Source organism: Pygocentrus nattereri, chromosome 21 (assembly GCF_015220715.1).
Source record: "Pygocentrus nattereri isolate fPygNat1 chromosome 21, fPygNat1.pri, whole genome shotgun sequence".
In the NCBI taxonomy this organism is placed as follows: domain Eukaryota; kingdom Metazoa; phylum Chordata; class Actinopteri; order Characiformes; family Serrasalmidae; genus Pygocentrus; species Pygocentrus nattereri.
In genome coordinates, this window is record NC_051231.1 from 13,393,963 (window position 1) to 13,497,500 (window position 103,538).

The 103,538-nt window shown below is 39.5% G+C and overlaps 7 protein-coding genes across 19 annotated transcripts; 2 read left to right on the forward strand and 5 right to left on the reverse strand.

Moving 5' to 3' along the window:
- Nucleotides 1–589: 589 nt before the first annotated feature.
- On the reverse strand, nucleotides 590–2,483 carry LOC108424608 (P2Y purinoceptor 1-like). Its single transcript, XM_017692740.2, has one exon. It carries the CDS (start codon nucleotides 1,977–1,979, stop codon nucleotides 873–875), a length of 1,107 nt encoding a protein of 368 aa, XP_017548229.1. The 5' UTR covers nucleotides 1,980–2,483; the 3' UTR covers nucleotides 590–872.
- Nucleotides 2,484–8,239: 5,756 nt separating this feature from the next.
- On the reverse strand, nucleotides 8,240–14,776 carry LOC108424570 (CCN family member 5-like). Of its 2 annotated transcripts, none has more exons than XM_017692698.2 (5): nucleotides 14,644–14,776; nucleotides 13,615–13,831; nucleotides 12,007–12,255; nucleotides 10,223–10,455; nucleotides 8,240–8,805 (listed from the first exon to the last, which is right to left on the reverse strand). In XM_017692698.2, exons 1-5 carry the CDS (start codon nucleotides 14,704–14,706, stop codon nucleotides 8,524–8,526), a joined length of 1,044 nt encoding a protein of 347 aa, XP_017548187.1. In that variant the 5' UTR covers nucleotides 14,707–14,776; the 3' UTR covers nucleotides 8,240–8,523. The 2 variants fall into 2 exon arrangements, with proteins under 2 accessions (XP_017548187.1, XP_017548188.1); XM_017692699.2 differs by having other exon boundaries at nucleotides 8,240–8,831.
- Nucleotides 14,777–23,959: 9,183 nt separating this feature from the next.
- On the forward strand, nucleotides 23,960–38,571 carry si:ch73-267c23.10 (serine incorporator 1). Of its 2 annotated transcripts, none has more exons than XM_037532253.1 (10): nucleotides 23,960–24,023; nucleotides 27,527–27,688; nucleotides 28,201–28,394; nucleotides 29,174–29,253; nucleotides 30,965–31,102; nucleotides 32,849–33,018; nucleotides 33,405–33,495; nucleotides 33,614–33,809; nucleotides 34,215–34,445; nucleotides 36,728–38,571. In XM_037532253.1, exons 2-10 carry the CDS (start codon nucleotides 27,653–27,655, stop codon nucleotides 36,864–36,866), a joined length of 1,275 nt encoding a protein of 424 aa, XP_037388150.1. In that variant the 5' UTR covers nucleotides 23,960–24,023; nucleotides 27,527–27,652; the 3' UTR covers nucleotides 36,867–38,571. The 2 variants fall into 2 exon arrangements, with proteins under 2 accessions (XP_037388150.1, XP_017548230.1); XM_017692741.2 differs by having other exon boundaries at nucleotides 23,971–24,189.
- A 372-nt stretch (nucleotides 38,572–38,943) lies between these two features.
- Nucleotides 38,944–54,847, reverse strand: tp53rk (TP53 regulating kinase). Of its 9 annotated transcripts, none has more exons than XM_037532246.1 (10): nucleotides 53,900–53,932; nucleotides 52,923–53,027; nucleotides 52,513–52,668; nucleotides 51,266–51,763; nucleotides 47,444–47,779; nucleotides 45,658–45,972; nucleotides 44,096–44,212; nucleotides 40,767–41,105; nucleotides 40,363–40,680; nucleotides 38,944–39,601 (listed from the first exon to the last, which is right to left on the reverse strand). In XM_037532246.1, exons 4-10 carry the CDS (start codon nucleotides 51,348–51,350, stop codon nucleotides 39,276–39,278), a joined length of 1,836 nt encoding a protein of 611 aa, XP_037388143.1. In that variant the 5' UTR covers nucleotides 51,351–51,763; nucleotides 52,513–52,668; nucleotides 52,923–53,027; nucleotides 53,900–53,932; the 3' UTR covers nucleotides 38,944–39,275. The 9 variants fall into 9 exon arrangements, with proteins under 9 accessions (XP_037388143.1, XP_017548231.1, XP_037388144.1 ...); XM_017692742.2 differs by lacking the exon at nucleotides 53,900–53,932 and having other exon boundaries at nucleotides 51,266–51,480; nucleotides 51,591–51,763; nucleotides 52,923–53,187; XM_037532247.1 differs by lacking the exons at nucleotides 52,923–53,027; nucleotides 53,900–53,932 and adding an exon at nucleotides 54,387–54,568.
- A 1,305-nt stretch (nucleotides 54,848–56,152) lies between these two features.
- Nucleotides 56,153–64,660, forward strand: slc2a10 (solute carrier family 2 member 10). 3 transcript variants are annotated; one of them, XM_017692743.2, is made up of 6 exons: nucleotides 56,153–56,733; nucleotides 56,832–56,904; nucleotides 57,644–58,825; nucleotides 61,094–61,216; nucleotides 61,330–61,465; nucleotides 63,237–64,660. In XM_017692743.2, the coding sequence occupies exons 2-6, from the start codon at nucleotides 56,901–56,903 to the stop codon at nucleotides 63,325–63,327; spliced, it is 1,536 nt and encodes a 511-aa protein (XP_017548232.1). In that variant the 5' UTR covers nucleotides 56,153–56,733; nucleotides 56,832–56,900; the 3' UTR covers nucleotides 63,328–64,660. The 3 variants fall into 3 exon arrangements, with proteins under 3 accessions (XP_017548232.1, XP_037388042.1, XP_037388043.1); XM_037532145.1 differs by having other exon boundaries at nucleotides 56,153–56,904; XM_037532146.1 differs by lacking the exons at nucleotides 61,094–61,216; nucleotides 61,330–61,465; nucleotides 63,237–64,660 and having other exon boundaries at nucleotides 57,644–59,824.
- Nucleotides 64,661–67,749: 3,089 nt separating this feature from the next.
- Nucleotides 67,750–86,563, reverse strand: csnk2a4 (casein kinase 2, alpha 4 polypeptide). Its single transcript, XM_017692746.2, has 13 exons — nucleotides 86,381–86,563; nucleotides 81,127–81,344; nucleotides 77,278–77,389; nucleotides 77,099–77,200; nucleotides 76,861–76,911; nucleotides 75,562–75,621; nucleotides 75,367–75,450; nucleotides 74,674–74,784; nucleotides 74,470–74,571; nucleotides 73,798–73,898; nucleotides 73,504–73,652; nucleotides 71,402–71,491; nucleotides 67,750–70,816 (listed from the first exon to the last, which is right to left on the reverse strand). Exons 2-13 carry the CDS (start codon nucleotides 81,225–81,227, stop codon nucleotides 70,701–70,703), a joined length of 1,179 nt encoding a protein of 392 aa, XP_017548235.1. The 5' UTR covers nucleotides 81,228–81,344; nucleotides 86,381–86,563; the 3' UTR covers nucleotides 67,750–70,700.
- A 1,656-nt stretch (nucleotides 86,564–88,219) lies between these two features.
- On the reverse strand, nucleotides 88,220–99,773 carry ube2v1 (ubiquitin-conjugating enzyme E2 variant 1). Its single transcript, XM_017692747.2, has 4 exons — nucleotides 99,625–99,773; nucleotides 96,937–97,085; nucleotides 93,733–93,858; nucleotides 88,220–90,998 (listed from the first exon to the last, which is right to left on the reverse strand). The coding sequence occupies exons 1-4, from the start codon at nucleotides 99,644–99,646 to the stop codon at nucleotides 90,852–90,854; spliced, it is 444 nt and encodes a 147-aa protein (XP_017548236.1). The 5' UTR covers nucleotides 99,647–99,773; the 3' UTR covers nucleotides 88,220–90,851.
- Nucleotides 99,774–103,538: the final 3,765 nt, after the last annotated feature.

Consider the following 103,538-nt stretch of genomic DNA (forward strand, 5'->3'; position numbering starts at 1 on the left):
CATCATTTTATGATTATACTGAAACTAAATCCTGTAAGTACTGTTAAAATCAGAACAACAACTACGTCTGGTTAGCTATGTAGCTAACAGGCTGCTATGAACACTTCAGTCAGTGGAAAACTGATAATGAACGATAAACTGTGTTAAAGTGTCTTGCTAGTCCAAAGCTCTTATTGTTGGTTCGCTTTTTGTTCACTTGTTTTTCACCAGATGCAGGTGCAGGTGTGGTGCTATTTCCAGTCAGATAGCATAGCGAACAGTCGATGCTCACTGATTTTTACGGTGCATTGTGGGAACTTTCAGGGAATGATGAGACTCCCTTGAAAACGGCTGATCCCCTGAGGTGAACTCTGACTTCTGAACTAGGGCCTAAAACACAAATCTGTTCTAGGTTTTGGACTAAAATGCCTTTTTTAAATCCAGGAGTGATACATGCTGAGCAGTGAGAAGCAAAATAGGCCCTAAAGAAACTTTTTTTTTTTTCAGATTTACCGCCAATTTACCATCAACATTCATATAAATTCAGAAGACACTTGTAGGTTCACTGATGGTTTTGGATAGTACATAAAATGCCTATATTTGTGTTGTAGACTTAGTGACCCCTGGCTCCCATCACCACCACCTTAAAGAAATCTGAACCTTTTCACACCAAACCATCTGAATGACTGAATTATGAAGCCAAATTTGTGGAATTCCCCTTTAACTTACATTGAACGTTTTCCCTCCATTCTTCAGTCAATTACCAGCTATCAGTGCGTGGAAATCACCAAACTGAACCGGCCCCACAGCTGGCCGTCCCTGGCTTTGTGGTTTTGCTATAACCTTTTAGCACATGCAAACGTGCCAGAGCTGCTCGCACACATACAATGTCGTCAGTTACTCTTAGGGCCTTCAGTTTCTTGCCGTGTGTCGGCCAGAGAGTCCACCTCCTGCGGCCTGCGGTATATGACCACCCCGCTCAACTGCATGAGGGACAGCCGGGCTTGCTTGCTCATATTGTGAAGGCGCATGAGGAACTCATCGTTCGCCACGAGGTATATGAGCGGATTGATGGCGCTGTTCAGGCACACAAGGCCCCTGCACACCTGGTGGGCGACGTAGATCCTGTCGAAACTCTTGTAGCACGTGCCCTCCATCTTCAGGATCCTGGTCTTCAGGTTCAGGTTTCTGAAAATGTGGTAGGGAATGAAGCAGATGGAAAAGAGCACCGTGAGCATGATGACCAGCTTCAGACAGCGCTGCTTCAGGAGGGAGTCCACGTTGGCCCTGTTGGCCAGAACTACAATAATGTGGCCGTAGCAGAGCAAGATGATAATCAAGGGGATGACGAAGCCGGTGACTGTCCAGCCCAGACTGTAGGAGAGGTAGTCTGTGATCCACTGGTCAGTGGTGGTGTCGAAGCAGGATTCTGAGGAATTTGGCTTGGACTTGTCGAAGTACATGTCGGGCAGAATCTGTACGAACACTAGCGTCCACACGAGGGCGCTAATGGCCACAGACATCGTGGTGTTGATTTTGCCCATCACCCTCATCGTGTGGACGATCCCGAGGTACCTGTACAGGCTGATGCACGTGAGGAAGCCTATGCTGCCGTACAGGTTCAGGTTGAAGCAGAAGCGCATGATTTTACAGAAGGTCTGTCCGAAAACCCACCTACTGTTCGCTGCGTAATAGCTCACGAGGAACGGCAGAGTGGACACGTAGAGCAGGTCGGCCACGCCGAGGTTCAGGACGAACACGTTGATGTTGCCCATTTTCTTCCAGCTCCTGTAGACCGACCTCAGCCCGCACACGTTGGCAGACGCTCCTATAATGAAGACCAGGACGTAGACGGTGGGCAGGAACTTCCGAGTAAAGGACAGGTCGATGTGCGGGCACTCGGTGTAGTTCCTCGCTCTCTCTGCCTCCATTCTGCTGCTGAAGCTCTCCGGAGCTGCTTTGTCGAGCAGACTGGAGCCCGCTGTGCTGAACTGCCTCATAAACACAGTTGGAAAGACGCCCACTTCCTCCACAGCGCGCTCATACAGAGAGCTCTTCAAGGGGTTTTCAGTAAAGACGAGGGTTGTTCTCCTGAGATGCAATAAGGTTTGCAATAATACCCTCTTGGGTGCTATACAGAACCCTTTTCCAAACGGTTCTACCCATATGGAAAAAACATATGGACATATATTTTTTTATGTATTTGAAATTGTATTTCAGAACATATTGACTATTAATTACATATGTTTTAAAATGCATTTCATTTCAAATGTATGGAGGATTATTAAAATGTTCAAATATTAAAATATACAAAAAGGCACCAAAAGATGGTTCTTCAAGTGAAGACAAGGGTTCTATAGAACCTCTTTGAAAAAAAGTTCTGTATAGCACACAAAATGGTTCTTCTATTGTGATGATGTCATGCTTGTAACAATATAGCTTTACAGCACCTGTTCTGCAGCACCTGTTCCGTGCTGTATGGGAACCCTTCTCATAAAGGTTCTGCCCATATGGAAAAAAATCTATGGTTCTGTATAGCACCAAAAAGGTATATATATGTTAAACTTGATACAGTTGAAGAACCCTTTTTGGTGCTATATGGAGCCCATGTGTTTTTCTGCTAGTCTGTCTGTCTGTCTGTCTGTCTGTCTGTCTGTCTATGTGTGGAGTTTCACTGCACACTGCGTTATACCTCTTACATTATAGTCCATTTCCTGCATGTACAGGAAACCAGTATGACATTTTTTCTTCAAGTATTTGTGCACAATTTCTAGCAATCTGCTGAGTTTAACCTACTGGAAAAAACAATAAAACATGAAATATGGCATGAGCCCAGGCAGCATATGCCGTGTTATCCCACCCCAGTGTGTTAAATTCAGTTAATAAGCAGTAATTATGTATTAAAATGTGCAGAAATGTGTTCTTTGTAAAGGATGTGTTTACTTATCTTCATGTAGACAATCACACATACACACACACACACCCTACATTTGAATATACTTCTCCATTTCTCATGAGCTTGAAGAAAGCAAACGTGAGTAAATTGAAGATGTGGTTTAGATCACAGTTTGACTTACTGTGAGCTGAAAAATGAGCATAACCTCAGCTGTTTCAGACTCAATGAAGCAGGACTGATAATAGATCAGCTTTAGTTCATTTTTATGGCTCGCCGTAAGCCATACTGTGATCTCAACCACATCGGCAACACCTTAATGACATCCTAGATGCGGTTCCAGCAGGTTTTGATACTGTGTTTTCACAGAAACAAATTGGGGTTTTTGGATGATTATTGAATTACAGTGTTTGTTAGCTACATTAGCCTTGTACAGTTATACAGTCAACAAAAAAAAATTATTTCTTTAACAAATGTCCAGGCCAGTGGTTCTATGCAGCTATGTTAAGTAGCTTCTAAGATGCTTGATTGAGTAATATGTACTTAATAAATTTGAGTAACACACTGAATTGATTTGAGTACATAAAATACAGTCGTAGGCTGGAGGTTAGGGAACCAGCCCTGTGACTGGAAGGTTGCCGGTTCGATCCCCTCAGCTGACAGTCCATGAAGTGCCCTTGAGCAAGACTTGTCCCTTGAGCTCTGGACAAGTGTGCTCACTGCCCCCTAGTGTGTGTGTTCACTAGTGTGCACGTATGTGGGTTAAATGCAGAGGTCTAATTTCACAGTGTGTGAACGCAGTGACAAATGGTTCTCAATTCAGATCTAGAGAATTTCAGAGTTGATACTGAACTACTGATCCGTTGAAGAGTTAAACTGTTATCTGTGGAGTAGAAGACGGATACTCACCAGGGCGATAGATACAGCAGAAGATGAAATACAAAGGAAGAGTGAAGCAAGCAAAAGAATGTGTGAATAATTGATGCCAAAGGTAAGGTGTGGAGTTTTACCCAACTATTAAATAGGAGTACATAAAAACATGCCTGTAAGGCCGGGTCTCTCTGCTTTAGTGTTCACTCCCATCCGTGGTGAAATGAGCTTCCCCTGAACTCCTTCCGCCACAACCTGAAGACTCACAGATTCTGACAATGTGGTTAGCAGTGTTCTACACACTGTTCTGTTTTTGTGTCTAATTCTCATCCTGTTATTACAGTTCATTGCTCCTCTGCACTCAGCCTGTATTTTACTGCTCACTTCTTTAAAAAGATAATAAAGCAAGTTGTTCATCCCCCTCAGTACATTAGATCATGTCTTTTAGGTTAGAGGTTCTTACAGGATATCCAGGTATATTTATATAGATCTATTTTGCTTCTAATGTCGCTCTGAATAAGAACATCTGCTAAATGAACTAAATGTGAATGCACTACATTTCTAATAAATAAAAACCCTCAAACTCTTAGATTTGACACACTGAGGGGAATCAGGTATTCAGACACTATTTTGTTACTGTTATTTGGACACTATTAAAATCCACAAAATTATCCACAAACTGTCCACTTACTCTACAACCCACACAAGTGGCTCAGGTAGTGCAGCTCATCCAGGATAGCACATCAATGAGAGCTGTGGCAAGAAGGTTTGCTGTGTCTGTCAGCGTAGTGTCCAGAGGCTGGAGGTGCTACCAGGAGACAGGCCAGTACACCAGGAGACATGGAGGAGGCTGTAGGAGGGCAACAACCCAGCAGCAGGACCGCTACCCCCACCTTTGTGCAAGGAGGAACAGGAGGAGCACTGCCAGAGCCCTGCAAAATGTGCATGTGTCTGCACAAACGGTTAGAAACCGACTCCATGAGGATGGTATGAGGACATCCTCAGATGAAAGCAGGTTCAGACTGAGCACATGTGACAGACGTGACAGAATCTGGAGACACCGTGGAGAGCGATCTGCTGCCTGCAACATCCTTCAGCATGACCAGTTTGGCAGTGGGTCAGTAATGGTGTGGGGTGGCATTTCTTTATGTATTTCTTTATGTTCTTTATATTTCTTTTATAATTTTTTTGAGCAGTATATATATATATATATATATATATATATATATATATATATTTCTTTTATAATTTTTTTGAGCAGTATATATATATATATATATATATATATATATATATATATATATATATATATATATATATATTTAATCTTTATTAGAGAAATAAAAATGTGTTTTCCATCAAAGCCAGTTTTTTTTTCAAAAACCCTAAATATCCAATTATTATCAAATTAAACAGAATTGTTATATATTAATGTGTACTATATTGGAATTAAACTCTTCTGCTGTTGAAACAAACTGCCAGCCTTAAACTGCCAGCCTTTGACAATATTCAAATGATAAACTACAAAATTTTCAGTAACTGCTATGAAACGAACTTATGTCTTTTTGAAAGTTTGGGATTGAAATGTGGGCCCGTTTATAGATCCCTCAGAGTTTAAGGCATGGAAGTGTTTAGGTGTGACCTGAAAGGAAAACACTTTTCTCTCATTATTGGTCTTCCTGGTGGCACCTCAATGCTTTTTAGCCTGTGTTACAGAGTAATGCAGCTCCATCCAATACCTTTGGGATGATCTGGAGTGTCCAGAACCGACCATTCAACATCAGTACCTGACCTTTCTAATGCTCAGTCAAATCCTCACAGCAATGTTCCAACATCTAATGTAAAAACCTTTCCAGAAGAGTAGAGGTTGTTACTTTTAACACCCTTCATTTTAGAAGAAACACTGGATCAGTAAATGTCTATAAACATATGAACATATTGTGTTGAACAATACAGTCCTCGTTCCATAGTGTTCCACCTAGTGTTACTTCAGCTGCCTTTAGCCTGGTGTGTTTATACTTCTCTCATCACCACAACCTATTATGCCACAGCTGCTTGCTTTCTGAGCAGCTGGCAATAGTGCAGCATTACACCATTTGCAGTAAATCAATCTGTGCTTCTTGGAATCCTGTTCGGGAATGAAAATAGATTTAAACTGGCCTAATCAACCTCATGCTTTTAAAGACTATAATCACCCAATATGGGCTGAAGTTGCTTGTGTAATTTCCAAAGCAAAGTGGTGACGCATCTCATAATTCATTGCAGAGAAACATACTCACTCAAATTTCTTTACAGTGGTGGTGATAGGAACCAGGCGTCCTGATGTCAACAATGCAAATATAGCCATTTTATTTACTATCCACAACCACCAGTGAACCTACACATGTCTCCTGAGTTTTATATGGAATGTTGATGGTAAAAAAATAGGTTTTCTTTGGGGACTATTTATTATTGTTATTTACTGTTTTTAAAAAGAGTTCAATATAGCACCCAAAAGGGTTCTTCTATTGGTACAATTTCAAAGCTTGGTACAGTACAAGGATCCTTTTTGGTGCTTTACAGAGCCCTTTTACAAAAGGTTCTATATAGAACCATCTTCAGCACAATCTGAAGAACCATTTCACGATACAAAGAAACCTTGAATCATACAAAGCATTCTTTGAGTGGTCATGTGTTCTATATAGAACCCATTTTTATTACTGTGTAGCAAAATAGTGCAGAAGGCAGAACGTGTCCCACGTCTTGCACATGATAGTTAGGAGTGAGTATAGGAGAGAATGCAAATGGGTCGTTTTATATGTTTTTTTCTTTTTTATCTTTTTATTTATTTTTTGCACGATACTGTACAGTTATATTTTATAGCAGGAAAAGATTTGATTATAATTGTCATGTGTGTTTTTTTTCAGCAATTTGAATCACAAAAACAGTTCACATTTACCTGGAAGTTCACTGGTAGGACTCAGAGAAACATACATATAAACACAAACCCACAAATCTTCATTTTTTTATTGATAGTTTTATTTCCTTTATAAAAATGTAACTGTGATGCCTGCAAATAAATCTTATGGTTCAGTCATTTCTATCCTAGTCTCGCTCTGTTCCTTATCTTACCATCTAATGGACCTACATTTGGTCCCAAAGATATCAGATGTTATATTACACTAAGTGATCACATGACTGTAATTTTATCCCTGCACAATTCTTGTAAAATGAAAACCATTACAGAACAAAGTGGTTACTGCAGATATACTTTGCATCATGAGGGTCACTTTATTTTGGACTGTACAAGTTATTTAGGAGTTGCAACCCAAGTGTTGAGAAGAGCGATTTTGTCCTTTCAATAAAAATTAAACCACTTTGGGAGCCACAATGTTGTATGTCCATTTTACCATCTTGGCTGTAAAAGTGTCTCAGTTTGTGTTAATGTATTAGAATAGGCTAAAAAATGTAATATAAATGAAAATGCAGACTTTGCTCTGCTTTAAGCTTTAGCTCAGCTATAGCCACTTTTCTCACATCTCTGGCAAGAAACCTTTCCACAAAAGTAGAACAGTTTCTTGTAAAATGTCTTTTTACAAGGCTGAAGTCAGCTTCTCATTCACCAGCTTCTTGTTTGAATTTTCCCATTCCACCTTAAAAGGTGCCTGGGGCTCCAGAATATAACTGCTGCACGATTCAAGGTGGAACGGGAAATTTCCAATGAGAGGCTGACTTCAGCTTAATAACTTTACAGGGTTTGACAGTTTCTCACTGCAGATTAAACGTATCAGGAAACCAGCTGAGTGTTTATAAATTCAAGTCCATTCGTCTCCAAATCATCGATGTTCATTCTTAAATCTTTCTCTTTGCCTTTTTGTCAGTTACTAGCTGGGTGAGACTTTTGTCTGTGATGCTATGGTGATCAGCAGTCTTAGTGCTGATCTTTAGGGTTAAAGGGAGAATTAGCAAATATTGGTTACATTAACTCCAGCGTTTAAGACCATTTATTGTTAAAACTGTGTTAGAATGATAGGAGCAGTAAAAGTCACATGTTGCCAATCCCTGGTTCTTGCATTACCAGTCACTTTGTAAAGTGAGTAAATTTATAAGCCCACACATTTTAACCCTTAGAAGTCTCAGCTTTTGCCAGCAATAACAAAAACACATTTGTGTCTGCAGGTAGAAGATGAGATATTTTATGAATTTAATGAAAAGTAAGGAAACTAAAGGGTTAAAAACTTGAAATGGCCAAAGGAAAATAATAAGTAATATATAATAATAAATAATAATCCAGTAAGTGTTGTTTTCTCAGTATCTATAGATGCAGCCAAGCAAGCTCTCCCATTGGTTAGGACTGAGAGCTGCACTGAAGGCCTTACATGTCAGATTAACTACCAACATAATTAGAAAAGCAACCAAAGAAATGACCAATCATGTTTTGATTTATGAATGCAACCTTGTTATGTGAGTCTAAGCAGGTTTGGGTTAGTTGTTAGGAATGAGAACAGTGGCAGCAGCTCTATGGAAGGACGCTTTACTGTATAACTGATATATACAAGCTCAAATACATGTTAATATATATCACAAGCTTAAATAAAACATATGGAAGGTCTTTTATGAGCTTCCATGTTTAATCTAAAATGGCCAAAACATGTTCATGTCAAACATATGAGGCTAATATGTAAGTTATGTTGAGGCCCACTAACAGGGTCTTTAAGGGGTTAAATAATGTATAACAAATGGATATTTTGCACCACTATCTCAGGAATGATGACGTTACTGTTATCTGAACCAACTGTTGTCTAGAGCCAAGATCTGGTTCTTCTGGAGCTGGTCAGTGGCAGATCAGGACAGTGGGAATGACAGGCACATGACTCGATGACCATGACCCTGTGCTGAGTGATGCCTCCCTGAGGGCAGTGGAAGGCCATCCGGATGGTTCTGGTCCGGTGAGGGGTACAGCAGCGGTTGTCAGTGCATGTGCCGCAGAACAGGGGCCTGTAGGAGCGCACGCTGTGGCAGCCTTGGTGCTCAAGCCGAACAAGAAGGGGAGACCGGTAGCTGCTCTCGCACACACCCGTTCCCTGGAATGCAGGGCCTCAAATAAACACTGTCGGGGCAAACACTGTGCAGCCTCAGAGCTGATCAATCATACCAGAGCTGCAGCTTTTACACTAGGCTTGTTTTACTTCCACATTAAAGAGACAGGCTACCTGAAAACGCTTGCTAATGAATGGACAATAGCTGCAGGAGCCAGGTAGTGGCTTTGTTTTCATCATGCTAATTATGGAAGTTGTTCAGGCTAAAACACTTAAAGAAGTCCACCAACTTTTTAAAAATGTTTTTAAAGAGTCAGAGTTGCTCACAGTGGTGGTGATAGGAACCAGATGTCCTCCTCTGAAAGCTCCCTCACATGATTTTATGCAGGTTTTGAGCAGGTTTTAGCTTTAAAAGTATATTTTCAGTCCCATTCGTAGTGGAGCAGTACATGTAGAATGTGCTATGGCAAAAACTATATTTTTTCAGATTTTATGTTGTTTTACCATCAACAACATTCCATATAAAACTCAGAAGACACATGTAGGTTCAGGTGGTGTTGGATAGTAAATAAAATGACTATGCGAACATGTACACATGGCAACCCCTGGTTCCTATCACCACCACTGTAAAGAAACCTGAGTTTCTACAATCTGAATGACTCTGTTTACATCTCAACCAAATCAGTTTAGAGAAATCTTAAAAAATTGGCAGAATTCCCCTTTTAGTTGTCACTCATGAAGTGATGGAGATAACATGTCATCGTTCTCAATAATGTAAACATTATATCAATGTAATGTAAAGGTTTGTGTGCCCCTGGCCAGATTGCATAGGTTGTTGATTTTCTAAGTGTGAATAACTAACACACCCTCTACAGAGAACACACTACTGCACATTTCAATGCACAATTGCTGTTTATTTAAGATACTATATTGTTGCTTTCGGGTCAAAACCTTGTATTGTGGTTTTTGAAGATTTAAATTTTTTGAAAAAGACAAGTGCCCTTTCTGTTTTGTCAAATTTCATCACGAACAGACCAACAGAAATGGCTAAAAATGACTTGGAAATAAATATTTCTCCATTTGCTTCCATTAAAAGTTAAGAATGTTTTTTCATGTTCTGTAAAGTTACTTTTTTTGCATATATATATATATATATATATATATATATATATATATATATATATATATAGAATAAGTTATAGCACATTTCATAGTTATTTCTTTCCCCTATATTTTGAACCCGGCAAAATAATAATAAAAATCGGTGAAAAATTTGCTGAAAATGCCATATATATGTAAGTTTGTAGTGGAGGTGTTAACTGATTTTTACTTACAAAATCAACAAAACATGTCATTTTAATGGAGCTGTAGAAATTTTGGCGAAATGTAGCTTTTTACAAAAGTGTCTTAATTATTTTGAATTCTGCTAACTTATGGAGGTTTGCCATGTGAAGTCACTCACCAGCTGGACTCTGCTGGTCGGCGCTGAAGGGGCCGGGTAGCAGGGCCTGACCTGGCACAGACGTGTCTGTGTTTGTGGGCGGCAGGCCCAGTTCCTGTTTGACATGCGGGTGGAGACACCTGGTCCGCAGCTGCGTGAGCATGCGCTCCACTCTGTTGTCTGCTCGATGCAGTTAGACCATGGGATCCCGCTGGACGCAGACATGTCCTGCCACGACCTCGCCACTCGGACAGCTGCGATGATTCACAGACAAAAAGCATAAACATCCTCAGTTTTTGATTGGGAGCTTTTACCCCCCAAGACTATTGTGTATGCTGAGCTTGTCGTTAGAACAGAGGACGTTGGATTGTGTGTGGCTCCTTTGCTTGACTGTCCACATAGGATTAATGACTCAAGTGAAGCCGACCAAGCATTTCATAACAAACTTAGGCTCTTATATTTCGTTTGGAGCTGTTTCGACCACCCTAGAGCAGAGCAGATCATATTCACAACAGTATGTGTTTGACCACTGGAGTTATTTAAAGCACAACGTGTTTCTTTCCCACCCAGGTTTGACTAACGTATCACAGTTTTAAACACACATCCTACATATATGCAGCGTGTGTCCATGAGTTTGTAGACACCAGTTTCTTCTGAAATGAAGGATGTTAATAATGAGGTTGTGCTGCACTAGTAGCCTCTACTCTTCTGGGAAATCTTTACATTAGATGTTGGAACATTGCTGTGAGGATTTGATTGAGCATTAGAGAGATCAGGTACTGATGTTGGATGGTCAGTTCTGGACACTCCAACTCATCCCAAAGGTATTGGATGGAGCTCCATCACTCCTGTGAGCACAGTTCCACTGCTCCACAGCCCAGTGGGGGGGTTCACTAGGTTAAATCAGATTTGAACAAACCTGTGTGATGGATGGAGACATAAAGTCCAGAACCAAACCTCTGTTCTTCTAACCAGCTCACAACATCTCAACTACTTTTTGAAACCAAGAAATTCTTGTTACATTTTACTGTGATAATGTAATATTTAGGGGAGCACAAGAACAACCCAACACAGGGCACATTTTAACATACTTTTTAAGCTGTCATAAGTCGAACAGTGTGAGCTTCAGGCCACATCACCACATTTCCTAGCCATGGCCTCCCACCAAAATTCAGAGCAATTTGAGATCTGGACCAAAGAGTTTTACATCATTACAGCTCAGAAATTGACATTAACAGTTGGTAAAGTTGTGGTTATTCAGAAACATTGCTCAATATTTTACTGATGTGTTGCTGTCCTTCAGTGGACAAACAATAAATCTGTCTTATATGTAATTTGTTGTGTGTATATATCAGTTGATCTGTCTGTCTTATAGATGCTAATATATAATGCAGTACAGTTGGAAAATGTGTTTGTTTATATTAATTATATTGAATTAACTTTGTTTGCACTCATTCATCACACTTTTCTAGCAGGTGTTAAACTGACCCTCTGTCTGTTCCATTGAACCCGCTCATGGGTTAAACTGTAACACTCTTCCCCTAATTTTCAGTGAAATTGTACATGAATGGTAGGAGCTAGAAACAAAGATCAAGTGTTTATTTTAAGCAGAGATGTTGCTTTTATAAAAAACATTACATATAAAAAAAACTCAAAATGTGTTAGGTTGTGCCCTGCTCTCCGCTATTTGTGTTTATTCTAATGTTGTACAGTGATTTGACTAGTAAACACATCTTTACTGCTGAGATATTTGAGTTTTAAAACTTGCTTTGATGTTCAGTGGTTCATGCCTGACAGTGAGTTACCGGCAGTGTTTTCCAGGAGGGCGCTGTTCTCCTGGCTATCACAGACCCACTCCCTGCAGCACTGGCCTGGCAGCTGGACGAGCCTGGGGTTTGGGCAGTTGGCAATGGGCAAGTTCAGATCTTCGTTGCAGAGCGGGACACATGTGATGCCACCACCCACACAGTGGCACAGCTGCATGCAGGTGGGCTGGAAGGACTGGCCCTCCTCGTACCGCACACCGTCAAGCTCACAGCCAAGCAGGTTTTGTCCTGGGGAGGTTGTTCATTCAGGAAAGAGAAATAGGAGAACGTTTTTTTTGAGGTTCACTGAGTTCATACGAGGTCTCACTACGATTAAATAAAGAAGCACTTTTAGTTCCCTGACAAAAACATTCAACAAGTGGTTCTTTGGAGACGTTTTTCTGAATGTCTGATGGTAAAGAACCTTTCTAAAAGAGAAGAGCCTATACACAAAGTAGAGGTTCCAGTAAAGACCCTTAACCTGGTATAAAATCTTTAGTTTCTGTCTATATTCTTTATAGTATTTGAGATTTTGAAAGGTTCTTCACATTCATAAATCTCTTTTTTAGATATGTTTCTTTAGGGAACCTACAGTGGTGCTTCTATGGCATCACTCAAAGAACACTTCGTGGCACCTGTTTCTAAGTGTAGAGTGCAGAGAAGAACCTTTTCATTTTTAAGGAACAGCTTTGCATGTGCACAGTTACCATTGTCTTTGCTCAAGAGTTTATGAAAAGAACACTTATAAGTGTATACACTCAAGCCTAGAACTATTTCAGAACCTTTTTTTGCTTTGATTTGGTTGGTTGGTGTAGTGGTTAACACCGCTGCCTTCTATGTGGTAGACTGTGATTCAACAGCACCCTACACTATACCGATAAGAGCAGGGGTTGCCATGACCACAACACAAATATAGCCATTTTATTTACTATCCAAAACCACCAGTGAACCTAGTCTTCCACCAGTCTTCTGAGTTTTATATGAAATGTTGATGATGAGAAAATAGTGGAAAATCTGAAATAATACATTTCTTTGGGGACGATTTTGCCACACAACATCCTGCATGTATCTCTCTACTATGATTGGATTTCAAACAGATGCTTTAAACCATCATGAAAAATCTTTATGAAAACTATCATAAAACAATGTCTCAGATATCATGCAGTTTATTCGTTACCATTCCATATCATAACTTTTTGTGAAGAAGCTTTTAGAAGTGGACGTCTGGTTCCTATCACCAACAATTCTGGCTCAATAAGTTTTTCTAGAACAGAACGTTTCACACCAAACCACTCTGAAGCAACTTTATTTGCAACTTAAAGATTTATCGATGCAGAATTTTGGAAAAAATGGTGGAAGTCCCCTTTGAAGTACCTAAATCTGCTAATTAAAGGGCCTTTCTGAATACTTTTTTGCACATAATTAATATTAAGTGAGCAAAAAATACATAATCAATAGAGAGTTCTGTCTAAGCAGCCAATTCACAGCTTGTGCAATATCAAAACATGAGCCTACCCTATTCTGTTCTCCCAGGTTATCTAAAAGAGCTATGAAATTGATTATCAGCTCTTGCAAGAGCAGGTTTGACCCCAGCACAGCAGCACTTACTGACACACTCTCCCGGCCCCCCCGGAAAGCTGGCGCTGTAGTCACACTGCAGACCATGTTGACTGTCACAGACGTATTTTTCGGAGCAGGGCTTGCCCTCTTGTCTCGCGCACATCTGACAGCACCCACACCCATCCAGGACCAGGGAGACACCAACTGGGCAGGTGGGGGAGGACCAAGGGCACTGGCAGGGTCCCTCACAGAGCTGGCAAACCACCTGAGAGGGGCAGTTTAAAGCCACAGTGATTACTGTTTCTGTATAGACTCTGAAAGATAGTGGAGCCAAACAGGAGCAATGCTAGAAGATTCCTTTTGGACCCTTCAGTACTGTGCAAAAGTCAGAGACCACACATTTATTTTTGGTCATGAAAATGGTCATGGAGTTATCAAGTTATTGATTAATTTTCAATAAAAAAAAAACTCAGCAACTAAAACTAACATTAGTTCTTTTTTTAGCTTTTCAAAGAAATTTGCAGCCATCTATAAACACTTAATAAAGATGGTTCCTCAAGTGTTCTTTAGCAAAGCAAATAGTTCTATATAGAATCATGAACATTCAAATAACCCTTTCCATGATTAAAGGGTTCTTTGCATCATGAAATGGTTCTTCAGATGGATGGAGAATGTGCTCTAGATGGTTCTACTTAGCATCTTTTTGAAAAGGGTTCTATATAGCAATAAAATGGCTTCTTCTATTGCTACGACGTCAAACTTCTATACTAAAGTAGAACCGTTTTGGTGCTATATAGACCCTGCTTCATAATGGATCTATAGAGAACCATTTCCTTTACTAAAGAACCCTGAAGAACCATCTTTTTAAGTGTATAGTATAGCCCTAAATCTGTTTGATGGACCATTTGCATTCTTAAGAAACCTTTCAAAATGGTTTTCTCATGCACTGTACATTGAAAGGTCTTTTAGGGAACCAAAAGTGTTTCTTCACAAAGAACCCCTTTATGTAACATTGTGACAAAAACAATAACACAGTTTCCACACATTGAACACAAAGAGCAAGCAGAGAGTTCTGACCTGCGAGAAGGCGCAGAGGAGGAGGGAGACGGGAAAAACAGCGTCTTTACTTTCTCTCTTCATCCCGGGAGCCCAAACTTGCCTCCTATGTGAGACGTCCGTGATTCCATTAAGTGCCAGTGTTAGCAGCCCGCCTGCCTCAGGGACATTCACTTATACAGTGGGGGCTCTGATGTCAGAGGCGGACAGTGCAAATAGAATCTGGATGGAAATCAAAAATACTTCCAATTCCAGCGCAGTACAATGTCCACTTTTACACGGTCTGAGGTTCTAGTTCAACAACACACTAAAAAAGACTGGTTTGGCAAACAAAACGCAAATAGCTTTGTTCCAGTAAAGCTGGATAATGGTATAATATGGAAGTAAACAATGTTTTATAATCCAATGATTTCTTATGTCCAGTGCTTTGTTACAAAACCCTTTTTTAGCTTCTCATGGGTTCATAAGGGGGCCAGACCACTAGACCACATCTTTACACATCACAGACATCAATCAACAGCTTTCCACCTAAATGACCCAAAGACCTCACAGGTAAAGGCCGGCAAATGTTTTCCGACGGATCTGACTCAGAGACTGGTTCATTTAAACTAAAAGGTGTGGAGCTGAGTCCAGCACAGTTTGGTGATTTCTTTGCTCCAGCGAGGGCTGAACAAATTGGGAAGATATCTAAATGTGAGTTTTCTGACCAATATTGAGACTGCCATGTAAATACAATTATTATCTTGTGGTCACTTGCATAAAACACCCTGGTCCAGCAAAAAGTCAGATTCACCTGATTTTTTTATTACCCCAGATGGAGTTGATCAGGCAAGATAAAGTTAATGCTGCTTACAAACACTAGACCTCAATAGTCACCGAAATAGCTTAAACTGTTTCTGTATGGCTCAAACTGCATTCATTAAAGTTACACCTGTCATCATGGTTTAGAGCACAATGTTGTAGCATGTAACTGAATGTGGGATGTGACTAAAATTACAGCTGTTGTCATTTTAAAATTTTACTTTTTTGAATTTAATGGATAAATTAAATGAACTAAGCAACTAAATCTGGTGATGAGCTGATCAGTTAAATCAGGTGTGCATGAGCAGGAAAATCACCAAACTGTTAAGGCCCTCATAGACTGGAATTCCCTTCTCCCACTTTAACCAGTGACTGAAGCCAGAAAAGAACACAAACTTGCTGTGTAGGTGAAGACCAGTTCTATTCAAGTTTATTGCCATACACCATTCATGAGAGCGCAATATAATAAAATGTTTTCGACTGTTCTCTGCTACAATAACATATATCTTCACTGCCACCTTGGATCTGCACTTTCATTGTTTTTACTTTTATGCATGATTTGAAAATACATTGTGAAACTCATGATGAATGGACCAACAAAGACGGTTGGAAAAAATTTGTTACATCAACTTTGATCAAATGTGAAGACTTTTCTTTTTCTTCTCTTGTAAAGTTGCTATTTTTGAGAGGATATGCAGAATTATAAATGTGATTATCACAACAAAAGTATCAGTAACAGAATAAAAAGTGTACAACAGTATAATATTTCCTGTTGCGACAAAACCTCTTTGAAATGGTAACTTTACTGGAGAAGGCATAAACATTCTTCATTTTGAATAGAAGTCTAGGGAAAAAGAATTTTGTTCGATTCATTTTTGGAGTCTTTCTATTGCTCTAATGATACATGCACTATGATTAGTGCACTCTTGAGACTAAAATTCAGGCATAATTGTTATTTCTCTTCAAATTCTGACTTCATTTGCAGTTTACTGTAGTCACACCCATACTTTAGAAACCTAGTTTATACACTTCCTGTCTCCAATTATAGACCAACCTCAAACCTCCCCCTCTAAACTGAAGTAGTAGAAGGAGCTGCGATCTCACAGCGTCACATTTTTCTCACTGAGAATAACGTCTTTCAGTTCTGTCGCTCTGGCGTTCGCACCTTGCATAATTCTGAATATGAGCCTTTAATGAACTCCTGCTCTCTGCTGATGCTGGTTTTCCTTAAAATCGTCACCTTCTCTTGATCTCAGTTCAGTTTTTGATATCATAACCCATGACACTCTTCTTTCCCAACTTTTATCCATCCCTAATAGTTTACCTCTTAATTGGATTTAGTCTTATCTTAGTTTAGCTCTACAGGTAAAGAAAAGTCATCCCTGTTACTCAAGGTAGTGCCTCAAGAATCTGTACTGGGTCCTCTTCTATTTGTAATATATCGCTGTTGTTGGAACAAAACCTTACTTTTTCAGTTTTTGACATAATTTGAAAGTACCTATGGTTATACATATTCTGTCTAAATTTCACGATGAATGGACCAACAGAAATTACCCAAAGGTATTTGGAAAAAAATCTGTTTCCATTGATTTCCATTTCCATGTTCCTTCTCCTGTAAAGTTACCATTTTGGAGATACAAGGTTTTGATCTGACAACAGCGATATATTCTATTCCTAGTCAGTTTGTATATTATCATGGTCTTAATTTCCATTGCTGATGACATACAGGGCTCTATTGTCATGGTGAGACTGTAAGCACACAAATAACTCTGGAAAATATAGTTTTCCACAGTATGAAAATAGAGTCCACAGTTTTTAATTAGCCCAACTATATTAGATTATTTATCTGCACCTTTCTAAGCAAGATATTTAATGTTCATTAAGATTTTCAGGTTCTTTCTACTTACACTGAGGATGTGCCTGTTCGGTCAGCTCAACATTTTAGGAGCCTCTGTGTCACCATTGAGACATATCAAGAAACTCATATCCCCAAGATCGCATTTTAACACCTGCACAATACTGCACATTTCTGCCCTCTGCTGACCAAAGCTTATGCAGTAATGCTTATCATCTGTCTTTAATAATCCCCCTGTAGGGTTGGGTGATAGGAGAGTAATAAGGTATAACAGTAATTAAAAATGACGCCAGTATTTCAAAATGATGCTGTTATTTCATAATTATAATTTCTATTCCATGTCTGAACAGCTAAATAAACACATTCTACAGATTTATATTTTAAGGTGCTCACTGAACGGTGGAGTCAATTTCAGCTTTCACTCCATCACCAGTCACTCAACTCTGTGCTCTCAGATATCCTTTTAACAGGTGTCATTTTAGCTTCAGTTAGCTGGAACTGAGTGTGTGCCGTGCTGTGTGGCACATTTGGCTTGATAACTAAGCTATTGTTAGCTTAGCCATAACACTACATAATGCAAACACCACAGAACTGGCTTGATTTCAGCCTTCTGTCACTCCAGCACCAGTCATTTCACTTTTGCTGTCAGACATCCGTTTTATATTAGCGTTAGTACGATAGCGTTATTAGTGTAGAGTTAACATTTGTCAAGCCAATTAAGCAACATTGAATTAAATTGATTGCACTTTTTGGGTCTTTAGTCTACGGAGCCTCGTTAGTGGCACCCTGTATATATAAAAATATATATGTGTTAGAACATAGAAAGGCATGGGAATGAGATGATTAAGTCATGGCCACGACTTAATTTTCTCATGGCCACGCATAAGGATCTCATTCCCACACGTTAATAAGTCATGGCCACGCATTATTTTTCTTTATACAGGATGTCACCGCAGGGCTCCATAGTAGTCTACCCGCCAAGCTAATATTGAGTTAGCTAATCAGGCTACAGAACTAAACACCACAGAGCAGGTTTAATTTCACCTTCCTGTCCTTTCAGTGCAAAATGCTCCACTTACTCCCTCAGACTTGAGTCATCTTCTAAATTAGCTGTTATCACTCTAGCTAAGCTAATGCTAAACTAGCTCCTCTCTTATAGTTAGCATTTGCCTATTTTTTGATCGGTGCTTTGACATTTGTTGAATAGGAGATCGAAAGTGATCTGTTCACTTAGTTGGTGACCATAAAAGAGATGCATGCTTTAATGATTATTTTTGAAATAATGCAGTACAAGCCAACAAAAAGAGACATGGATCTGGACTTCTTGCAGTCCTACACACTCTGCTCTGTCTATAGTTGTGGTTGTGTTCCCGTTGTGAAGATCATTTCAATGATGCATATTTCCACACAGCAGTAGCCTCACAATATCACCTCACCTAAGCAGCCCGACCTGGCACAACTTAACGCAGATCCCTAAACACACCAATCATCTGTTCTCTGCTGGTTAGTAATAAAAAGGTAGAAGGATAAATGTTTAAAAGCTTTAGCAAAACATTAAACATGTAAAAAAAATGAAAGAATAAAATGATTATAAAATGAGAAAGGCTTATGTAAAAAGGTATTTAAGACAGTGGTGTGGGGAGAAGTGTAGCTACAGAGTGTAATTAAAAAAAGAGGTGATGAAACACAGTGGTAAACATGCCCCCTTCCCAACTTTCTTCAAACATGTTGTTGGCATCAAATTCAAAATGGGCATATATTTTTTGGGCATAGCTTTTTAAAATGAGTTTTAGCTTTGGAAATGGGTAGAAAATGAGACAACCAGCTTTACTGGGGACCCAGTTACATCTTTGAACCACAGCCAGAGCTTCAAACACTGGTGCACAGAAAACTAGCTGAAGGCTTGAAGCAATGGCGGATAGCAATAGGGGCTAAGCAGTGATTGGAGAGGAAATAAGGCAGAGCTTAGAATCATCATTCAGGAATGATGCAGAGTGCGCTCACAGAAAAAATATCATTACTTTACAAAATGCGACCTATGAAAATACTGTCCCCATTTGATCGGCTAGACCTGTGATCAACCTGAACAGACCGATGGACTGATTGATTGATTACTTTATTGATCCCCAAAGAGAAATTGCAGTGTTGCTGCAGCAGTTTACATAAATCACCCAACACACATAACAGATATTGCAAAATAGATATGAGCTGAAAAAAATATATAATTACAAATATATACATATTAACTGCTATATAACTCAGTAATAAATAAAATAAAAATAAGATATAACTCTTTAAATAAATAGCCAAAGCCCCTTCGGCAGGCCCAAAGTTTTATTACACACTTCTGTTACCTAAGAAAAGTCCATGTAGTTACTGAATAATAAGCCTTAGTATGTAAAATGCTTGAGATTTTAAGGAGTTAACTGTGCAAATTAAATGTACAATGTGTATTGTGCATTCTGTCTGTATTGTGTATTGCACATTAAGTGTGTTAAACGTCAAAAGGAGCCTCAGCCTACAATTTAGGATGAAATACAGGCACTTAATGTTGTCCTAATATTTTCACACAGTACTGTCTGACAGAAGCAGTGATTCATGCTTGCTGTATGAACACAACTAATGTGACAACAGCAACAACAGTAATTCAACATAACCTAAATTTGGATGACATATGATTGCATTATATGCACTGTTGTTTATCTAGTATTACTGTCACATTATTTCCCCTGATGTTATCATAACTGGTATCAGAGCACTATGTAGAGCTTTTCCAGTTTAAATGTAATGGGGAAAAGGTCTAATGTTTGTGTGTGCATGTATGAAACCTTTAAATGGTCAGGGTTTCCCACACCTGCAACCTATAAATAACCCAGTTCTCATTGTAGTTCATGTAGTTACTGAAAAATAAGCTTGAGGATATAGTAAGGCTGGGATTTTAAAGGGGTTAACCAAGAATAAAACTCTAATCAGTCGCAGTTGCTTCCTTATATTCACTGTGATCTTTGAGCTGTCACAATACACTTAATTTACTTCACATAAGAGATAATATTCTATAATGGCTTCACAGCTAAACTGAGATTGTTGCACAAACCTGCTGAAAAACAAAGCCATCGCAGACCAGCAAGCACTTCATGTTGGCCTGTGCTGGTCTAGTGCTGGTCTGGTGCTGTTTTAGCAGGTCACCCCAGTGTGGCCATGCTGGTTGACCAACATACCAGCATTAAAACACAATATTTCCTGCTTTTGGCTGTGATCATATCAACTTTCATTGCTGCTGACCAGAGTACCAACATCCAAAACACAACATATCTTGGTTTCTGGTGACCAGCCATGCTGGTCTATGCTAGATTTTCTAGCAAGGAGTCTGGCCTCCAAGACTGGATCTCTGTAGAGACTGTGGTAATACTATTTGAGTGGTGATCTTGTGCCTTCACAAAGAAAAGAGTCAAAATTCAGTACTATTTTTAGTACTATTTTAGTACTATTTTTAATCATTACCACAAAAACATCGTTTTCTTCTTTTCACTTGTACCACCACACATTTTGCTGTTTGGTTCTCATCCTTAGAGTTAATAAAAAACATTAAAATAGAGATTCAGCAGTTATGAATGCAGGTATCTGTGCCACACCAATTCTAACTCTGAACATCTGCAGCTCCAGTTCAGTGAAATGCAACAACTTCTGCAATATCTAAACTGAGGCAGCTGTTGTGTCAGATAAACAAAAATAAACAAACAATTTGACATATTCGGCTTCCTTTGCTTCAACCTGTACACACTGTACTTTTCATAAAATGCCAGAACAGAAAGGCACACACATAGCACTCACCCTATGGGGGAGATCACCACTAACTGTATACTTCACCCTCACGGTGGCCACTAACCCACAGCAACTAAGCCCACTGCCCAACATGGAACAACGCCATAGACACGTATCACATACACTGAACTGATGAACAATGGCATTAACAACATTTAAGACCTTTTTCCAGAAGACATGCACCTTCCATGATCCTCTTGGCCATCAGCATGGACATGCCTCACCAGTGTCTAGAGGCCGGGGCGTTACAGTACTATTGGTGTTACTGCTTAATATTATTTTGTTCTGCCCGCTGGTGCACTGTGATGTCATTAAAAATCATTACATTTAGATGGAAGAAAACCAAGAGATGTATGAGCAGGTCACCCATGCTATGTGCACTAATGCACCCGCTTTACCATCATGAATACTGGCTTTTGAGTAGCGTACTGATAACAAGCTGAGTGGTCTTTAGCCTGAGTGGAGTGTCCAACAGTGTCCAAGATTTCCAAAATGAATTTCAAATGTTGCTTCTTCAGACCAGAGGACACTTTTCCACTTCCCCTCAGTCCATTTTAAATAAGCTCAGGCCCAGAGAAGGTGGCAGCATTAATGGATCCTGTTTATATATAGACTCTTCTTTACTTTTTAGAGTTTTAACTTGCATTTGTGGATCCAGCGATGAGCTATGTTCACAGACACTGTTTTTCAGAAGTGTTTCTGAGCCCATGCAGTGATATCCACTGCAGAATCGTGTCTGTTTTTAATGCAGTGCTGCCTGAGGACCCAAATATCATGGCAAGCAAACACTGGCTTTTGGAACTGTCCATTGCACACAGTGATTTTTTTAATGTTATTATGCACCATAGATGATGAAAGGCAAATGTTCTTAGCTGTTTTACGTTGAGAAACATTATTCTTGAATTGTTGCACTATTTGATCACACAGTCTTTCATACAGTAGTGAATCCCTCCCCATCTTTACTTCTGAAAGACTCTCTGAGATTTTTTTTATATCAAACCATGTTATTGATCTGTTGCCAATTAACCTCCAGATGTTTTCTCCACCATTACACAACTTTACCAGCGTTTTGTTGCCCCAGTCCCAACTTTTTTGGAATGTATTGGTGGTAAATTGAAAATGGACATACATTTTTCCGAAAAAAATGTTTTTTCTCAGTTTCTACATTCAATATATTGTCTTTGTACTATTTTCACTAAAATATAGACTTGATTTGATTTGAAATGATTTACACGTCATTGCATTTTTTTACATTTTGCCCAGCATCCCAACTTTTTTGGAGATGGGGTTGCAAATTAATATATGTATATATACATGTTTGCTTTCTGCTAATCACTGAACTTCAACCTCATGAGAAAAGGAGAAGTATATTCATATATGCAGCACCCCCTGCAACCCAGAAGGAGAAGTGGCTTAGAAGATCAGTTTTTTAATAGAAGGAGTCCAGACCAGTCTTTTAATAGAACGTCATTAATTAGTGATGCTGACGTCTATTAAAATGATCATAAGCACAAAACACTGAAGGCAAACAGTTTCCATCAGGGAGAACCAAGTGGCTCTGAAATCACTTTTACAAACAAGCAAAGTTTCAGTTTAAGATTACTTTGTAACTTAGTTACAAGTTGAATAAAAACTGGCTTTAAACGTAAGTTCACAAATAAGTTTATCTTTACTGTATTTATCTGTAGGTCTCTGTTCATAAACATAATCTAACCTAAACTAATTTACTATAAAATGAAAGTGTTCGTATGAATTCAGAACAAAAGGAACATGCCAGTCACGACTGCATATGTGGACATATTTCTATATTGTGGTCTATTTACACAAAGTTAGGTTAGTTCATCATTTAGGTGACATACCTGCTCCCAAATTTTTACACTGCTGCACTGACGTTGAACTGTGTGCTGCACTGGGTCTGTATGACCAACAGGTCAAAACAAGCTCAGAACAAAGCGACCACTGTGCCCTAATTGGTGCTCTTGCTTTGCACTTCTTTTGTTTTGACATGTTATGTTTTTATACACACAAAAACCAAAAGGAACGACAGATTTCTCAAAATGTAGTGGAGTAAAAAGTAAGATATGTGACTTTGAAATGTAGTGGAGTGAAAGTAAAAAGTTGCCCAAAATGGAAAAACTTAAGTACAGATACATGAAAAAACTTCTTAAGTACAGTAACTAATTACATTTACTCAGTTACTGTCCACCACTGCATTTTCATGCCATTGAAACGATGCTGGAAAGCTGTTATGTTTCCCGTAAAGTAGTTCTGGTGCATAAAAGCAGTTCTAGAGTATGAAACTGTTTCGTCATCAGCCTGTTTCTTGGTGCAGTGCAAAGTTACACAAAAGCAACAAAACACAAGCCAGAAATATTAATATATAACCTTTTGACTTCATGAAAGACCATTTCCAAATGTTTCTTTAGCAGTGGTTTTCCAGTGGGCAGTGCGTTTGTTTAACCCTTTCCAAAAGTCCTCTCATGCATTCACAGTATTCATTTTAGTTATTATTATCCAGCGCCTGGGTTTTCTAATTAGTGCTTCATTACGTCAAATCAGGTGCTGCTGATGGAATTTAATAAATCCATGTGATGTCTGGAGGACAAACGTGAAACCAAACTTTGTTTTTCAAAGTATCTCCCAGGATATCGACTACTTCTCAGGAAAAAATATCCATTTTACCACACTTTCATTTGCATCACCCATTACCATTAGCACCCTGCCCCCTACTGTCGCACCGGTGTATTACACACAGGGCGCGTTCCATGCGGAATAGAGGTTTATTCTGTAAGAACAGTCACTTTCCACCCGTTTTCCGACAAATCCCGCCAATCCTCACCCTGCAGCCGCCTCCCAGAGCGCGACGACACAACCTGTGACGCAGCGTAGCAGAGAGCAAAGTGTAGAGGAGTAAGCAGGACAGGTACGCACAGCTTCACCAACACCAACACACAGTTAAGAAACGTTCAGAAGTCGCTTAGAAAAAAATCCGAGCGCTGCTGTGCAGTTTAGTGCTGGACTGGGAGCCGGTCTGGTTTCAAAGCTGGACTATGGGAGCTGCCTTAGGGACTTGTGCGGTGGCTCAGTGGGTAGGTGGATGTTTTCATTGATCAATAAGATGCTTTTACTCTTTCTCTCGACATATCTTCCATTTTAGACCCTTAAAGGGAAAATACTGTGTATTATTATTCAAATAAGATACGAATTGATCACGGAATGTATTACAGGACAGTACTCACGTGTTATAAATTAATATAAGAAAGTGCTACAGGAATATGCGACGCGAAATCTTATAGATATTAAGTATTATTGATCATTATATACTTCTTACAGCCTCTTATAGCAAGAATATTATTGAAAGAATTGTTGCATTGAAATTTTTCCGTTCCACCTTAAATGGTGCAGCAGTTACATTCTGTTCCATTTAAGGTGGAACGGAAACTTCGAATAGGACGCCAAATCCAGCTGCATTTAACCTTTAGCCGCCTCCAGCTTTTCTTTGTTTGTTTGTTTGTTTGGGCGAGCGCGCGCGTTCACGTTAATACGGCATTACCTTCGTGTTATTACATTGCAGTACCGCTGTCTCCATGCAAAACAGCGATTAAAGCGAGATTTAGCCTAACGCGTGGGGGCCCGTTACGCTGGTTCCTTAACCGGATTAATGGCGTATTGTTTCCCTCGGACAGGCCACTGAGCTGGAGGTGGCGCTCTGTAAAGCCACCAGATAAGCCTCATGCATGTTTTGGCTAAATGTCAGGCTGAGTTTTGTCTGATGCAATTGTTTTGGGCCTCCTTGGGGAATTTATAACGGAATGAGGTCGTTTTTGAGGGGGTGGAGGCAGAGTAGACCTTCTGATCTTACTTTCAAAATCTGTTTTTTCATGCAAAATCTGCTTTTCAGATAGTAGTTACCACTATATGTGCTGCAGGATAGACATTTATTTACTATCCAAAACCACCAGTGAACCTAAGTCACCAGTCTTCTAAGCTTTACATGGAAAGTTGATGGTAAAATAGTGGTAAATCTGAAAGAAAATGCATGTCCACCTTCACCATCAATGGCTTTTTGGCCAAAAGAGTCTCAAACCTGAGTCTCAAACCTGTCTCAGACATCATGCAGTGTATTAAACAACCATTTCATGTAATACCTTTCTGTGAGGGAGCTTTTAGAGGTGGACATCTGGTTCCTATCACCACCACTGTGAAACAGTTTATATCAAACTAGTCTGAATGACTCTGTTAACATCTTAACCGTTTAAAGATGCAGGAACTTCAGTGGAAGTCAGTGGAATTCCCCTTTAATACACCGTCATGTATCTTGTCTGTTAGAATTTTTGTTGGATCTGACAGTTGATTAGCTTACACTTTCGCTTTACAGAGAACTGAAACTGTAGAAAGACATTCTGATTGCTGACTTGGGCGTAGACTCCTGTTTCCTGCACCGCAGAATTATTTGATGTTTCAGCTTTTTGGGCATACGTTTGATAGAGGACAAAAAATGTATTTTTAGATATGCCGTGTGGGTTTGTATTAAAAAGTGGAATGATTTGTGTCATGTAACTTCATTTTGTTGTGCCTCAGGGTAACCCTATCACCTAAAACATGGCAATGATTAAATCTTATGCTCTTACAATTCACCTACACCTAATACCTAATAACTGAGAGAAAAAAAATCTCTATTTATTACAGGCAAGGTGCATTCAGTCTGGGCATTAGGCTCTGCACCCAAATGTGAATGCAATGTAGAGAGTTCCATGATTTTATACTTTTCAGAGATGAGGTAATGGCCTCTGTTTCTTTTGATGTGTCATAACCTGTTTTGTCCATCATTAAAACAAAGATTTATCACTTTTTTGGACCCAATAAAATTTGACCCATTGAAAAGGTCTAGTTGTCTTTTTTGTATATAATTATTAAAAAGGGTCCAGCAGCTGCCTTAATGCTTATCAAACACCTGTTTATACACTGGCCTCCTTGTGACTTAAAGTTCAAAGGGTTCTTTGCTGCTTAGAAAAGTTCATTTTTTTTCTAATACACAGACAGCTCTCAGGGCTTGGCTGTTATATGTATACTTTCCAGTGTCCTATATATGTATACCATTTAATACGTTCTTTGTGATCATCATGTTTGATTTTAATGTTAGAAATTTGCATTTTAAATCAATTTAAAACATTTTAAATGCACTCCAATGGAGGTGAATGAACGTGCTAGTGGCAGTTCGTTGTGGTGATGTCAAAGCAGAACCCACTGGATTCAATGGATGAATTTTTAAAGAACATTTGTGACAGAATAAACGTTACTGTCCAGCATCATGAAAAATCAAATGTCCCTTGATATTTTTTTTGGAATAAAAGATTGTGATATAGTATGTAAAAATTGTTAAAGTCCCATCATTTTTTCTAACTATTATCTATAGGAACAATTATCTATTTGTAAATAGAATCGTGTTCATTTGTATATATTTCTTGACATGTCATCTTTGTGGTCATGATTTGATTGCATTTAGCCACAAGAGCACTGGTGAGGTCAGGTACAGACAGACAGACAGACAGACAAACAGACAGACAGACAGACAGATAGATAGATAGACAGACAGACAGACAGACAGACAGATAGATAGATAGATAGATAGATAGATAGATAGATAAATAGATAGATAGATCATTGATCCACAATGATAGCTAGCAACCAGGAGCACTCACACATGATAAATAGATAAAAAGATAAAAAGCTTGTCCAGTCACCTGTCCTTTTAATGCTTCCTCCTCAACACACCACAGCATAAAAAAGACAGCTGACAACCATGGTCTGATAGAACATCTGCAGGAGCTTCTAACAGATGTTAAAGGACCTCAGCCTCTTCAGGAAGTAGAGCCAGCTTTGCCCCTTCCTGTACAGGATGTCTGTGTTGGCTGAAAAGTCCAACCTATCATCCAGCTGTAGACCGAGATCTGTCCGGTAGGTCATTACCCTCTCCACTTCAACCCCCTCAATAGAGGTTGGCTGTGTGGGTGGCCTATTCCTGCGAAAGTCCACCACCATCTCCTTGGTCTTGGTAGTGTTCAAAAGCAGGTTGTTCCCACGGCACCACTCCACAAAGTCCTTCACCAGGGTCTTGTACTCCTCCTCCTGCCCTCCTCTTACACAAGCCACAATGGCAGTGTCATCTGAAAACCTCTGCATGTGGCACATCTCAGAGTTGTACTGAAAGTCTGAGGTGTACAATGTGAAAAGAAAGGGGGAAGTACAGTCCCTTGTGGTGCTCCAGTGCTGCTGACTACAGTCTCTAATATACAGTCCTTCAGCCTGAAATACTGAGTTCTGCCAGTGAGGTAGTCAATAATCCAGGAGACCAGGTGGGGTGTCTGTATACTTTTGGACATAGAGTGTACCTTAGGCTGACTTTTAATCATCTGTTTCATGAAGGCTCAGTGCTTGTGCTGCAGTGCAACATGCCTGGCCTGCAGATGTTGCCCACACAGCAAGAACTCCATTGTGACACGTGTCATTTACGCCTTCATCCTGCTGATCGGCACCATCATTTCCTGCATCATGCTGTCACCTGGTGTTGAGCAACAACTTAAAAGGGTAAAGCAGCTGCATCTTTTCATTGTTTTGCTGTGTAACTTCTAAGATCCATTTGGAAAATTGCATTACACTTCTGTAACAACTCAGCAGAGAGGAGACATGCATGCAGCACTGTTAACTCTTAGAAGTCAAAATTTTTATTCTATAATTACTTTGGATAATTAGAAGTACTATTCCAAAGTAATTATGGAATTACACAATTAATTACATATCTATTTATTAGAATTACAATCTGCAGTGATTTCTTTTAACCACATTTCAATATCAAGAAATGACAAAAACATGGAAAAAAGGGAAAAAGACAGTATGGACAACAAAAACTTTTCAGCAACTTCAGTTCATAATTAAATATCTGGAATCTGAAGCTTTAGCAGGATTCCACTTGCTTCAGTGAGCAGTTACATCTTGCTTTCAATATCTGTAAGAGTGAGAACACAAAGCTGAAAGTTAAACAGTGTAATTGTGGGATTTTGATTGTGCTGTGAATCATTTGAGATGACCTGCACCTTTAGATCCCCGGGTTCTGTGAGGGTGGAGCTGGGTCCAGCATCCCAGGTGTCGCAGTTCATGTTCAGTGTGAGACATTTGTGGGCTACAAGGCTGTATATAGAGTGTGCTTTGCCATGAGCGTGTGCTTCTTGGCCTTCTCCCTGATCACGATCAACGTGAGGAACAGCAGAGACCCTCGAGCTGCTCTCCACAACAGGTAAATAACATCCCCTCAGATACCAAACCAGCCCTTGATTTTTAAAACCTGTCTGACTGATAATGAAGATGTAAATTGTAAATTGTAGTTTACAAATCACTAACATTAGCTTTAGCGACATACCTTGACATGTGTGTAATTTCTGCCAAATTTCGACGTGGCTTTCCATGTTCCAGAACATATCGGCAAACATTAGAGAGGTTAAACATGGTGGCTACGTATATATATATATATATATATATATATATATATATATATATATATATATATATATATATTCAGAAACCAGGGTTGAAATACTCGTTACTTCAGTGAGATTGGACAGGGTTAAACGTATATGTAAATATATGCAAATATGTTAATAATATATTGATATGTTGGATTTTGTAACATCCACAAAAACAATTAAAAAAACATCACAGTGTACTAGTTTTTGTTTTTCTCAAAATACCTGAAACATGAAATAAAACATCTATTTTGTATATTTTTATATTACTTAGTGAACTTATTCATTATAAAATGACAAAAAGTCTTAGTATGACTGATTGTTTGTAATAGTATTGTGTTTGGTGTATTCAGTGCTCAGTGGTGAAGGAAATATAGTTCACATTTTCTTTGAGTCAGATGACAGTCATACTGCTGAATAGTTCTGTATAACTGCCTCATTGAGCAGAAATGCTGTGGGCTCATGTAACCTGCTCACCCCTCTGCCTCTCATTCTGCATTCATACTGCTGTGCTTTGGCATGTTTTCCTATATTTCTTTCTACTCTGTTTCAGCTTCTGGTTCTTCAAAATCGCATTCATCATTGGAGTCACAGTCGGTGCCTTTTACATACCGGAGGGGCCTTTTACCCGAAGTAAGAGAGTGAAGCCTACAAGTTTATTCAAAGGGCTCATATCATGCCGTTTTGTTCTTTTTCTCTTGAAGTTGGGAGATTGCGATATGTGCACAGTAACACAAGCAGTGTAAACTGTGATCATGTAAAAAATGAAATGTGGCTGTTTTTGGTACAGAAATCCACAAACAGTGCAGCCACAATTTTTTTTCAATCACTGTTTACACTTTTTTGTGTCTTAAGACTAATACATCTGTTCTGATTGGCTGCCACATTCTAAAAGCAGGACTAAACCACTGATAACTTAAGTGGGAATGGGCAGGGCTAAACCTACCTGTAAATATGTGTAAATGTGTTGATATAGTGGGTTTGTGACATCACAAAACAGCGAATTCAGAGAGTGCAGCTTAGTTTCCATGTATGGATTTAAATGGCTTGGTAGTGAATGGTAGGTTTTGAAACAGTGTTTAAACACAGAACATATGTGAAACTTTTCCATGATATGATCCCTTTAAAATGCATCACTAGCTGCTGCTGATGTGTATTGCTGGTAAAGGTAGCCAAAGAGTCAAAGCATGGACCTGTATTATTTACATAGTTGCTGTTGTTAAAGATTTTTAAAAATAAATCATTTGAAGAAAGGGGCTGGATGACAAGATGACATGTTATTATTATTGTGATAAACCACAGTAAGCTTAATTGAGTACTAACAGAACACTAATCAACTGTGTATTCATTAATACGTAGTTTAGAAGATGGCCTAGTTTTGTTGTCAGAAAATTACAAGTATGAGACTTAACTATGCTAGGAGTCCAAAAATGGATGTAATGCTGCTGAGCTTGTCAGATGTAAAAAATTTTAGCTTTAAAGATTAAAAGAGTCATTTCTAAGAGAGTTATTTTTAATGTTAATTATAACCTACATTATCAATGATGCATCATTAATGAGCTTGTGAACTGACTGTAGATGAGTTAGACCAGTCAGAGACATCCAAACACACGTGTGCTGTGTCATCACAATCACAACTAACTGGCAGTGGAGTGCACTATGTTCTGGTTTGAAGCCTTAAGCCAGAAAAAGTGGCCAAAAACAGGCCAAGTGCACAATTTAGAGAAAATAATTTAAATTGCAGCTGCAATGTTGGAAAATGTAATATTTTCCCTGAATTTCTCAGCCGTAATAGCATCTTTCGTACAATGTATTTAAATAAAAGAGTCAGACAGAGTAAGAAATTAAGACCAATAAACAAAAACAGAATGAAAAATGTCTGTTCTAACTTTTAAAGTATTGAGATTAGGGCTGTGACAGTTACGTGATTAAAATTAAAAATATCTTTTAAACCATTGATGACTAAAGACAATCTACAGTGATTCTTTAATTCTTTAAGTCTACATGATGATCTGTCTGTTTTACAGTAACAAATTAAATCTGATAGACACACGTTTATGTACATTCCTTGTTTATTTCGGCCAAAATATTGTTTCACCAATATATTTTGAGATCTTTGATTTATTATTGTATATAATCATTCAAATGATCCATAAATTGCTCAGTTACTAATACATTATATATGCATCTGTCTCTCAGTATTGTGATATTAAATTTTTTGCCTTATTGCCCACAACTCAGTTACTGTCCTATCGATCCCAGAAAATGCTTAATGTAAATGATTTGTCCATAAAATTGAAATATCCTACTTTTAATGACGTCTTCATTTCGTTGTTCTGGACAGCTTGGTTTATTGTTGGGACGTGTGGCGCTTTTTTCTTCATTCTAATCCAGCTGGTTCTTCTTGTGGACTTCGCACACTCATGGAACGAGTCGTGGGTGGATAAGATGGAAAGTGGGAACTCGAAGGTGTGGTACGGTGGTAAGTTTACTTACTTTTTTATCAGAATGAACAATTTTACACCCTGCATAGAGCCTACTTTATTTAACCGAATACAACATTGTGAGATAATTGTAATGCATATTACTAATAAATAGGTAAATGATTCTTAATTTGAACACACGGTTCTAGGAAAAAACTTTACTTACTGTAGAATCTTTATGTAAAAGTTCTAAACTGTAAAATTTAAAGAAGTTATTCAGGCTTGCGGATTTATTTTAATAGCTCTTTACAGAACATAACATGAAAGGCTTGTTCAGGTGGCACCTTTATGTTTGAGTGTAGCTATTAATTTATGTGTTGACATTATTGCTGTTATTTAATTACTTCCACTTAAAAGGCAGATTTAGTAAAAGAGGCACGAATTACAGTCTACTGACACTCATGTGTACAACACACTGTAACCACTGACACAATTTTTGAGTCACATGCATTTTGGTTAAAAGCCCATTTCCGTTAGAAATGAGAAAAATACTATTTATCTGTTTCGGGTTCAAACTGTAACTTGGGCAAATGACATCTAAGCTTTTTTCATACAGTCATGTCGATATGTATTTGGACAGTGACACAATTTTGTAATTTTGCCTCTGTGCACCACCATGAAGGATCTGACATGAAGCGGTCAAGATGTGACTGAAGTGTAGACTTTCAATTTTTAATTTAATTCAAGGGGTCTAATTGTGAATTTCCCCACTGTGGGACTAATAAAGGATTATCTTATCTTATCTTATCTTATCTTATCTAACACAAATATTGCATTAACCGCTTAAGAATTACAGTCATTGTTTATGTGTCCCCTCCATTTTCACAGGCTTAAAAGTTATTGGAGAAACTAATATAATTGTAAATAAAATGATTATTTTTAATACTTGGATGTAAATCCTTCACAGTCAGTGACTGCCTGAACACATGGTCATCACCAGATGCTGAATTTTGTCCCTTGAGATGCTTTATCCGGCCTTTACTGCACAGTACAGATGGATACTGACCCAAAATATACCATGAAAGCAACCCAAGAGCTTTTTTGTCGCAAAGAAATGGGATATTCCTAAATGACCAAGTCAGTCACTTCACCTCAACCCAACTGAGTTTGCTTTTCATTTGCTTTTCACAAGTTTGACTGGTTGTGTTAAGGAGATCGGGTCTGAGCAAACTGAGGGTCTGAGAATTGAACAACAAGCCTTGTAATGTGAATGTAGCTTTACTACCGTGAAAAATGCATATGCAAATGTGGGAAAGAAGCAGAGACCATGAGTGCTGAAGGGCTGCTGTGCCTCAGTTTAAGTATATATTTTTTATTTAAAACTGTTTAAAGGTTTATATAAAGATGTAATAATGCAGATTCCATGAATAGTCTCAGCTGAAAGACTCATGTTTCTCAAACCTCGCAACATAACGCACACTTGAGCGTGCCATAGACATCCTATAGCTAGTAACAGATTATGTTCAGTAGTATAACAGTGTCATGGTACCATTGGCAGCTGTTATCGTGACATAGTATTTGTTGTAATCACAGGTAATGAGAGTACACTGCAAAATTACTGGTAGTACTAACATGACACTGTTATATAACTGAACTTTGTCACGACAGCATATATCAGTATATAATACCTGCTATGACATGTCAGTGACACGTTACGGCACGGTTATGTCAATGTTATGTAGCAGAGTTTGAAAAAAGATTTAACAAGGACTGCTGACTAATCAGTTTACGGCCTCTCTTTGTAGCCTTACTCTGTGTAATGGGACTAAACTACGCTCTGTCCCTCACTGCCATCGTCCTCATGTACCACTTCTACACTAGACCAGAAGAATGTGCACTCAACAAGTTCTTCATCAGCTTCAACATGCTACTGTGCATTGGTGCTTCGGTGATCTCCATGCTAAGCAAAGTACAGGTGGGTTTATGAACAGAAACATACTACACGCAAATACACAAATGCAAATGACAGTGCTTGACCAGTGCGCTGCAAACGTTCGGTCCGTCTGTACAAACTCACCATGCGTTCTTATGTTAATGGGGCAGTTAAAACACTCAGTACTGAAGGGGGTAACCGAGGACAGATCAGAGAGGGGTCTACTGTATTTCCAACAGCTAAATGTGGACAGTAGAGGAGAGTGAGCTGCTTTAAGTTGTCTCTTGAATATTCTGTGTATGTATTTATTGAAAATGAAATGGTGGTACTAAAGACGCACTCTGTTAGTGGAATGTCTCAGTTATTACTTTATTTCTGGTTTATGTTTCTGTATTGCAGTTACTGCATGTTATATTTTTGATTTGCAGGACTCTCAGCCCAGATCTGGGCTTCTCCAGTCTTCTGTCATTACTTTGTACACCATGTATCTGACCTGGTCAGCCATGACAAATGAGCCAGGTATTACAGCGCACAATCCACAAAAAGCTAAATCCACATTTATATCCTCTCTGTGTTACTGCAAATAACCTGCTTTGATTTTATTTTGCTTCAACTACTCTGCCCAAATCCCATGCAGACCGCACATGCAACCCCAGCCTTCTGAGCATCTTCCAGCAGATCGCTGAGCCCACACTCGCCCCAGTGGAGAACCAGACGTCCGTAATCATCATTGAAGCAGAGGAACCCGAGCCCTCATCCCCTTACTTGCAGTGGTGGGATGCCCAGAGTGTCGTTGGACTGGCTATATTTGTCCTCTGCATTTTGTACTCAAGGTACTGTGCAGACCAGGTTAAAACTTATAAATTGATATCCAGACCTGAATTTTGTTTAAGAAGACCAGCAAGTTCATTTTTTGTGCTTGAATGCTGAATGTTGTGGGCTAGACTGTCCGTTCAGAAGATCAATTAGGTTAAATTTCTAGGATGTAATTAAAATAATAATAAACTTTATTTGTACAGGACCTTTAATATATATAATGCAGCTCAAAGTGCTTTATAGTGGTTCAAAAAAAGAGACAATAAAATTATATAATACTGTGATTATTATACAAATTGTATAACATTAATATTTTGATATGAAAACAATTAATTGTTTAACATTAACTAAAGGAGGTGGGTGTTTCTCAGATATTGTAAATGGTCAGTTGACAAATGGCTTGTTTCCTTTCTCTCTGGCAGTATACGCTCATCCAGCACCAGTCAGGTAAATAAGCTGATACTGGTCTCTAAAGATAAGGTCATCATTGAGGACAGTTCCCCAGGAAGCTCCAGCGAGGTGGAGGACGGCTCTGGCCCAAAGCGTGTCACAGACAACGAGAAGGAGTTTGTACAGTACAACTACTCTTTCTTTCACTTCATGCTCTTCCTCGCTTCACTGTACATCATGATGACACTCACAAACTGGTACAGGTTAGTGATACTTTATTTCTGTTGAGAGCTGAGTGACAAGTGTATGAAGTGTGCTGTGTTAAAGATGAAATCAGAAACATTATTAGTGAGAAGACGGTCAGCAATTGAAATACGAATGGGAACGCTCATAACGCTCAACGGCTGTTTGCAGAAAAAGTCCCGCCTTTCAATTAAAAGAGCCAATCAGCTTGCTGGTTATGCCGCAAGCGGAGAAGGATCGACGATGCTGTGGCTTTAGAGGTGTGCACAAGTGCAGCAGCCAAAACAAGCTGAAAAAAATCGCTTTTTTGTGTGTTATTCATCTAAACGCTACAAACTATTTATGAGGTTTTTGTCAGATTTTACTGGCTCAAATATCTTTTTAAATGCTAGTTCAGTCTCGAGTATTTTAGTATCTTGTCTTGTTTGGCTGGAAGTAACTGCCTAGCAGCATTGGAAAGATGGCTGCTGAGTGAACAGACTTTCCTATAAGGACTTTGATGAAATCCAGTGTCAAATATCACTGTAAATCTATTTCTACATGGATGTAAATCTTTTTCTACATCTATATGAATTTCTAGATAAAAATGTATCGTGTAATAACTAAGTTTGAACAATTTGACATAATCAACAGTGTTGACAATAAGGATCATTGACAGATATTTTCAGTTGTTCGTTTGCATGTTCAAAGCGCCCTCTAACATAGGTTGATTTAACAACTTACCCTGAAGAAGGCAGCAGTTCACTTACAGTGTCAGGCCTGTGTGAGCAGATAGTGAAAGAAAAAGAACAATTGCAGCTACAGAATAAAGTCATCACATATAGCATAGGTGAGTCTGGATGTCTGTTCACACAGAGCTTGTCTTGTGAAAATGTTGAACTGGTTAAATGATGCTGCAGCCTGAAGAGCTCAAATGTTAATCTGCATATATCACTCTTTTAGCTTTTGTTTATTTCTTTCGGTAACTCAAAATGTTAGGCTTAAACAAAGTGCTACTTTTTTGTTGTGGTTTTAATTATCTCTTCGTAATCGGGGCCTCAAACATTTTACTGTTACAGCTCTTCATGTTTACAGGCCACATTTAAGATGATTAGTTAATTATTGGTCAGTTAATTCACATGAACAATTAGTTATTAAAATATATTTTTTTGTGACCTGGGCAGCAATAAATACTGAATGATGTTTTGAAAGGAATTTTTGCTGTTCTTACGAAAAACAAGTCTTTGTTTTTGCCATTTATTAGCCATGTTTACATGCAACCTAATAATCTGTTAATTATCCGACTAATCGCTCAATTGTAATCGAATACTTCCATGTAAACACCTCAGTTGGAATAGTCTAGTCTGATTGAGGCCATTCAGAAATCAAGTTTATAACATTCAACATGAAGGAGCAGAAACTGGTCTGCAGAGGAGATGAAGTTTATGCTCTAAGCTTTAAAAGACAGCGGTGGGACGGACATCCAGCTTATGTGTCTCAGGACATGATGTCTTCAATTCACTGCTTCCTTAATAAGTACATGTGAAGTACATTTTCCTGAGTCTGACATCCAAACATACCAAACCGATTTAATACATTCTGACTACAGATTAACACTGAGGTCTACAAGTAACCTGATCCAGTATTACACACATGCGTAGAGAACCACTTAGTATAGACATTACCTAGACAATGAGCATTGCATGAGTCTATTCAGAGTGAGATGAGGAGCATTTTAAAGATCAGAGCATAAACTTCGTCTCCTCTGCTGACCAGTTTCTGCTCCCACCATGTTGAACATTATTAGCTTTCGCTATGATGCAAACACACACACGCAGAACATACTTGAACTTTCTCATTGCAAATATATCAGATACAGACGTTTACATGGTTATTTTTCTTCTATTGAATGGATTATTTACAGGATTCCCCACCTTGATCAATTGGATTGAAACTGTATTCCGAACGTCCTCACTTGGACTAGTCTATTCCAATTTAGGTGTTTACTTGGATGTATTCTTTTCTTATTCAGCTGTCAGATTATTAACAGATTATTAGATCTCTATGTAAACGTGGCTAATTTGAAATGTGGACTTGACCGCAATCAAAATATAATAAAGCTGATGGAGTCAAATATTAAATATATTGTCTTTGAATTGCTTTCACATACTATCCCAAATTTTTTGAAACAGATTTGTAATTTGATCAGTTTAGATTACTTGATTGCTCATATAATCAATAATAACAGCGCTAATTTATTGTAATGGTTTTCATTGTGAAAAAACCTGTTTGTTGGTCACATCACTGTGTTCTTTCCTTACAGTCCTGATGCTGACTATAGTGACATGGGCAGCAAGTGGCCAGCAGTTTGGGTAAAAATCTCATCCAGTTGGGTCTGTCTCACCATATACGTCTGGACACTGATCGCTCCAGTGATATTCCCAAACAGAGACTTTGCATAGACGTGTTCTCTTTATCCTTTCAGCATTCATCTCTGGAGCCTTTACAGTGGAAAGATGACCACATTTGAACTGTAGACATAAAATTATATACTCCTAAAAATAAAGGTTTCCAGAATGGTTCCGGGCTTGGATACACAATTCTAGGGTACACCATTTCATAGTGAACCTTTACATTATTTGGAGGTTCTTTAAATCTTAAAAAGGTTCTTCACATTCACACAGATCATTTACCAAAATGGTTCTTTAACCATATTCTACAGTATCTGCAGAATATTCTGCCTGCTTTGGAGGTCCCTCTGCTGTATAATGCCTTTTTTCTTAAAACCGTTAATGGAATATATTGGATTTACAAACTGGAAGCGAGCTCATTTGTGAGCGAGCAGGTCCATATTTATAGAAGTGTTTTTTATTGTGTTGACAGAACTGTTTGATATGAAGAAAACTGGAGTTGTCTGTTTTATCTCAGCATGGCCATCTTTGTGGAGAGGTGTCAACTATTTATCACAAGAGTGGGTTCTTGCTCCTCATTGCTTGCTAGCAGCTCAACAGAGTCACAGTTCATGCACAGAGAGACAACAGAGTCCTAGTTCATCTGATAACAGAGTTACAGACAACAAACATTTTATTTGATTATATTAATCAAAAATATCTGAACTGATTTCTGTTTCACTGGCAGAATGGCCACTAGGGGACACTGCAGAAAGAGGTTAAAAAACATTTATTTAAAGTTTAAAAACTGGTTCTTCTATGGCTTTGTTCCAGAAGACATTTCGAACACCAAAAAACCCAAACAACACCTTTATTTTTAGGAGTGTTGAACTGACTGTAGAAATGTAAAGTGTCAGTGCTGCCTTTACTAGTAATACAATGAATTATATATTTAGTATATTCATGCTGGATACTGTTTTGTAGCACTAATACTGTGCAGTTGTGTAATTTTAGCACTTAAGCACACAGCGCTGCATCATTTATTTGCAAAACAGTGCCATCTCTGGACACTATCATGTATCTAGCATTCTGATTTGCACTAAAATATTTATGCAAAAGAGCACAAAATAAGCACAAAATGATACTGATATGAAGTGTCTCCTGTGATTTGCAGCACTTACCTACCACTTTTGAATTTTCAGCTAAATATTTGTATTGAATAACATTCCATATATTTTGATAAGATTCATCGCAGCTAATTTCATATAGACTAGGCTGGATGTTTACAGGTGTTTGATTTGTCTGTTACATGTGAGTAAGGACCACTGACCAAACAAATGGATGAACAAATACATTTTATGTCCTTTTATATTTTATTACGCATACTTTACCAGAAAACAGTGATACCACAAGTAATTTTGTAAAATTAGAATTTGTACGATTTTCATCACTGCACTATTGTGTTAGATGTGCAACCATGCAAGCCATGACTCTTTTCTGTTTGGTGATTTAGTTTTTCCCCCCGATAATGTGTATAACAAGCTGAATATGCATAATTTGGATTTAATTAAGTTGCAGTTATCATCTGTGGATAATGTCCCAACCAAAGCCTTATAAGTTGTGAATGTGGTTTACTCTATGAACGTTCATGAGAGAATATTGTTCTATTGCATTTTTTACAATTGCTGCCAAAGATATTTACTTTTATTTTTAAATGTACTTTTTACTTTTCAGTCATACACAAATGTACTTTGAATAAAGGTTGAAAAACAGAAAAGCACCTCAAATTCATTATTCACTCATCAACTGTTGATTAATAACATGAACGTCTAATGAGTGAATTCAGCTTCTTTAAGCTACACCCATAGGCGTTCATGCAGCCTGTATAATCACAGTAGAAAAGCATTGACCACTAGGATGGGATGCTCTGGAGCAGCTGCACATGAACCTCACATGTTTACAAAAACAATTCTGAAAAGAATCCAGAACCAGAAGTGGTTCTGTAATGGCAAGAATCTTTTCTCACACCTTTATTTTTAAAGACCACCATGTCCAATGCCAAACATGGGCTAGAAGGGTATAAAGCCCCCCAGCATTGGGCCGTGGAGCAGTGGAATTATGTCCTCTGGAGTGATGGAGCTCCATCCAATACCTTTGGGATGAGTCGGAGTGATCCAGAACTGACCATCCAACATCAGTACCTGACCTCACTTATGCTCAATCAAATCCTCACAGCAATGTTCCAACATATAGTATAAAGCCTTCCCAAAAGAATAGAGGCTTTTAGTGCAGCACAAGCTCACTATTAATACCCTCACATTTCAGAAGAAACACTGTTGTCTGCAATATTTGGGGATGATTCGGGCAGCTGTATGTACGAAAAACGTGAGATGCACTGCACTGCCTTTTTTTCTTAGAGCTTCTGTCTTCCTGTTGCTAAGTAACAGTAGTGTATTTCACAGTAGTATACAGTAGTATCTCTCACACTTTCATTAAATGTGCCAGGGTGAACTGTCTCTCCTCTGGTTCAGTTTGAGCGCTGTGCTCCACCACACATTTGAACGCTGAGCTGAGGTTCTGTTTGGAGGGGGTCAGTTTGAGAAAAGTCCACATTGAGTAAAGACCGTTCACATTAAGACTAGCCGGGGAGTCAAAGGCACCATCAGAGATCTTTTCTCCATCCTGAAACCAGGTTATCGTGACGGGATCCGGGCAGAAATCCTTCACGCACAGGTTCAGCGTACATTCTGTTCCTAACTGAGGCTGCAGAGGGTCACATTTGATGAACGCCACATTTGGGGGCTGACCTGCAAGAACATATTAGAAAATCAGCGATTTTTCTAATCTGAGCTAATTCAAACAGCTTCATCCACACAATAGTGCTACACACCAGCTCTGAAGACATTTTAAAGGTTCCTACAAGGTAGGCTTGGATGTAAGGTTCTAGGAAGGTCCTTTAATTGGTGTAGACCTTTTACATCATGGAAGGTTCTTTAGGGAGCCATAATTTTGTGGTATCATTCTAAGGAACACTTTTGGTTCCATTTGGCACCTTTATTTTTTAGGGGTATTCCAACTACTTTTCAAAATTTCTGCATAATTAAATGTTTCAAAATGTAAACTGAGTCATTCAGAGTGGTTTGTTGTGAAATGCTCTGTTCTAGAGAAACTTGAGTCAGAATTGTTCACAATGGTGGTGATAGGCACCAGACGTCCACCTCTAAAATCTTCCTGATGGAAAGTTACGAACACCTGATGTCTTGGACATCGCTTTATGACTGTTTGGAGCAGGTTTTGGCCTATAAGGTATTTTTAAAATCTAGTAATGCATATTCCAGGTGTTGCAAAGTAGTCCTCTAAGAAACGTTATATTAAAGATGCATCGCTGTTTTATCATCGTCAGCATCCCATATAAGAACTCACAAGTCATGTGTAGGTTCACTGGTGGTTTTGGATAATAAATAAAGCGGCTATGTTTGTGTTGTAGACATGGTGACCCCTGGTTCCTCTCACCACCGCTGTAAACAAGATTTTTAAACCTAGATCCACAGACACATGACTGACTCACCATCTGTGTTGATGTGATAGGGAACATCTTTATAGAACGGTGCGGGGAAGCTGCTGTGGTAGACTCTGCAAGTACAAACTGTTCCAATAGCCACACTAGCCACCATTAGCTCGGTCTTGCTCCACAGGCTGTACATCTTCTCGTGGTCAGAGAATGGACCAAACTGGGTGGCAGGCTGTAGCAGCTCTGTGCCCTGCCTGTGCCACTCCAGCCTGACATCTTCTGGGTAAAACTTCTCAATTCGACAGCACAGGACCAGAGGCTGACCTAGTTTGGGGATCTGTGGTTGGCTTGATATTTGCAGAAGGTCTGGTGGGACTGAAAGGAGATGCCTTTAAAATACAGTGGAGAAAATATGCAAAACATTTGAGGAAAAAATGAGATATTTAGAACAATGTACAAACCTTGGATTCTGACTGTTGTGTTTCTGATGATCTTCCTATTGCCACAGTGAACCACACAGCAGTATCCTCTGTTGTCATCATCTACAGTCAGTTTAAGAGTAATAGTAGAAATGTGGACGTTCTCCTCGGACTCTAGTTGTGTTAGATCCTGCAGGTCTTCCATTCCTATTAAAGGATCTGTTTCAGTGATGCCGGCTGCTCCGCTGTTACAGGTTGGCTTTTTGTACCACTGGATTTTGAGGTGTTTAGGTTGAACTCCTCTGACAGTGCAGCTCAGTTTGGTTGGTGTCTTTGCGTAAATAATGTCAGGTTTGACTATATCAGACACTGTAGGAGGCACTGTGAAAGATAAATAACATTTTCTGTCACATTCCATAATAATAAAGCTCTGCTTTCTAACACAGTTTTAACAATAAATGGTATTAAATGGTGGAGTTAATGTGTCTGCTAATTCCTGCCAGAGATGTGTGAAAAGCGGCTATGGCTGAACTACAGCTTAAAGCAGAGCTAGGTACGTCTGCGTTTTCATTTGTTTGATATTTTTTAGCCTATACTAGAACATTAGCACATACCCAGACATCTATGATTTACAGCCAAGATGGTAACATGGACATAAAATGTTGTGGCTCCCAAGCTGGTTTAATTTTTGGTAAAAGGATAAAATGGCTTTTCTTAATATTTGGGTTGCCAACCCCTGGGTTAGATCCACTTTTCATTTGCTTATAGCAGTCATTGTTTATTGTTGGTCAATCTGAATATTTCTGTCCAGTGGCAGGGTCATTTCTCTTCTTTTTAAAAATTCATTTAAATTCATTTAAATTAATTGTATATTAATTTGTCTGTTCTTGGTTCAAATTGATCATGTTAGATTACTGTTTTGGTCTGTGGTGTCGACCGAAGGAGAATGGCTTCCCCTTTTGGGTCTTGGTTCCTCTGAAGGTTTCCGTTTCTTAAGGCAGACGTGTCAAACTGGGGACCTCTAGGTTCCTTAATAAAGAAAATGGTTCGTTGTACAACCAAAAACTCATTAAAGCATTTGCATGACAAGATTGATGGAGAATGTGCCTTTTTTGGAAAAGGGCTCTACATAGCACAGCATAGAGTTTGCTACTTTCAGCTGTGCCACTGCCTATAGAAACATCTTCCTTGATCCTAAGGGTCTTTTATTATGACTTTACCCTAATGTCCTAGTCTAGACAACAGTACTTTGAAAATTCAATTTAAGTGAGCTGGGACATGATCTGTTGCATGGCCTCTGTGCTCACCTCAGCTTTGTCAACTAAGACCATCTATATACATCAAAACTCTGAATTTATAAAGACCTTTGCTCCTTTGCACCTTGTTTATTTTGGTCAGGTATAAAGGTGGGCTGTTGTATCTCACATTTGCCTCCAATGTTTTGGTTGTAAACACATGCTGTGTCCATTGTTAGCATTTGCCAGGGTTCCTGCTGACTCTTGCTGCTGCTCCAGACTCTATTGTCTTTGCTTCACTTTTATCCTGGAGCAGAATACTGTTAGCCTGGGAGTCACCTACACCTTATTGGGCGTATTCCCAACAAATTGGGTGGGTTTTGTTTGGACTTGGAGAAAAAGTGGCTTGGCGGGTGAATAAAATTTGAGATGGTTTGTCATGATTAAGTACTTTCAGTTAACAAAGTGCATTACTTAAACATTAAACTGAACTTTGAACAGGCCTAACTTCTCACATCCAATCAGTTATCAATACTGGCAGACATACAGTTTAGTCACTCCTGTTGAAAGGACTCGCCCGTCTATATTATGCGTATTCAACATCAGCGCATAACATACTCTGGATGTGCATGCAGGCCTAACAGACACAGATTATTCAGTTCACACAGCATTACTGACTGTACAGTGTTCTGCTACATTAGGAAACTTTAGCAGCCAGTGAACTGATCGACATAGGCTATAAAGGTAAGCAAGGAATAGTTACACTTCCAGTGTTATTGCTGTTCATTCGTCTTTCTAATTGCGTGAGATCCTGTAACAGGCAACACATTCAAAAATGTTAACACTCCGAAAACATAAGTGAGTTTGTGCAAGCTGTGCAACTTATGGTACACAAACCAATCAAATCATTTAATTATATTATTAAAATAGTTTACAGTTTCCTTGTCGGGGTGTTGCTTAGATTATGTAAGAAGCTTTTGGTTCTTTGTAGCAGGGATAAACATTGGTTTAAAACAGTGCCATCTGGAGAAACTTAAATACATATCTGCAAATTGTCCAATGCAAGACATCAGTGCACAACATTAAATGTCGTATTATTTTGTATTATGGCTAGAATTGCTTTACACATGTATTGTTGGGGGGCTTTTCGTGCATTTTGGCAGGTTTTGGCAGGTTTTTTGACTGGAAACCTGGGACAGAAAGAACCAGGAAACCCTGGTCCCCCACTCCACCCTCACTCTCCTCCTGGCTAAAAGACACTATCTTTACTAGAGCTCGAGAAGATTAAGTACACTGAGACATTTTAGACAAGGTGACAACCACCAAATTCATCTCCTATACACTTAAAAAAGATGCTTCTTCAAGGGTTCTTTAATAAAGAAAATGCTTCATGAACACTCAGAGAACCCTCTGCATGACTAAAGGGTTCTTTGCATGGTGAAATGGTTCTTCATATTGACGGAGAATGTGCTGCAGATGGTTTTATACAGCACCAAAAAGGATTCTTCTATTGTAAAAAGCTTGACATTGTAATGATAGAAGAACCCTTTTTGATCAAAATATGCCATTTTATATTTATTTTCTATATATTATTTATTTGCCATAATAATTGGACAGGCCACATTTTTGGTTTTTATTTTTTCCCAAATTATTAAATTCAGCAAATGAAGAGTAGCAGTGTAATGAAATATGCATAAGTGTGTTCACTTATGTGTTCAGAAAATCACCAACATATGCCATCGTCACATTATAGCAGCAACAAATTAAAAAATCATTCTGCATGACTTCACTGTGCACGTCACTTTGTGTGTTAATTCAATTCAATTCAGCTTTATTGTCATTATACAATACAGGGTAGTACAATATAACGAAACACTATCTGGCTACTTTTCCAGTGCAGTAATAAAAGATGCATAGTAAACAGTGCAAAGACAAAAGACAGTAAAAGACAGACAGAATGTTATTATTAATGTCCATTTTTTGTGTGTTTGTCAACTTTTGCTTAAAATTTCAGCACTTTTAACTCTAAACACCTTCTCGCATGTTGTGCAGGTCCCTCATAACTGAAAACGATTCTATTTTCAGGTTGAAATGAATAGTTTTTGTCAATATAAAACACAGTGAAGTTAATCATACCTGCATGCAAGTGCCTGTAAACCATCACTGCACCTCCAATGGCCAAAACCGTAAAGAAAACACTTGATATAACTGTTCCAGCGATTAGAGCCAAAGTGTTATAGGGCTGCACCGGAGCTGAAACATAACAGAAGACAATTAAAACTAACATCAAGCCAGCTACAGTTATTACAGGAGAAAGAGTAAAATCCAATCCAATTCATTATAACTGAAGTTGAAATTACTCAGAACAAACATTGTGTCTGAAGAAATTCATTGCGAACTCTACACATCCCATAGTTCCTCATACAGGACTGTACAGTGAGACAATGTAGTCACGTACGTTAGGAGAAGTGAATCCTGTGCAACTACAAACAGACTGTCGTGTGTGTTCAGACATTAATTTGTTGAGTCTAAAGTGCTCAAGCTCTAGTCACTTATTCATAGCCAGTTTTCCTGAGCTGCTCTAACTATGGGTCGTGTGCAGTTACAAACACTTCCCCACTGCTGCTGTCTGTGTTCTAGCGTCGAGCTGGCCAACATGGCAATATATTTTGCTATTGTGATACATTTTATTGCAATACAGTTTTCTTTTCTGAACATATTGTGTATACCGTCAGTACTTGTAGACCACTGACCAACTGCCTGTTTCATTATGAAGCGAACAAACTGAATCCCGTTCAACTTAGTACAACACAGTATGAGAAATATTAATAAAAACTATTGTAATCAGTTTTTGATAGTATTTTTTAAATGTAGCGGTGCTGCAGCTCTTTTTTCTCTGTTCCAACTGACCAGACATCTGAAAAATAAATGTGACATACAGCAAATTTGAGATTGTGAGTATGACTGCTTTTATTATCATGTTTAGCCTACATGCTATCTTAGCTGATTAAATTAAAAGATATATGGATAGATAGACAGACGGACAGATAGATATATCTACATTTCACAACAAGAACATTAAAATACAAAACTTTAACACGCTGCATAATTTTTACTTTATTTTCATTTTCAAACCCTTTCAGTTTCCATGAAGTTCTACGCAGCTGTTTAGGATGGAACTAACAGCATTAGCACATGTATATCTGCGTTTAACAGCAAGTCAATCTCGGAGCAGCCAGAATAATACTAATGTTTGTGTAAAGAATAATTTGTAGGCTTATATGCATCAAAAATACAGAATATAATCAAAAGTATTAGTTAACAACTGTGTAGTGTAATTATGTCATTTAATGAAATGATTTGAGACAAAAACTGCACGCCTGGTACATGATTTTGTTTGTGCACCTGTAGTTCACGTTAGCTAGATAACACAAGCCCAAAGACTGCTGGGATAGGCTCCAGCTCCCCCCCGCGACCCTGACGGAGAAGCGGCTTAGAAAATGGATGGATGGATGGATGGAATAATGTTTACATTTCAAAAAAGCAGGGAAAATGCCATGATATTAGCCCTTTAACGTTTTACGCCACTGCTGTATTAGATTATCTGTAAATGAGCACCATGGAGGCCCCATGCAATTAAAATGCAGCTGATAAATCAAAGCAGTAATGCGTTCATAATCAGATTAAGAAGCTCCCACCTTCAACTGTCACGCTTACACTCTGGCGATACAGCTCAGAGAAAGACCTGTGCTGTATCTGACACTCGTACAGGGTGACATCACTCTTCAGTCTCTCTGCTTTCACAGTGATACGGCTGCTGACGCTGAACGTGCCGTCGCTGTTAGGAACCGGAACTCCAGTGCAGACGTCCCACTGGGCCGACTCTGTGCCAGCTTCAGTCTTCCAAGTCACTTTGAGCTGCTCTGGGTAGAACTTTGTGATGTCACACCGTAAGGTTTTCTCCTCTCCGGTCATCACTGTGACTAATTCAGGCAGGGAAACCAAAGGCCGAGCTGCATTGAACAGGAAAAAAGGTGAGGACAAAGTCAATAAAAACCAAAGCAATTGTAAGTAGAACACAAAAATATGAATAAAAACTGTTGATCTTTTTTCTCTGTTCCAACTGATCAGATTCTGAAAAATATGGTGGCCTAGCATGTATCAGGAAAATTTCTAGAAGTATCTTCTTCTTCTTTCGGCTGCTCCCTTTAGAGGTCGCCACAGCGGATCATCTGCCTCCATCTTGCCCTATCCACTGACTCCTCTACTTTTACACCAACCATCTCCATATCCACCTTCACTACATCCATAAACCTTCTCTGAGGTCTACCTCTTCTCCTTCTACCTGGCAGCTCCATCTCCAACATTCTTTGCCCAATATATCCACTATTCCTCCTCAACACATGTCCAAACCATCTCAACCTGGCCTCTCTGGCTTTATCTCCAAACTGCTCCACCTTCACTGTCCCCCTGATCTGCTCATTTCTAATCTTGTCCATCCTTGTCACTCCCAACGAAAATCTCAGCATCTTCATCTCCGCCACCTCCAGCTCAGCCTCCTGTCTTTTAGACAGAGCCACAGTCTCCAAACCATACATCATAGCAGGACGCACTACTGTCTTGTAAACCTTCCCTTTCACTCTTGCTGCTATCCTTCTGTCACACATCAGCCCTGACATCCGTCTCCACCCACTCCATCCTGTCTCCACCCTCTTCTTCACCTCTTTTCTACACTGTCCATTGCTCTGGATGGTTGACCGAAGATATTTGAAAATTTCTAGAAGTATCATGATATTATATTTTTGCCATATTGCCCACCTCTATTCTAGTGTTTATGGTAGTTGTAGTCCATCAGGTAATGCAAGCACTAAAGAATAAATGTTTGTGGGGAAGAAAAGGGCCTCCTTATGTATATAATGGCCAAAAGTTATTTAGTTTGGGTATGAGAAATATGTGAAAACCAGTATGAAGTATGTGAAAACACTGAGTATTAAAGAGCCCACATTCAATATATTTATTGTATCCCCCCCCCTCCCCCCCAACGCCCACTTAGTAACAGCCATAGTTCATTTCCACATGATTATTTTCCATTTTGCACCCTCTATTTATCCTGTAGAATTAGGCTGTCTTTGTTACTGTGGCACATGGAAATGAATTCTGTTCTGATTGGCTGCCTGGAGTCTCATACAAAATGTTGTTGGCAATTTTGGATGTTTGGATTCTTCGGAAGGATGCAATAACACATTTGCTTCCCCACACTCCGTATCCCCTTTGCATGAATGGGCAGCTGAGAACATATGATGTCACAACCATGAATGAAACACTGTAAATATGGACTGTGCACCTTAAAACGTTAGAAACGTTTCAATCATAGCACATCATAATGATTCATTTAATTGTTTTCAAGAGTTCTCCATGATGTAAGTCTTTAAATCTATAATGTTATAATGAAGAAATCAGCAAGGAATTAATGCAGCAGCTGACCTGACAGTTTGAGGTGGACGGTCCGATCGTACTGGTCAGGCTGTATGATGACACCACATGAGTAAACTCCCTCATCGCTGATTGTTGTGTTCTCCACATGTAGAGATGCATCTCCTTTCAGGAGCCGAGCCTCGTCTACAGAAAATCCTCTGGTGCGTTTGGTTACAGCATCATTCTGACTGGCGAATAAAGTCTCAGAGACGCCGTTCTTGGAGACTTTCCACCACACGTCGATGTTCTCTGCATGTGTGCTGGGGAGAGTATAACTGCAGCCCAGAGTCACAGCTGTGCCGACTAAGCCGTGCTGTGTGTCCACAGAGCTGTGCAGAGCAGCTCCTTGGAGAAGATACAGGCCAAAAAGCCACAGCTTCAGACCATCAAAATCACCAAATAAGTGAATGTTTTACTTGGTTACCTACTTTGTTTAACCAAAGGAAATTTCTGGAGAATTTTCTGTAATTCTGAGCCTTTACAACACAAAGTTTGAGCTGTATAATTTTCCTCTGGTTAAAAAAATATTAATCAAAATAATTAGATTAGTGATGCAAACATAGTATATGTATTTCTTCTAATTCAAATACACATACACACACACACATATATACATATGTACACACACACACACACACACACATATATATATATATATATATATATATATATATATATATATATATATATATATATATTATGCACAAACATTTTATTAGCTGCACTGACCATATAGGAGCACTTTGTAGTACAGTTACAGACTGTAGTCCATCTGCTTCTCTGCATACTTTGTTACCCTGTTCTTCAGTGGTCAGAGCCCCCAAGGATTATCTGGGTGGTGGTCATCGACGGGCTCACAGAGCGCATCACAGACTACATTAACTTCTGAGTGGACTCCACTGTCCCAACCAGGACTGTTAAATGTTACCCAAACAACAAGCCGTGGGTAACAAAGGACATTAAGGCTCTCCTCAACAAGAAAAAGAGGGCCTTCAGAGCTGGAGACAGGGTGGAGGTGAGAACAATCCAGAGGGAACTGAGGACAGCTATCAAGGAGGCGAAGAACAAATATAGGAGGAAGCTGGAGTGGAAACTCCAGCAGAAAAACATGAGGGAGGTCTGGAATGGAATGAGGACCATCACCAGCTTCAGGTCCAGCAACAACGGAGGAGCAGAGGTCAGTGTGGACGGGGCCAACAAGCTAAATCTGTTCTGTAACACATTTGACACTGCAGGCTCTGCCCCCACCCCAGCCTGACTCCTCTGCTGCCAGTCCTCAGCAGACCACCCCCTGCCCCTCCTGATAGCCTGCTCCCCTCCTGTGACAGCCCATCTCACACCTCCATCCCTCCCCCACCCACCACCTCTACAGTGTGTCTCACTGTAGACAACTGAAGAGACTCCACGTAAAGAAGGCTGCAGGCCCTGATGGGGTTCCACCCAGGGTGCTTAAAGCCTGTGCCGCCCAACTTTGTGGAGTACTTCAACATGTCTTCAACTTGAGCCTTGAGACTCTCCAGAGGGTCCCCATGATGTGGAAGACATCCTGCATTGTTCCTGTTCCAAAGACGCCACGACCCGGTGACGCCAAGGACTACAGGCCAGTGGCACTGACATCTCATGTCATGAAGACCATGGAGAGGCTCGTCTTGGATCAGCTCCGACCCATAGTCCAGCCTTTTCTAGATACCCTCCAGTTTGCCTATCAGCCCCGCCTGGGAGTTGAGGACGCCATCATCTACCTGCTCAACCGAGTTTACGTTCACCTGGATAAGCCAGCCAGCTCTGTGAGGGTCATGTTTTTTGACTTCTCCAGCACATTTAACACCGTCTGGCCCGCTCTTCTGGGTGATAAGCTCACAGTGATGCAGGTAGATGCCCCCCTTGTGTTCTGGATTGTTGACTACCTGACTGGCAGACCACAGTACGTATGCCTTCAGCACTGTGTGTCGGACAGAGTGGTCAGCAACACTGGAGTTCCACAAGGAACTGTCCTCTCTCCCTTCCTCTTCACCCTCTACACTACGGACTTCAGCTACTGCACAGAGACTTGCCACCTTCAGAAGTTTTCTGATGACTCTGCAATAGTTGGATGTATCAGCAAGGGAGTGGAGGATGAGTACAGGGCAACGGTGAAGGACTTTGTCGCATGGTGCGAGCGGAACCACCTCAATGTGACAAAGACAAAGGAACTGGTGGTGGCCCTGAGGAGGGACAAGGCGTCGGTGACCCCTGTGTCCATCAGCAGGGTCAGTGTGGACACTGTGGATGATTACAAATATCTGGGTGTGTATATTGACGGACTGGGCTAAGAACACTGACGCCCTCTACAGGAAGGGCCAAAGTCGTCTCTATTTTCTGAGGCGCCTGAGGTCCTTCAACATCTACTGGACTATGCTCAGGATCTTCTATGAGTCTGTGGTGGCGAGTGCTATCCTTTATGCTATTGCATGCTGGGGAAGCAGGCTGAGGGTGGCAGATGCCAACAGACTCAGCAAACTGATCCGCAAGGCCAGTGATGTTGTGGGTGTGGAGCTGGACTCTGAAGCTAAAGGCCATTATGAACAATGGCTCCCACCCACTCTACGACACAGCGATGAGACACAAGAGCTCATTCAGCTCAAGACTCACTCTACCAAAATGCACCACAGAGCGCCACAGGAAGTCATTCTTACCTGTGGACATCAAACTTTATAACTCCTCCCTTAGTGTGACTCACAAAACTCAATACGAAACTGTTCATATGTGCAATAATAATTGTGTGTGCAATAACTCAGAGGGACACTAACTTAATTTAAATAATTGTAACTGCTTTATACCTGATGTTTCATATTACTATCACAATCACTACCACCTTACTATATTCATAAGTACTTAAATCTTGTGTACATACTGTAAATTTCTCTATATTGTCTTAAATTATTAGTAAAGTGTTTATTTTTACATAAGTGGCTGCAACTGTAACAACTGCAATTTCCCCCTGGGATCAATAAAGGAATCTGAATCTGAATTCTCAGCACTGCAGTGATACTGACGTGGTGGTGGCATGTTTGCATGTGTTGGACAGGTAGACAAGGTAGACAAGTAGATCAAACACAGCAGTGTTGCTGGAGTTTTTACACACCTCAATGTCGCTGCTGGACTGAGAATCAAAGACATCCACCCAACAGAGTCCTGTGACCACTTATGAAGGACTAGAGGATGACCAACACAAACTGTGCAGCAGCAGATGAGCAATTGTCACTGACTTTACATCTACATGGTGGATCAACAAGGTAGGAGTGTCTAATAGAGTGGACAGTGAGTGGACAGTGTATAAAACTCCAGCAGCGCTGCCGTGTCTGATCTACTTGCTCCAGTGCAACACACATGAACACACCACCACTACGTCAGTGTTAAGAATGACCCACCTGCCAAACAATACCTGCTCTGTGAGGGTCCATGGGGGTGCTGACCACTAAAGAACAGGGTAACAAAGTATGCAGAGGATGGACTACGGTCTGTAACTATAGAACATACACACACAACCTCATTTCTAAAACTTTGGAACGCAATGATGTTACCTTAAAAAAGGTTCTCCATATACATATTTACAAAAACGGTTCCTTAAAAAACATCCACTGAAAGGTTCTTTAGAGAACCTAAACTGGTTTCCATATGGCACTGGGAACTCTTCGGCAGCTTTATTTTTAAGGGTGTGTCTTTATGTTTGCTTACTCTTTAGATGTTCCCGCACATTTCGATTCTCAGCTCCGCTCGACTTTTATACTTTTTACAACAAACAGAAACTCCCACGGCCGTAACGACCGATGAGCTGGAAAATCCTCTTACCTGCAGAATGGAAGTGCATTAGGCTGATATGCAGTACGACTGTGAAGGCACACAATTGTCTGATTGTGGAAGTGGTTCCTGCCATGTCTGAGACAAACAGCAGCGGCTCCTGGCACTTCCTTTGAGGTCAAACTCCACTCTGCACTGCTCTTAATCTCTCTCAGCTCCTGGGCTTTGAACTTGGCTGTAAAGCATTGCTGGCCTTCAACACTGACCTGAGCATTTTATTTCACTGCTTAAGTAATTGTACTTTGCAGCCATACCTTATTATTATTTTGGAAGATGTGTTACTCGAGTATTATTGAAATTGATTGAATTACCTCACCTCTCACTTGAAGCCCAGGTAATCAAACCGAAGCTCTTATTTTGAAAACAGCTCTGAGAAGAACCAGTTCACTGGAAAAGACAGTTATGCTTAGGACAGTTGATGGTGAACGAGGACGAGGATGACCAGCAACAAGATAGATCAGAGGAATCATGAACCGGCCATTCAGAAGCCTGTAGACCAAAAGAGAAGACAGAATATTTTGGAGAATCACTATCCATGCGGTCGCTAGGAGCTGGAACCAATTTGATGACACTTGATAATAACAATAATGTTGATTTAAAGGCCAAAATGTCCACACACAATTGTCAAAATGGTGCTCTACCAAATGACAACCCAGCCATTCAAACAGACTGACCAAAGACACACCCAGCCATTACACTTCACCGCTAATGCAGTCCTTAACCACTGAACAAGATCCCTCCTCACAACCCACGCTGTCTGAAAGACCACATTCACAGTCAACATCCAAAGCAGTCCTTTATTTACAAAAACAAACATGAGCAACTCAAAGGTGCCATCAGTGTTACTCCAACAAAAACAGTATAACTGATGTCCTGCACCATAGACGTGTGCATTCACATGGTTTTCTCTTATCCAACCATGGATCTCTTTCTTCCTCTCAGTCTAACTTCATCCAGTTTCTTAATGACAGCTGGGGCCTTTTTGGAGGAAGCGGTGTAGCTCTTCAGAAGTCTTTCAAACAGGGCTTCTGTGTTGGGGTGCGTGCTGAGGAAAGCCTTCTCTAACACATACATGTCAACTCCTTTGTCCTCAGGTAAGGCAGAGATGTAACTCAAGCCAAAGTCGATTAAAACCAGTTTGCCATCTCTGCCCTCTTTGCCTTTCACCAGCAGTATGTTGGAGGTGGTGAGGTCTCCATGGACTACATCTTCATCGTGCATCTTGGCCAGGATCTTACCGATCGTGTCAGCCAGGCCGTAGAGCGCTTCTACGCTCTGTCCGGATGCCTGAGCTGATGCGATGTGCTCCCTCACAGTGACAGAGTCGATGATCTCTTCGAGGAAAATGCAGTTGGTGGTGTAGTCAACAAAGTAGATGACTGGCGCGTCAATACCTAAACAACAATAACAACAACAACAAAAAAAATAATCAATGCATTACACAACACTGCATGTTATTAAATTATCCTAAATCACTGAATAGTTACTGACCAAAATACATACACGCTGTGTTACTGGATCAAAATACATACACATTGAAAAGCTGCTACAGTTGTTAAGCAGTGATTGAGAGGGGTAAAAAAAACAGACGAATGAAAACAGACGGTTCTTATTGGCTCAGTGTCTGATGTTGGTAAGTTAATCACACCCTGTCCTGTAGTACAGCACATGGCTTCTGTTGTACACTGGACACTGTACAGCAGTGGTTTCCAACCCTGGTCCTGGGGAATGACCTCTTGTTAGTGCCCTGTTGCTGCTCCAAAACAGAATAAGATTTTTAGGTAAAAATAAAATAACCCTCCTTTGCAGGAAAAAGGACATGCTGTTCATTCTAACAGGTTTAACAATAAACGATCTTAAGTGTTAAGAAGTGGTTGGGATAGTGTAGTGGTTAACACCTCTGCCTTCTATGCTGTAGACTGGGGTTCAATCCCCACCTGGGCAAACACCCTACACTGTACCAATAAGAGTCCTTGGGCAAGACTCCTAACACTGCCTTGGCCTACCTGTGTAAAATGATCAAATTGTAAGTCGCTCTGGATAAGAGTGTCAGCCAAATGCCATAAATGTAAATCCTGGAGTTAATGTAGAGCTGCTAATTTACCCTTTAACCCTGAAGGCTGGTGTGCAGACTGCTGGTCACTATAGCACAGACAACGATCTTGCCTAGCTAGTAGCTAATGAGAAAGCAAAGAAACAGATTTAAGACGAACATCGACAATTTGGAGAGGAACTGACCCATTAGCATTTTTAACCACACCTATTTTCCAGAGACATTTAATCTGCAGTGAGAAAGTGGCAAACACTAAAAAGTTGCGATGCTGAAGTCAGTTTTTCATTCGAATTTTCTCGTTCCACCTTAAATAGCTCAGCAGGGACGTTCCAGTGCCTCAGGCACTACTTAGAGTGGAACAGGAAAATGCGAAAAAGAAGCTGGCGAATGAAAAGCGGACTTCAACCTCACCAAAGTGGAACGTTCAGAGACATTTTACAAGAAACTGTTCTACTTTCGCAGAAAAGCCTCCTGCCAGAGATGCGAGAAAAGCGGCTACAGCCGAGCCAAAGCTCAAAGCAAGCAAAGTCTGCATTTTTGTTTATATTATTTAAGCTATACTAGTACTTTACCTTTACACACACTGAGACATATTTACAGCCAAGATGGTAAAACATTACTTCAATAAAGGGACATAAAATGTTGTGGCTTGGTTATTGTTGAAAAGATAAAATGGTTGGTTGTAACAGGTTCTTAACACTGGGGTGTCGACTGTTGACCTGTATCCAACCAGTTTACCACACCTGCTCGAACTAATCAACCTATTTCCAAGTCCCTGATTGGCTGGACCAGATAAACGTGTCAGGTAAGGGGCAGGACAGCTGAAGGGATATAGTTTGGGACTAAACTCTGCAGTAAGGTGTCTCTCCAAGAACTGGTTTGGAGACCACTGCTGTATAATATTCTATTGATAAAGAGTAGTATACACTATGTACTGGTGCAGTATACAGTACAAAATATGCTATTTTGACCACAGCCTAAAGCCAAGTCTAAAATAGCACACTACTTTAATACACTCATGAATGGACTTCTACTGGTGCTGCACCATTTTTCACATACGCGTTTCTGGACGCAGCCTTGAAACTCCTTCTGGGTCATCGAATCCAAAGCTTTTGAGTCGACTCTTCATTCTCAAAAGCTCGGAATCTGAGAATCGACTGCTTTTGGAAGTCGACTCCCAGCCCTTCTCAGGTGACTGGAGAAGTGAGTGACCGACTTACTAACTGACTAACTCAGTCACAACCTAGTTAGTCTACTGACCCGCTTTTCTACAGCGCAGAATGGACCGAACCTCCTGCGCGGTTCTGCGCCGAGTCAGTTTCTCATCGAGGGCGGGATGGCGGTAGAGCTTCTGGAATCTCTCCTTAATGATCGCGGATTTTCCCAAAAACCTGCCGCGATAAACACGAGCTTCGGCGCCCTGTTTAATCAGAACTGCCTGCTGTAAAAACTGAGAGACGGCAGGTTTGTTATTGACAGGCTCCATGTGCGCCATGGCTGTTCGACTTCAAGCCAGGAGGTAGTTGCGACTATTTTCAAAATAAAAGTCCTGCGTCTTCTTGGCCGCTTATTTCTCAATAAACATGTCCTTTAATCGATGTTTCATTTCATCACTGTCTTGGTAGCCTTTGTGGCAGCCCTGCTTATCTGTACGGAATTGTTCAGGCTAGTGTGTGTAGTAGTTTTTAGTGAATGCCCTAGAGTGTGAAGGCAGACTTTTTATTCATTTAATTTCATTTAATTTTATTAAGTTCGTTCTAAAGATTTTTTCAAAATAAAACACTTCTCGGTTGACACGCACGAAGTAGTTACCAGTTAGCCACCAAGTTTGTCTAAGCAAAAACATTGTTTTAAAATATTACCAAATTTAAAGACATTAATAGGGAAATTACAGTCATATAAACATGCCTGTTGCCATATAAATGTAGAAGGGTTGTGCTAATGTGAGTAGCTTAATTGTGTCTTAATTGCAAACGTGGGGAAATGTTTGAGGCGGTTTCTGTAACCGTCTATGAGCTATGCTGTTGATATCAATTAATGCAAATAAAATTTGAAGCTCAACACTTTTTAACAGTTTTTTTCATTTTTTGTAACCGCAAAATCAATCGCCTGTAAATCTCCTCGTAATCCATGTTAAAGGAGAATTCCACTACTTTTTTTACAATTTGAATAAAGTCATCTAGAGTGGTTTGATGTGAAATTTCAGTGTAGAGAAGACCACAGACTCCAATTTCCTTATGTAGCCATTTTTTCCCCAATTGTATGACAAAAATGACCTCTTTTGGGTTTTTATATGCACTGTTGATCATGTTTATAATGTTCATAAATAGTGATAAATCTAAAAAAGTGTTCGTGTACCTCTCTGCCGAGAATGTATTTTAATTCTAGATAAAAACGATCGTTACTAGCTCGTAAAGTATCAGGCATCTTGCAGCGTGTTCAGAACTGTTTCATATCTGGGAGGAATCTTTAAAATACGTTAAACTCTTCAGACGTCTTGTTCCTGTCACCACCACTACAAGCTATTCTGTCCATCTAAATCCGAGCATTTCGTATCAAAGCACTCTGAATGACTTTGTTAACGTCTTAACGATTTAATTACGCAGAAATGTTGAAAACTCTGCAGAATTCCTCTTCCATTCTTTGTTTTGTGTAGCGTTATTTTTGCCCCACACGTATTCCGACAAACCCGCCCTTCCATGCTATGATTGGCTAGTAGTTCATATTCATTCGCCCTTCACTGTGAACTAGTGGCCAATCCTAGGGAAGGAGCGTGGATCCTGTCGGAATAGAGGTGGGAACAAAAATAGATGTTTGGAATTTTCTGCCACGTAGTTGAAACTTCCTTGTCGGGTCGCAGACCCCATCAGAGGAGAGACAAAGGCCAGAAACAATCGCGGACGTCTTTGAAGGAAGCAACATAAAACAGTGGTAATTACTGGTTACAATTTGACATCAAGTCTCATTTTTCTGCGGCAGATGAGAAATGCAGGGTGCAGTTTTCTTCCAGAAACTTTTTGGATGCTCGGCCTGGAGGCGTTCCAGCTTGATGATGAAACACGACCAGGTTCACGATCAGGGCAGCTTCCAGAGCAGCTTCCAGAGCACTTCAGCTTTCCATTCCAGCACAATATACCCCCACTGATTTCTTTTACAACAGACCAGACCACCCAACCCAGACAGCTAAATCTATTTCTGGTTAAAAAGTTATGCACAGTTTGTAAGCAGTAGGGTTGATATGGGAGCGAGCTGCGCCTGCTGAGGGCTATTTATGGATAATTAGGACGTAGACAGGCAACCTCGAGTAGGCTCATCACAAACGAGGAGCATCAACAAGGTGGTTGCCATGGTTACGCGGTTGCAGTGACGACCCTCCGGGCTGAAGGGGCTTCAGAGCAGTTTGGGGGTATACTCTGCACACGTACACAAGATATATTAACAAGACGTTTCATTTTTGTTAGCTGGGTCCTGCAGTACCTTCTACTGTTTTGTTTTGCTTAGCAGGCCTGCTGAGAAGAAGCCTGTTGCATATTAGTGAACCATGATGCAGCTTTGAAGATCCTCAAAGAAAAAATGGGTAGGTCCTCGTGTAGTTGTGCAGTTTGATGTTAGAAACTAAGCAAATCTGTTATCTTGTTCTATTTGGTTCATGCTGTTTGAGAACAAACAACCAAAACATCTGCATGGCATGGATTTGAGCCCAACGATTGTGGCAAGGTGCAGCTTTGATAAGATATAGTCATTTAGAGTGGTATGGAGAAACTTAATGAAATTTGGCCATTTTAGGCTTGTGATTTTTTAATAGCTCCAAACGATGAACAAAAAACGATTAAATAATGATTTAAATGGTAATTCTTTCTCAGGATTGCAGCAGGCCCACGATTGAAGTGAAAATGAAATCAATTTTTTCAACATTTCTGTATAATTCATTGCCTCACAACACTCTGCATGTCTCACTCCACTATGGATGCGTTTAAAGAAATAGTTTAGGCCAAAAACATGTTTATGGACTTCTGTAAAACAATGTCCTAGACATCAAACAATATATGTTTGACCATTTCATGTAATAATGTCCTGTGAGGGTGCTCTTAGAGGTAGATGTCTGGTTCCTATCACCACTGCTGTGAACAATTCTGACTAAGTTTCTCTAGAACAGAGGGTTTCACACCAAACCACTTTGAATGACTGTTTACATCTTAATGACTTATTTATGCAAAAGTTCTGAAAAATCACTACAGGGCAGTGACCTCTAACACCATTTCCATAAGAAGTATTTGAAACTTTACTGAATAACTAAAGTTAATAACTTTTCCCAGGCTGCCCTGTTCTGGTCCTTCCCACTGCAGTGTCCACTCTTGGCGGCCTGGTATTTGGCTATGAGCTTGGGATAATCTCTGGTGCCTTGATGCAGCTCCAAGCCCAGTTCCATCTGAGCTGTGTCCAGCAGGAGACCGTGGTCAGCGCTCTTCTCATTGGGGCTGTCTTTGCTTCTTTGATCGGTGGTTGGCTGATCGACCACCATGGCAGGAGGACTTCCATCCTGCTCAGCAATCTTCTCATTCTTGGAGGCAGCCTGATCCTTAGCTGTAGCAGCTCCTTCCTGATGCTAGTCGTTGGCCGGCTCTTGGTGGGCTTCGCCATATCCATATCTTCGATATCCTGCTGCATCTTTGTGTCTGAGATGGTTCCCTCATATCGCAGGGGTCTGATGGTCACTCTGTATGAAGCTGGCATCACTGTTGGGATCTTGCTGGCTTATGCGGTCAACTATATGCTCTCTGGTGCCCAGGGTGGATGGAGATACATGTTTGGGTTTGCCATTGCGCCATGCCTTGTGCAGCTAGCCTCTGTTTGGGTTCTACCATCACAGCATGAGAGCATGGTTCAACTTATACAAGAGAGTCAAAGCTGCAGTGATGGTGCTGAAGAAGGGACTTCAAGCCAAGAGTTAACAGAGAAAAAGCGATACACCATCCTGCATCTCTTTCAGCAAGAAGATAACATGCGCACAAGGACGATAATTGGTCTCGGACTCGTGCTCTTCCAGCAGTTCACAGGTCAGCCGAACGTGCTCTTCTACGCCTCCACCATCTTCCGCTCTGTGGGATTCAGGGATTATGCCTCGGCTGTGCTGGCCTCAGTCGGCCTTGGGATTGTTAAAGTCATTTCGACCTCAGTGGCGATGCTCTGTGCAGACAAGGCCGGCCGGAGGCTGCTTCTGATCAGTGGCTGCTCGGTGATGGCTGTAGGTTTGATATTTATTGGATTCTTGAGCAGGAATTCTCTGTTTGACACAAGACACTGTAGCTCTGAGATGCACCCAAATGACACCATACTATCTGAAAACCTCACTGAACTGTTGAAGATTACAAATGGTACCATTGATGCTGGACGTTCAGATGCGCCTGCAGCTCCTTGTGCTGCGGGGAATTTCAACTGGCTCATTTTGATCTGCATGATGTCAGTCGTCAGCGCCTTTTCTGTTGGGTTTGGGCCAAGTAAGTGGAGTTTCACTTCTAGAAAGAAGATATTCATGACATAAGGTAGAGCAGGGCACAACACAAACTTGTTTTGTTGCTCATTTTAATAAAAAAAGAGCAAAAATGAATAAGCTACACATCTCTGCAACAAATGAAACCAAACTTCGAGCATGTACAATTTATGAAATTTTAACTGAATTGTCTTCATAAAAAGTGAATATTATGCGACTAAAGAGTAAATCGACTGATTGTCTCTTCTTTGTAGCTAACATTAGATCATACTGACATGAGATGAGGAACTGTACTGTAATAACTGAAATATTAAGACTGTGGAAATGTCAGTGAATACACTTGTTCTGCAAGCACAGTCAACATTAGCTATCTAGCAAACAAAAGTCTTAAAGCACTCAGTAAAAAAATGTAAACATGCTCCCGGTGGTGCGTGTGGTACAGTATTAAAAGGCAATTTACGTTCAATTTACGTTAACCACACAGATCAATCCAGACTACTTTGTCTTTGTAAATGTGTGGAAAACAGGATCTAATGGTGTAATCTAGTGTGATGTTAGATTCCTTCTTATGTTCTTATTGAACGCTGGTTGTCGCTGTAGTTAGTTGGTGTTTTATCCTGTTGGTCTATGTGCCCCTCTGAGGGTCCCTGCATGGCCTTGCATGAAAATACGATGGTTATAATGAACATCTAATCACTTAAACCATGTGGAGGAATCATCAAAGAAGGAAAATGAATTATGTCACCTAAGTATGTAGTGAGTACAACATTTATAACGGTGAAAAAGTAACACACCCACCAGAGTTAGATCCAACTAGGCCTAAAGTTAGCAGGATAAAAAAGAAATACTGTGTCGTGATACTGACCCCTGGCTTTAAGAACGCTGAGATTATTTGCAAATGAAACTGTAACTCAGTACCTCTAAATCCGAGACCTTGGTTCTCAGGCGGAAAAGGGTGGAGAGCCCTCTCTGGGTCGGGGATAAGCTCTTGCCTCAAGTGGAGGAGTTCAAGTATCTCAGGGTCTTGTTCACGAGTGATGGTACAAGGGAGCGGGAGATTGACAGGCGGATTGGTGCTGGGTCAGCAGTGATGCGGGCTCTTTACCGGTCTGTTGTGGTAAAGAAAGAGCTGAGCCACAAGGCAAGGCTCTCAATTTACCGGTCGATCTACGTTCCCACCCTCACCTATGGTCATGAGCTTTGGGTAATGACCGAAAGAATAAAATCACAAATACAAGCAGCCGAAATGAGTTTCCTCCGCAGGGTGTCTGGACTCTCCCTTAGAGATAGGGTGAGAAGTTCAGTCATCCGGGAGGGACTCGGAGTAGAGCCGCTGCTTCTTCACGTCGAGAGGAGCCAGCTGAGGTGGTTCGGGCATCTGGTTAGGATGCCTCCTGGACGCCTCCCTCGGGAGGTGTCACAGGCAAGTCCACCTGGGAGGAGACCTTGGGGAAGACCCAGGACACGCTGGCGTGACTATATCGCCCAGCTGGCCTGGGAGCGCCTCGCAATCCCCCTTGGAGAGCTGGTGGAAGTGGCTGGGGAAAGGGATGCTGCCCCCGCGACCCGAACCCCGGAGAAGCGGAAGATGATGGATGGATGGATGGATAAACTGTAACTTATTAGAAACCTAAACGAGCTTCTGATCATTAGCAATGCACAAATTATCCAGTTATAAATGTACATAATTTAGACAGTTTATGGTAGTCAGTGTTGTTAGCTTTGAATTTTACAGTACATAAGCCAGCAAGATGGGGAGCCCCCAAAAAATCCTGCTTAGGGCCCCCAGAAGACTAGAGCAGGCCCTGATAGAAAATAATTGCAGTCAGCCTAAATAATTGTGATCATCTCCAATAATTGTGATTAGGCGGTAATAACTGTGATGGGCCTGGTTCAACCAAAAATGGAACAAGCACAAGTGTAACACCCTTTAGAAGCGTTAATTGTACCTGATTTAAGGGTTGAGCTGTAACAGTCAGTTAAAAATCTGTTTCCTAATTAAATAACATGAATCAAATAAAGTGCCAAATTGAAAATTTCAACAAGGAGCTTAAAATAATACACACACACACACACACACACACACACACATATATATATATATATATATATATATATATATATATATGAATCAAAAACATTCATGCTATAAGAACAGCCTTTATGGTTAAGATTGCATCTTATATCTTTGACTGCGATTCTACGATTCTATATGAATGAGAAAATGATCAAAAACCATTTCGCCCATGAGTGACACTGTTAATGTGACCTACAGTGACTTGGCTGGTCCTGAGTGAAATATTCCCAGCAGACGTGAGGGGACGAGCCTTTGCGTTCACCAACTGCTTCAACTGGGTGGCCAACCTGATAGTAACCTTCTCTTTTTTGAGCGTAATAGGTAAGTCTGCCGTGCTCTAAAGACAGCAGAAACACTTATCCACACAGTGCTCCCTGCACTGAGAGTCCAGTGGCTGATATTAAAAGTTGATTCTTTCCAATTTGTTCTCACAGATATGATCGGCCTTTCTGGAGTGTTCTTTATTTATGGAGTGGTTGCAGTGGCGGCTGTTGTTTTCATCTATTTTCTGCTACCAGAAACTAAAGGCAAATCTCTCCACGACATCGACAAGGAGCTCTGTGAAAGACGGTTAGATGAAATTTGCATTTTTTTTCCCCACATTTCAGTTCTGGAAAAGTATGTATTTGTGCTTTTAACTCAATATTGTAGATAAATCAGAGGACACCCATAGTGTATGGGAACAAACTGTTGCTCGAGAGTAAGCAGATGCTTAAGGGGAATTTCACTGATTTTTCAAAATTTTGCATAAAGTTGTGAAGATATAAAGTCATTTATAGTGGTTTGATTTGAAACTGTTTATTGTATATCATTTTTTGAACTATCCAAAACCACCAGTGATCCTAATGCGTCTTCTGAGTTTTATATGGAATGTTGATGAGTGGTTCTATATAGAACATTGAAAGAACCATTTGCATGATTAAAGGCTTTTTCAGAGTGTTGGAGAATGTGCTATAGACGGTTCTATACAGAACCTTTTTGAAAAGGGCTCTTCTGTTATTACAAGCTTGACATCATAAAAATAGTAGAACCCCTTCTGGTGCTATTTAGAATCCTGTTCTGGTGGCGTTGCGTCAGTGTCAGTGTCAGTAAAACTCACGGCTTATATGAGCATTTATAAGAGGAGCTGTGATGGATCACAGCTGCACCTCACTGTCCTGCCCCATAAACTGGTAAGCTGAGTTGCAAGTAGTTTGTTGTTGACACCGTTTGCCCTGGATTCTTCTGCTTCGGCGGCAGCAGGTTCAGTCTCTCTCTCTCTCTCCCCAGTTATTTGTATGTTCTGGGTTAAATTGATATGGCTCCACAACATTTTGGAAACAGACCTTGTTGAAGTCCTCCACAAATTTTGCAATATTCCAAAAACAGGCAAGAAAACTGTAAACAAAAGCTACTTCAGGTTTTAGCCACGTTGAACAGCTGTAGCTACATGAATTTCTGGCATCAAGCAAAACATTTATAACCATTTTGTATTGCATTTTGCAAGAACTTGAATGGGATGAACCTTTTAGAGCTGTTAAATGCTTCAGATGTCTGGTTCCTAGTACTCTTAATAATGAACAATTTTAACTCAGCAAATTTCCCCAGAAAGGTGCATTTCACACTGAAACCCTTTGAATGATTTTGTTTCCATCGAAACCACTGAATGATTAAGTAATTTTGCTAAATCGGTGGAGTTCCCCTTTAATGTGTTTAAAGTTGGAAATTGCCTCACATGTTTTTGTTGCAGGTGTTAACAAATCGAAAATGACTTTCAGATTTCTGCAGTAATCTGGTAATTGAAATGGTCATGTAAACAGCATACTCTGATTCCTTAGCTTGGAGTAAGGTCTAGAAATCTGATAAAGAGAGCTGGATTTTAGCTCTGTAATCAGATTTCTCAGTGCATATAAAGTCTTACTCTTGATTTCTTTTGGGTTTCTCAGTCTGCACATGTGAAAAACAGTTGGTGGTACTAGAAATAAGCAAGAAGCGTTGCAGAAAGAAAAACTCTAAGCGACGCTGAAACCAACTACGTGCTTGACTAACTGAAGGATTTAAATATTTATCTTCTAGATGATGCATGTTCATATTTTCAAAAAAATGTTAAAAAAAAAAAGTCAAAGTTTCAGTATTACATTATGTTTACGTCACGTCTTCTTCTGTGAGTTTGCTGGCTGGTTGCAAAGCAGAAATCCGATTACTGTCTAACTCATGTAGGCCTTGGAGTTTCCCCATTATCTGAGTACTCAAGTGCATGTAAATGCTTTATGTGAATTACTGACAAAATCTGATTTTCTGCAGTTATCAGTTTATTATGTGCATGTAAACGCAATTGTTGACAGTTTGTTTCTTCTTCCAGATTTCCTCACAGAGAGGACTTTTGCAGAATCTTCAGAAGGCACCGCTCACCTGGCTATCAAAGAGTGTCTTGGGGAAATTCATCAGGATGATATTCAAAAATTGTTCACATCGGTGTGGCCACTTAATCCACCAGCGAAGATCTGGACCTTTACTGTAACAGTAATAAATCACTTTTTTAACATTGCTTTATTTAGGAAATTAGCTCTGCACCATGTTATTTATTGCATCTGCACAAAGTATTAAAGAAAATGTCAAGTAATTCCTGCATATTGCATTCCAAGAGGCCGGGCTTAGACTGGCTCCTGTAACGCGCAGCTTCTGAAATGGTTTTCAGCACTGCTGGATTGATTAGCTTTGGTGGGATGGTGTTTATCTTTGATACATGATAAAAAGCCTTCTCTAAAACAATAAAAATAAATCAGATCCACTCTTGTAGAGCTATGCTTTCACTCCAGCAGGTCCAAGCCAGTGGCATTCAGCTCATGCGCAGACACAATCTGCGTTGGGTTAACCTTATATTTTAAGCTTAAAACCAAAACAGTGTGGTTTTGAAACATCCTTGCTTGAAAAAAACTATTTAGGGTTTCTTTTGGTTTTGTAATGTGTTTTGGCTTTTTAAATGGGTTGATATCACAATGAATAGGATCCTCATGGATCCTGGTTTAACAGGTTACCAATATCTTATTCGAGATGCATCTAGAGGAAACTGTTGGTCTCTATTGGAAACCACGCAGCCAACTCCCATTAGAAAGTAAACCACTATGTTTAATTAGAATGGCTTCTAATGGCCCCTTTTTAGCAGGATAGACATTAACTGTGTAAATATAAAACTACAGCTTATGCGGCCTGGATAAGCTAATAGGTTATATACATAGGTACGTATTTCTGTGGTTACGTAGACACCCCATAAACGGACAGGAGTACAGTGGTCTGCGGAACAAAGTGGAAATCACTTGTATATTCGGAATGACATCCCTTCCTGAACATCAGTGACGTTATAAGTGAGGAGACCTGCCACTCGTTGAAATATGAATTGGAACGGTCAATTTTCCTATTAGGACTTTGTTTATGTGGCACAGTCGCACTGTCCTACTGCGCATGCGTTCAACTGGCCTGAAACTGCGGCTCTGCAATCGTTTCTCACACTCCCAGCCGTCCGGAAAGACAGAAAATGATGTACACTTGCGATAAATAAAACACGTTTATTTACACAAATATCCTGAAATACTACTCATCTACATTAGGACATACACATATGTACAACCATGTTTGAGACTCATATTTTAATTTTCTGAAGGACGCATGTTCTACCAGGTCGAAACAGCTCGCGATGAGGAAATGCATTTACATATACTCATATTAGGGATGTACATCAGTATCGGAATAAACAAATATCCATGATGAGTTTTCATGTTCACTGTGCTAATTTCAAAAATATTATTCAGCTATCACAAATCTGAATTAAAATAGGTCACAAGGTGAGAGCGCCTCTAAGGTGGGGGAACTGTTGCAGTATGTCAAGACAAGACAAAGACAGGTTTTCTGCTATAAAAGATTGACAGATAACGCATTATCGTCATCGGGCGCGTGCACCACCTCTTGACCTGGACACAGAGCAACAGAGGCAGCTCTCAGGCCATTGAAGGCCAACCATGCTAAACATGTTAACACGGCTAACTATGAACGCAAGCTGTATTTCATTCACTGTTAGCAACATTAGCATTTTCACTGAATTTCTCCAAGTCCAGAGCACCGACCCAACGTTGCCCAACAAACACTAACAAAACATCAGTGTTGGGTTGGCCTGGTCTACCTGTGCGACTGTTAGTCTTTAAACATGTTCTGCTTCATTCACACTCTTCTAGATTGCTTTCTTCCATTTATGCTGTTCTAAAATGTCTTGCACCATTCTCAAATTAGTCTTGAATATTATCCTCTCATTATCACTGTGCAAGACCCCCCCCCCCTTCACAATTTTCTAGAATATTCTTCCTCAGTGCTTCTAGAATATTTTGATCCAGTCCTACTGTACGTAGCATCACGCAGCTCTAGAATGTTCTCCATAATTGTACTATTCTAGATTATTTTCCTCCCCTGTTCTGGAATAGAATATTACATGTAGAATATTCTGCCCCAATCCCACTGCACTAGAGCATTTCTTCCCCATTTACATGGTTCTAGAATGTTCTCACCTCACCCATACTGTTCTAGAGCGTTAAGCCAACTGCACTAGAGCACTTTATTTCCCCATCCACTGTTCTAGAATGTTCTACCTCACTCACTGCCCAAGTATACTTCACCCCAATGCTACTGTTGCAGAACATTGTTCTCCCCAATTTACACTATTCTAAAATGTTCAGCCCCAAACCTACTGCACTAGAGCATCTTAGTCCACATCCACACCATTCTAGAATGTTCTACCTCACAAACTGTTCCAGAATGTTCTGGCATTTTCCTCCCCATCCACACTTGTCAACTCTTCTTCCCAATCTACAGTTTTAGAACTTTGCCCCCCACCCCTCACACTGTGCAAGAATTGTTTCTCCTGTTCATACAGTTTTACTGTCCATGCTGTTCCAGACATTGTATCCTTCATTTCTACAATGCTAGAGTGTTCTTGCTCATTCACACTATTCTAGAAATATTCTCCCCCCATTGTTCTGGAACATAAAGCTGCCTGCTGTCATTAGAAAGATGTTTGTTGGGAAATGTTGACATGCACTAGTTCTTCTGTGATCCCTTTGCGGTGGTGTGGTTGATCTGCTTAGGAATTTTTGTGTTGAGTTCAGAGGCATTTGGCCCAGAGAATCTGCTGCTACTACTACTACTACTACTACATCTTTTGCAACAGCCGTCATGCAGAATTTTCTCAATGCAAGGCACCATGTAGAGGCCTTAAATGGCTGCTACGTGGCTTAGCAGTGGGATAGACCCAGTTGTCTTTTTCTCCCAAAAGGAATGCAGCCACTTCTATAGGCCCCCTAACCGTGGACGTGTGGCATCACTTCACTGGTCAACAGCGCATTTACTGTGTGCTGGGTGTGGAAACACAAGACTAATCCTACAGCGCATCACTCCATAAGAACTGTTACTGCCTGTGGTGGACACAGTAGTGAAAAGCTTTAGAGAAAAATCAACAGAAGCAAAAATAATAATCCAAGGTGTGGAAAGAGTATGGAAAAGCTGTACCCATGCAGACGTAACCTTACTGCTGGAAAATATGTTCATCCAAAGATTTAGTCCAAAGAAAAAAAAAAAAAATTCAGATCTTCAAGCCATATATATTGCAAATTAAAACATTATTTTGCAATATATATGGACTGTAACTGTCTACATTGTTTGTTAATCCATTGATAGATCTTAAACTGAAATGAGATAAAATCAACTAACTCTGGATATGCAGCTCATCAATAGCAAAGTTATGCAGTCTGATGCACCATCATAGCCCAGTGCAACGTTAACAGCAACTGGACAAAAAGTGAGAAAAGCGGTGGAGTAAAAATGGAATTTGGTTCAAATATTACTCAAGTAAAAGCACTGCTATCTAAAAAAATACTCAAGTATACAACTTCTGGAAAAAAAAAATAAATTTAAGCACCGTACAGATAAATTTGTTACTTTCCACCACTCGTTGGTGAGGATGCAACATGCAAGAAATTTATGCTCACTGAACATCAGTTTTAAAATGATAACATGAGCTGGAATAGGATGAAAATTACTTTAAGTACAGATCATTTTTATTGGTGTTAAAAAACTACAGTACTGTGCAATAGTTTTAGTCAATCTGTCCATCTAGGAACACGTTTATTTGCTCTGAGAAACAAAGATTAAATTTAACACAAAATATGGTACGTAGAAATTTTATGCATGTCAGTGTGTTCATTTAACCATTTCCAAACCTCTCCTTGAAGAAGCCCATTATTAGTCATCATCTAATATCTGGCTTGGGTAATCAATCAATAAATTAAATCATGTGCTGCTGATTCAATTAATAAAGCTCACAGGAGATCAAATATTTTTTATATAGAGTTACTATATGTAAAAATGCACCTACTACCAAGAGTGCCTTCAACTTTTGCACAGTACTGTATGTCTTGAAATGTAGGGCTGGCCAGAATTATTCTTTTGTTACATTATTTGTTTCTCTATTTAGTGTTCAGAAGGGTTGTATTTTTTAAGCCGCAAAAAATTGTAGCCTGAAATAAATTTAACCATTAAAGGCCTTCAGATCAAACCGGTATTGCTAATATGTGGAAAACAATAAGAAGTTAATCATCTCAAATGTAAGTTTAGTGATTTTTAACTAGATACTAGCTGGCAGGTATGAAACATGACTAGTTTTAGGGACAAATTTCAGAACTAGTATTTCAGTTCTTGATTAGAAGCACTATGTCTGTCAAATGCTATTCAGGCCAGGCCTGCTAAAAAGTATAGCTGGTTGGTCAATGCGACCACATCGCTTAATCGTCCTGACGCATCCCAAAAAACACTGAAAGACCATATAAATCAACTGAGTCTCACAGCAGAGACAAAAGCAGCTCCATAACTTCTGTCATTGTCTCCTGTTTGTTTATTTGTTGCAGTCCATGTAATTAAAACTTTTTGTAACAGCCAGGACCAGCACATGAACAAGAACTGGCAACATATTGTCTGACGACACACGCAGTAAGAGACTGATGCAGAAAATGTGCACAGTACTCTTCCTGCAATCACAAGCAGTCGCTGGAGACACATGAGCTACGTTCACACTGCAGGTACATGTGGGCCAAATTTGATCTCAGATTTGTTTTTTTTATTACTGTTCACACTGTCGCCTAAAACATTGAATCTGACAGTTTCAGTTCAGATTCAATCCTCTGCATATGCGGAGCTAAATCCAGCAATGTGAACTCGGACCAGGCAGACTCACGTTTTTATATCAATCCAACTTAATATGCATCATATTGTCACTTGTACAGTCAACATATTGGTCATCGAAATGCCTTTTACCATTGATAGAAATCAAACCTACAGCTATTTAAAAATCAGGTAAGTTCAAGGACATTTTGAAAAGAAAAAAAGTAAAGCAAAGGAGCTTCACACAGATGTAATCATTTTATCCAGTAGGTAAACTTAGTTTGCACCACTTTGCTAACTCAGCATTCTTTTGCATAGCAGGAAAAAGGAAAACCGATTCTCCTTCCTCTTCTTGATCAGCTTCCACCACCATACTTCATCATATTTTATTCCTTACTGTAAACTTTGCTCAGTGTGGTCATTTTGGTGTCTGCTGTTTGTCCTTTAATGTTGTACTTTTGCACATGCAGGTCAGTTCATTAGCGTGCTCTGTTCATAGTGATGCCACATTAAAAAGAGAACATAGACAGCAAAACAAAACTTGGATTTGGGCAGTACATCAGATTTGGGACACTTTCACCTGCAGTCTGAACATGGCCATGGAGTAAACATCTCACTGTCCACTTATGATCAAATAACTTGAAACAGATTTTAACACCAGGTGTGACAACAGGGTATTTTATGCTAGATCACTTTCCATAATGTTCTAGAATAATATTTGTATTATTCAACAGTTTTACATTTGCAAATATCCTCAAAATAACCCCACTGTTATTCTACAAACTGCTGAACTGCAGCTTAAAATCTATTTCAACCAGCTTGAACATCAGAAGCTTGCACTTCATGAGAAATCTATTTATGAACATTTCATGTTTTTTCTCCACAAACAAGTGAAAACTCAAAATGACCTTGTGTGTCACTGGGTGTGGAAGATGTTTAGTAAATTCTACTACTTCTGCTTTACTAAACAGGTGCCGTTTAACCCACTAGAACAAGTTTGGAGCAGCAGTCAAATAAAAAAAGAATATCAAATAAAAAAAGAATGTCAAAAAGAAACAGAAAAAGTTAAGTCGGAATATTGCCATATTAAATGGATATCCACAGTGTGCATTCCATATTAAATGGATTTTGACTTCTAGCACTCAAAGATTAAAGAGGATTTCCACAGGTTCTCCAAACTTTCTGCATGTAAATCACTGAGATGTAAACAAAGTACCTTAAGAGGTTGATTTGGTTTGAAACGATTCATTGTACAGAAATTTACTGACTCAGATTTAACTGTTTTACACTGTGTTGACCAAAGAAATAGACCAACATGGTTGTTAACCTTCTGTAATCCTTGTTTCAGGTGGGTTTTTACCAGCTGTGATTCTTAAGTAAACATATTACTTTGGAGAGTCAATCGTGACCGTTGTTTAACTGACTGCGTTTTCTAGAAACTACAATGACAATATCTAATATGACCAGTATATCAACACACATCTGGGTTTTTATATATATATATAAATATAAATAAAATTTTCATGATGGTTGATTGAAAGTGGTTAATTCTAATGTTAACGTACTATTAATCTGAAACTGACTCAAACCTCTGGGGACTATTTTGCCATACAGCACCTTGCATGTCTTTCTTTGCCATTACAAACACGTTACACCAAAACCTTTTGAAAAACTATTGTAAAACAGTGGCGGCTTTTGGAGGCATTAAACTCTTCAGACATCCCAGCACAACCAGTGTAAACAACTCTGAATCGGTAAGTTTAACACATTTCAGACCAAATCACTCTGAATGACTGTCGTTTTAATGATTTACTGATGCAGGAATTTTGACAAATTGGTGGAATTCCCCTTTCACATGTTGCAGTATCGAAATGTATGTCTTCCACCTAAAATACTGCTGCGTATTAAGGTCATGAGTTGAGTGTTGTAACATACAACACAAACTGCAGCGATACAGCACCAGTACATTTAAAACTCTATGACCACAGTTGTTGAAAGGCGGTATGAATGCTGATCTGGGATCAGTTTGTCTTTGTCTTGCCTATTATGACTGAGCTATTGACAATTATATTAACACAAGGACACCAACGCTATTTTACTGAGATGTCTGAGCCGAAGTCTCAGTGGCTGAACGTCAAGTTATTTCGCAGTGTGCTCCTCCGTTTGGTCCAAAGCGCTCCTTCCCTTCCTAAAGTAAAAGCTAATCATGTTCGTGCTCGTTGGCTGTAGGTATTGAAGGGAAAATGTGCTTAACATCATCATTATTATCATCAGGGTTCCTAACGTTTCTTGAACAATGAGCAAAGTCTCACGCTTACACTCCAGCCACAACAACGGAATACCTGTAGGCATCACGCACACACAGGCACGCAACAAAGTAGTCCGAACGGTTCATGTTTTCAGGTAAACTGTTAAACAGGTACAGAGTTTGTTTAACTTGAGGTGAAGATTATTAGGGTGGGGGCTCGGGGTAGAGGGAAGGTTTAGGGACACCTTTCTAAGAACACCGTCCCAGAGGTCTCCGCAGGACTGAGCCAGGAGGTGGTGGGTGTGGACTGGCAAACTGGCAATCACTCATCACCTGGTCCCAGGCCGTGGTGAGGTGAGGAAGCAGGCACGAACGGCATCACTGAGGGGCACCGGCAGCAGCGGGCACCGGGGTGCTCAGGTTGTTGGCAGCTGTGAGGACGGGTGAGCCCGCCAGCGGACCCAGGGCTGTGGAGGCTGGAAGTGCAGCTATCCCTGTTCAGAACAAAAGGCTAGAGTTAAAAGGGCTGCGAATATTGTAATATGTCATGTGATGTAATACAGATAATCCCTTTAAGAACTGCTTGACAAAAAAAAATCTAATTCACATTATTTTCTTTTAACCCAGATATACAAATTATGCTTCTATAGTTCAGAACTGGATCTACAAGGTTAACATTGCTTACAAACTGCAGAACTCAAGTCACCCAAATAGTCCAAATTGTTTCTGTGAAAATACATAAATAAAACACAATCAAAAAGCAGTAGCTTGAAGTCAGTGAGTCTGGTCTCACTGACATTATGCTATGTATTATTCTCTTCTTACTGGCTGCAGCCATTCTTCCTTTCTTCCTAGCAACAACAGCAATATTAGTTTTTAGGGTGGAGTATTTCTGTAAATGTTGTCTCAACGCTCTTACTGCTTGCCTTACTGAACATGTTTTAGTCTCCTTTTTCCAACTCAGTAAACAGTTGTTAGCAAGCTGATTTGTTGGATCAGGTTTGTTAGGAGCAGGAAAAACAATAAAATGTGCCTCCAGGACCAGTGTGCAGAAAGACTGCTACACACCATGTTCTCACCTGTGATCATACTGGCTGCGCTCACTGCAGTGTTAACTGCTGGCACGTTAGTGGAGCCTACCATCCGAGACTGGTCCTTTACGACTGGATCTTCAAAAACAGAAAGAGACAAACGGCTCATGAAGCTGAAGTTTTGACTTGTGAGAGATTACTGGACTGCAGGATCGAGGTCACAACAGCAAACTCTGCCAAATTATGCTGCCCTCCTACAGCAGTTTATCATAGAATTAAAAAGCACCTATACCTTCAACTGTTCACCTCTTGAAATTTATCGAACTGTGAGAGAAATTAGTTTAGCTCAGTGACTAATCTGAATGCTTTCATTTTGAGAATGAAAGACTTGCACATGGTAATGTGTAGCTTTCTTCACCGTCCCAAACACTAGTTGCAGTGATGCTTGCCAAGGGGTTTAGCAGAATCTAAATGTCCAACAGCCTCTAGCAGACCAGTGATGGATTTAACACTAGAGAAGGATTTAAAACAGCTCATGGAAGCAAAAACAAGGACAGATCTTGTTCTGGTGGATTACTGATTCACTGACAGCACATTCATGTCATACGACAAAAGTGACATTTACAGATCCTTTCCACAATATTAGTGATCTAATGACATTTAAAACCTGTTTAACTCGTACTTTAATACTTCAGTACTGCTTCAGTGACTTAGCACTGTGGTTCAGGTGACCAAAGTTTCACCTTTGAGAGATGTACATGTGAGGAGTTGACCATTTTGCTCCTCCTTGCACTAGCCAGGCCTCAGGAGAGATAACATTAAATAAGACCTGGGAAAAATGCAAGGACTTGACCCTTAATCTCCTTTTTACAATCAAAGGACAGTGACAGTCCACCCTAAATTTTCAGAGTTCAGAGTGACCTTCTAAAGCAAAGACCACCATTAAGAAGTAACCTCACACCTTCTAAAAGCATACATCAATCACAACCAGTAGAGTAGAGCTATAATGAACACCACATGTATACCTATCTCAAAGGTGAAACTTTGGTCACCAAAACCACAGCGCACAGAATTTGTAAGTTATGTTTTAATATACAATATATATTTTTTAATAATACAATATTTTTGTTGTGCTCTGTGACTTTAATGCTGTCAATCACTGGTGTGTTCCAGCTCAAAAAATACTGAAAGTATATCTGGTAGTGCTGGGGCTTGGAGGGAGCAGAACTAAACCAGCCAAAAAAAGAATACAATATTTTGCTTATTATATACATTATTATTATTTACTCATAAATATAATGGAATTTGAAACTTTTTTGGGTTTGAAAAGTGACCGATGATTGAGTATGTTCTGTTTTAGAAAATGCGCCCAGTGCCCACATTAATATTATGTGCAAGTATGTCAGCAGCCTGATTACAAAAATTGTAATTTCATGTATTAACATTTGATATAGTTAATTACAATACATTACATGGTGAACTCTCATTGCCCTCTTTGTGCCCATGCAATTCCAGGTTACCCTGAAGTTTTGGAATGTGTTAGTATACTATGGCTTAAAGGAGGGAACCATCTCTAAATTTTATTTGGGCATAAATTACTTTGACTGAAGACCAGCCAAGTGATGTGACAGTAGGCAATTTATGGCCTTGGGGCTGCACAGCCTTAAGATACCAGATGTGAGAGGCTAAGTTTTTTTTTTTTTTTTTTTACCATAAATGTTTTTTCATCTCTTCTCATGTATTATGCATGTGTTAACACTCACTTCATTAATAATTTCACAATTAGGTAAAACCACTGGATTTTGTATTATGGTGACCAATAAAAAGGACCAACCAAGGGGTTAAACATTCTATTAACCTGGGGACTACACAACCTTCTATTATCCTTGCTTTACGTGGAGATCTCTGGGTTTTCTTACCAAGAGTTTCTCACCTTAAATTAATATATTACTTTGAAGATTCAATCATGACTTTGTTGCTTTATTGATTTTCTTTCTTTATCAGATGTTACAACGACACGTCTGCGCTGGAGAAGTAGAATTTAGTTTTGAAACTCTGGCTTTAAGTTTTGCATTGCACAAATTCCCTTGAAACTCATACGACAGTAGTTACAGTCAGTCATAGCTCATTGGGAGGGAAGTGGCACTCACAAAAGTATGGGTGTTCCATGGCCTCTCGCGCAGTCAGTCGGGCCTGATGGTCATACCGCAGAAGCTTATCCAAGAAGTCAAGGGCCTCTGGACTAACCAGGTGCTGATTTTCGCTGTGGACAAAACGTTCCCATCGCTTACGGGAATGCCTGACGTGGGATAAATAGATGATTATCAGACACTGCAAAATGACATTTCAATCTTTGACATCACTCTTTCCATTCCTTAGAATATCAGTGGTGATGCAAAATTAAATGAACTAAATCAAAAGTCACTTTAAACCAGAGCACATACCGTCCTAGGATATCGTTGAAGCGGGGCTCAAGTTCTATGTTGTATTTGTCGATGTAATCATAGAGGTCTTCTGTTCCGAGGACTTTGGCTATTCTGACCAACTATAGAGTGATAAATAACAGACAGCATGTTATTGGTCATTACTAAAAACTAAATTTTCACAAATTGACAATTAACTGCAAACCTAAAGGACTAAGTTAGTGCCAAAACACAGGAAATGAACAGAAAGTGTTTTGTAAAAGCCTGAAAACTGTCAAATTCACATAGCATGGTAACATGACTTTCAAATGCACAGGGTGTGCTTTGCAAATAAATTAAAAAAACATAACTTTTAATAAATACAGAGCTGTTTTATAACAAACAAGCCACACTTTAATATAACATGACTTCCAAACACAAAAGTTCAGAAACAAATAAACCCTGGTATCCAAATTTGTCACATTTCAAAAATAGTGCATGTCATTTGTGTATCACAAGATTTTAGCACAATTCATTCCCGTTTCCTCAAAGTTTTATCACAAACTGATTGAGCAATTCTGCCCTCTTCAACTACAGGTGGTACTATGAATACACTCCATTAAGACCTCTTTGACTCCAATAAGCTAATAAGTGTATACATTTTGTGGCATTCAGTGCTAATATTTTAGTACAAATTACATTCCAGGTGTTTACCTGGTCATAGTTATCATGACCATGAAAGAATGGCTCCTTTCTGAAAATCATGCTGGCCAACATGCAACCAAGACTCCACATGTCCAGACTGTAGTCGTACATCTGGAACATTTAAAACACAGCATATTACAGATTTGACACATTTTCCATAAAAAAAAAAGATAAAACAGTAGAGCAAGCCGTTATAAGCATTCAGAAACAGACCTGATAGTCGACTAGAAGCTCTGGTCCCTTGAAGTAGCGGGAAGCCACCCTGACGTTGTACTCCTGCCCTGGATGGTAGAACTCAGCAAGACCCCAATCAATAAGGCGCAGCTGGGAAAATCATATGGTAAAACGTGCACTGTGAAAGCAGCAGGCCCTATAACTACAGTCTCAAAATATCCTAATCATAAAGATAATTTGATTGCTTAGACTAGTGACACTTCAGAAAGAAAAGATGCTGATCTACCAAATTCTGCCTATGAATTTGATTTAAAGAAAAATTTCAATAATTTCTAAAAAAAAAAAAATTCTATATAATTAAAGTTTCAAGTTGTAAATAAAGTCATTGAGAGGTTTGGTGTGAAATGCTCTGTTCTAGAGAAACGTGCAGAATCAGAATTGTTTTATTGTACATGTAAGGCAAAAATAGTACTGAAGGAAAACTTTTTTCCTCAGGTATACAACTATTTTAACATCAACAATACATGTAAAGCTCAAAAGACACAGGTTAACTAGTGGTTTTGGATAGTAATTAAAATGGCTATATTTGAATCATATGCAAGTTATAATAAAGTTAAATTAATTTTGAAAAATCAGTGGAATTCCTCTTTAACAGTGGACTACACCATAATAGGTCAGCTTCCAGTCAAAATAAATAAGAACCTTTACTGACAAACAAATCACATCAGCTACCTTCCTGTGTTCATGATCAATCATGACGTTGTGTGGTTTCACGTCCCGGTGCATAATGCCCATACTGTGGCAGTAATCGAGAGCCTACAGGAACAATGATGTAGAAGTATTAATTAGATCAATGAGATTTAAGTGATACATTAAAATAAGGGATTACTCAATGCCAATTCCATCTGACAGAGAAAAAATACATACCTTTAGGATTTCATACATGTAGAACCGAATGTCATAGTCTGTCAGTGTCTGATACAATTGCTGAGGAGAGGAGGTGGGGGGGGGGGGGAGCATTCACAGCTTTCAATTAAATGTGAAAGAGCAGGTTTACATAATCACAGCATGACAATACAATTTCTTTCAGATTATTAACTGCTGTGTCAGTTTTAAGACCAATTACTAGTGTGCATGTAAACAAAAAAAAATCCATCAGATTATTGAGCATTATTTATATAAACAGCTCAGTCTTAAACTATAATAAAAAAAATTCAATTGGAATCTTTGCATGTAAACAGTGTGGTTTTATGGCTAAAGTTCACCCTTTAAGAGATGTGCATGTGTCAAACCCATTTAAGTGGATTTCAGTATAGCCAGTTGTTTTAGTACTTTAGGGCATTTTACAATGTTCTTAGTTTTAGAAAGAGTTTATGTTATTCTAAACATTTGGGTGACCTCGCATTGTTCTTTGAGTGCAAGGAGGAGATAAGGAGTTAACTACTTTACAGTTTCCCCAGGTCCTGTGTTTCTGTTATCTGTCCTGAGGCCTAACTAGCTGACAGGGGCTACTGTGAATCATTGTTTAGTGGCCTTGAGGGTGCAGACACAAATGTTTCTAGAAGAGAACAGTTGTGTGAAGACTTTCTAACCATTTAAGAGCTTCCTTCTTTTTCATTATGCATGCATGTTAACACCATCACAATTAGTTGTAACCAATGGATTGCATCTTCCTAGTTCTCTGTTAACCAATGACAAGTAACAACATCCTACTTGGGGGGACATATAATCTTTGTAACTTTGGTCTGTCTTTGGAGATCTCTGGGTACTTTCCATGAGTTTCTCCCTGGCCAAGAGTTTTAGTAAACATATTACTCTGGAGCATTAATTGTGACTCTGAGACTTTACTGTTTTCTGGTTTATTTAGATATTTTCCACTACAACAGTCAGTGATTAGATCATCAGAAAGATCATCAGAGAACAAGGGCTGTAACATCTATACAGTTTTTAACCATGATGCATAGTTTCAAATGCATTCTCACCTTATAATAACGATAAAAATATAAAGCACCGTGTTGCCGCATTTGCATTTACACTGCCCTGTTTGATATGCTAGATATCCCAGCAAGAAATTCAGCACAGAAAAGGTATAATATGGCTCAACTGGCTCTGACGACAAAATGTGTGATCAAAGACTTATAACTGTACTGAATCACAGTGCCTAGAGGAAAAGGACCTTTAAGTGAATGCATTGGCGGAAGACCAAAACACATTTTACTAGTTTACCTTAAAATCTGTGTTGTTCACATGTTCAAAAACCAAGGCAGGCGTTCGAGACTGCAGAACAAAAGAAACATTGTTTAATCAGCAGGTGTTAAATGATATTTATTAATTTATGCTTTAACTGATACGAACTTAAAGACATCTGACAATCTACCGATACTTTGTCTCACACTGGATAGCTACAAAGCTCTATCATCTTCCAGAGGAATCCAGTACAAAAATCCTACAAACACACACTCACCACTGGGTCCTTCACAATATCTATAAGGGAGATGATGTTAGGGCCTCCTCGCAGGTTCTCAAGGATCTTTATCTCACGCTTTATTTTCTTCTTCTTCACAGGCTGTTGGAAAGAATTCACAACATTCAAGCTCCAGTTTCTGAGCCTCTCCATAACACACCCGATCACACCGCACTCACCTTGAGAATTTTTACCACCACCTTCTCATTGTTTGTGATGTTGATCGCCTCAAACACTTCACTGTACTTTCCACGTCCAAGCTTCCGAACAAGCTGGAAATCATCTTGGTTTCTACAAGTAAAAAAACACTTTTGTTCAGTTTCAGTTAAAATGAAATACTTTTTACCACTCACAAAGAGATATTCCCAAAATTCATTCTGCAAAAATATGGATGCAAAAATGTAGGAATTCTGGGCCAATGCTCATATCCAGTGTTTTTGTGTGCATATTTGTTGATGCAGACACTAATACATACAGATATATAAAATGTTATATTGCATTTAATATTGGCTTATGAATTTTGATTTCTGAGTTTGTGTTAATCTGCAGTGAAGTCATTTTATTTTTATTGCACATGCTGGAATAACATCTTCAGTTTTATTGCACTTTATGGTGAAGGGTGGATATAAATATGCTCCTTTCCTTCACCTCTGAATGTCGTAAAATTCAATGGTTTTAAAATTAAGGAACACGTGGCCGGTAAACAATATTTCCATGACAGTTCATTTAAGTGGGAGTGTATTTTGTGAGTTTTCTCTTGCAGCAAATGACAGAACACAGTCTTTAGTCTTTCATTTTCTCTCTCCGTGCAAGTATGAACTGTGTGACCCTGGCCATTAATCTGTAGCTTTGGAAAGTGCTGGTGTGCTATAAGCTGAGGAGTTGACCATCCTCTAATTCCTTTTGAACATGAGTAGTTTCTGTTACTTCAACTAGAGACACTTGGACATTCTTTATGGCTTGGAGATGCAGGCTAGCACACACACTTAAGACATCAGATGTGAAATGGCCATAAATGTATTTCCTTCACTTTCATTTGTTATGCATTTATGCAAACACTCTTTTGAATATGAATATCAGAGTTAGGTGCAGCCAATAGATTTTGACTTACTGTACTCTGTTGACCAATGAAAATGGACCAATACCCCTCTAGGACTATTTTACCTTCTGCAGTCCATATTTCAAACTGAGATGTTTCCATTTTCATTGGGAGCTTTTCAACTGTGTCTCTGTGGTTTTGAGTTTATTAGACACTGAGCAATACATTGCACTCCCATTTTACATGGCCACCTATCCCGAATCAACAACATCAGGAGATCCACATCAGACGGGACAGGGTGCAGCAAGTGAAAGGAGCCATGAGAGTAATTTTACAACAGATTGTGAAGGACCGTAAAGAAGACGTGCTTAAGGAACTAAAATCAATAGCTACAAAGGACAACAATGGACATTCTTAAACATCTGAAGCCTCAAAGGATGCAAACCAGACCACTGTATCTGAGGACAGAACAGCAAATCCCCATGACGGCTCTTAGAGGTCCGCAGGGGCAAATGCAAGCATTTCTGCATTTTGAAACATCAGAAACATATGAAACGGCAAAAGAGATCGCAGACCTGCGCGTTAACATTGGAAAAATGCACTGTGAACATTACTCAGATGAACACTATGCGTCATCCCACTGGTGTGGACTAAAGTCAATTGTCATGCAAAGGAAAACAGAATCAGTAGAGGATTTTGTGGAAAGTCTGCATGTTGCCATGAACGATCACAGTAACATGCTGCCTTTTGCAGGCTGGGACCATGTGTTCAAGTTGCACAGTGTCAAAGGGTTGGACAAAGAGATTGGTAAAATGGCAACCAGACTGCGTATAGACTGGGAAAATAAACCTTACACTGAGTTGGCTGCTCATGCCAGACACACTGAACGAATCTCACACAGCAGAGAGAGGAAAGGGATTCTACGCTCCAACTCATTCTGATTTTTTCAGCGTATCAGAGTTCTCAAACAAGATAAGGTGATTTCAGGGTCAGCTCAAACGCAAGCAAAAAACCTTTAAGCTACTATGGCAAACGAAGGTGGTGTATGTAAGATTCTGAACAGGATTATGAATATTCTGACTAAGATTTTAATCTCTTGTGTACGCCACATCGCTGCAACCCCATCCCATTGATGGTAGTTGGGTCCACGGCACTGGTGGGAATCAATTTTTGGTAGCAGATATTTGTACATGGTTATGATGTTAATTTGCTTGGGTCAGTGTCTTTGCTTATATATTGAGCGTTCACTTCAGGTTGGAAGTGGCTCTCCGTTTGCTACTATGTGCATTCATCTATTAAAGACCATCACTACAATGATGCTGATTAACCTGGTTTGTTTCCACAGCTTATGATTCTACTTTTAATCCAGTTCAAAGCTTTAACAGAAGTTTCCTCAATGATGTATACTCTTATCGATTAAATTATTTTTCGATTTTTGGACATTTCTATGTACAGAGACTGGAATATAGATGCAAAAATAGTATCAATAGGGGTGAAAAGCACAAAAGAAAAAAAAAAGTACTACATGTTAAATATATCTGCAAGACGTGTGTGTGTATGTATGTATAGACACACACACACACACACACACACACACACACACACACACACACACACACACACACACATATTAAATCTATATATTAGTTCATTCTAATTTTGAGTCATTTTCAGCTCCATTTATCAAGAAATTTATACAAAATATCAAGGCCAGTGGACATTTTTTAAAACTACTTCAAAAACTGAAGAACAACAAAAATATATATTTGATTTTAGGGTTTGTTCCGACAGCAGCAACATATACACAGACACATTTCACATTATTTTCTGTGTGAACCGTGTGATCATGAACATTAATCTGTAGCTTTGAAATGTGTTGGAGTGCTACATGATAAAGAGACGACCATCCTCTAATTCCATTTGGATATAAAGCACTGGAGATACTAGCCTGCAGCTCAGCCACCGTTTATGGTCCCAGAGCTGCAGGCTAGCAAACACACTTAAGATATCAGATATGATGTGCCCAGCTGACCATAAATGTATATACTGTCCTCTCATTTATTACACATTTGTACACCTTTTTTATATTCGTGTCATAGTTATGTATGGCCAATAGATTTTAACTCCTTTTGACCAATAATAATAATAATAATAATAATAATAATAATAATAATAATAAAAAAAACAGATCACCACCCTTTTGGGGACTATTTAACCTTCTGTAACCCTCATTTTAAGATGAGATGTTTGGGTTTTCACCAAGAGTTTATCCTCAGTCATAATACTCAAATAAACATTACTTGTATTTATCAGGAACAGCAATGACAGTACATACTCACATTTTACATGGCCATGTTTAGACGAATGGCAGCATTTTTAAACACTAGCGCTGTGGATAAAACCTGGTTTACATTTATTTTCCTTTTTTTTAAAAATAAGAAAAGTCCAGAACTGGTTTGAGCTTATTATAGCGGATACCTTTTTCATTAAAAATGTCTGGATATTCTCAAAATTAATCTAATACATTTTCATACATTTTCTGATGTAACTTGTCATTTTCAATATCTACTATATAAGTCTTCAAGGATCTGAGGGAACTCTCTAAATTAATTTTTAGTGTGTCATTTCAAAACCAATTGTGGCTACCATGTTAGCTTGAGTCTAGCATGTTAGACTGGTGCTAAAATATGAGCCTGTGGAGCATTAGATTGATTGCAAAAACATAAAGCACAATTTTTGCTTCAAATGTTGTATTTTTATAATGCTCTATTAAACTGATAATGGAAACATCTATATACTAAAGCAAGGCACTCAGCCATTTCAGCCACTCCTTATTTCTGTTGTACTGAAAATGTATTTTCTGAGTTATATACAATAAATACAATAAACTAAGCATCAAATATCAGTTTGAAGCAGCCAAATCTAACAGTCCAAAGCCAACAATTCTTTTATTCTGCCGATAACAATATGATTCAATATCACTTCTTACCCCCACTCAACAACATGGGACTCATAATCCCAGTATTCACGGGGCCGGTGCGTGTTTACTTCCGTGTAAACGCGGGCCCGACTCGGCACAGGTCCCGACATGTCCGACAGCTTGGCAGAGGTGTAGACAGTGCTTTATCACCACAAAGAATCAACAGAGGACAGCGGGGGATGTGGTGCAGGCAGGGGGCCACAGGTGAAGGTGGCACCTCTAAACAGCTGCAAGAAAGCACAAAACAGGATCACTCAGATTATCCTTAGTGTTGGTCAAGAAACATTCAAGCCACTGGAAATTCAAACAAAGTTTATTTCAAGTTGAAAACAGTGAGTACATGAGAAGTTGTAATAGGCAAGATAAAAAAGACAGGGTGTTACACAAGGAGAAAGACTTTCATTCCAAAATACTGTACGTACATTGCTAACATTTTTTGATATGAGTTTTGAAAAGAATGACAGCTGATGAATAAAAGAAAACATTTTTATGTCTCTAATAAAGGGGGTATTAATCATAATCTAGCATTAGTGTTTCTCATATGTGTAACGCCTGGTCTCAGCAACATACATCATGAAAAAACAGAAAAGAGTTTAGAACAAAAAATTTTAATTCATAGATAAGCTTCATACATAATTCCACCTCTAAATCAGCCAGGAAATAATTTATAGATGTTATTAGTTTATTAGTTATTAGTTTAAATCATCCTAAGAAACCCTAGTCTTAAAAAACACCCGGAGGCTAAAGAATTTAGGGAAAATTTCTAAATGCAATATTTCAGTTTTATGTCTGTGATTTAAAAGCAATTTTTTTCTATAAATAATGCTCCTGGTTTCCTTTTCAGATAAAATTATTATTAGTCCTGCAACGGAGAATTTCACAGTGCTACAGCAGCAAAGGGATAGCAAGGCACTCAAGAAAAGACGCAACAAGAAGAGAATTAAGAAAGTAATTAACCTTGTTAGTTACTTTACAAGGTCAAAGTTGTTTTATTTATTTTTTACTGTATAAACAATATACATAAACTACTAAAGGTAAAAAAAAGTTACATTTACTAAAATTTAATTACATTAAATTTACCCACTCAAAACTAAAAAGATATAATTATGATACATCAGGGAGAGCTAGTGCCAATACATTTTATAAATGGCTTATAAAAAATTATAGTACAGTCATTGGCCCAAAACCCCCACATTGGTGCATCCTTAAGTACTGTACATAATACTAATTACAGGGCAACCTTTGTAATGACAATGATCTAAAAGGCTAGTCAAAAGCAGTCAGCAACTAACACTACCTCAGCAAGAACAGCCAGTGAAGGACAAGAGACTTTTCCCCTAAAAAGCTCAAGTAAAACACACTTATATCACAGTGGACATCCAGATTCTAATGTGCTGCTGACCTGTTTCTGTCCAGCATGGTAAAAGCAAACAATTTTTAAGGTAGAGTGGGAAAATTTGTGTAATCTAAATGTGATTTTGTTTTTCTTCCATTGAGCTTCAGGACTTTAGTTCAGCAAATCTTAAGCAGGCTTGCCTTTCTGACATTTCTCTGGGGTATACGGTATATGACTGTGATTGTGTAAAAAATACTATCACTGCTGGTGATAGAAGTCACTCATATTCATATCAAAATAAAAAAAGTAGTTTGCTTTACCCAGTTACCAAATAAGTTCAAATGTGTCAGGCTTCAGTCCTTGCGGGCCAAAACACTAAACACACCTGATTTAACTGTTCAGCTAATTAGCAAGGCCTTCATGAACTGAATTCAGAGCGTTAAATGACCATAAAAGCTCAATTCTGCAGTACTTCGCAGAAAGACTCCAGTTTGACATGCCTGAAATCAGTGAACACAGTATGCAGTTTGCAGGACATCACTCCATATATGTCAAACTATAGAACAACTGATAAGGAGCTAGTTAGCATTAGCTTCGCTATAATAGCCACGATATTTATTAAAGTCATATTCCCCTTAAATCATGTTTTTTGGGTTTTTTTTTTAACAACGCTGAATTTTCTTTTCCACATTCGAAAAGTTCCTCTTCCAATTTTCCAACTACGCCTTAAGTAGTTGCAGTAGTTACATTCTGTAGCCCGAATCACCACAAGGTAGCTGTTGCAGCAGATTCTAGCTCTGTTCACTTTCTATTCTCTACTGCTGCAATCTTACCTGAATGTATTCCAGAACAAATATTTGGAGGAGAGGGTGAAGTCGAGTGACTGGTGTTGGAGTGAAAGCTGAAACTGAACGCGTTTCGTATTGTGTAGAGAATATGCTTTTCTATTGCATGTAGCTGTGCCGTATCTGAGCTGCAATCATATTTAATTTAAAAAATGTTTTTCCTGGCCCTGATTTCCACCCTTTTTGAAATTTGAGAGGTCATAAATTTGAAATACCATTATGATTTTTAAATGTCACCATAATTTTTGCATACAGCCCAAGCCTAATGTTTTAGGCTTGAACACGAAGGCGATACAGCAAAAATGTAACTCACAAAACTTCAAGAAACGTTTATGATAGAGGAGATCACAACATTTGTCTTTTCCATCTTTATAAGATGTCAGAATAAGTGCTGCATTAAAAATATGCATACAATGACTTTTCAAATAATACGCTGCACTAAATATAGTTAAACAAGGCTAACTGTTTGTAATCAAACATTCAGTTGGGAATTGTTTTTAAGTGCTAATGGTACACCATGTGCTCAGAAAAGAGCACTGACATACTGTGATGTAATTATCAAAAACAATAAATGTTGTCATGCTGGTCTTTGCTAAATATAGTATAGCCAGTTCACTTTTGAAGCCAGGTCATATTTGGTTAAATTACCTCTTAAAACTTTGGTTAACTGTATACACACATACAAAAAAAAGATTAATTACTCAGTCCCAACACTTAGCTTGTTATAAATCACAAAACCCTTCAAAGCAGACAACAACACACTCATGACCTCAAGACAGACGGCAGCGGTTGCTAATTTTTTCCTCTAATTGGTTACTTTTCCACTGAACCTCCCCCACAGTTCAATAACGAAGCTGACGGGTCCAGTTAGAAATCGTGTGGAGGAAAAAGCTCTCCGTCAGCACAAAACCCTAAAACCACAACCTTGCATGAAGTCTAGCTTCTTTAAGCTGGTTGAGGTTTCACTAGTTAAGTGGATGTATTTCAATCATGCCTGCCAAAATGAACTGGTAGTCGGACTACAATCTAAACATTTAGCTTCTGTCAGAACAAAACCTCACACCTTCAAAATGATAACTTTACAGGAGAAAGAAAAAAAACATCTCACTTTTAATGCAAGTCAATGAAACCAGATTTTTGTTTCTGCAAGTAGTTTTTCACCATTTGCTTTGGTTCATTATTCCTGAAATGTATGTATACACTGTGTAATGAACAATGGGCATTTTAAAACTGTCAAAAACTGAAAAATGGAAGGTTTTGCTCCGAGAGCAGCGATTTACTGATCAAAGGAGACCATTCTCTTAAAATGTATGTTGAAAAGTTTGTAGATTCCAACGTTTCTTCTGAAATAAAGGGTATTAATATAATGGGTTTGTGCTGCAGTAACAGCCTCTACTCAGATAGGAAGATTTTACACTGGATGATGGAACATCGCTGTGAGGATTTGATTGAGCATTAGTGAGGTCGGGTACTGATGTTGGATGGTCAGAGCTGGATCACTCCAACTCACCCCAAAGGGATTAGGTGGAGCTCCATCACTCCAGAAAACACAGTTCCACTGGTCCACAGCTCAAAGCCCACGCTTGGCATAAATGACCTTAGTCTCATGTGCAGCTGCTCCAGAGCATCAAATTAAATGGGCTGATGTTTTGTCTGGAGATTATACAAGCTGTGCCAGCACTGAGTGCACCTTAAAACAGCTAAATTAATCAATTCGAAGTAGTTCGGGTAGTCTGGATACCTTTCGTCATACAGTGCATATGGCCACATCTGCCCAACAGCTCCAGGAACTTTATGATGATGACGTAGGAGGTCATTTCATTGAACGGATTATTGACTGAAGAGTGGCAAGAAATATTTGTATTACACTTCTAAATCGATCATATTTATCTCCTGGAGAGACCGTTAGAGGATTATAGTCATGGTTTGTTCCCCAAGTTGCATCCAGTCCATTTGTCAAATGAAGTACACACAGTCAGTTAAACTGCTCTATCACTTGCCCTTCACTAAAGAACACTCGAACCATCTTTAACTGAATAAAAGGAACACAATCGTCCTACATGTTCTGATCTACGCACTGCACATGGTATCTTCACGGTCAGTGCACCATACCCCACGCACACGTGTAGTAAGTCATGAAAGGATTTATTTCGAGCGCAGCTTGAGCCTCAGATAAGAATAATACAACACGAGTAACACGAAGAGTGACAGCAGGTTTTGGGCAGAACCCGAGCAAAACCAGAGCATTACTCACAGCACGTCTCGGAAAATGAGGCAGCTTTAGGCCTTACAGCAACGTTACCCTCCCTCGGCTTTGCTTTATGAGCTTTCCATTAATTTAACTGACTGGTGCCCCAGATAACATTCATATTGGGATATTCTACATGGTACAAGTCGAACCTGTTTCCACAAGGCCGAGTAACGTAAACGAAGAGCAAACACAGTTAAACTAAAAGCTCTGGTTATCAGCTAAAATGAGCTTTTCCAGTTAGCACTAATGAATTTCACGTTCCACCTTAAACGGTACATCAGTTACACTTTGGCGCCTGTACGTGCTGTATTTTAGAGCCGCACAATTTAAGGTGGAACGGAAAAAAAACAAAAAATAAGCTGGCGAATGAGAAGCCAAAATCTTCTAGCTGTTAGATCTAGCTCCAAGAAACTGACCCAAAGTCCTGACTACCTGACCAACTGCTAGTTATCGAGCAGCGTGAACTACTTAGCGTTAACAGCTGGCTACCTAGCAAGTTAGCACACACAACGAGGTTAACTTAACTACATATTCGGCCATTCTTACTTTAGCCGGCTACCGAGTAAACTGAAAGAGAATAGCGTGTTAGCTGGATTAGCGAAGTAATTAGACAACACTGCAGTTCTCAGCCTAATGAACAGCCCTGGTACCGATTTACAGACAAGGATGGGATGCTAACGCTGCCTCAACCGGACTGAGAGAGCACGCTAGCAAGCGCTGGTTGGTTGGACAGCTAAACTTAGCTTAGCCGGTAACGGTAGCAGTAGCCGGCTCCCTTTCAAGTTTTAGCGAAGATGCTGAATTAAATACCACGTTAGGAGCCGCTATTACCTCTGTGGTGAGATTAGGCCGTCGGAAGATATTCCTCTCAGTCGTGGCGACAGTCTCCTCCTTTTCTGAAACGTAAAAATGAGCTATTTTGCTCTCTCGTACACAATATGGCACACGGAGTAGCCTGTGCCCAGCTGATGGAGCCGGAGAGCTGAACTGGGCTGAAGACTGCGCATGCGCAGAGCAGAACGGTGCGAACTCCTTCTTCGTAGCGCTGGTGCTAGGAACCATTTACACACTTTCAATATTTTATCATTTTTTAGCCGTCGGAAACCACAACCTACAATCGGCTAGTTACCTTTTTTATTTTAACCTTTTTTTGGGAAACCACTAAACATTAAAAGCAAGATTTTTGCACCCTGAGTTAATGAGTCTGTATATATACATATATATATACATCAATCAGGCATAACATTGACCACCTTTTATCAGCTCCACTTACTATATAGGTGCACTTTGTAGTTCTATAGTTACAGAATGTAGTCCATCTGTTTCTCTGATACTTTCTTAGCCCACTGTGGGGTCAGGACCCCCATGGACCCTCACAGAGCTGGTACTATTTGGGTGGTGGGTCATTCTCAGCAGTGCAGTAACACTGACGTGGTGGTGGTGTGTTAGTGTGTGTTGTGCTGGTATGAGTAGATCAGACACAGCAGTGCTGCTGGAGTTTTAAACACTGTGTCCACTCACTGTCCACTCTATTAGACACACATACCTTGTCAGTCCACCTTGTAGATGCAAAATCAGTGACAATAGCTCATCTGTTGCTGCAGTTTGTTTGTAGTCCTCTAGTCCTTCATCTGTGGTCACAGGATGCTGTTAGCTGGATATTTTTGGTTGGTGGACATTTTATAACTACCTAATAAGGTAAGACTACACAATAAAAGCATCTTACCTCTGACATAATTTGAGTGAGAACAGAGTTGTATTATTTTGGTGCCATTTTATTTGCAGGCCGGTGAGATGTGCTTTTTTTCACGTTTCCTAACTTACCTAGACTGCAAAACTCATTAAAGGGGAACTCCAGCACCTGTTCAACTGTTCTGCATAATTAAATAGTTAAGATGTACACAGTCATTGGGAGTGTGAAATTTTCTGTTCTAGAGAAACTTGCTGAACTAGCACTGTTCACAATGGTGGAAATAGGAACCAGATGTTCACCTCTAAAAGCCCCCACGGAGAGAGTTACAATCCATGTACAATCCTGACAATTAAATAATGCAAAAACATTTGCAAGATCAGCAGAGTTCCCCTTTAAGACACTAACACAATGGGGAAAAGTGACTTCTAGTTTAAAATTGTCATACAGATCATAAAGCTTTAAAATCATACAGCTGAAACGGGTGAAAGTCAGAGATCTGTTTAATATAGGCCTGTTTAAAGGGCCTGTTCACTACATTTTTCTTGTGCTTTATTTTTTTTGTCACTGAAGTGCCATTATCTTAACATCTGTGTGGCTTTATGTACAAAAAGTCACAATTGCTTTTAACATGACCATTTTCTAACCTCTCTTTATCCCTTAGAATTAAACAGTTACACAGTCTTCTTGTTACCATACCTTTAAAACAAACTAACTGGCTGCCCTGTAGTGTGCCCCAAAAAGCAGTCTGGTCTATAACCAGACTTACAACTTCAGAGAGAGTGGGGGTGGGGGCTAAACTGCTGTAGGCCGAGTCAGCAGATATATGACAAGCATCAGTCTTTGTGACATCACAAAAACAACACATTTAAAACAGGCTGTTTTATGGACTGTAGGACTGTATGGACTCTGGGAGTGAATGGTACATTTTAAAGCATTAACAATCCTACACCAAAGGCAAAAAAGTAAGAGAATCTCAGTTTTCCATGATGCGGGCCCTTTAATATCTCAAATAGGAAGACATGCTGCCCACGCCACGTTGCACGTCTGTGTGCAGCAGTGTGTCAACAAGTAACACTGCATGTTTTGAATCACAACATGATAAACCAGCACAGAGGTCTGCTGTGTTTCACTGAGAACGGATGATGATGAAGATAAGCCACAAAAGCTTCAAATGTGGTCAAGCAAGTAAAATGGTTGCTGACACTTTTACTATCTGAACCCATGAGCTTGACAAAACAGAGAAACAATGCAGTAGCCCAAGATATCTTTATGCACAGTACTGTGTATGTGGCCAGCACCTCTGACTCGCATACTGCTATTATATTTCATTTAATACTCCAGTATTTTAACCAACTCTTTACTTAAAGTCAATATTCTGCACACATTCTATGTATTCTTCTTTAGATTAAAGGCTCTCATTAAAAGGTCCATATTCTACATTATTTCATTTCTTTCCCTCCATGAGGTCCATTTACATGCGTGTGTGGAGTTATGTACCAAAAACAGCCACAATTCCTTTTCACATGACCGTTTAACAGCCTCTATTTACCCCTTTAGAACTATACTGGCTGTATGCCTCACGGTGTCTTTAAGACACCTAAATGACATCTGCTCTGATTGGCTGTCCTGTATTGTGCCTTGTTTAATAGGCAGTCCAGGCTGAAACACTCATAACTTCAGCCTGAACAGGAGCTGTAGACCAAACAGGCTGATATATGGAAGAGAGCTGTTTTTTGTGACATCACATTAACAACGAATTGAAAACAGCTACGATTCAACATAACAGACTGGTGAAACAACGCCTACACACTACAACAAACTCTTATGTAAATAAAATATAAACAGTTATGGAAAATAAATTTCAATATGTTAAAATGATTCAAATGTTATGGGACGTTTATGTGTCAAGAAGGGATGTGCCACATACTTTATGGAACTTAAAGGGGAATTCCTGAATAATTCCGTGTTTGAGATGTAAACAGAGTGATTCAGAGTGGTTTAGTGTGAAATGGTTCAGATTTCTTTACAGTGGTGGTGACAGGAACCAGGGGTCACCATGACAACACAAATAGACATTTTATGTACTATCCAAAACCACCAGTGAACCTACATGTGTCTTCTGAGTCTTTATATGGAGTGTTAATGATGCTAAAATAAGAGAGAAAAAAAAAAAAGTTCTCTTTGGAATTTTGTCTGAGGAAGTTTTTAGAGGTGTACATCTGGTTCCCATCGCCAACACTGAACATTTCTGACTCGTTAAGTTTTTTTGGAACAAAGCATTTCACACCAAACCACTCTGAATGACTGAATACATCTTAAACAGGCAATTATGCAGAATTTTTGATACATGTTTGGAGTTCCCCTTTATGAGTACCTCAGTTACATTAATGATGGTGATGTTAATAAAGCCAAATGACTTCCTGCTATGGATAGACAAAATAATGAGTGATCAGAGTCATTGAGGTGTAGTCAATCCAAATAGCATGTGTGTTATTTTACCTCTTGTTCTTACGGGGGACAGAGATCCCCTCATTTTGGCAAAGAATGTGACAACCAATATCAGCCATTCAGTTTCAATTCAGAAATGCTCCTCACTATTTTGGCAAAACCAAAACTATTTTCAAATACAAAATAAGTCTTGAATTCACAGGCTAGAACGTTTAGGCCCGTTTCAGAATATAAGAAAATGCTTCAAACAAACAACTTTTGGCCTTTGAATACAATCAGCAAAAGCTAATGCTGTAAAACCTCAAACACAGCTGCTAAGAGCCTTTCCTAAAATGCCTCTGGCTTTGAGAAGCTGACACTTCTAAGAATAAGTTGTTTTATGGTGGATTTAAGAAGGTTTTGTTTTCACAGTGATGTACATGCAGGGTCTTCCGAGGCAAAATAGTCCCCGTTTTATAGTCACTAATATAACATATGAAACGCATGTAGATTCACTGGTGTTTTTGGATAGTGAATAAAATGTCAATATCTGTAACGAAGACATCACGACCCTTGGTTCCTATCACCACCAGTAAGATTCTCTACAATGAACCATTTCACATCTCAATGAACGAATTATGCGGGAATTTTGGGGGGGGGGGGGGGGTGGACTTTCCCTTTAAATTGCAATTAACAACATCTAACACCACACCAAATGCAGCTTCTTTCACCAATGACTAGGGCACATTTTAAGAGACAGAGCTGGTCAGCATGGAGTGCTTGAAGAACACAGCACACAGAGACTTACACTCAATAAGATCATTTATGTTATTTGTACAATCTGCATGTATAACAAATAAAGATTTTAAAAAAGAAGATTAGTAAGATGTACAGTATTTTGTATCGTGTCGTCTGGTCTGCACGGCTGCCTGGGGCGCGCACCCCTGCACCCACATATTCTGTGCAATGGGAGCTCCCAGGGAGGGGAGTGCTCATTGGCTGCTGCAGCGAAAAAGGGGCGGGGTCTTGTACATAAGAGAGGGGATTTTTCAAGAGTCTTGGAAAAGAACAGGAATATGCTGGCTATATGTATGTGTATTGATGTGCGTGTGTGTGTGCGCGCATGTACTGAATGGAAGAGAATCGAGGGGTGAGAGGGAGAAGAAGGAGTCAGCTTGGCGCTCAGTTGCTGTAGATTTGTCCCTCCGGAGGCTGGGGCAGTTTCATGTTCTCCTTGCACATCATGAGCCGTCGGAGCTCCTGCAGAACCACGCGGATGCTGTAGGAGTTCTGCCACTTGGCCAGGGAGGACACTGCCCGCATGTCGACCTGTGGGGACACAACCACAACCAGCAGTTAGACATTCCACAGAGCTGCTGCGCTTCTTAGAGTGTTTATACCTGTAGTTCGGTTTCCAGGACTGGGCTGCACAAGGGTTGTGCAAGTTTTTTTCACCTTAATTTGTGCGTCAAGTCTTTACTAAATCCTTAGCTACACTAGTTAGTTTCAAACTATCCTTTTGCTAAATTTGGTTACACGACAAATCCGTAAGTCTTACCTAGTAACAACTAACGAATGTTGCTGTGTTACAGTGCTTTAACATGACGAAAACGTTCAGAACCAATCAGTAAAACGGCTGCCATGGAAACGTGAAAGAAGCTGCTCCGACTTCTCAATGGAAAAATGATCCATATCCAGCACAAAAGAGAACAATGTGTACAGGTTAAACTAAATAAAACTATTTAATCTATAGAAGGGGTGTCTAATTCAACCACTAAAAGGGCCATAGTAAAATAAATAAATAAATCAGATCTGTGGGCCAGCTGTGTTTTCATTTTATTTTTACTAATTTTGCCATGTTTATTCAAAATATACCAAAACTACAGTGGCAAAAAATAGGCACAGAATACTTCAATGGATCAATAATAATTTTAGATAAAATCAAACTGATTTATATAAAACAACAGACTACATTAGCTGTGGATAACTGTTTAACCTCTTTAAATGTACAGTGGGCTTTTTATAACTACCCATTTGCTTGAACTAGACACCTGGCATCTTTTCCTGGTTTGTTTTTGTGGTTCTGTCCCATAGATTGTTGTTCGGAGACGGGATGGGGGCGCACTCATCCTTTTCACAAACCAAAGAAGCTTTGCAGAGAGATGACTGTCCGTTCTGTATTTGCTCCCTTTACATGTCTTTCATCTGTATTGTGTTCATACTTTAAATAAACTGCATAGCAGCGTTTTTTACTTGCGCTAACAAAGCAAACTAACAGCAATCGCACCACGGCTCATTTTAATCTAACCAAACTTGCCAAATCTGAACGCACTCTTATAGTGACTGTAGTTCAATATAAAGATATTTTCTGCATACAACCATCTTATTTTTACAGTGTGCCCCACTTGGGGAACAAAGGTGTCGTCTTTGCTGAAAACAGTGAAAGTCAAAGAAAGTGAGCTTATTTTTAAAGTTATTGTTTAGTCCCATTAATTGTCTCTGAGGCATTTCTTGGATAACGTGCAGTTTGCAGCTGTCAGTGCAGCTGAGTGAAGATAAAAAGTCAGGTAAGAACAGCAATGTTATGAGCATAAAAAGCATAGAGCTTCAGCAGACATGAGACTGCAGCTTCAGAATCACCACATGAAAAAGCCTAGTTGTTAGTGTTGAAATCTGAGCCTATGAAATGCAACAAATGACAAACTGCCACCTAAACATCACTGTTTAATCCTAACAGACCCGCTTTAACTGGTGTACACTTTATATTCTCTTCATGACCGGATATTCTAGAGCAGGCAGAGGTGGTGAGCGGAAAGCTAACCAGGTAATAGGTAAAACGTTATAAGAATAAAAAACAAAACTTCAATCCTTTAAAAGCAATCCATTAAAGCTCATTTTCAATATTCCTATTTTATTTTCAGGATCTACTAGAATTGATTTATGTGCTTCAAATGTTCCCAAAACACAATGTTTTTCTCACACTGTACATCTCTACTCACCCTCAGTCTGAAACACTGTTAGCGCTCTTGTGTCTTTAAGCCCCACCTCCCAAGGAGCCCAGTGTGCTCTGATTGGTCAGCTCGCTCACTGTGTTCTGACTAGTCAACCACCAGAGCACAAGTTCTGCCCCTACACCACTGTGGCTGTTTTCACAATGGAGTCGATTCTGCCCCATCAGTTTGAGCCAGAGTCTGATCCACCTTCGCATGCTGGACTGGAGCAGGGTGTTTCAGAGCGGTACGATTTTATTTTGTAGCTGTCTGTGTGAGGGCCTGCTGGGCTTGCGTGGGCAATAAGGATTACATTACGTGATGACATCACCTTGTAACAAAAAAAAAGGGGCTGGAATTCAATCAAGGCATTTCAAACAGGTGAGAACAGCGGTTTCTGTTCAGTTTCATAACTCTGCAGACCATTTACATGAAAAGCTACACAACAAACTAAAGAAAAGGAAAAAACTGGAAAAGCATAATACGACCCCTTTAAAGATGGACGTACTTTAAAAGTGAGACATACAAAGTAAAGAAAGTTACTTGCATGACTGTTACAAGCTTAAAACATCTATTTAAAATAGAGCAGACATTAAAATCCAACATAGTGCCGAGCTACCCGCTAGTTTGAGCATTATCAAAGTACTGATTTATATTTATTTATTCACACGTACACACACTCACATATACAGGTGCGTCGCAAAAAAATGTTCATTTTTGTTCATAACTGAATTTATATTCATGTAAAACGCCATATTTTAAGCTCTTTTGTCTTCATTTTGATAAACATGGCTTATGAAAACCTCATGAAAATCAGAAATCCAGCATCTCAAGTGATAAATTATTTCAAAGGACCAAACAGAAGAGGATGCACAATACAGAAATGTCCAACTCCCGACAAGCATGTTTATAGATCTATCCATCTATCTATCTATCTATCTATCTATCTATCTATCTATCTATGTGTGTGTGTGTGTGTGTGTGTGTGTTGTATAAATGTGTATATTATATATAAAGTCTGGGCACTCCTGATTTCAGCATATCACAAATATATTACTCCGCACATCACTTACCACGCCATTTGAGTTATGCACACCATTCAAGTTGATCTTGGTCACAAATCGGACGAAAGGAGGCGTCTCAGGGTACTTAGGTCCACATTCCACCCTCAGGCTGTACATCCTGTTCTCATAGATTGTCTGAAGATGTACAGAGAATACGTTTTATAAGTTCTATGAAATATAGAAATCCACTACATGGAAAAAAATGACATTTTCAGGGTTTTCCCCACTTGCCGCACATATGAATGATGAGTTTTGAATTCATAATTGTTCTTTTACATGTGAAGACTAATGCTGCCAACATGAAGTACAAGTCTGGGTCCTAAAGGTGAACACTTTCTTTAACCACTTCCTTTCACAACAACCACAATTTATGATTTTGACCTTATGTTATCTGCTCACTGTTAACTTCAGTTCCTCCTATCAACATGTTTTGGTCTTAAGATTTTGTTCAGAAATGACATAGAAAGAGCTGCACACTAAACATCTACTGTTCAACCACAGCTTTAATGCTGTTTGCCTTGAATAATGCAGGACGTCGTCTCGATTCAAATTGTCGTCCCAGACTCAGACTGATGTGTTTTCACAAATAAAACATTAAGCGCGTTTTATGTTTAGATTTTCTAAGATTTTGCTAAATTGTCTTTTTTTTTTTGAAATTACATAACTATCTCTATAGATCCTTTTGGCTTTCTTTTTTTTGGTGAAGCCCTGGCAATGTACGTAGGTTTATAAATTAATATTTACATTCTCAACGACTCAGCTTGTCAGGTCAATTAGATGTCAGTTGCAAGATGATATTGCATGTTATGGATTCTCCTGCTGCCATCTTACAGTAAGAAAAAGAAACCGAATGGGCTCACACATTTAGATCATTGCAGTATTAATTAAAAAAAAATCTACTTTTTCACTATATTTATTTTTCTACATTACTTGATAACATCAGCTGTGCTCCACATGGACCAACAGAAAAAAAAAACAGAAAAACTGCTTGGAATAGAATTACTTTACATGAAATAAAGGTTACGAGTATCTTCCCTGTAACCATTTTTGAGAGAAATTCTTTTCTTACTATTTATTTACATGTTTTTATATTGTCATAGTTTAAAAAAAACAAGCTCATGTCTCAAAAACAACTTTACTAAAGAAAAATATTTATTTACAAAGGAAATTAATGTTAAAAAAAGGACTTTCCATTGAGCCGTTCATCACAAAATTTACCACAATTCAAAAGGTAACTGAGGTTTTCAAATTATGCAAAAAAAAAAAAAAAAAAAAAAAAAAGACGAATGGTGATAAAAGGGTTTTTGTAAGTCAGCAATGATGCAGACTTTTTAAGGGCTCCCTAGTTTATCTTACATCATTTTAATATTTTAGAAGGTTTTTAAGGCTCTGAATGGTTTCTTGCTGTTCAATTAAGGCTATTTTTATTGTGTGTCCAAAAAAAAGTCTAATACATTAATGCACAACTGTCCTTTGAGCTGGTCTGGCATTCACACCATTACATGATAAAATCAAGCACTTTGCATTTTTCCTGTGCTGATGTGCTTGACAATGATGCACTACCAGTGGAGGGAAATCAAAGAGCCAGGTTTCATTTGTCTACACAGATTGGAGGTACTGTAACGCAGTAGGAACAAGACATTTATAAATATATCTGTATATTTATCTTCAGGAAAAAAGGAATAAATGATGTTTACTTTACTAATCAGATCACATCTTTTTCCAATACCAAGACAATTTACAACGTGTGATCTAGACGTGTGTCAACATTCGGTAATTCGTCATACAGCAATATTAAAAATGCAGTAATGTTATCGTGAAAACTGCAATTTAGTCCAACAAGCACACAGAGAACTTTTTCCCCTTTAAAAAAAGATGAAAACACGTGTCCCATCTAGCATAAACAAAGAAAATCATTTGTTTGAAGTTACAAACTGTGTGTCTTTGATGAAAAAGACATAAAAAAACAATGAAGCACCTCAGCAGACTACTAATGAGCTAAACAGGCAAAATGTACATGAAAATTCCTGACTGCAACCGAAATTCAAGACACATCTGACCGGAAAACTAAATAAAAAAAAACTTAGTTAAAACATCTGCCATTTTATTGATAACAAAATGTAGTAAATATAAAAACTACAAAATTAATTCTCATTACTGATCAGATTTGCTTACAATAGGACAGAACTGAGCTGAATAAATCAACTGTACATAAAATAAACATGAGCTCTGTAGTTTACAAGTTATTTTGTGTCACTTGTCACCATCTTTGGCCGAAATGTTCCGATGGCCAAAATGTCGATGCGTTCCTAATTCAGAGTTCAGCTTCAAAGCGGAAATATTCAGAAATGATCCACTGTAAAACTGGACCCGGGCGGCAAATCAAAACCTCCACTGTCATTACACTTAACAAAAAATCCCATGCCTGCTAACAGAAAATGTAAACAGAAGATGCTAATAAAGTTAAACACTGTTACATGATGACTGGAGTGGAAGTGGAACACTGTTCTCTGTAGCGATAAATCATGCTTCTCTATCGGTCAGTCTGATGGACGAATCTGAGTTCAGAGGATGCCAGGAGAACGCTACCTACAGGTATGCACAGTGCCAACAGTAAAGTTTGGTGGAGGAGGTATAATGGGCTGGGTACTGTTTTTTAGGGTTTGGGGCCCTTGGTTATAGCGAAAGGTGATTGTTAATGCTACAGCACACAAAGACATTTTGCACAATTACATACTTCCAGCAATGTGGCAGCAGTTTGGGGAAGAGCCGTTTCCTTTTCCAGCATGCCAGTGTTCCTCCATAAAGACACGGTTTGAGCCTTCTTATCCAACATCAGTACCTGAGCTCACAAATGCTCAAAAGACAGAATGGGCACAAATTCCCACCGACACACTCCAAAATCTTGCAGAAAGCTTCTCAGAAGAGTGGAGGCTTTTATAGTCGCAAAGGGGTCAGCTTCATATTTACGCTCATGGTTTTGGAATTACTCGTCCAACAAGCTTGTATGTATGCGATGTATAGGTGTCCACATACTTCTGGCCACACAGTGTATCTTTATAACATTGAAAACCTTTTCATAATGCAATGTGATATAAACTGTGATACAAGGTTAGACCTTTTATGTCTAACTGGATCACAGACTGTAATAAAAAAAATAAATTACATGAACTTATGTAAACAGTTCCTGGCTGTTGGCTCAGTAACACTCACTCTCGGCGGTCCGATGATCATGCCTCTCCAGCGTGTGAGTGTCATGTCCTCATCGTCCTCCAGACCCCAACTCACTGTGCCATCACCAACGCCTTTCTGGCCTTCTTCCAGCTCTTCCAACAGCCGGAAGTTGCGAGGGACTTTGACGCCTAAACAGTGATGGAGAATGAGTGCTCAAACTGAAGGCTCGGATTCCGTGTTTTAGTGGTGTATTCTTCCACCTCGCTTTTTAAAAGTCTATTATTTGCATTTTTAAGAGGAGAAAACAATCGGCTAGTTCAGTCAAAATGCTTTTCCTCCTGCTCCGTGTTGCTAACTAGCTGCTCTCCACAGAATTTAATTCTGAGAATAATCAACAGCGTGCTGGACGGCGAGCCGTCCATCCAGTCGATAACGCAGCCGAGTACATGATTGGGTAGTAAGTGTTTGTTAAGTGACTTAAGACAAAACTAATAGAACAAACAATCTAAAAAGTGACTAACAAGAGCAAACCACAAACTCGGTTCTTAAAACAATGTGATTAAAACTGCTGACTCCTCTGCACTCCTGAGCATTTAAACATTCTCAGTAACCCGCTCAGGGTGGCCAGATTGGGTAGAATCCCCTGTAAAAGAGTTTTATACTACTTTCTATGACAGTAACTGCTAACGACAATTATCTATGTTTTTCTCACATTATCCTGAAGTATTTCAAGTTCAGGATTAATAATTATAATAATAATGATAAGTTATACCAACTTATCTAAATCATTAAAGTGAATTACATCGTGAGCATTCATTATTCTTGTGGAATATTCTAGACAACATTCAAATACTGGTTAGTTGCAACTCTAATCAGAACAAGCTCTGTCACGTTTATAAGACATTCCTTCACAGCACAGCAGCACTCAAGACGCATGAGCGACTTTCTGATACTGTGACACATTCAGAAAAAACGCATTCAGAGAATTCTAGAGGGGTTTCAAAATTTGCATATAATGAAAGGGTTAAAAAGTCAGGATCGTTGTGTCACAGTGGTGGTGATAGGAACCAGACGCCCATCTCTAAAAGCTCCCTCACAGAATGTTATTAGATGAAGTGGTCATAAATACACTGCCTGACACTTTTCAGAAGATTCTGGCCCAAAAGGTAGATTTTAAACCTATGCAGGGCACATGGCAAAATACGTGAAATCTTTTTTTCCTCTCATCATGAGAAATCTGGAATCAACATTTGTTCTTCAAACTGGTTCAAAAGAAAACTACGTTTTGGATTCGCATCAGGTCTCATCAGGTTGGTTGGTTAGTGTAGAGGTTAACACCTTCTACGCTGTAGACTAGGGTTCAATCCCCCACCTGGGTAAGCACCCTACACTATACCAATAAGAGTCCTTGGGCAAGACTCCTAACACCACCTTCGCCTACTTGTGTAAAATGATCAAATTGTAAGTCGCTCTGGATAAGAGCATCAGCCAAATGCTGTAAATGTAACCAGCTCTCACGACATATGGCAAAAACACACTGACCACTCAGATAAGAGGTTTTAAACAATGCGCTCAATGGCCCAAGACTTTTACACAGTTCTGAATATATAAGGTGTGTATATGTATGTATATATGCCAACTTTACAGGAGAAGGCAAAAATATACCTTACTTTTAATGCAAGTCAATGGAACCAGACGTTTTTCCAAGTAATTTTGGGTCATTTCTGATGGTCCATTCACCATGAAATTTACATAAAATATAAAAGGCCATGGGTACTTTCAATTTGTCAAAAACTGAAAAATGGAGATAGGTTAAATGTTCTGACAGCATATATATGTATGCATGCATGTATGTATATATGTGTGTGTGTGTGTATATATATATATATATATATATATACATACACACACACACACACACACACACACACACACACACCCTTCACCCTTATTTGGTGCTACATAGAACAATTTACAAAAAGGTTCCATATAGAACCACACACACATTTTCCATCAATCTAAAGATCCATTTTACAATAGAGAGAACTACTTAAGCACATAAATGGTTCTAGATAGATACAACGGTCCAAAATAGAACCACCGTCTTTAATAAAGAACCTTCTTTTTAGACTGCACCTCTCTCTAAACGTATACATACACACAGACATCGGTGTGTGCAAGCCGCGGAATCTGAGATCGTTAGTTTCTCAGTTAAATGCAAGTCTTGTGACTGAAATGATCTTTATTAAACACATAACTTGTGATTTCACTAAATCAGTGACCGGAGTGGCTAGTGCACTGATCTGCAGCGCGCGGGCAGGTGTGCTGCCGTTTCCGAGAATGTTCCAGCTCTTTCCGTCCCATGACGCTGCAGCCGAGCGAGTTAGCAGCCCCGATCACGCCGTTTTTACACCAACACGCGCTTATCTGCGGCGAAAACGACGCGGGTTGTAAGCGAAACTGTAAGGCCACTGGGACAGACTCGGCCGGTCGGTGCGGGAGGCGCCCGCGACAACAAAAACACTCAGAATGAGCTCGCGCTCAGAAACGCCGCCGCGCGCCGCACACACAATTCAGCTAAAAGGGAGAATAACGGAGCGCGGAGCCGGTCTCGGTTCATGGAGGGAGACAGATACAGCACACAGCTCTTCACTCGACCCCGGTTTCGCCTCTCAGAGTGGGAGTCCGCCTCTAGCAGACCGCTGTTTCGATTCGAAGCTCGTTTACCTGATCCGGCGGCCGCCGCCATCTTGTCGCTGAGCAGCGGGAGCGCGCACGCTCCGTACACTTCGCGGGCACGCGTCGCATGAGGGAGCGTTCACGCATGAAAGCGGGCGATGCTGCTCAGGGTCCGTCTCAATACAGAGGGAGCCTCCTTCCTCCCTGCTGAGGCAGGGGTTAAACTAGTCCAGAGTCCTTAAAGGAAAGTCTACTCACTCGACGGCCATCTTTGCGACATTGCATACAAGACCAGATGATCTCGTCGGAGAGACCAAAATATTCAAAACAGAAGAGCAAATGAGCGTTTCAAAAGAACTGATAGTATCTGACGAAAGCCTCATAAGCAGTTTGTGGCGTTTGCCTCAACAACGTGCTGATTAGTTAACATTGCTGATACTGAGTGCTGATTGGTTAACGTTACTGATACTGAGTGCTGATTGGTTAACATTACTGCCACTGAGTGCTGATTGGTTAACGTTACTGATACTGAGTGCTGATTGGTTAACATTACTGCCACTGAGTGCTGGTTGGTTAACATTACTGCCACTAAGTGCTGATTGGTTAGCATTGCTGATGCTGAGTGCTGATTGGTTAACATTGTTGATACTGAGTGCTGATTGGTTAACATTGTTGATACTGAGTGCTGATTGGTTAACATTACTACCACTGAGTGCTGATTGGTTAACATTACTGCCACTAAGTGCTGATTGGTTAACATTACTGATACTGAGTGCTGATTGGTTAGCATTACTGATACTGAGTGCTGATTGGTTAGCATTACTGATTTCCCTTCAGTAAAGTTCTATCTGTCTATCTATTGGTTGGTGAGCTGATAAGCTCATTGGCTGAGTGAAAAGGTTAGTTCACAGAAGTCATGTGAGACACTTATAAAGTCCTATAACTGGAGTTTAAAAGTACTTAAAAGTATAATAGCCTTCCTAATACATTCTATGCTGTCCTGTGTTGCAAACATTAGTGCATTTTCATAAAGATAAAAAAATGGATTAAGCATTTACACAATTGCACAAAAGCTCAGGAATCCTGTCATTTTGAACTCACTTGGGAGTGCTGAATTGAAGATTGCCGTGCACCCAGCAATATCATCCCGCTTTTGTAAGGCATTTATGTGGTGCCTAACTAATTTTTCCTGATGAAGCTCACACCGTTTTTGAGACAACATTAAAGCTAATACCCATTAGCAGTCAATTAGCAGGATACGTTTATTAGTGTAACTGCATTACTACAGAATGTGTGTCAGGCTCCAGTCCTCGCAGGCCAAAACACTGCACACTGCCTCATTAAACAGACCTGGTTCAGCTCATCAGCTAATCAGCAAGACCTTCATGAACTGAATCCAGAGTGATAGTCAACGTTGATCTCTGCAGGACTTTGGCACAGAAGGTATCCAGTTTGACATGCCTGCTCTAGAGTAATGGACATATGAAGACATGCTAAAAAGTTGGCTAGCTCCCTTTAGTTTCTAGAAATAATCTTAAAGGGCCAATATTCTACAGTCTATTGTATTTTGCAGGTCCATTTACAACCCAAATTCCCATGACGTTGGGACATTGCGTCAAACGTAAATAAAAACAGAATATGATGATTTGCAATTCCTTTTCCACCTAAATTCAACTGAATACACAACAAAGACAAGATATTTAATGTTCAAACGGATAAACTTTGTTTTTTGCAAATATTCACTCATTTTGAATTTGATGCCTGCAACACATTCCAAAGAAGTTGGGACAGGGGCATGTTTACCACTGTGTTACATCACCTTTCCTTTTAACACTCAATAAGCGTTTGGGAACTGAGGACACTAATTGTTGAAGCTTTGTAGATGGAATTCTTTCCCATTCTTGTTTGATGTACAACTTCAGTTGTTCAACAGTCCGGGGTCTCTGATGTTGTATTTTGCGCTTCATAATGCGCCACACATTTTCAATGGGAGACAGGTCTGGACTGCAGGCAGGCCAGTCTAGTGCCCGCACTCTTTTACTACGAAGCTACACTGTTGTAACACGTGCAGAATGTGGCTTGGCATTGTCTTGCTGAAATAAGCAGGGACCTCCCTCCCATCCTTGCTTGGATGGCAGCATATGTTGCTCCAAAACCTGTATGGACCTTTCAGTATTAATGGTGCCTTCACAGATGTGCAAGTTACCCATGCCATGGGCACTAACACACCCCCTAACCATCAGAGATGCTGGCTTTTGAACTTTGCGCTGATAACAATCTGCACAGTCCTTTTTCCTCTTTGTCACAGGCTTTCAATGTTGGTTTCCTGCCTTGCCGCTTACTTGCAGAGATTTCTCCAGATTCTCTGAATCTTTTGATGATATTATGGACTGTAGATGATGAAATCCCTAAATTCCTTGCAATTGCACATTGAGAAACGTTGCTCTTAAACTGTTGGACTATTTGCTCACGCAGTTGTTCAAAAGCGGATACTCCCTTTCAGGGATGCTCCCTTTATACCCAAATCATGACACTCACCTGTTTCTAATTAACCTGTTCACCTGTGGAATGTTCCAAACAGATGTTTTTTGAGCATTCCTCAACTTTCCCAGTCTTTTGTTGCCCCTGTCCCAACTTCTTTGGAATATGTTGCAGGCATCAAATTCAAAATGAGTGAATATTTTAAAAAAACAATAGTTTATCCATTTGAACATTACATATCTTGTCTTTGTTGTATATTCAGTTGAATATAGGTTGAAAAGGATTTGCAAATCATTGTATTCTGTTTTTATTTATGTTTGACGCAATGTCCCAACTTCATTGGAATTGGGGTTGTATAAGACTGTTTTTGGTACATAAAACCACACAAGTCATAATTCATGTTTATTCATGTTGTCCTTTTTACGAATCTCTTCATTCCTTATGACTGAACAATGTTTTTGTCACTGAGCCTTTAAGACTGATATCGTCCTCTTTGAATTATAATGTTCTATCTGACATTTTTGTAAAAATTGAGTTACTTATTTTGTGACAACTTCTAAACATTACGTGAGGTGCTGTGCATTTTTTGGCTCTTTATCTAGAAAACAAAAAGGCTCTATCTCCAAACACAGACAAGAGGACCAATCAGGTTCTGCTTCTTTGTCAGGTCGCTGCTCTGCACAGTGCCTGCAGGAAAAGTTTGTAAAACGTCATGAAACATGAAAACATGTTGCTGAAACTCTGCCTGTCTTCTGGCAGTCTGATGGTCTTAAATTGCCTCATTATCAATATCACAAAACTGCTCAGATCACAGACAGAACCTATTCTAAGGGGGCAATATGTAAATGAGCTCTCTTATGATTGGCTGTCCCCATTCAAAAAGCAGTCTAGGCTGAAACACCCCTCATAACTTCAGTGTGAATGGGCAGAGCTGGACTGCTTTACGGTTTATCTATTTGTCTGTCAAACTGAATCGTGATTTTATGGGGCCGGCAAAACGTAACTGCTGACAACTAAATCATATTTCTGTCACTTAATATGTAATAAAAGAGAAAAGGTAGGCTGGGCTATTAGACCTACCTGCTGATGTGCTTTGTCAGCTTCTGAGGGCATTCTTCTTTAGCTTTTTTACCCTCAGAACTAGATAAAAAGGCTGTAACAGTGTAATAATCATGTAAACTCAAACCACTCTGGCCTTGTTACACTTACACAACAAGAACAGCAACATATCTCCTCCTTTCAAACTTCTTGCATGTATGTTTTTTGTCTATATGGTGTCCTGAATTCATTTTCTTTACCTGATTCTCGTTTCTCAGCCTCCTGTAGAGACAGAGCAGTGCTTGGAAGCCACATTAAATACCCCACCCAACCACACAAACTGGATAAATGTCTGAACTGTTAATATTAAAGATATAGAGTTATGCTTCATAGTGTTAAGATCAAGGCAAGAACTACAGATACTGAACCTCGGCTTAAAACCA

Bases quoted from the DNA above. Each gene is read 5' to 3' on its own strand.
- ube2v1 (XM_017692747.2), bottom strand. From the start codon at position 99,646: ATGGCGGCGGCCGCCGGATCAG. The intron at 97,086-99,624 runs GTAAACGAGCTT...ATCACTGTTTAG, and splicing joins GGCGGCGGCCGCCGGATCAG to GCGTCAAAGTCCCTCGCAAC. The intron at 90,999-93,732 runs GTAAGTGATGTG...GTGTCCCCACAG, and splicing joins TGCATAACTCAAATGGCGTG to GTCGACATGCGGGCAGTGTC.
- slc2a10 (XM_037532145.1), top strand. The intron at 58,826-61,093 runs GTAAGTGGAGTT...TGTGACCTACAG, and splicing joins TTCTGTTGGGTTTGGGCCAA to TGACTTGGCTGGTCCTGAGT. The intron at 61,217-61,329 runs GTAAGTCTGCCG...TTGTTCTCACAG, and splicing joins CTCTTTTTTGAGCGTAATAG to ATATGATCGGCCTTTCTGGA.
- si:ch73-267c23.10 (XM_017692741.2), top strand. From the start codon at position 24,151: ATGGGAGCTGCCTTAGGGACTTGTGCGGTGGCTCAGTGG. The intron at 24,190-27,526 runs GTAGGTGGATGT...TGTTTCATGAAG, and splicing joins CTTGTGCGGTGGCTCAGTGG to GCTCAGTGCTTGTGCTGCAG. The intron at 29,254-30,964 runs GTAAGAGAGTGA...TGTTCTGGACAG, and splicing joins GGAGGGGCCTTTTACCCGAA to CTTGGTTTATTGTTGGGACG.
- tp53rk (XM_037532247.1), bottom strand. From the start codon at position 51,350: ATGGCAGGAACCACTTCCACAATCAGACAATTGTGTGCCTTCACAGTC. The intron at 47,780-51,265 runs GTAAGAGGATTT...ATCTTCTCCAAG, and splicing joins AATGCACTTCCATTCTGCAG to GAGCTGCTCTGCACAGCTCT. The intron at 41,106-44,095 runs GTATGATTAACT...TATCTTTCACAG, and splicing joins TTACAGGCACTTGCATGCAG to TGCCTCCTACAGTGTCTGAT.
- LOC108424570 (XM_017692698.2), bottom strand. From the start codon at position 14,706: ATGAAGAGAGAAAGTAAAGACGCTGTTTTTCCCGTCTCCCTCCTCCTC. The intron at 13,832-14,643 runs GTCAGAACTCTC...TGCCCCTCTCAG, and splicing joins TCCTCTGCGCCTTCTCGCAG to GTGGTTTGCCAGCTCTGTGA. The intron at 10,456-12,006 runs GTAACTCACTGT...GAATCATCGCAG, and splicing joins CCTCCTGGAAAACACTGCCG to CTGTCCGAGTGGCGAGGTCG.
- csnk2a4 (XM_017692746.2), bottom strand. From the start codon at position 81,227: ATGTCGGGACCTGTGCCGAGTCGGGCCCGCGTTTACACGGAAGTAAAC. The intron at 74,572-74,673 runs GTCTGTTTCTGA...TAAATGTTCCAG, and splicing joins AGCTTCTAGTCGACTATCAG to ATGTACGACTACAGTCTGGA. The intron at 73,899-74,469 runs GTAAACACCTGG...ATCACTCTATAG, and splicing joins GTCATGATAACTATGACCAG to TTGGTCAGAATAGCCAAAGT.
- LOC108424608 (XM_017692740.2), bottom strand. From the start codon at position 1,979: ATGAGGCAGTTCAGCACAGCGGGCTCCAGTCTGCTCGACAAAGCAGCT.